This window comes from Myxine glutinosa, chromosome 11, assembly GCF_964187855.1.
Source record: "Myxine glutinosa chromosome 11, kmMyxGlut1.1, whole genome shotgun sequence".
Lineage (NCBI taxonomy): Eukaryota > Metazoa > Chordata > Myxini > Myxiniformes > Myxinidae > Myxine > Myxine glutinosa.
The window spans coordinates 116613942-116758120 of record NC_136271.1 but is presented as its reverse complement, the minus strand read 5'-3'; the positions used below and the strand labels follow the sequence as shown (position 1 = coordinate 116758120).

Genomic DNA, 144179 nt, shown 5'->3' with positions numbered 1-144179 from the left:
GTTTGGCGGATACCAGGAGAACGCTACCTGCCCGAATGAATCATGCCAACTGTAAAGTTTGATTTAGGAGGAATAATCATCTGGGGCTGCTTTTCATGGTTTGGGCTAGGCCCCTTAGTTCCTGTGAAGGGAAATCTTAATGCTACAGCATACAATGATATTCTAGACGATTGTGTGCTTCCAACTTTGTGGCAACAGTTTGGGGAAGGCCCTTTTCTGTTTCAGCATGACAATGCCCCCATGCATAAAGTGAGGCCATACAGAAATGGTTTGTCGAGATCGGTGTGGAAGAACCTGACTGTCCTGCACAGAGCCCAGACCTCAACCCCATCGAACATCTTTGGGATGAATTGGAACGCCGACTGCGAGACAGGCCTATTCACTCTTTGTGTCCTGACCAATCACTGCTCTTCTGGGACATTGCCTCCTGGACCTGCCTGCTTGTGTTGCAATGTGATGTGATTGCTGCGGCACCAGCGGTAGTTGAATGTCTTGGTTCCGGTCGCTTTTATTTCATGCTATAAATGCGTGATTGCCTGGCTTGGTGTGTGTGCTGCTGTTGTCATAAGGAACAGAGGAAAAAATACCAGAGACCATTACATACAGGGGATTAATTACCCACAATCTCTAACTAATTAACATAACCCCACCCCTCGTGATGGGAATGAAGATACGCGCTTACACGACATCCGGTCTAATCTAATTTCCGACTTATGATACATGGGGTTTATTCTTCTCCACGACAGTCGGAGCACACTACTTATGCAATTCTACTTGGACTAAGGTAATCATTGCCTACCCCCTACAAACGTAACAATATAGTATAACACAAAATAAGGTTGCCCCCCACCCCCTTTTTCCTCACCCACCCCACTAGCCACTCCCATGGGGAGCAGGTGTTTCTGCTATATTCCATCCTTTTCCTTCACCTTAACTTCAATATGTGACTTTCGAAACGACGACGTATGAATGCACAATGAGGCTTTGCGCATGTTATGTGTGTGTGTTTACACTGACTCAGTTCAGCTGGACAGGCACTTTTAACCTGCCGTTGCTAGTACAAAATCCGGAATTCAAATCATCTTTTAAACATAATTTTCAGCATTTAGATGAAAGAGTGGCAATTCAAGAGTGGTTAACCATAATTGTTGCATTCCTGAATGCAAATCGGACTTCTGGAAATCTAGGAATACGAGAAATATCGGTGGATGAAATGAGTCGGGTTCGTGGATCTGTGAGCGATGAATGATGTCAAGTCTGCCCAAATTTACTACAATCCTTCGGGTTTCTGTGCATGAGCACCGAGCAATCTGTGGCGGATTACTTCATTTTGAAAGTCCTTATTGACCTTTTGATGTTTGGCTCTTCTACATAACCACATTAACGTTCTCTCCTTCCAAAAGTGTAATACTGTCTTTCTCATGTTACATTTTCCTCTTTTGACGTAGCATGTCGGGGGCTTAGTACCTTTGAGTACTTTGTGCAGAGTCAGAGGGTTCAACGACCCCCATTACTCAGCAACGATCAAACCACTCTCACTTTGAAATTTCTGCAGGTAATGCGCATCCTCACTCAAACTGCATCACTCACCTTTCATTCACTGTGGAGACATAATAGCTCTACATCTTTGGAAGCAAATATCACTGAGATGTTAGAGGTTTTGCTCACTTCCTGTCATACTGTTCAGTTGAGCATATTTTGTGTTCACATCTTCTTCACAAAGGCAGTCAGTAAACTAGAACAGCGCTCGGTAGAGAGCATACCTCCGCCAGGCTGAACAGTTTACGTTTTTCATACCACTGATAGGTCGGATCTGCATCCAGACGTTAACCAAAACCTCATCAGCTTGTTTCAGTCAACTAACCTGAGTCCTTTCTTTGATTTGACAGTATGCAGGTTCTGAAAGGTGTCCAAGGGAAAGTATCTTGTTCACAGAAGGCAACTCAGAAAACGGCCAAGGTGAAGTTACAATTGTTGAGTTTCTTTTTTGGCTGTCAGCATTCATACTGTAGATCTGAAGTTAATAACGCAGTACCTTTTGGTAATTTAAGTTAACGACCTAGTCCTTTGCTTACCATCCCCACAGAAACAAATGGAGAATCCACCAGTAAAGCTGCTGCGCTCCAAGTGTACACCACCAATGAGGTATTACCACAAGAGCATCAGATGTTCCCACCGATGCCAAAAAGCACCAGCCACCAATGTGGCATACAGGTTGCTGAGATGGACAGAGGGACCAATGGAGGATCCCTCCCAAGCAAGAGTCCACCAAAGGAATTATTGGAAATGCAGCAAATGGTTTTTGCCTCCGGACGTTTGAGTGGGCGGTTGTCGACCTGTCTCGGAGCAAGCACCAGCATCCTGGAAAGCACTACAGAGCCTGGTTCATAGACCATGCCTGACATACGCAAGGTTTTCTATGAAACTGAATGACCAACCTTCATGACACCATCGGTTGTGCTGTCTGATGGTGCAAAAAGATGGCCGTGTTAAAGCAATGCCGAGGTTTAAAGCATATGAGGTACGAGAATATCCATATATTTATCATATATTATACAAAGTGTTTTTTTGTCAGTGTCCATGCTGTCTTTTAGAGTTCTTTAAAGTCAGGATTGAAGATTTCAAAAAATACTTGGATAAAATCGACAGGATGGTGATGGATCTGCTTGGGAAGCTTAACTCCTGAAATGTCACCTTCTGCTTGCCTCCCATGGCAGTTGGTATACCTCAATCAACGTACTGTTGATTTCATCCAATGTTCTACCTGTCCACCAACGCAGATCAACACTCACCTTCACCAGCAAGACTTGTTCTCAATTCGTCAATAAATACTGTTTGAATAATAACTTTATTTCACTACCTTTGGTTACTTGCAATTTTCATATAATAAACGAGTGGCCTAGCTCGCCTAGTGATGCTTGGTGTCTTCCTTGGTAACATGTATATTGTGCCATAATACGTTTTCATGTAATATGGGAATAAGTTCCTCAGTGAACCTCAGTAAATGTATTAGAAAAAAAATGTTTCCATGATGAAAAATAGAGACAAAAACATCTGAAAACTCGAAGGGCACTCGGTAGAGAGCATACCTCCGCCAGGCTGAACAGCTACCTCCTCAGATGGGCACCGTCTATCATCAAGGTTTTCACCCTTTTAGCCCGGAACCTCTCTAATCGTTATGGTTACAGCCACAGTTTCATATGGATTCACAGTTCATAAATGTATTATTCATGTGTGTGAAATCTTTGGCTATTGAGGAAAGAATCCCAATAAGGAAATTGGGCATATAATAGGTCTTGGCATAATTATTGTTGCCTGGATTCGGCAATCCTGGGATTTCACGTACAAATGTTGTCTCCCACAGAATCTGAATACAGGTCTGCATGCAACCCATATTGATATCCTCTATTAATTGGCCACCAGTGTGGTCCAAGTATTTTTGGAATGGTTAGACATAATTTCATACCAAGTGAGTTGGCTCATGGTGTGTGGAGGAAAAGGGAAGTGGGTGACCCAAACTGTCATTGCTTCCCAGTGATCGCAATGTTCATCGCAGTGTCATTTGTAGGGCACTGACAATTGGTACCATTAGATGGGATGGTTCACTGACAGACTTCATTCATGTCACCCAAGGGTTACAAGCCGTCATGAGGATTCTTATTGTTGTGGAATCAAATTCAGATCTCTCGCAAGAAATGAGGCTTTATTGAACTATTTCTCTACCCATTCCTACAACACAAGAATGCAGATTATTAGTTCCATAAAGAAGGCAATCAAAGCATACATCTCTTTCTGGTTTCTTGCAGCAAGCAATTACGCACCTGTTAAAATCAGCAGTCTACAGCGCTGGGGATACAGTATGCCACACGATCATGCACCGAATGGACACAGTTTATATAAGATCCCTCAAGGTCGTCCCTTCACGCGGATTGTCTCTTCACTCAGCTCAAGACATTACAACATATTTCACCACACTTATCTTGTCATCCTTGTGAAAAGGCACTTCTTTTCAGCAGCACATTCTCTCCAGAACAACCTGCACAGAGTAATCAAGCATCAAATTTCGATGCAGACAGTTTGGAACGGGCTTCATGCTTCATCATTGCTCAGTAGACATCTAACGCAGCATCGTCGACACCAATTTGATGACAAAAGCTCAAATGGAAAAAAAATGTTATGGCCTGGACAGACAGACAAACGCGTGCACGCAATTGCAAAACTTCATCTCCGACTGTGCGGATGGCATCATCGGTTCATAATCATAATGCCTTCTGAAAATGTAAATAAACAACATCCACTATAGTTCCCTCATTCACCAAATTAGAAACTGCTGCAACAAATTTATTGAAGTTCTCTGCTTCATAGCACTCCAATAAATTTGTTGAAGGTGACCAAAAAAATTAGTGAGGTTCCACCGAGATTTGCGGATCACTGGATTCAGAGTCGAGAGCGCTAACCATTACACCATGGAACCACAAACATCTCATCGTTCCTCATGCACATTCTTCCTTCAAGCGTCTCTCTGTTCGGTCCCTTGATCTGTGTTCTCTCTCTTTCCCGAGCCTCGACTTAACAGTTTATAGGTTAGGCCATTTTAATGTAAAAAGTCAACAGTTGCAACATAAAACTATTGTTTACGCTCTACTGGGATGCTCCGACGCAGACGCTCTTGCTGCCAAATCAATCAACCTTGAAGATCTCAGCAGTACCTTTCCCCTCGACTAAAAGGTAATGAAGCAATACTGTACTTCATCTATTGGCGCCTCCTCCCAAACCCAACCTGGACTACAGTTACCGCTTTCCATCTCAGCAACCGACTGGTGAACAGCAAACTCCAGGTTTCCTTTTGTGGCAAACCAGTCAAGAACACACCGTTCCCCAAGTACCTTGGAGTCGCCCTTAATCGCAGCCTCACGTTCTGCAAACACCTAAAATGTGTCACAGAAAAGATCAAGACCGGGGTAAACATCATCCAGAAACTAGCGGGCACCAGATAGGGACCAAGTGCATGCACTCTACGCCCTGCTGGGCTTGTCTTGTGTATTCTGCAAGAGGAATACTGTTCTCCTGGTTGGGCAGAGAGCAGCCACACAAAACACTTGGGCACTATCCTGAAAACACTCATGTGGATATTCAGTGGTAAACTGAAATCAACACCCATGCATTGGCTCCCAGTCTTGTCTAACTTCCGACCCATTGATGTGCACCAGAAGACAAGAACCCTGAGAGAGTTTGACTGCATCAAAGCCAACCCTGAGCTTCCAATCCGTGACGATCTGCAGAATATACCAAATATGCGACTCAAGTCATGCAAACCTTTCTGAGTATCTGTAAATGTTTTCAGTGATGCGGAGTTTAACTCAAATGGCAAGTGACGCAACCTGTGGACAGACAACAACATTTCTAACAATGAACTGGTCAGTGATCCGATAGAAGAGCATCCAAGTTTTGAACTCCCTCGAAAACAGTGGTCTGTGCTCAACAGGATCCACACTCTCTCTGCAAGGAGAAGTGAGGAATTTGCATTGGTAGAAATCCGAGTCGAAATATTCACAGATTGACTCAGGCCCATAGATTCACAGAAGTCTTTTGCTGCAGTGACATGGCTGGTCAGAAAGGTACCAACACCCACTCAACTGGCATGGCGACAGTTGAAATCACCACATCGAGGAAGAAAGATTTGGGATAGGTGGTTAAGACTTGTTTCATGGTGGGATGGGGTAAGAGAGAATCTGGGAGGGGGTATGGTGATGTGGAAATTGGGAAAAGGTGGAGCTGGGGGGAGGCAGGGTGAGGGGGAATATGGGAGGGGTAGGGCGAGTGGTGGGGTGAAGCAGAAAGTGGGGGACATGAGGTGGATGGATGCTGAAGAGGGGGACACAGAGAAGGGAATGTGCTGGGAAGTCATGGGCATGAAGTAGATGACATGGGGAAGGGTACTGTCATGTTGAGGTTTGACACCATAAATTAATGTGATGGGAAGTTGATGGTCATGTGCAGGCAACCTCTGAAAATTGGACTTCTCATGATCACCAATTTAGATATACAGAGACAGATACCTTAAGGGGGATGAAATGATGGGTTATTGAAGGCACGGAGGAAAGTGGTGCTGTAGGTATGGGGGGATGGGCAATGGACCGAGCGTTTGGGAATTAGACAGGTTTGGGAGGGAAATCATGTGAAGAAGGTGATGAAGGAGAAAACGTAGGGTGTTCCTGATGGAGAACTTAGACAAATGAAGCATTTTAAAGTGTGATTTTAAGCTTTGAAAGTAAGAATCAAATTGATTCATTTTGGAGGAATGTTAGTTCAATTGTGGGATATTGAGAAAGAAAGAGATAAAGAATGGACCTAGGATAGAATGCCCACTAGTTTAGGTCTGGTGAGTCTGCCAACTCTCACAGGACAGAAATTCGATAATACACCACAACAAGGTATGGTTAAACATGGAAAATTGGAGAAAACAATGATCCAAACATATGGTGAACTCGAGCAATGTAACTGCATCGCCAATATGGCTCCACGTAGTCCCTGCACGTAAATGGTAGATACCCTCGTTGAATGTCCTAAAATAAACAAGTTCGATTTATATCCCTTTAGCTATTCTCAAGTATCACATTTTTACCAGACATGACAGGTTTCACATCGATCGGTGAGGCGGTTTCAGAGAGCGGTTTTTTAAATATCGACTTTCAAGTTCATATGGCTGCCAAACCACGTGACGCATTACATCAAAATGTACACTCTGCATGTATATGGGTAGGGGATCACGTTTGTGAAGTTTCGTGTTGATCGGATAACGTTTGTTTTTCTATCCAAGATGGCTGCCAAACCACATGACTGGCTGCCAAAACATCATCATTTTCAAACTATATACAGCAATGGTGTTGGATGACATTTGTAAAGTTTCGCATCAATAGGGGAAGCAGTTTCTGAGATATAATTATTTAATATTTTCCATCAATCCAATATGGCTGCCACACTATGTGACCAATGACGTTTTCATAATCAACTTTTAATCGCCATGTCTCGTTGATGACACGTAAAGTTTTGAGTCGATCGCTTTGTTGGTTTGGGAGATGTTTTTTAAGGTTTTACGTTAAATCCAATATGGCTGCCAAGCCATGTGGCCAATGATGTCATAAATTTAACATTTTAATACCAATGGGTCATAGATCATGTGCATGCAATTTCAGATTTTTAGGATAAGGCATTCGATTAAATAATTTATGGCTGGTATACCACTTCACCAATGATGTCATCATTATCATGTTTTTGTTCCCTATTGGGAGTACTTGACAATGTGCCAAGTTTCACATTTTTCATTCAGCGGTTTCTGAGAAATATATTTTTAATTATTTGCATTTAATCCAAGATGGCTGCCATATCACATGACCTATGACGTCACATTTATCATAACATTCTACATTGGTGTCGCTTCTACGCTGAACGTTTCGTCCCAATCGGAACTGTTGCTGAGGAAAATGAGGCTTAGCCCTTGCGGACAGATGGACAACCTGAAAACATGGCCACCATTGGGGGCGGAGGCATAAAAACATGACATGGGGTTTTCCCGTAATATAGGATACTAGTGGGGGCACCCGTGGGAATCCCACGGGCATGGACGTGTGTGACATTTGGACATCTTCATTTCGATGCTGCACATTCAGTTTTGCAAAGTGGTTACTAGAAATTTATCAGATCCACAAATGATGTGAACAATCACACACACACACGCATCGACACAATTTCTGTTTCTGATAACGTCTGATAACCGGTGCCATCTCCAGGCGCTGCAGAAATTACTTCTGATAAGTGATAACATATGAATGCATGTGCGTGCACATGGGAAATACAGTTTGAAATGTGTTATTAGTCCCCTACCGGTGTACACCGGAGGGGATTATAGGTTTGCACACCGTCCCTCCATCTGTCAGTCTGTCAGTCCGTCAGTCTGTCAGTCTGTCAGTCCGTCACACAAAGAACAGCTTTCTAGACATTTTTCTATACTCTTAATGCTAATGATCTCAAACTTGGTACATGGTTTCCTCATGATATGTTACAGATCAAGTTCGAACTTCACGACGTTTCGATCATTTTTGACAAAGTTGTCGCACTTTGAACTTTGGTAATTTCCCCAACAGTTTTCCGGACTATAATTTGGAGTGCTGTAAGTCAAAGCTGTTAATATTCCTTGTTTTAACTCCAATTTACATTCTGTTTCCACTTTTCGTGAGAAGTAGGGGTCTATGCAACCATTTATAAACTTTATTTGATGCAAATTGGATAATTTTTAGCCGAGTTACCTCAGACCGTGAGTTGGTAATTATATAATTCACACAGTGCAATACATGCAGGCTGCTCCACGGAGCAACCTTGCGGGCTTATTTTAACTCCGATTTACATTCTTTTTCCCCTTTTAGTGAGAAGTAGGGGTCTGTGCAACCATTCATGAACTTTATTTGGTGCAAATCAGATAATTTTTAGCCGAGTTACCTCAGACCATGAGTTGGTAATTATATAATTCACACAGTGCAATACGTGTAATTTCCCCAACAGTTTTCCGGACGACAGACTGCCGGTAGGGGACATGTGTTGCAGCGCAATACTCAGAATGCTTGTTACATCTCATGTAAAATGTGACTTCAAGAGCTCAAATCCTCTCCCTCCCTGCTCCCATCCCTCCCACATCATGCACACTGCACCAGGGTGTGGGTCACACACAAACGGGGGAGTGGGTCCCACACACACATGGGGGAGTGGATCACACACACGGGGGAGTGGGTCACACACACATGGGGGAGTGGGTCACACACACATGGGGGGTGGGAGTGGGTCACACACACATGGGGGGTGGGAGTGGGTCACACACACATGGGGGGTGGGAGTGGGTCACACACACACACACACACACACACACATACACACATGGGAATGGGTCACACACACACCACACACACACACACCAGGGGAAGGGGGAATGGGTCAGTGGGGAGGAGTGGGTCACACACACACATGGGGGGGGGGGGGGGTCACGCACACATGCACACACACGGAAGTGGGGGGGGGTAGTGGGTCACACACTCACACGGGGGGTGGGGGGGAGGAGTGGGTCACACACACACACACAAGTGGGACACACACACACAAGTGGGACACTCACACACACACACACACACACACATGGAAACTCGTGCGAAAAAAAACAAAAAAACAGGCATTACCTGGTTTCCTTTGCTTGAGTTGTAATCAAAATGTACCTTTGTTTCTTCAAAAAGTAATTTATGATCGAAGACGTGTTGATTCAGTCTTAAAATCCACATCAGAGGCCTATGGAGCCAATGACTCTTCTTCATTTTAAAACTTGAATGTATCGAGAACTTTTCGCTTTACAAAGCAAAAATTGATTAAAACCAAACGTTATTAATAAATATTGTTTTTCATAGTTAGTTTACATTATTATGTACATTTTTGAAGGACTGTATTGTTTAATTCCATGGTTGGAAAAGAGTCGACTCGCTTAAAACAAACTCTGTAAATACACCCCCAGGGATATGGAAAAATATAATTAGACTTTGGTTCGATCCCGAACTTCTGTATTCAGTTGCTCTATTTTTACTAAGTAATAATATAAATAACGAAGTCCTGGGAACGTTCTCTCCTCTCCCCTTCCCCTCTCTTCTTTCCTTCTCTCATTCCCCTCTCTCTCATTCTCCTCTCTCATTCTGCCCTCTCCTTCCCCATGCCCACATAATTGTTTGGTGTGTTACATTAAACGAAAACGAAACGATATTCACCTTCACCTTCAGACTGGTCAACAGATTCAAAACGGCTGTTGGAATACATGTCGCCGATTTTCTCAACTATTGCTGAAACTGATAATTGAACCAACCTAGCGACTGTGATGGTGAATTCGAGTCGAGATAAAGCGTGAGGGAGACTCAATGAATGACCTTTATGTTACAGGCCTTTGAAAATGCATTTTGTTCTATAAACGGTAACTTTCATCGAATTTTATTCCCGTTTTTTTTCAACCGAGTCTAAAACCATGTTAGCGACTGTGAAAAATCAAATGAGATATCGAATTAGAGTTGAAATAAAACTGAGAGAGAGCAAGACACCGCTGGCCTAACAAAAGAGGCCTCAAAGCTATGCGAGCAAACAAAATGGTGGATATTTGTTTTTGAAGCCCCTCCCAGACCGGGTGTAGCCACTCCCCCGGACAGACAGACAGACAGACAGACAGGGTCACCAATGGAGATTATAATATAGATAGTTATGTGCACAGGAGTTGCCCGGTGATGTATAAGCATGGAAAACACCAATGGGCTTGTGTTGTTAGTTTCACCTCGGAGGGGATGCGCTTTGTGAATACACATGTGAGGCAACATGTCAATCACATAGATCCCTTGCAAGGAATCCCATAAAACTCCCGGTCTACTCCTCATTTTTATGGAAGGAAAAGTTTAGGTTTTCTCCAATGAAGGGCAAATGCTTAGAATGTCAGCTGCACCTCTCTTTTCATGACGGTTGTCATACTATTACTGGCTCTTAGTTGATAAAGTCCATAATTTTAGAAGAAGACCAAACGTTTTTATTTATATTTCGAGAAAGAAGGCCAACCCAGGTCGAAAACTCCAAAGAAAACCATATGGACAAATCCCATAAAATCCCATAGGAAATTGGACTAGTAGGATCTACTGGTTTCAAAAAAGGAAAGTGAAATACTCTCCATTGGTTTCGCTGGGATTTTCGACCTGGTAAGACATTGTGAGAAGGTTGAGAATCTGAAGGTGGAAAACTATAGATACAGGTGAAAATTTCGACCTGAGATTGTAACAGAGTCAGCTGAAGAATATTTAAATAACAGAGACATAAGTAAATCTACACCCCAGATTCCCCTATCCCCCACCCCATAACACAGTGGTTCCCAAACCCATGGAGGGTGTTTCCTCAAAAAAAAGAAATATTACAGTGTTACTTCACTGGCACAATACAACAACAACAACATGCATTTTAAAGGCCATTTTCCCTGCAAGAGCGGGGGTTAGCCTTGCGGTCCCCATGACAATCTTCTCCATTTTACCCTATTTTCTGCATCTCTCCTTGTTAACCCCCTTGCCCGCATTTCTTCTTCCACCATCTTTAGCCAAGTCTTTCTCGGTCTTCCCCGTCCTTTACTTCCTTCTACATTCATTTCCATCACTCTTCTCAACCAGTCACTTTCATCCTTCCTCAACACATGACCAAACCATCTCAACCTGTTCCTCTTCACAGCATCAATCACAGGCTCTATTCCCATCATCTTTCGCAATTCATCATTTGTCTTCCTCTCTCTCAACGATACTCCGCACATCTGTCGAACCATTCGCATTTCCACCCTTTCCAACCTTCGTTGCTGCTCTATGTTCATTACCCATGTCTCGCTCCCATAAATCATAACACTTCTCACACACGCAGCATACACCTTTCCCTTCAGCTTCAACGACACTCCCCTCATCATCAGCACGCCACTCAATTCCCGAAACTTCTTCCATGCACATCTAACTCGAGCAACCATTGCCGAGTCTGATCCACCTTCTCCATTCAGCATGTCTCTGAGGTAGCAAAATGTTTTCACACCTTCCAGCTTCACGCCGTCTCCAAGATCCAACACAACATTTCCTCCATCTGCAGCTCCCTCTGTGCACACCTTACATTTGAATGTAGCTGCCACACTGGTTAATGACCCTCTCAGACCACTACATTTTTGATGAACCCACTCAGCGCACATTGTACACTGAATGGAGTTCACTCCGACACCCTTCCTACACACAGCACAGGGCCACTTCCCAGTTATTTCCACCTCACCACATGCTTTACCACTTGCCATCACCTTCGTCTTTCCGATATTCACCTTCAGACCTTTTGTCTCCATACATTCCTTCCACGTGTTCATCTTTTCCTTCAGTCCATCCATACTTTCCGCAATCAACACCAGATCATCTGCATACAACAACTCCCACGGTAAACCCTCCTTTACGTTCTGAGCCAGCACCTCCATCACAGCTACAAATAGTAGTGGACTTAGTACCGACCCCTGATGCACTCCCACCTTCACCTCAAACTCACCACTGTTCCCGTCCTTCGTCCTTACAGCTGTGCGCGCTCTTTTGTACATTGTCATCACTACTCTGATCAATCATTCCTCCACTCCTAACTTTCTCAATGCCCATGTCACTACTTCACGTGGAACCCTATCGAATGCTTTCTCCAGATCAACAAACCCAAGAAACAACTTCTTCCTCTTCTCCATGTACTTCTCCTGCAACTGCCTCACAATAAAAAGCACGTCTGTCGTTCCTCTTCCTGGCATAAATCCAAACTGCATTTCGTCGATCTTCACTTTCTTCCTTATCTTCCTCTCCAACACCCTTTCCAATACCTTCATTCCATGCTCCAATAACTTTATCGCTCGGTACGAGCCACAGTCTAGAGGGTCACCTTTCCCCTTGTATAGAGGGACGAGGGTACTCAGTTCCCAAGCCACTGGAATGCGGCCTTCTTTCACCACCAGATTACAGATCTCTGTCATTCTCTACACACCCCAACTTCCTGCTGCCTTCAACATATCTCCCACAACTCCCGTCGGCCCTCCCGCTTTTCTACCCTTCATTGCTTTTATCGCTTCCTCAACTTCCTTCTCAGTTATCTTCTCTGCCGGTCCTAAAACTGGGTTACTCGCTATGTTGCCATCCCATTCATTCTCTGTATTCAACAGCATTTCCATATATCTTTTCCATCTTCCTTTAATTCCATCTGGGTCGACAACGATTTGTCCCACTTCATCCTTCAAGCAACTCACCCCCATCACATCACACCTCTCTTTCGCTATCTGCTTTGCAATCCTGAATACTGCTTTCTGACCCTCTTCCGAATCCAAGCGTTCTCCGAACATTTTCCTACATGCCTCCTGCGCCTTTGCTACCTCTTTCTTTGCAGCCTTCCTGGCTGCCTTATAACTTTCATGCTCTGCTGTTTCTGCTCCCGTACCCTTCGCCTTCTGCCACTCCTTGAACTGCTTCCTCTTCTCGTCAATCCTCTTTCCAACTTCATCATCCCACCACCATGTTTCCGAGTGCCTCGGTGGTCCTTTTGTCCATCCACATACCTCACCAACGGCTCCCAACAGACTATCTTTCAATGACATCCAACCACTTTCAAGCTCAACCACATCATCCTCGACCCTACTCAGCTTCTCTTTTTATGCCTCCCTTACTGTCACCTCTTTCAACCTCCATACCTTCATTCTCGGTTGGTACTTCACCCGCCGAGCTCTCCTCGCACCTTTCACCCTTACGTCGCAGACAACCAAGTGGTGCTGTGAAACAGCCTCCTCCCCCGGGATCACCTTTGTGTCCCAGAGGTGCCCCCTATCTCGCCTATGCACCATCAGGTAGTCAACGGTTGTCGTCGACCCACCTGACGTGTATGTAACAAGCTTATTTTCCTCTTTCTGGAACTGAGTATTACAAATCAACAAATCAGCTCCATCAGCAAACTCCAAAATCCTTTCACCTTCTCCATTTCTCACACCATATCCGTAACCCCCATGAACTCCGTCAAAACCATCCATACTCCTTCCCACATGTCCATTTAGGTCTCCTCCTACCACAACAACTTCCTCATCTTTCACGTTTTCCATCAGCTTCTCTATCGCACACCAGAACTTGTCCTTCTCTTCATCGCTTCGACCAACCTGCGGAGCATATCCCGAGATGACGTTCACCAAGAGCTTTCCAATCATCATTTTCACCATCATCAACCTATCACTCACTCTAGTCACACTCACCACACTGTCTACAAACTCCTCAGAAAACAGGACACCAACACCATTCACGCCCTCCGGGCACCCTTGCCACACAAACTTGTATTTCTGTCCCTGCCTACCCTTCACCATTCTTACACCACTTCCCTTCCATCTCGTCTCTTGCACACAACATATGTCCACTCTTCTTCTGACCAATACTTCCACCACTTCTCCTGATCTCCCTGTCATTGTCCCTACATTCCATGTCCCAAACCTCAGAAACCGATCTCCACTTCGGGCTGTACCCTGCCCACATGTAGTTGTAATTGTCATGGTTCTCTTTTTGAGGCAATGTTTTTATGGCCGGATGCCCTTCCTGACGCCAATGCTCTTCACTGGATGCCCTTCACTGGCACAATATGAAGGATTATTGAAATAGTAATTAAAGTAGAATAGTTGTGGATAATATAGCATCTGTTATGATTGGAATTCACATGTAATTTATGTTTGGAATTTACATGTTATCCACATATCTTCTATCTTCTTCTATATATATATTGTTGTGGATATGAGAATGTTTTTTTATTTTATTGTTGTGGTAAAACGTTGTTGTAAAAGGTTGTTGTAAAAGGTTGTTGTAAAAGGTTGTTGTAAAAGGTTGTTGTAAAATATCACCCCTCCTCCCTCCGTTGTGGTTGTATAAAGGTCAAAGGGCGTTCCCGTAGTTAGTCCATAAAACATACATGCAGGACACGATATATCTTTTTTGACAGTTATATCCTTATTATGTGTATTAGCGTAAGGCTGTGTCTTCCATTAAATGAAATACTCCATTGCACCAGTGAAAGAGAATAGAGCCCCTTTCCTTCCCATCCCCAAAAATCTCCATTTCATATTACATCCCCTCTCGTCATTGCCGAGCCTCGATTGCCCATATTACCTCCCCTCCAATAACCGCCATTGACCACGAGGCTCGAGTCAGGGAAGAAAGGCGTGTCTCCACCTCGTCATAGAGGGGAGGAGTGAGCCAGCCCCACTCGACCAACCATGAGCCAGGGGTTCGGCTAGAGAGGGCGGAGGAAGAGCGATCGGGGAGGGTCGCAAAGGTTGAGGGGCGGGGGCCTATATAACCCAAGGCAGGGCGTGTCCAAAAAGAGATGCGTTTTTACAGAGGAGAGCAGAAGACAGAAAGGCCTGGAGTTGGTCACAAGGAGTTGGTCTGAGTTGGTCTGAGTCGGTTGCCTGAGAAGGGTCAGTGGTTGCGTTGGTGAGGAGTCGGTGGTAAAGAGTGAGGGACCAAGAAAGAGAGAGAAAGAGTCCTGAAGCAAGAGAGGAAGTTGTTGGACTGGGTGGGACTAAGGAAGGAGAGAGAACCCGTCACACCAATCCCCCAAGCTCCGCGTTGGCTCCACCAAGCGTTCAGCTCCACCAAGCTCCGCGTTGGCTCCACCAAGCGTTCAGCTCCACCAAGCTCCGCGTTGGCTCCACCAAGCGTTCAGCTCCACCAAGCTCCACGTTGGCTCCACCAAGCGTTCAGCTCCACCAAGCTCCGCGTTGGCTCCACCAAGCGTTCACCTCCAGCCATCCACCTCCTGCCATTCCTGCAATTCCCCGCGTGAGTCAGTGTCTTTTGTTTGTTCTGTCCTGGGAATACATTAAGTCTGTAGGTAAGCTAATCATTTTCACTGTGTCACCTGCGTCTCATGTGCCTGTAAATAAACGTGACTGCTTTCTTTTTGCTTGTGTGTAAATAGTCAATAAATTCAGTAGTATTTCCAAACCTTTCTTTGCCTTCGTTTTCCTCTTTGCATTCGTCGTTTTTGTCTTTTCCCCTCATTGGGCAGCTACGGTGCGATACGGCCAAAGTTCGGGTGGAATCGGGTAAGTTTGTTAGGTCGCGGTCACCAACCGCTCGGTCTATAACATCTGTCCGCGACCTGTAACAATTGGTGTCTGGGAGTGGGATTCGAGGCCCGACCAAATTTAAAAAAAAAAAAACGAATAGAGGAAAAAAAAAAATTTGGTCAAAATTTGGAGCGGCCGAAATTTATTTTGTTTTATAAAGTAAAACCCGAATTTTGAAATCGCGCCATGGCTGTTCAAGGCGACGGGATGCCGGTGGGAGAGATAGAGGGGTTAGAAGTAACCCAGGATCAAATGGAGGGGAGCAATGAGGAGGCGGTTGAGGGAGTATTAGACGCACAGAATGGCGGTCTCGCGCACGTGGTTGAGGGGGCCACGGCCGCGGAACCAATGAGCGCGGCCCAAATGCAAGCCTTCATGACCCAATTCATGGTGGAAATGCAGAAAAAAAACGATAGTGGGAAAATGGAAAGCAGAATGATGGGGGCCATTATGGGGCAAATGGGGGCAATGAGGGACGAATTGAGGGCTGATAGTGAGCGAATGAGGGACGAAGCGAGGGCTCAGAGTGAGCAATTGGGGGTAATGGGAAACCAAATGGGGGTAATGAGGGACGAAGCGAGGGGTACCGGTGAGAAGTTAGACAATAATTTTGAGGGGTTAGACAACGGGATAAAAGAGGTAAAGAATGGGTTAACGGGGGTGGAAAACAGAATGGCTGCCCAGGAAAATCAGTTAGAGGGGGTGAAAAATGGGTTAATGGGGTTAGAAAATAGGATGGAGGACAAATTGCGGGAGATAGGGGAGCAATCCGCCCGAGAAATTAAACAAATGGGAGAGCAGATAGAGGAGGTAAAAATCGGGGTAGAAACCAAACTGGATGCTCAGAGGGATGAATTGGAACAGATGAGGGTGGCATCTACAAAAGAGATGGAGGAAATACGACGAGGGGTAAGTGAGGAGGTTTCGGGGCTGCGCGAGGAGGTAAAGCGAGGTGAAAAGCGTATAGAGAAAGAGGTGAGAAATAATACGGCAAAGTTACAGGGGGGAATAGAAGATCTGACGAAAGGAGTAGAACAGCTGACAGTGGGACAAAAGGAACTAGCGGACCAAGTGGAAAAGAACACTGCAATCATCGGGGGTTTAAAAGCGACACAAAAGGGCATTAAAAATGAATTAATAGCGACACAAAAGGAATGTCAAATGGTACATGAGGGATTGACGAAGAGGTTGGAAGAGGTGACAGAAGTAATGGAGACGAAGGACCGGGAGGTAAGGACGCACATAGAAACGGTTAAAGTAGCGATGGAGGAAGAAATAGAGGGGGCGCACCGGGAGCTGAAGGAGGTAAAGGAAAAATTAGAGGAGGTGGAAGAGGGGGTGAGTGAAATTAAGAAGAGACGGAGGGAAACTAAGAGGGAGATAAAGGAGGAAGTCATGGAATATGTACAAGGTCTGTGTTCAAATCATGATGCGGTGCTCACTAACCAAATAAAAAGTTTGCAGGTGGCAGAGGAGGTGCGGAGACGAGGTACGGAGGTGAGTGGCAATGTACATGATGTGAGGGGAGATTCAGTCGGCTTGGGGGGTGGTGTAGACCCGGGTGTTCGTGAGGGACCAATGGTAAGATGTATGACTGGTCCGGAGTGTATGGACAGAGGAGGTGTGCAAGGAGGGTTGGCTATGGGGAGTGAGGGGGGTGCTGGTGAGCAAGGCTGTGGGGGTATGGCGTGGGTAGCGGGTTGCGGAGGGGCGACCCAGGCATCGACACCAGGAGGGGTAGTGTTTGGAGGGACGAGGGACGGGGGACGCGCGGGAGCCCCCCGGGAATAGCGTACTGTGGGAGCCCGAACGGTTTGGTCCCGCGTTGATCCCGCAAGGAGTGACGCGCGGGGTCCGACCTTCGGGCGCCCACAAGGTCCCACTCGCGCCGTATGACGGCAAGAGTGATTTGAGGGCGTACCTGGCGCAGTTTGAGTACGTGTGTAAAGGCAACGGTTGGAATCCGGACGAAGGTGGAGTACACCTGGTGGGGGCACTGCACGGTGCGGCGGCGGAGGTGCTGACAGCTTTACCACCGGGTGCTCTCACCCTGCCAGCTCTCCGTTCGGCATTAATTAATCGGTTCGGCATTGAACAGCAAAGCGAGCTTGTTAAAGCCCAACTTGCGCAGCGAAAACGCAAGCCCCAGGAGACCATCGGGGAACTTGCTCACGATATTCGCCGCGCGGTCGGGATTGCACACGCGGACATGGCAGCGAGTTCCCAGGAAAGCCTGGCGCTGGATCACTTTATTCAGGCCCTTCCGGATCTGGAGCTGCGGCAACAGCTCGCCATGTGGCGCCCGCAAACCATGAGTCAGGCGGCCGACGCTGCAGCCCGTTGGGAAGCAGCGAGGCCCCTGGCCCGGGGAGGCGAGCGCCATGCAGTGGCGGTGCGTCAGATGGGGCCCGTGATGGGGGGCGGCCCCCCAAGGGGGCCCGCCCCCGACGGGGGCCCTGACCTGGAGAGCATGGTCCGGAGGTTAGTGGATCGGCGCCTGGCGGGACCTGGACCATGGCAGGCGGCCCCAGCGGTGGCACCCGGTAGTCCCCGACAGAGTACCCCAATTCGGACATACAGGGGGGGGAATTTGGAATACCGGAGGCAAGCACCTTACCAGGTGAGGTGCTATAATTGTGCTCGGATGGGTCACCGTGCATGGGAGTGTCGAGCTCCGCGCCGGGACGTTCCCCGCCAGCCGATGCCCTCAACTCCGCCCAGTATCGATCGGCCTAGCCGACCTCAGACACCCCCCCGCCAGGGCCCGGGAAACTAGAACGTGCCGGACATGCAGGGCGGTGTTCGGCAGTAGAGGATGGGGAGAAGCCCTCGTTGACGCGACAGGTCATTCATTGTGGCCGAATTGGGACGGGTAGTTTGACAATTCGGTGCAAAATTGCCGGCGTGGGGGTAGACGCCGTGGTGGACACGGGAGCCAGCGCCACGATCATCAGCCCCGTGGTCCTTAATTCGAGTGCAGACGGCTGGGGTAAAATCCAGCGTCTGGAAAATCATAGTTTGCAGTTGGCTACCGGGGCAACGGCTCCGATCATAGGGCGTGGTTTTGTGACCCTCAAGTTGGGATCGGTGAAGCAAGAGATAGAGGTTTGGGTGGCGGAGGTGTGCGACCCATGCTTAATAGGGTTGGATTTGTTGACTGCCAGCGGTTGTAAAATCGACTTGAGTCGGGGGATCCTGCGATGGGGAGTGGAAGAGCTACCATTGGAGGGGGTGAGCACGGCCGAGAGGGTGGAGCTGGAGGCTCCTGAGGCCGTGACCATCCCTCCGGGGGCCGAGGCCATAGTTCCGGCCCGATGGTCAGCTCGCCCGACATGGCAGGAATCCTGCGGCCTGGTCGAACCGGTGGCAGCGCTATCCATACCTGGTTTAATCGTGGGCCGTACCCTTGTAAAAACGGACGGGCCGGTGGTGGCCGTCCGAGTAATTAATATTAGCACAGAACCACGCACTATAGTGAGGGGCACGAAGGTAGCTGGCTGCACCCCAGTTAGAGAAGTCGCGTCAGTGAGGGGCGAGAACGTCCAGCCGAGCCGGCCCCAGGGGGAGCCTTCAATAAGTAGTAGGAATTGGCCCGATCCCATTTGCGAGATGGTAAATCGTAGTAGCGTAGAGTTGGGAGGTACCCAGAGGGAGGCCTTACACAAACTGGTTGGGTCCCATTTGGACCTCTTCTCCTTGTCCACCGAGGATATTGGACGTACGGGCCTGGTGAAACATCAGATCCACACCGGTGAGGCCCGGCCTATTCGTCAGGCCGCCCGACGGCTCCCTTGGAGCAAGAGGGCGGAAGCTGACGAGCAGGTTGAAAAAAATGCTCGACGCAGGTGTGATCGAGCCCTCGGGAAGTCCTTGGATGTCACCTGTTGTGCTGGTCAAAAAGAAAGATGGGACCACGCGGTTCTGCGTGGACTATCGCCAGCTAAACAACGTGACACTCAAGGACTCATATCCCCTGCCAAGGATTGATGACACCCTCGATGCCGTTGCGGGCTCAAATTGGTTCTCAACTTTGGACCTCAAGAGTGGGTATTGGCAGGTGGAGATGGATAGGGCAGGGAAGGAGAAAACGGCATTTTCCACAGGTAAGGGACTGTATCAGTTTACTGTGATGCCGTTTGGTTTGTGTAACGCCCCCGCCACCTTTGAAAGATTGATGGAGCATGTACTGGGCGGCATGCCATGGCAATCATGCCTGGTGTACCTGGATGACGTCCTGGTACATGCCAAAACGTTCCCCCAGGCAGTAGCTAATTTGGACCAGGTGTTCGGGTGCCTCAGACAGGCAGGGTTGAAGCTGAACCCGAGTAAGTGCACTTTGTTTGCAAGAGAGGTGGCCTATCTAGGTCACGTGATCGGCCGCGAGGGGGTAAAAACGGACCCAGACAAAATTAAAGCGGTAGAGGAGTGGCCCGCACCACGTACCATCAAGGAGGTGCGGGGATTTTTGGGACTCTGCTCCTACTACCGGCGCTTTGTGGCGAAATTTGCGGAGTTGGCCCGTCCCCTCCACCGGCTTACGGAGAAGGGGACGCGATTTAATTGGACACGGGAGTGCCAGGAGGCCTTCCAAAAATTGAAGGGGTGTCTAACATCCGCACCCCTTCTAGCTTACCCCACTAGTGACGGGGCATTTACCCTGGACACGGATGCGAGCCAGGAAGGATTGGGCGCAGTTTTGTCTCAGACACAGGAGGGCGTGGAGAGAGTGATTGGTTACTATAGTCGGGCCTTAAGTAGGCCCGAGCGAAATTATTGCGTCACTCGCAAAGAGTTATTGGCCATGCTGGCTGCCATGAACCATTTCCACCCGTACCTGTACGGGCGGAAATTTTTGGTTAGAACTGACCATTCCTCCTTGCAATGGCTCCTTCGGTTCAAGGAACCGGAGGGCCAAATTGCAAGGTGGTTGGAAAAGTTGCAGCAGTACGATTTTGATGTGGCCCATAGGGCCGGGAAGGCCCATGGTAATGCGGACGCACTCTCTCGGCGTCCTTGTCTGGGGGAAAACTGTAAATTTTGTGCGAGACACGAGGAGAGGGAGCAATTGGGCGATTCCGCCCCGATTCTCGTCGTCCGGGCAACCCGGGTGAGAGGGCCAATTTTGCCACTAACCGCGGACGAGGAATTTGGAGAGTTGGCTTGGAGCACGGCCCAGCAGGAGGATCCTGTTCTGGGGCCGGTGTTCCAATGGGTCAAATTGGGGCAAAGACCAAAGGGGGAAGAGGTCACCCCCCTCGGGGCGCAAACAAAGGCGTATTGGGCTCAGTGGCAGACCCTGGAATTGAAAGGCAACATCTTGTATCGCAAGTGGGTGGAGGTTCCCTCTGATAGAACTTCCTGGCTGGTGATAGTCCCTGACAAATTCAAGAACGTCATATTGCAACAGGTGCATGGTACCCGCTCCGGCGGCCATTTGGGCAGGACAAAGACAATATCTCGGGTCCGTCGGAGGTTCTATTGGGTGAATATGGGGCGCGACATACAGGACTGGTGTCGGAGATGCGACGCCTGTTCTGCCAAAAAGGGACCAGCACGGAGGATGAGGGCCCCCCTTCAATTACATCAGGTGGGGGCCCCCCTTGAGCGGGTGGCTATGGATATTCTAGGACCGCTGCCCCGCACCCGCCAAGGTAATAAGTATATCCTCGTTGTAATGGACTATTTCACCAAGTGGCCGGAGGCCTATGCCCTCCCCAACCAAGAAGCAGGGGTGGTAGCACAGGCCTTCGTGGAAGGATTTGTATGTCGGCACGGGATTCCACAGGAGCTGCACACCGATCAGGGACGAAATTTTGAGAGCCAATTACTAAAAGATGTGTGCAGACTCCTGTCAATTCGGAAAACAAGAACCACGCCCTTGCGGCCACAATCTGACGGGATGGTGGAACGGTTCAACAGAACATTGATACAACAACTGGCATTGTTCACCACCACCCGTCAGGATGACTGGGACGAACATCTCCCGTACCTGTTGATGGCCTACCGAACTAGCCAGCACGGGGCCACCGCATGCAGTCCAGCGTTGCTTATGTATGGGCGGGAGTTACGGGCTCCCGCCGACTTGCTATGCGGTCCCGTGCCAGACACCACGGATACACCGCCGAGGGAGGGTTACGCACGTCACCTGGAGGAAGGCATGGAGCGGGTCCATGCCTTCGCCCGCCGCCAGCTCCATCTGGCGGGGGCCAAGATGAAGCGCAGGTACGACGACCGGAGCCAGGGGAGTCAATACGCTCCGGGGATGAAGATTTGGTTCTTTAATCCCCGGAGGCGGAAGGGAAGGTGCCCAAAACTCACCTCCCCCTGGCAAGGCCCAGGAGTCGTCCTGTCACAAATCTGTGACGTGGTCATTAAGATCAAAATGGGGCCACGGACCCCCCCTCGGATCGTCCATGCCGACCGGATAAGACCTTATGCCGGCGAGCAGGCGCCCTCATGGATCGCCTCGGCTCTAGATGCCGAGGCAGGACCCAGTACCTCTTGCGACGGGGGCTCGTAGCGTCAGAGGACTGGGGGGATGGTAGTGAGAGATGCCCCGATGTGGTGGGATGGCAACTCTGTCATCCCTCACGAGGTGGGGCAAATGCGCTATAGCTTATAGGGTGTATGGCAGTGAAAACTAGCCCGGGTGGGTTAGGTTATATTGTAGGGATCTAGCGAAGATGACATTAGGTGACGTTAAGGTTAGTTAGTGACTGATACCTGTAGGGGGGACGCAGGTAGATTAGTGTGGATGATAATGACGAGGGAGCGCAATAGTTTAAAGGGACGACTGGGAAGCGCAAGTTTCAGAGGGGAGTAGTTAGATGAGATGATGCCGTATGTGTGAGAATTGAACAGGTGTGATTGCACAGGTGTGCAACTGAACAGGTGTGTGGAGCAGTGTATGAGGGAGTAGTGGTGATTGCGTGTTGTGTTGACCAAATGGTCCAGGAAGAGGAGGAGGGTGCAGGTGGCACCAGGTAGGATTGCACAGGTGTGCAACGACAGGTGAATGAAAGACAGGTGTATGGAATAAATGGTCTGGAGGATTGGAATGGATGGTCGTGGAGTGAGAATGGTGGAAATTGTGGAGTGGAGTGGATGGTGCGAAGGTGTGAATGGGGGAAGAGTGGACCCCCATCACGGATACCCGGGGCGGGTAGTGTAAGTGTTAGGTAGAGGGTACAGGTAAATTGTGGTTGGATATTGGCATCTGTGGTGCGGGTGACAGAATGGTATTTGGATGGGTGCATTAGTGTTGTGGAAATGGCTGGGCGTGTAGCCTGTTAGTGTGTGTAGTTGGTTTGGGCACTCCACCACTGTGAGGATGTCGGCCAGGTGAGGCCGCAGGTGGGCTCTGGGAGCCGTTAGTGTCAGTGGGGCCCGAGGATCCGGAGGACGGACCCGGGTAGCCCAGTGCCAGAGAGGGCACCGAGTGGGGAGAGCGCCAGAGGGCCTTCCCCAGGTAGTTAGGTTAGGGCAGGGAGCAGGTAAGCTCGGAGGCAACTGCAGTGGTGGGGGTGTGCAGGTGGGTAGACCCGCTGGGAGAGGTACACGCCACAGCCCAGAAATTGTGCGAGGGCACCGGGAGATGAATCGGGGGAGTGAGACCCCAAATTGAGAAGCACCACAGTTTGGGCAATGGGAATTGGTTATTAGAACCCATAGTGTAAGTTGGCCAATGGATTGGCAGGGAAAGACCCCGGGTAGTGTAAAGTGTGTTAAAGTCATTTAGAAAATAGTTAGGATGAAGGATCTCCTCGCACCATCTGCATCCACTCACCTGAGGTGACAGGTACTCCGCACCATGCCATGTTTTGTTATTTTTACTGTGCAAATGTTTGGATGGTGAGACGCATCATGACGTGGGTGTGACATTGTGCGTAATTCCATCTCTCCCTCCTTATGAGGATTGATGATGAATTGGTGATGGCAAATTTTGAAGTAGAGGGATTGTGGAGACGAATTTGATATAGGGGAAATATGGGGAAGACGTGACGGTAGTGACGAATTTGTAAATGTGTAGATTTTTGTACATATGGGGGAAGGGCAAGGGTAGGGTAGGTGACAGGGGGGGTGACGTACGGTAGGGACGAGCTTTCTCACTTCGCCTTCCGTACGCATTTCGCCTTGCATTGCCTTATTGATGTGTACCCTTGTGACCCTACCCCTCGCTCAATTGTCTTTCCCCCTTTGTCTCCCACATGACCTGTGCGCCATTGGGTGCCGAGGGGAGCGTGCGTGGGTCGGCCATTGTGCGCCCGAAATTCCCAGAACCAGCTGTCTGCATCGATGCACCACATTATGGACCACATGTCTGTGGCCGAGCACCACCTATGGACCCCATGGGTTGGGGCATGGCCCCTCTGCTGGAACCGGCCATGAGGGCCTGAAATCTTGCTGGCGGACCTTGGCCACAGGGCACCGATGCCCCACAGGTGAACCACACATAGTCGGCCCTGTGGGCCATAAATAAAGAAAATAAAAAGGACACATTGGGCACACTTTATTGCAAATAGGCCGCCAGTAAGCAAAGCAAAAGAATGACAACAACTGGAAGAAATAATAATAACCAGCAGAGGGAGCCGAAGAGCAAGAGATCACCTGCAGGGTTAGGGGTTGTTGAATTTATTTTTATTCATTGAACAATGGTGACTGCACCGATTGGTGCTTGGGTGTGTATTGGTGCGTTTTTGGGTGCGTTCATGGTGCGTCGATGCAGAGCAGACTGTCTCCCCCCCAGAAAGAACAATCACAGGTCCTGGGTTAGTTTTGTAAATAAAAATAGCGTCATTGTAAATAATGCTTCCCACCGTCAGTGTATAGTTTGAAGACCATTCCGCAATTCGGTTAACTGTGGGCGTAAGTCTGTTAGGCAGGGTGCAATGGAGCAGCGGGACACATTTATTTATGTTTTAAAACTGTCGCACTCAGGGTCAGGTTAAAAGTAGAGGGAACTACACCTACGTGCCACACTAAGGTAAAAGTTATAGGCCCGGGACGTGCCTAAGGGGAGGAGGGTGCAGTGTTGTGGATATGAGAATGTTTTTTTATTTTATTGTTGTGGTAAAACGTTGTTGTAAAAGGTTGTTGTAAAAGGTTGTTGTAAAAGGTTGTTGTAAAATATCACCCCTCCTCCCTCCGTTGTGGTTGTATAAAGGTAAAAGGGCGTTCCCGTAGTTAGTCCATAAAACATACATGCAGGACACGATATATCTTTTTTGACAGTTATATCCTTATTATGTGTATTAGCATAAGGCTGTGTCTTCCATTAAATGAAATACTCCATTGCACCAGTGAAAGAGAATAGATCCCCTTTCCTTCCCATCCCCAAAAATCTCCATTTCATATTACATCCCCTCTCGTCATTGCCGAGCCTCGATTGCCCATATTACCTCCCCTCCAATAACCGCCATTGACCACGAGGCTCGAGTCAGGGAAGAAAGGCGTGTCTCCACCTCGTCATAGAGGGGAGGAGTGAGCCAGCCCCACTCGACCAACCATGAGCCAGGGGTTCGGCTAGAGAGGGCGGAGGAAGAGCGATCGGGGAGGGTCGCAAAGGTTGAGGGGCGGGGGCCTATATAACCCAAGGCAGGGCGTGTCCAAAAAGAGATGCGTTTTTACAGAGGAGAGCAGAAGACAGAAAGGCCTGGAGTTGGTCACAAGGAGTTGGTCTGAGTCGGTTGCCTGAGAAGGGTCAGTGGTTGCGTTGGTGAGGAGTCGGTGGTAAAGAGTGAGGGACCAAGAAAGAGAGAGAAAGAGTCCTGAAGCAAGAGAGGAAGTTGTTGGACTGGGTGGGACTAAGGAAGGAGAGAGAACCCGTCACACCAATCCCCCAAGCTCCGCGTTGGCTCCACCAAGCGTTCAGCTCCACCAAGCTCCGCGTTGGCTCCACCAAGCGTTCAGCTCCACCAAGCTCCGCGTTGGCTCCACCAAGCGTTCAGCTCCACCAAGCTCCGCGTTGGCTCCACCAAGCGTTCAGCTCCACCAAGCTCCGCCAAGCTCCGCGTTGGCTCCACCAAGCGTTCACCTCCAGCCATCCACCTCCTGCCATTCCTGCAATTCCCCGCGTGAGTCAGTGTCTTTTGTTTGTTCTGTCCTGGGAATACATTAAGTCTGTAGGTAAGCTAATCATTTTCACTGTGTCACCTGCGTCTCATGTGCCTGTAAATAAACGTGACTGCTTTCTTTTTGCTTGTGTGTAAATAGTCAATAAATTCAGTAGTATTTCCAAACCTTTCTTTGCCTTCGTTTTCCTCTTTGCATTCGTCGTTTTTGTCTTTTCCCCTCATTGGGCAGCTACGGTGCGATACGGCCAAAGTTCCGGTGGAATCGGGTAAGTTTGTTAGGTCGCGGTCACCAACCGCTCGGTCTATAACATCTGTCCGCGACCTGTAACAATATATATCTATCTATATATATAAAAGAAAGTTTTTGTTTGTTTGACTGCACGTGCTAATCTCCTGAACGGTGAAAGATAGGAGGAAACCTCTGAAACAAAAAATGTCGGGACGGGTCCCGGGAAGGTTATAGGCTAGGTGGCGAGGCCGGTCGAGGCCGCTTTGGCCAGGTTGGGCCCATTTCGCAATTAAAAGCTGAGCTGAATTATAGTAGTCAATCTTCTACGGCTGCCAGTAAAACTTGAATTATCGTAGTAAATTCATTCAAAAATAACTTAAAATGTCGGGACGGGCTCCGGAAAGGTTATAGGCTAAGTGGTGAGGCCGGTCGAGGCCGCTTTGGCTGGGCTGGGCCCATTTCGCAATTAAAAGCTGAGCTGAATTATAGTAGTCAATCTTCTACGGCTGCAAGTAAAAGCTGAATTATAGTAGTAAATTCATTCAAAAAGAACCCGGGCAACGCCGGGTGCTTTCGGCTAGTAGTTCATATGTATGGGAACTGGAAGTGACGGTTGGTTTTGGAGAGCGGGATGAGCTAAGGAAAGATGGGCTTTTTGAAGGCCTCAGGGCATGCTGTGCTGTGTTGAGATTTCGGATTAAACCATTGATGTTACCATCAAGTACGTTTCGGGTAATTGCTGGATACAACATCATCCATATACGCTTAATATAATAATGTTGGAGTCCATTCACGTCCAATACTCGTGCATCAAGTAGACCAGCGAGGACCCTGTTGTTAAGTAGCACTCTTATCTGAATGAGATATTATAGATGGTGCTGTAATTTTTGTGTTTTGAGCTTAATTATTGAATGCACTGTTTTTATTCGTTAAATGTTTTAATTTAAATTTAAAATGTTTCATTTTTATACATTCATAACTGTTCCAGATGAGTTTTATCATTGGAGTTTATTTTATTATATTCTGTTGCCAATTTTTTTTTTTTTATCGTTCAAGAATGGACTAGAAAACCTATTTTTCCCATATAAGAAATTTGATTTTCGCAATATAGTGTTGGCTTAGCGGTTAGGGTGCCAGCTTGGGATCTTAGGATCCTGGGTTCGAATCCCAGTCGATTGATCGCTGAATTAACGCCAGGGGGGTTGACTCGGCCTGTCATCCTTCCGAGGTCGGCAAATTGAGTACGAGTTCACTGGTAATTCCCTGTGTGTTGCAAGAGGTGACTAACAGGGTTGGCCGCAGTAAGGGCATCCAGCCGTAAAACATTGCTTCAAAAAGGGGACCACGGTGCCTAAAAAGGCCAACCCCTGCTCTGTGGGGAAAAATGGTCTCTAAAGGCGATTCTATATACCAGCGTAACTCGGCATGCTCCGCGCACCTCACCACACGTTGTTTCAGAGGGGTAGGCATCTTTGACCATTTCAGTGTCTTTTGGGTCTTCATGGTGTTTTGGGTCTTCAGGGCCATTTGGGTCTTCAGGGTCTTTTGGATCCTCTAGGGCCTTTAAGGGTATTTTGGGTATTTGAGGTGTTTTGGGTCTTCAGGGTCTTTTGGGTCTTTGGTGTCTTCAGAGGCTTTTGGGTCTTAAGGGTCTTCGGTGTCTTTTCGGTCTTCAGGGGCTTTTGGGTCTTAATGGTCTTTTGGTTCTTCTTGGTCTTTAAGGGTCTTTGGGACTTTTTAGGTCTTCGGGGTGTTTTGGGTCTTCGGGGCGTTTTGGATCCTCGTGGTGTTTTGGGTCTTCAGGGTGTTTTGGGTCTTCGGGGTGTTTTGGGTCTTCAGGGTGTTTTGGGGTCTTCGGGGTGTTTGGGGTCTTCAGTGTGTTTTGGGTCTTCGGTGTGTTTTGGGTCTTCGGGGTGTTTTGGGTCTTTGTGGTGTTTTGGGTCTTTGGGGTGTTTTGGGTCTTCGGGGTGTTTTGGGTCTTCGGGGCGTTTTGGGTCTTTGCGGCGTTTTGAGACTCAGGGCCTTGAAGGGTATTTTGGGTCTTTGGGGTGTTTATGGGTCTTCAGGGTCTTTGGGGTCTTCAGGCCTTTTTGGGTCTTCAGGAGTCTTGGTGGTCTGAAGGGTCTTGGGGAAATTAAAGGTTCGTCAAAGGTCTGAGGGGTCTCAGCAGTCTTAACGTAAAAAGAGGGTTAATTTAGAGGGTTAATTTTAATTGAAGAAGAAGAAGACGTTTTCGTCGCATATGAACATGGAGACATAACGACATAACAACATAACCATATACGTTTGCTCTATTATAATAAGATGTTGACAGTTCACAATATGACAGTCGTGCTTTCACTTGTTTACTGAAGGCTGAGATCTAGTTACTACAATCAAAGTAAGACAGTATTGCCTGCATCTTACTTGTCTTTATTTACGTACGGTTTTTGATGAATGTTACTGTGTGGAGTCCAATAATATAATCTATATATATAAAACACTGTGTGTGTGTGTGTGTGTGTGTGTGTGTGTGTGTGTGTGTAATGTTACCGGTAGACTCCTAAACGGAGAGGCTCACGTACTTGATATTTGGCACAAACATGGCCATTGAGCCTGGGAAGAACATGGTCGACCTAAAAATGTATTTCATAATATTTTTAAACCATATTTTTACCTCAGCGCATTTCAGCGAGGAATATTATGACCGGAATGGCAGAGCAGCGCGCTGATTCGCTCAGAGCGATCACGTGATGTTCCTTGCCGCCATTAACTCAGTTACGCGTTCGCACGTATTTCAGAGCGAAAAGCGAATCCGTTTTTTCACATTTCAGCGAGGAACATTGCCATTCACACCACATAGGTTTTTTTCCCTTTCATCTTTAGATCCATATTTTTTGCCATAACGTAGCGCATTATGGCTCTCTCGAGCTCGAGTTAGCCAATCACCTGGGAACATGAGGCCACGTTGGCCACGCCCACGACACGACGCGACGCAGTTGCAATCGATCGCTCAGAGCGATCACGTGATGTTCCTTGCTGCGCGATTGCGTTTTTTCACATTTCAGCGAGGAACATTGCTATTCACATCACATAGGTTTTTTTTTCTTTCATCTTTAGATCCATATTTTTTTTCAGCGAGGAATATTATACACGGAATCTGAATCGGTGGCAGAACAGCGCGCTGATTCGACGATTCGCACGCCCTCCCCCTCCCCCTCCCCCTCCCCCTCCCCTCTCTTCTCCCTCACGTTTATACACGGAATGCCGGGTACTTCCCCCCCCCTTTTCTCCCATCCCCCCTCTCCTCCCCTCCCCCCCTCTCCTCCCCTCCCCCCCTTCCCCTGCCCTCCTCTTCCCCGCCTGGCAATGCCGGGTACTTCCCCCCCTCTTCTCCCCTCCCCCCCTCTCCTCCCCTCCCCCACGTTGCCCTCCCCTCCTCTTCCCCCTCCCCCTCCCCCTCCCCCTCCCCCATCACCTTCCCCCTCCCCCTCCCCCCTATCCTCCCCTCCCCCTCCCCCCTCTCCTCCCCTCCCCCCTTCTCCTCCCCTCCCCCTCCCCCTCCCCCTCTTCTCTCCTCCCCCCTCTTCTCCCCTCCCCCCTCTTCTCCCCTCCCCCCTCTTCTCCCCTCCCCCCCTCTTCTCCCCTCACCCCTCCCCCCTCCCCTCCCCTTCCCCCTCCCTCCCTCCCCCTCCCCCCTCCCCTCCCAGTCCCCCATCACCCTCCCCTCCCCCTCTCCTCCCCTCCCCCCTCCCCCCTCTTCTCTCCTCCCCCCCCCTCTTCTCCCCTCCCTCTCTTCTCCCCTCCCCCCTCTTCTCCGCTCCTCCCCCCCTCCTCTCCTCCCCCCCGTTCCCCTCCCCTCCCCTTCCCCCTCCCCTCCCCTCCCCCGCCCGGCAATGCCGGGTACTTCTGCTAGTAAGTAATAATAATTAACTTTACAATTGGTTGTTTTTAGGTTTTTGAACAATTTCCAATGTTTAATAAAAAATGTTATAATTGTACACCGCACCTTTCCTATGCCATCTCCAGGCGCTGCATAACATCATTGCCGGGCACCGAAGGGGGCCCAGAAATGATGCACGCTGAAAGGGAGTAGTTTTCACTCTGGTTGTTTGTTTGCTTGTTTTCTTGTTTGTTTGTTTATTTGTTTGTTTGTCCAGGCAATATCTCAGCCATCATTTGAGATAGGATGCTGAGATTTGGGCACAATAGTAAGCAAGTACTTTGTCAAAAACGGTATTTTATATTTTTTTGATTAATCAATTAATTTATTAGTTACTTAATTATTATCGATTAATTAAGTACTTGAAGGAGTCCGGACTCCAGCAGAATACGGATAAAAGGATGGCAAGGCACAAACTCGTCCGAGAAGATATTTATTCGTAAAACCAACTCGGGAACACTGAAACTCTGAAAAGCCCGTTTATCGGGCTGCATTATAGAGCACAACCCGAAACCGAAACCGAAACCGAAAGCCACGCCTCTCAAGCGAGGCGTGCTTCGGTGGTCATGTGATCAACAGGTGTAGCTGATTATACCCGCACGCGCGGCACGCTTTGGTGGTCACGTAACCAGCCACTCTGGTGCCGTGGATCCCCGCCGGTGACGTCACCGGCTGGAGCAAGGAGATTCTGATGCCAGTCTTGCTTGGGGGACCCATGGGTCGCTACACACACCCCCCCAGAATGGACTTGGTCCAGGGAGGTCAACCTGAGGGGGGTCCGGATGACCCGACCGAAACGACCCCTGGCCAGTCGCGGGGGGGGGGGGGGGGTCCGGTGTGGTGGTGGGTGGTCGGACGGGGGGTGCAGGCAGGGGGGGTCCGGTGTGGTGGCGGATGGTCGGACGGGGGGTGCAGGACGGGGGGCGGCCGAGGGCCCGGGCAAGTCCTCGGGGGAGGCTGCCGAGGTTCCTCGCGGGCCTCCCGAGGTTGCAGTTCGCGGGTGCAGTGCCGAGAAGGCTCGAGCGGTGCACGCGAAAAGCGGGTGAGCCAACCGAGGGGCTGGTCAAGGCCTCGGGGGAGGCTGCCGAGGTCCCTCGCGGGCCTCCCGAGGATGCGGGGCTGGTCAAGGCCTCGGGGGATGCAGTGGACGGGGGGCGGCCGAGGGCCCGGCAAGTCCTCGGGGGAGGCTGCCGAGGTTCCTCGCGGGCCTCCCAAGGATGCAGGGTCGGAGAAGTAGTTGCGGTTGTAGTAGTAGTTGTGCGAGGGTGACGAAGCGGCCGTGCCTTCGGAGGGTCTTGGAGTAGGCTCGCCCCTCTGGTCGTAGAGGAGGAGCCGAGCGCGGTGCGCGAACCTCATAGTCATGGCCGTCGTCGTTTCCGAAACTCCGGCATTTCGAAACCACGTTCGAAACTGCGCCCGAAGCCATGCGGGAGCAGCCGGCGTCACCAGCCTAGGTAGCTTCCCTGGCTAGGGCGTGCTCGCCGTGTCCGTTCGCAGCCCCCGCATCCGTGCGGGAGCAGTCGGGGTTGCGTGTTCAAATTCGGGGTCACCAGTGAAGGAGTCCGGACTCCAGCAGAATACGGATAAAAGGATGGCAAGGCACAAACTCGTCCGAGAAGATATTTATTCGTAAAACCAACTCGGGAACACTAAAACTCTGAAAAGCCCGTTTATCGGGCTGCATTATAAAGCACAGCCCGAAACCGAAACCGAAACCGAAAGCCACGCCTCTCAAGCGAGGCGTGCTTCGGTGGTCACGTGATCAACAGGTGTAGCTGATTATACCCGCACGCGCGGCACGCTTTGGTGGTCACTTGACCAGCCACTCTGGCGCCGTGGATCCCCGCCGGTGACGTCACCGGCTGGAGCAAGGAGATTCTGATGCTGGTCTTGCTTGGGGGACCCATGGGTCGCTACATACTTATACATTTCCTTTCTCTTCTGGGCATTATCTCAGGCACCTTTTGAGTTAGGAAGCTGATATTTGGACATGCCAATGACCAAGAGATTTGGCTGTAAAGGCTATTTTTTATTTACTAGTACACCCACAGACTCCGGGGGGCGGGAAGGGTCATTCCTCTTTGGGGTATATATATTACAGTCGATCTATGGGCGGGTCTCAAGAACATTGGGTGTGTGTTCATTTATCAAGTTTCTTGTGAAGTGATCGCTAAGTGGTTTAAGCATTTGAGCAAGCACTCCATTCAAAACCCTTAAGGAACGGCTGGCTTGGCAGGTGCTAGCTAGCTCCTTGGTGAATGAGCACACCCCGAGCTTCTCCCTTTCAGTTTTGTATCAAACAGCAGGAGCGAGTTTCAAAAGTTCTCTGCGAAAAATGCCACGGCAGCGGCAGAAAGGGCCATGTTATTAACCCAACATTTGTGAGTTATATAGACTACTGTAGATTTTCGCTCAGTTCTGCAAGTAAACCTTACTTCACGGATGTTGGGATTCCTCCAAATTTCTTCATTTAGTGTTATAAAGAGCATGAGCAATTGTTTAAAAAGCAAAGAAGCTTCTTGTGACATTTATTGTACTAGGACGTGCCCGTACGTGGGTGCCCGTTCCTTGCCCAAAAAAAAAAAAAAATGTCTGGGCGTGCCCATGGGCCCATGGGCGTGCCCGTAAGTGCGTGATGTGACCGTACAATGAATGTATCGTCCCGACGCCGCAGCTCGGATGGCGCTGCAGTTAATCGGGCCTGTATCGGCAGAGTTATTATAAACGTGTACTACAATCGATCGTACCTTACAGCGTCTGCTCGCCACGTTCAGCATCAGTACGTCGTGACTATGACTATCCGTAAGTCCGGAAGTGACGTCCTCATTTGACTGTCCGGAAGGTCGCATATCGCAGTTACGATGAATCGCAAATTAGTTTTAATTAGTTTTAAAACATAGTTTAACGCCAACATAGTTTGCCAACGTGAAATAAATGAATACGCTCTCAAATGTGCCGTCCGAGGCAGAGTCTGTTCGGCACGTTCGGCACACGTGATAGCTCGCTGCTCTCTGATTGGTTGAATCGTTTTTTGGACATAGCTCGGTAACTACTTCTCCGATTAATATGAAACCTTGAAAAGGCACATCCTCAGGTCCCCAGCAATATACCTGGCAAGTTTAAAGTATATCGGACCCGTGGTTGTCGAGAAACAGCGGTCACAGACACACAGACATACACACAGACAAACACACACACACACAGAGATTACTGGAATTATAGATAGATGCAGGTATTGCCATTGGGGAGGACTGTCTGCTCTTCTCTTTTACCAAGTCTTACCAGGAACGGTACCTGCTACACCTACCTACTACCAACTACCTACATACCTACTACCAACTACCTACCTACCTACTACCAACTACCTAACCTACTGATGCCATGGTGATGGGTAAAATAGTGGCAAGAGGTTTTGGCTTCGCCGGCTCATTGCAGCTTTGCAGTCGGTACTAGTATTTTTTACTTCCTGTGGAAGCCGTTGCTCCCACAGAAACGCCATTATAACTTTAAGCTATCTCTACACGTTATCACTGCAGGAAAAACGCCTTGCGGAAGTGGGACATTATTAGTATTAATATTGTTTTGTAATAACATTAACAATATGCGATTATCATTAATTTTGTTATTAAAAGCGTCTTTGGAAAAACGCCATGATAAATCTTCTTTGGAAATACGCCACGATAAAGCTAATTTAACATTTATATACACCTCAACGTGCAACCCCATTGACGACAATCGCGGGCAAACTCGCTCGGGGGGAGTAAACTCCATTGGGGTGGAGGGCAAATGAATGCGCTACAACCTTAATTTTGTAACCCTTCGTCATCCTTTCAAGTTTGGTTGAGATTGGATAAGTAAGGACAGAATGTATTGGCATCAAAATTCATCAGACAGACAGACACAAATGGCGTATTTTAGTATGATTGATTAATCGATTAATTATTTAATCATTTGATTAATGACTTAATTAATTAATTATTTTAAAGTTATAGATTCTGATGAAATGGTGGTGGTTTATGTATTCTATTAGCCAATTGATTAATTATTTACTTTTTTATGATTATTATTGATTTATTTTCATTATTAGTCATTTATTTATTTTCTTTCTCATCTGGGCAATATCTCAGGCACCATTTGAGCAAGGAAGCTGATATTTGGACACGACAGTGACCAAGTGTTGTGGCTATAAAGGATATTTTTGATTTATTGATTAATCAATTCATCGATTAATAATTTATTGATTAATCAATTAATTCTTTAATTTTTGGGGATTAACGACTTATTTAATTAATTTTCAAAAAGTTACAGCTTCGGATGAAGCACTAGTAGTGTAGCAGCATAGCAAACCTGTTGTGCATTTTGTGATACAAGCACCAAATTTGGCACAAATGTACATTAATATGTTGCGAACATTTTCAGATATTGGGCCACTTGAAATTCTCTCTTTATGTCCGCCATATTGGATTTCAAAATGGCCGCCACTTGAAATCTACATTTGCTATTATCTCTGGATGTAATGCAGCTATTGACTTGATTCTGGTATCTAAATGTATGTTTTTGGGGGCAAGGAATCCAATGGTACCAATTTCAACTTAATATTATCTATCACAGTCTGTTATATAATTTTATTTGGAAATTATCTAGGCAAATATTGGATTCAACACAATACTTTGAAAAGAATGTCTTAGTTCTGTAAATGTCTTAGGTATAATACTGACATGCTACATGGTCTAGTATTTGAGGCTAGGTGTACTGGTATCTGAGGCTAGGTATATACCGGTACTGAAGATACGTGTACATAAACAGTGTCATGTTAACAAGTTCAGCATTGCCACAAGTACATGTATGTTGTTGACTCATCGTCATGTGCAGTCCCCTTCACACACACAGAGGGCTGTGCACTGAAGGGCAGCCTTTTTGCACTTGCAGCGCCTCACACACCCTTTCTTGCACTTGCAAGAAACCAGCTCAATGCAGCTGTGAGCTGCCTCAGTTAGCCTGGTCCAGTAAGGTGTGTACTGTCCTTCTCCAGTCCTTGACCAACCCCAGTTGGTTGGTGGAGGGAGCTCTGGTGCTGGCAGCAGTATCTGACCCCACACATGTCCACCTTGATACACTGCCCTCTTGACATGTTCCTCCAGAGCTGCCTTCGTTGGAGGGATGAGCTGCACATTGTTCTTCCTTGCGAAGAGTTTCCTCCTGGCCTTGTCAATGTCTGTGCATTTGCTGGTTCGATCATACAACAGGATCACGAACCTCTCGATGATGCGCATTGCATCGTCTGGTATGTCACGAGGTGCAGAGGACAGCAGCAGCAGCGCCTCAGTGAGTTCTGGCAGTACCGTCCAGACTGCCCACGCAGTGTTCTTGCCATGTCTATGAAAACTAGACACAGTGTCGCATCCAGTTAGAGCGTGGAACATTGGCAGTGCACGAGCCTTCTCTCGTCCCAATCCAGCTGCTATTTCGTGTGCTGCTAGGTATCGGAAACTCTGGCCTGTTCCGAATGCCAGCCACAGTTTGTCTTCTGGTTGCAACTCCTGTGCCAGGGACACTGCCAGCACCACAACATCGGTGTCTACAGTCCGGATGAGTATTGCATGGTGTCCATGCTGGACTGCGTGAGATGCATGCAGCAACATCCGACTGTCAGCCTCTTCATGGTTACATGGGGCGAGTGAGGTCAGATCTGGCAGTAGTGGCTTGCTGAGCACTGCCTCTCCATCAGTAATGACGAGTTGCTTGTCCTCCTGGTCAAACCATTCCATGAGAGCTGCTGAGAGGAACCTGAACAGCTCGGTCTTGTTGCTGTCCACTCGTAGGAAGTTCTGCCAGTTTCCTGGTATGGCTGCGGCAGCCACCACACGTCTCCGCACACCTTGTCCCCGCTTTGCATGTGTACTACCTTTCAGTGAATCAGCAAGGTAAGTATCCCAGACCAGATCCAGCGGTACCATGGAAGGAGTCCTTTGATGTTGTTGCACTGGGGTTGTGATCTATGTTGTCTACAGCGGCAGTTGTAAACACTTTGCCACGCATCTTCGGAGGGCAGACCACTCGTTCTCTGTGAAACTGTTGGCAGACACTGTTGCCCATCTGTGCTGAGAGCTGGAGCACTCTATCATAGGAGATGCTCAGGCCAAGGTGTGACAGTCTGTCGACCAATTCCTTCTTGCGTGTATGAGCATGCAGCATCATCCCTATGTATATTGGAAGTGGGGTCTCCTGTGCAACACTGTGCCTGACACTGGTGGATGATGTGGTGCCACGTGTTCGCTTGTGTTTGATGCTGTTGAACTTCAGTATCTGAGCTGTGGCAATTGCTGCAGGGTTAGTGTCTGCCATCTGTTCCTTGATGCTGGGTCCCTCTAGGATCATACTGACTAGGGCAAGCAGCAACGGTGGCACAGATTCTTCTTGACATACTTCAGGGAATCCTGTGAAGGGCTTGGCTTCTCCAAACATGTGACGGCGAACAATCTGTGCAGCATGGGCAAGATGGACTGCATCACTATCACTGTCCAGCTCGCAGGCTTTGGCAAGAGCAGCACCGACATCTTCTTCAAATGCCATCAGGATGTCTCTCCCCTTGGTGTGTGCCCGCATGTCAGGAAACTGAGCCAACAGTCTCTGTTTCAGTCGTGTGGAGTGGACTCTCGTGTCGAGCTGGACTCCTAGCTGTTCCATTCTGGACTGATAGAGCTGGACAAGGTCAGCCAATCTGAATACTGGTGCCGTCTCCTCATCTTGTCTGGTTTCTTCAATGTAGAGGACGAGTTCAGCGAAGACAACTGCCGACATTGCTCGCTCTTGTTTTGTGTCCTGTGATCCTGTTGACTGGGCCTTTCTTGTGCGATTGTAAAGTCCTATCAAGCACCGTGGGTGATACTGGGCGTCCAACGCTATCATGTCCCCACCACTGAGACGGCCCAGCAGTTCTGTATCACCAAGAAGGGTTGCACAGGCACGCACCCGTTTGTCCATTTGGAATGTTGCAGCTTTCCGAAGACTGTCAGCCCCAGCAGGTTGTTCACAGAAGAAACAATTTTCTGGGACCTTCTTCTCTGTACTCGATGAGCGTGAATGTAACCTGGTGCGTTTGCATGCAGCTTGTTCCTCATCGCTCTCACATTCTTTCTTGAGTGCTCTCTTTTGTGCTCTCTGCAGTTTGGTGTTGTTGTACTGGAGCCTGCATGTCTGATGATATTTTGCACCGTGTGCAACCATCGCAGCTTCAATGCCATGACCATCATCGAGTCTTTCCAGGTGAAATGATCCTGGAAGCTCTCCAAGTTCACTGAATTTGACCAAGTTCTCTGCGAGTGAACTGTACCCACTCCCAATGTCTTTTCTCTTTGATTGGTCAGGTTTGGTCAGTGTCTCCGTCTTGTCCTCTTGACATATAAGGCATAACTTCCAGTCAGTTGTGGTGAGGTGCTGTGATGTTGATGGTGAAGTTCGCTCAACATCAGCTAGTCTGAAGCTCTTGGACATGGTGGAACTGTCTTCTGAATCTGCAACGATACAATGATATAATGTTAACATTTTGTTATATATATAATAGAGGGGTTTCCTCCGCCATACTCATGGAGAGGAGGATAATTCCTCTATATCGTAGAGCATTTAGCTTGGCACACTTAGGGAATTAGTTTTGTGAGATTATGCCGGAATTAAATTTTCACCCATACCGGAGGCAAGAAGAGAAATAAAATCACATGAGATTCTTTAGTTAAAAAATATTCCCAAATTTATTGAATATTTACAAAACATTTGAATTCATAAATTCTTACAATATTTACACAGCCAAGATTTAAATATAAATCAGTCTAAACTCTTATTAGGTTGGACAGTACATTTTCCAGACATACCCCGTTCTGTTAATTACAGCCTTCGTGTTAAATTCAGAACATGTCAAAACTGTCAGTGTGGAATACACACTTCACTCAAAATACTACTTTATATAAAACATTTCTAATTTAAAGCCTTATAGTAAGAATTTCAGATAAACCCCAAAAAAGTAAGACCAGGTTGGCTATTAGACAACCTGCCTCTGTCGTGCCCACCAGACAAGTGGTTTTAGCCAGCACACATGTGTATCAGGTAAGCTTGTGCTGAGTACATCATACCTGAACAACTCAGTGAGGCAGAACACAGCAGTGCACACCAGGGTGACCCCTTCAGTGCATAAACCAATTAACCTGTCCACTGCAGGGCATATAGAAATGAAGTTATTTTCTGCATATAATAATAATATAAGTTCAGTTCTATATAACAATTTCTGTTATCACCACTACCACTACAACTACCACTACTACAAGCTTTGTCTGGAATTTTGTGGACTAACAGACAAACAGACATACAGACAAGCTGGGATCAAAACATTACCTCCTTCCACCATTGAGTGTAGAGGTAAACATCATGGAAATTATATCATGCCCTAGATTTAATTCATGCTTACCCGTGTATTTGCTTCACTGGTTCACAAGGTCTTTTGCATACATGTAATTCAGACTCTCGTCTTCATTGCTGACCACACAATGTTGTCTAGCTGAGCCCAGATTGTATGTAATTAACTCATTTATGTGGAGTCACAAGGTGATTTAAACACAGCCACACACAAAGAACACAGTTGATGTGGGTCAACACACATGCAGCCTCTCCACTCTTTTATTTGGGTCAGGGCTGTGATTAAAGACATGTAGTGGAGTCATGTTTGTAAACATTGTTAAAGACATGCTACAGTGCATTGTTAAGGAAACAAGACAGATGGAAGCCTATACAAGAAATTTCTGTACTCTAGAAACACAAAAGATGGCTTAAAGGGTCTAGGAAAAGGGGATTATGCATGTTTGGTATTTATTGACAATATGAATGTAATGTTACATAAAATATGCATATGAAAAACACAAATGAATGGGTCACTTTGTTTCCTAATGGGATATGAATTTATATTTTAGACTGCCAGTATATATGAGCTTGTCTGAGTTGTTACTAGTGATTTAGTATAGTTTTTTTATTTATTTATATTTACAGAACTAAGACATTCTTTTCAAAGTATTGTGTTGAATCCAATATTTGCCTAGATAATTTCCAAATAAAATTATATAACAGACTGTGATAGATAATATTAAGTTGAAATTGGTACCATTGGATTCCTTGCCCCCAAAAACATACATTTAGATACCAGAATCAAGTCAATAGCTGCATTACGTCCAGAGATAATAGCAAATGTAGATTTCAAGTGGCGGCCATTTTGAAATCCAATATGGCGGACATAAAGAGAGAATTTCAAGTGGCCCAATATCTGAAAATGTTCGCGACATATTAATGTACATTTGTGCCAAATTTGGTGCTTGTATCACAAAATGCACAATTCTTTTGAATATTTGGGCTAAGCCGCCCCACTATAGTGTTTTAGGTATGCTATTAGCCAATTGATTAAGAAAATATTTTATGATCATCATTTATTGATTTTAATTATGCAATTAACCAATCAATTATTGTACACCTTTCTCGCCCAATACAGTCTCTATGAGCTGCACGGCGGTATTGCCGGGCACCGAAGGCTTGGTCTTCAACTGGAAAAATGGCCCAACACAAAACACAACTGCTGTATAAGCCTGCGTTTTTGAAATATGGCTTCACCTTGGTTATAGAAAAATCTGGGAATGTCCGACCTCAGTGTGTTCAGTGCCTGCAAGTCCTCGCCAAAGAATCTATGAAGGAAAACAAATTGAAGCGTCATTTGCATTCAGTTCATCCAAACTTTGTCGAAAAGCCACTGAGTTACTGGGAGGACAAAAATGAATGATCGTTTTGAGGCCATTTTTCTAAGAACAGGTAAAACGAAGTCGGATTGATGGACGCTCCCTCAGATTCAGCCTTTTCTCTGGAGAAACCTTCCTTGGCATCCTTTGAAGTGCAACAATAAAAAGAGCAATCAGAGATTGCAAACCATCGCCAAGATGTATTTTCAGTGGTTTTTAAGACTTTTGTGTTAAAACAAATATGGCGGCGGAACCATGTGACCGATGACGTCATCATTATTTTTTTTCTAAACTAATTTATTCCTAGATTATGCTCAAGAAATTTCATCTTGATCGGATGAAGTTTTGTACTTGTCGAATTATGATGTCATAATGGATGCACCTATGACACCATCATTAACATATTTTATTCCCCATGGAGAGTTCTTTACAATGAGCCATGTCTCAATTTTTTCTCTTCAGCACTTTCAGAGATGGAGAAGTGCAAACTTTTTAGGTTTTTCCAAGATGGCGGCCAAACCACGTGACCGATGACGTCATCATTTTTCTTTTCTCCACCAGTTTATGCCGACATGGCACACAAAAAATTTCATCTTGATTGGATGACGTTTTGTACTTGTCGAATTATGACGTCATAACGGAGGCACCTATGACATCATCATTAACATATTTTATTCCCCATGGAGACTTCTTTAAAATGAGCCATGTCTCAATTTTTTATATTCAGCGCTTTTGGAGATATAGAGGTGCAAAGTTTTTCGGTTTTTCCAAAATGGCGGCCAAACCACGTGACCTATGACATCATAATTATCATTAAAAAATTATACATGTTGAGTTGCCCCTATGGTGAAAATTTCCTGTCAATTGGACCAACGGTTGCAGAGAAAATCATATTTATTCTGTGCGGATAAACAGACAAACAAACAGACAAACAGACAAACAGACTAGGAATTGGTCAGAGACCGAGGACTTGCCAGAATTAGAAATATGGCGGCCGAACCACGTGACCGATGACGCCATCATTATTTGTTTTCTAAACGAATTTATTCCTAGATTATGCTCAAGAAATTTCATCTTGATCGGATGACGTTTTGTGCTTGTCGAATTATGACGTCATAATGGAGGCACCTATGACATCATCATTAGCAAATTTTATTCCCCATTTAGAATTCTTTACAATGAGACATGTCGCAATATTTTCTATTCAGCACTTTCGGAGATATAGAGGTGCAAAGTTTTTAGGTTTTTCCAAGATGGCGGCTGAACCACGTGACCGATGACATCATCATTATTATTTTTTCTCCACCAGTTTATGCCGACATGGCGCTCAAGAAATTGCATCTTGATTGGATGAAGTTTTGTACTTGTCGAATTATCGAATTATGACGTTGTAGCGGCTGCCGCTGGGGTTTCACAATCGCCTTGCACCTATCAAGGACGCGGAGCGATCACCATGCCGGGCTCGTCCAGGACGCCCGGGCAGGCCCGCGCTCAACTTGCCAGGCCTCGGTCGGGACGCCCGGGCATGCCCGGGCATGCCCGGGCAGGCTCGCCCTCAACTTGCCAGGCCGCAGCCAGGACGCTGGGCCACGCCCCCTGGCGCCGGGCCTGGGCAAACCCCCTGGGTTAATAGATATATATTGCTGACCGATAAACGGGTTTTCAGAGTGCCTGAGTGTTTGATTTCAATAAAGCAACTCAGATGAATTCCAGCTTTTTGTCGCGTCCATTCTTCTGATCGACGTGGGAGCCCCAGCTCCTTCATTGGTGACCTATCGACATGGACAAGGCAGTCGCCCTTAAACTGCCTACCTTCTGGGAGGCTCACGCTGCGGTTTGGTTCGCACAGGCGGAGTCCCTGTTCGCCCTGCGAGGCATCACGGCCGACGACACCCGCTTCCACCATGTGGTAGCTGCGCTCGAGTCGGCTACCGCAGCCCGCGCCCTGAGCCTCCTCGAAAGCCCGCCAGCCGCTGACAAATACGGCGCGATTAAGCAGCTTCTCCTCGATGCTTTCGCCCTCCCATCGGCGGAACGCGCACGGCGCCTGCTCGAACTGCCTGAGCTCGGCGACACGCGCCCTTCCGAGCGAATGGACTACATGCTTTCACTGCTCGGCGAGCACTCTCCGGCATTCCTGTTCCGGGAGCTGTTCCTCCGTCAGCTGCCTAACCCGGTACGCCTCGCCCTGGCAAGCACGACGATCACAGATCCCCGGGCCCTTGCCAGAGAAGCCGACAAGATCTCCGCTGCAGGACGGCGCATCGCAGCGGCGACATGGGACCCACCGCCGTCCGACGCAACAACCATGGCGCCCGAGCACCCGGCACGGTCGACGGCCGAACTGCCGACGCAATTGGCGGCCGCTCTACCGTGCCGACCACCTCCACCCGACCAAGCGTGGTGTTACTATCATGCCAGGTTCGGACAAAAGGCCCGGACATGCCGACCCCCGTGCACCTTCGGCAGGCCGGGAAACGGCCGGGCCGGCGTTCATTACCAACCATGAGCGCCGGCCATACGGGCAACTTACTGTTCATCACGGATAAAGCGTCCGGACGGCGCTTCCTGTGCGACACCGGCGCCCAACTGAGCGTCATACCCGCCTCTGACCAGGACAGGCAATCCGCGGTTTGCGGCCCCTCCTTAGTTGCGGCCAACGGATCGACTATCCGCACCTTCGGCCCGCGCAACGTCACCCTCTGCTTCGGCGGCCAACGCTTTGCTTGGACGTTTGTAACCGCCAACGTGCCCGTGGCTCTGCTAGGCGCCGACTTCCTCTGCGCACACGGACTGCTGGTGGACGTCCAACGGCGTCGTTTAATCAACGCTGAAACCTTCAGCTCCCTGGTATGCACATTGAGCAGCTCCGCGCCGACCGAGCTGGCATGCACCGTCCCGGCGGCGAACGAGTTTGCTCGCCTGCTCACGGAGTTCCCGGCCCTCACGCGGCCGACGTTTTCGGCCGTCGCAGTACGGCATGGGATCGAGCACCACATACCAACCACGGGCCCGCCGGTCTACGCCAGGGCCCGCCGCCTCGACCCAGCCAAGCTCGCCGTAGCGAAGGCCGAATTCGACGCGTTGGAGCACCTCGGCATCGTGCGGCGCTCCGATAGCGCGTGGGCCTCGCCACTGCACATCGTGCCAAAGCCGGGGGGTGGATGGCGCCCGTGTGGCGACTACCACCGTCTGAATGACGCTACCACCCCCGACAGGTACCCGATCCCGCATATCCAAGACTTCTCCGCCCGTCTGGCGGGACGGGTCATTTTTTCGAAAATTGATCTCATACGGGGATATCACCAGGTACCTGTCAGGGCGGCCGACGTCCCTAAAACGGCAGTCATCACGCCGTTCGGCTTATTCGAATTCTTGCGGATGCCGTTTGGTCTCAAGAACGCGGCTCAGGCGTTCCAGCGCTTGATGGACGGCGTGCTGCGTGACCTGCCGTTCCTTTTCGTTTACCTGGACGACATCCTCGTCGCCAGCACGTCCCGGGCCGAGCACCTCCTCCACCTCCGAACACTGTTCGAGCGCCTCAGCGAGCACGGCCTCATCGTCAACCCGGCCAAATGCCACTTCGGCACGACGGCCGTTGATTTTTTGGGCCACCACATCACCAAGAACGGGGCCGTGCCGCTGCCAATCAAGGTCGAGGCCATCACCACGTTCCCGCGTCCCCGCACCATAAAGGCCCTGCAGGAATTCCTGGGAATGGTGAATTTTTATCACCGCTTCGTGCCCCGCGCTGCTCACCTCATGCGGCCCCTCTACGAAGCCCTCCGGGGCAAGCCGGCCAAGCACGACATCGTCTGGTCCGCAGCAATGGATGCGGCCTTCCAAAGCTCAAAGCGGGCCCTCGCCGATGCAACACTGCTCGCTCACCCGGTGCTCAACGCTCCCATCGCCCTCACCACGGATGCCTCCGACTACGCGGTGGGCGCCGTCCATGAGCAATGGGTGAACGGGGTTTGGCAGCCACTCGCTTTTTTCAGCCGGCAGCTCCGGCCGAACGAGCTCAAATACAGCACGTTTGACCGGGAGCTCCTCGGTCTACACCTGGCCGTCCGCCATTTCCGCCACCTCCTGGAGGGCCGACCTTTCACGGCGTTCGTCGACCACAAGCCGTTGATTTACGCCATGGCCAAGGTCACGGAGCCATGGTCGGCCCGCCAACAGCGCCACCTCTCCGCCGTGTCAGAGTTTACCACGGACATCCGGCACGTCGCCGGCAAAAACAACGCCGTGGCCGACTGTCTTTCCCGGGCCAGCGCGAACGCGGTCCACCTGGGCGTGGATTTTGCGCTTATGGCGGCGGACCAAACCACCGACACCACGGTGCAAGCCCTCCGGGCGGCGGACACGGGCCTCCGCCTGGCCGACATCCCCTTCGCGGACACTGTCCTGCTCTGCGACGTCTCCCAAGGCCAGCCTCGCCCCATCGTGCCCGTCACCTGGCAACGCCGCATCTTCGCCTCCCTCCACGGCCTTTCCCACCCGGGCCGGAAAGCTTCCCAGAAGCTGGTGTCGGCGTGTTTTGTCTGGCACGGCCTTCGTCGGGACGTCCGCGATTGGACCAGCGCCTGCACGGCCTGCCAACGGGCCAAGGTCCACCGACACACCCAGGCCCCGCTGGCACCTTTCACCGTGCCCGAACGACGTTTCGACCACGTCATCGTGGATCTGGTGGGCCCCCTCCCCCCGTCACGGGGGTTCACACACCTGCTCACCATGGTGGACAGGACCACCAGGTGGCCGGAGGCCGTTCCCCTCGTCTCCACCACCACCGCCGACGTGGCGCAGGCTTTCATCGCCACCTGGGTCGCCCGCTTCGGCGCACCGGCGGACATCTCGTCAGACCGCGGACCACAGTTCACCTCCGAGCTGTGGGGCGCGGTCGCCCGCAACCTGGGGGTCAAGCTCCACCGTACTACGGCCTACCACCCCCAAGCAAACGGGTTGTGCGAGCGATTCCACCGCTCCATGAAGGCCGCGCTCATGGCCGGCCTTCAAGACGGCGGTTGGGCCGACCGGCTGCCGTGGGTCCTTTTGGGCCTTCGCACGGCCCCCAAGGAGGACCTCCAGGCATCCACCGCCGAGCTGGTCTATGGCCAGGTGCTACGCGTCCCGGGCGAATTCGTGCCCGACGCTACCAGTCCCTGGTCCGCAGCTCACCAGCGCTCGGACCTCCAGGAGGCCGCCCGACGGTTTGCCCCCGTGCCGACATCCCACCACGGTGACCCCCGGTCCTACGTCCCCCCAGCACTCCGCACAGCGGAGTATGTTTTTGTGCGTCACGACGCACATCGGTGGCCACTCCAGCCGCCGTACGACGGGCCCTTCCGGGTGCTGCGACGGGACGACAAGTCGTTCGTCATCGACATCGGCGGCAGGTCGGACCGGATTGCAGTGGACCGCCTCAAGCCGGCGCACGTGGACGTCGACCACCCACCACGGGTGGCCCTTCCGCCGCGGCGAGGCCGCCCCCCGTCCACGGGGCCCCCCACTCGACCGCCCACCACCTCACCGGACCCCCTCCCACGACCCGCCAGGGGTCGCTTCGGCCGGGTCATCAGGACCCCCCTCAAGTTGACCCTGCCGGTGCAAGTCGATTCTGGGGGGACGTGTGTAGCGGCTGCCGCTGGGGTTTCACAATCGCCTTGCACCTATCAAGGACGCGGAGCGATCACCATGCCGGGCTCGTCCAGGACGCCCGGGCAGGCCCGCGCTCAACTTGCCAGGCCTCGGTCGGGACGCCCGGGCATGCCCGGGCATGCCCGGGCAGGCTCGCCCTCAACTTGCCAGGCCGCAGCCAGGACGCTGGGCCACGCCCCCTGGCGCCGGGCCTGGGCAAACCCCCTGGGTTAATAGATATATATTGCTGACCGATAAACGGGTTTTCAGAGTGCCTGAGTGTTTGATTTCAATAAAGCAACTCAGATGAATTCCAGCTTTTTGTCGCGTCCATTCTTCTGATCGACGTGGGAGCCCCAGCTCCTTCAACGTCATAATGGAGGCCTTGGACCTAAAGAGTTATAAATTGGGCACAGCCTATTCCAGGGCAAGACACATAAAGTATGGCGATTCTATGTGCAACGATGTAGACGTCGTACTGCACACAAAGACAGACAGACAGACAAACAGACAAACAGACAGACAAACCAACCAACCAACATACTTGCCGGAAACTTTTCCGGCAAGTAACAAACAAACGGACCCAAATGCAATACCCTCTCCTTTGGCGGGGGTAAAAAGCCCCATAACATTGGAGAGGAGCTGGTGAAAACTGTTTGCGGAGCAGATGTTGCCAAGAAGATTGAATCGGTACCACTTTCTGACAAAAGCATCAAACATCAAATTGATCTCATTTCAGATGATATTTGGCTCAACTGATTGTGGCGCTGAAAAAAGCAGGAAAATTGTCGTTGCAGACGGATTAATCAGTAGACATTGCAGGTGACGCTCAACTTATGGTTTTTGTAAGGTACAGAGGAGAAGACGACATTCTGGAAGTACTTCTTTCTGCAATGCCCTGTCAAGTACCACCACTGGAGAAGTCATCTTTAATATGATTAACAATTTTTCAAGAAACTATGTTGTTTGATTAAAAATTGTTTGGCTGTGTGCACTGACGGAGCTCCATCTATGATGGGAAGTCGTTTGGGTTTTGTTACTCGTGTTAAAGCAGAAAAGCCTGATATCATAATAATTCTTACATCGGGAAAACCTTGCCACTCAACGTTTGCAACCGCACCTCCACGTAGTTCTCAATAATGCTATCCAAATTGTGAATTTTGTCAAGGCCAGGGCTTTAAGCTCACGCATTTTCCATAAAATGTGTGAAGAGATGGGATCACATCACCAGATCTTGCTGTTCCACTCTGATGTTCATTGGCTCTCTCTATCTCGATGGAAGATTATCGGAAGGGTTATTGAACTAAAAACTGAAATTGATTTATTTTTTTACGTGAGCAGAGACATGCACTGGCAGACTGCTTTAAAGATGCTGCTTGGCTGGCAAAGCTTTCCTATTTGGGTGACATCTTCATGCACCTGAATGAACTGAATTCAGACATGCAGGGCCGTAATCATACCAGGGTGGAAATAGGTCAAAAAATTGTCTTGTTCAAGAAACGCTTGCTCTTTGGAGAGAAAAACTGGTTAAAGGAAAAATGGCTGCCTTTCCAGAACTGAGATGCTTTGGAAATATCCCTTGTTGACATCAAAAGTATTTTCGAAGATCATCTGAAGAACCTTGAGGAAGAAATGGACAGGTATTTTGCAGAAAACGTCGACCTCAAGAAGCATAGTTGGATCAGAAATGTGTTCAATGTGGACGTCAGTGAAGTCGGAGAAGATATTCCGGGATTTCAAGAAGAACTTATAGAACTCCAGGAAAAATCTAGTGCAGAAGTTTACATTGCTTTGAAAAGCTCGAACCGTATTCGAAATTTTGGACCCAACTTAAGGATAAGCCCATTCAGAGTCGGGAGACTGAAAAAGCTCTTCTCCCTTTTCCAAAAATATATCTCTGTGAACAAGGATTTTCAGGTCTTGTTGCAATCAAGACTAAAGCAAGGAACCGCGTGGATCCTCAGCATGACTTGCGTTGTGCTCTGTCCATCAACATAAAAGCAAACTTAGAGTAGCTTACCCACAAAATGAAGCAGTATCACAGTAGCCACTGAGAAAATCTTCGTGTAATAAAGTCTCATTTTCATGTAAAATTTTTTTCATTTTGTCCAATTAAAAACTTTTTGAAAATCATTATGTGTTGGTAATTAATTCAATAAAACTATATGAATAATCACAATGTATCAAAATGATCGGTCATTTAACATGTACAGCGTTTAGGGTCTCCAGGCCAGGACACGATTGTATTCAGGGTCGCCACCAAAAAAGTTTGGGAACCACTGCCATAACATCACCAACATGGGTAATACTGCTGAAGTGTATAACTATCGCCATTACCAGCACCTGCAAAGCCATTTGCTTGTCAAACACACTATATTTTATCAAAAGAAGGTTCTGCTGGCCGAGCTAAACTCCGTCGCTGCTTCCATCATGCTGGCATGACACCTCCAGCTGTTGCTGTTCATCACCAATCGTGCCACTAAAGGGAGAATGTGCAGAGGGGAGGGCAGTAGGGAGAAAATAGGGACAGAAAGGCAGGCGGTGTATCAGAGCGTGTGGAGAGAGAGAGAGAGAGAGAGAGAGAGAGAGAGAGAGAGAGAGAGAGAGAGAGAGAGAGAGAGAGAGAGAGAGAGAGAGAGAGAGAGAGAGAGAGAAAGAGAAGACAACAGAGGGAAAAGATGAGGATTAGGATTAGAGCAGAAATGGGTGCTGGGTTACATCTCTCATTTGGATGTCCTCAATGTTACTCTATTGTGGTGTTTGGGCTGTGAGGTCGACGGTGCCAGAACATCATCGACGGAGAGGGTCACTGGGTCACCGCAATATCATGACGTCACTGTTCCGAGTTCTGCTCACCTGCACCTGTTTTATCCTGCAGGTATGTTGGCTTGGGGTTCTTGCATGTTCAGCTTGAAGAATTATCATCGTGCTTCTCCAGCATATTGGAATCGCTTGATGGGCATCAATATTGATAATTTGGACAAGTAACCTTAACTCAGGTATCGGTGTAAAAATGTTGGCTCACTTTGTGTTGTCCTTTGGCATGATTAATGAGACTTGCCAGATTGTACCTGTGGATCAGGCCAGGTTGTTCAATGGAAGACAATTTTGCTGAAAATTCCATGCGGGGCCTTCATTTTGTTAATCTGCAGGGGTTAAAGCCATTTTACTCCCTTCCTGTTTGCATCCCCTCACTTCAGCAGCTTTGAGTCAATGGGGGGGGGGGGGGGGGTGAAATGTGGGGGTGAGAAGTGGGAGTTGTGGGTCAAAAATTGGAAAGGGGGAAAAAGGTTGACTTTGCGATGTAGAGAATGACTGATCCCATCAGGTCAGGCATCTGAAGACCTTCTGGGATGTTTGATTTTTTTCCATGGGATATTTATACGATAACGAAGCATGAGCTGCAGCTATGAGAGGAGCTTTGTGAGTTGACATTCCAGGGTTTGAATCCCTTCCAATAACGAATCACTTCTTTCTCACATTGGCTTCCTTTCACAGAAAAGATGCTCATTGGGGGTCAAACAAATATTAGACAATTATCAGATGAAAATGTGTGCTAGGGCTTGAGAATGGTAGTGCGTGTGGCAGCCAATGCCGGGATGCCAGCCTGCTGCCCCCCACTCCCCCAAACCCCCTGGGGAGTGAGATATCGTTAGCTCAGTGGTGCGGATCGGCCGCTGATGAGACGAGATGTTAGAAGTTAAATCTTACCGCAGGCTCAAAGCCAGTGCAGGAGGAGGACTTGGGGTGTGGGGGTGTGCGACGAGGCTGAGACAAGTGTATTTCATTCATTCAAACGCTTACGAGCAAAATTGCACACCTTTATGGGTTGTATATACCTCTATAAAAACATGTAAACCGTTAATATCGGCCCAATGTAAATGTGACTGTTTGATGGCAAATCAATTATACCTGCAGTTTTGATCATGTAAAGCTCTGGATTTTCAGTCTCCAGGTATCCCATCACCATGAAAAATCTATCTTCACAAAACTGCATTGCAAAAGCATATGTAATATACCTTTATGGAAATGCGTTAAGCTGAAAATGTTGTGAAAAAATTTGCAATATTTTTGAAAAACTTGATGCAGGATTCTCAACTTGAAATCCCAAATCCTGTTGATTTGTCCATCTGTTAAAGTCCATGTAATTTTTGTAAAATATACATTGATGTCACCTGATGTCCTTGTCATGCATGTGAGATATGTACAACTAGAAGGGCACTCAGTAGAGAGCATACCTCTGCCTGGTTGGCCATATCACTCAATGGTGAAAAATCACTTTAAAAAATTATACTATCTGGATCCGGATCCGGATCTTCACCAAAATTGAATCGATTCTTCCTTGTTACACGCACAACCTGTCCAACAAGTTTCGTCCAAATCCATCCATAACTTTTTGAGATATCCTGCTATGTGTTTTTTTTGTCCCGATGTCATAATGGTGAAGAATCACTTAAAACATTAAATAATTCTCATATCCGAATCCATATTCAGATCTTCACCAATATCGAATCGAATTGTCCTTGTCAGACACCGAACCGGTCCACCAAGTTTCGTCCAAATCCGTCCATAACTTTTTGAGATATCCTGCTATATATGAGATATGAGATATCCTGTCATGTATGCAGTGCAAATGTTCACCGTTGTATCCCTACACCGGGACCGGGTTGTATCCCTACGCCAGAGCTCGATGGCGCTGCTGTGAATCGGGCCTTGAACGGCAGAGTGAATAAACGCGTACGACAATTGATCGTAGTTTGTCGAGATACTTTACATGGCGACGAGGATAAACATCTAGACCATGATATCTTCCGGCCATATCGATGAATTCGACCCTCATGAGGGGGATTTTGACACGTATTCTGAGCGGTTGTCTTTCTACTTCGAGGCGAACGGCATCGCGACCGAAGGCCGAATGAAGGCCGTCTTCCTGTCCGTTTGCGGAGGTGAGACGTTCACACTCGTTAAAAGCCTGATTCGGCCTCGGACAATCCAGGAGCTCACGTATGCAGAGCTCAAGGCCGCTTTGAAGGAACATTGCAACCCATCTCCTTCAGTCATCCTGTGTCGGTTTAATTTTTACATGTGCAGACAGCAGCAAGGTCAGTCGATTGCAGACTTCATTGCACACCTCAAAAAACTGTCACATCTGTGTGAGTTTGGGGACACGATCGATGACATGCTTCGTGATTTGCTGGTGGTTGGCATGTCCGATGACCGCACTCGTAGACGCCTGCTTGCTGAGAGAAGACTGACGTTCCAAAATGCCAGAGACACCGCCATTTCCATGGAAAGTGCTGAACGCAACGCTACAAGCATCGGTGCCACTCGCTCGTCTGGTACCAGCCCTGCTGTGAATCGGTTGGATCATGTTCAGCCAAAACTTGGAACAAGGCTCCTCGTCAGAAGCCAGTGCAGTCTCAAACCCACAACAACTGTTTTCGGTGCAACGGAAAGCACCCTCCGGAGACGTGTCGGTTCAAAGATGCCACCTGCCATTTCTGTTCGAAAACTGGCCATATTGCTCCAGCTTGCATCACTCGCAAATCGGGAAAAGGAAAAGCTGCTGACAAGATTCATCAGTTTATCGGTTCAGAGGAACCCGAGCTTGACCAGGTGAGCTCTGTTTCCGACAACTCAGAATCGTATGACCTGCTTCATATTGATTCTCACCATAAGCGGGACCCTCTTCTTGCCAATGTTGTCGTCAACAATCGACCATTGCAAATGGAGGTCGACACTGGTGCGGCCGTCTCGCTCATCAGCCATGCTGTTTTCACAAACCTGTGGAGTGATGCTGACCGACCCCATCTGAAACCTACTACCTATGGACTCTCCACCTATACAGGTGAGAAGATTGTTCCCTGCGGTACATGTGACGTCACGGTGGGCTACGATAACCGTGAGTTTCACCTACCCCTGATCGTCATTCCTGGAAAGGGCCCTTCCTTACTCGGCAGGAACTGGTTGAGCATAATTCGACTGAAGTGGGAAAGCATTCATCAACTCCGGGCAGCCAACGTTTCTCCTACCGCAGCATACACACTCAAAAATGTGCTGGATACGTACCCGGATGTCTTCAAGGATGAGCTTGGAACCTTGAAAGGACATACGGCTAAACTCAGGGTTGACCGGGATGCCAATCCTATATTTTTCAGGGCTCGCCCAGTCCCTTTCGCCCTGCGTGAGCGGATTGACAAGGAACTGGATCATCTTGAAAATCTGGGGATCATCGAGCAAATCCAGTATGCCGAATGGGCGGCGCCCATCGTTCCGGTCATAAAATCGGACCAGTCCATCCGCATATGTGGAGATTATAAAATGACCGTGAACAGGTGTTCTTCATTGGATAAATATCCAATCCCGAGGATCGAAGACCTCTATGCTCGTCTCACGGGAGGCAAGACTTTTACGAAACTCGATCTCAAATCCGCCGATCTACAGCTCTGCTTGGACGAGAATTCGAAACAGTATCTTACCATCAACACGCATCGTGGGTTGTACAGGTACCACCGACTTAGTTTTGGAGTGAAATCTGCACCTGGAATTTATCAGCGTGTCATGGACAGTTTGTTTGCCGCCGAACGCAACGTCGTTTGTTACCAGGATGATATTCTGGTTACTGGTCGTACGGACGCGGAACATCTACAGAACCTGGAGAGAGTTCTGAAGAAGATTTCGGACTCTGGCCTACGTTTGCGTCGAGACAAGTGCAAGTTTATGGTGCCATCAGTCACGTACCTGGGTCATACGATTGATGCCGAGGGTCTACACCCGACAGATGAGAAAGTCCGAGCTATCAAGGATGCTCCTTCTCCACGAGATGTGACCGAATTGAAGTCATACCTCGGTTTGCTTCAGTTCTATGGTCGTTACATCCCGAATGTGACCGACGTTTTGGGCCCCCTTTAACGGCTTTTGAGGAAAGGAGTCTCCTGGAGCTGGGGGTTTACTGAACAATCAGCATTCCAGACCTCTAAGAATCTGCTCAAATCGTCCAATGTTCTCGTTCATTTTGATCCAGAGAAGGATCTTGTGCTGACATGCGATGCCTGTCGGTATGGAGTGGGGAGTGTATTATCACACGTGATGCTTGATGGTACGGAAAGACCGGTTGCATTTGCATCCAGAACGTTGTCCCCGGCAGAGAAAAACGATTCCCAACTTGACAAGGAAGGATTGGGAATCGTTTTCGGCGTCGGCAAATTTCGCCAGTACCTTCTTGGACATCATTTCACGATTCGCACTGATCACAAGCCGCTGATCAGTCTGTTTGGTCCAACTAAGGCGACATCTGACACACTACCGCCCAGGATCATCCGCTGGTCCCTGTTTCTCGCTGCTTATGACTACACCATATGTTATAAGCCCGGTTCGTCTATCACAAATGCAGATGCCATGAGTCGGTTACCCCTTCCAGAATCCGTTGATGATTCGCCTACACCAGGATCCATTATCGCACTGATGGATCATCTGGAAGATTGTGCTGTCGATTCCGGCCAGATCCGCACTCATACTCGACGAGACCCCGTTCTGTCCAGAACTGTCCAGGCTGTACAGCTTGGATGGCATTTGCTACCTGAGGATGACCCAGATTTTGCGGCTTTTAAAGCACGTAAAAACGAACTCAGCGTGGAAAATGGTTGCCTACTCTGGGGATGTCGTGTCGTGATCCCGAAAAATCTGCGTTCCAGGGTCATGGATGAAATCCATGACTGTCACCCCGGGATTGTGAAGATGAAGTCACTCACCAGAAACTATGTGTGGTGGCCGAATCTTGATGCTGATATCGAACATCATGTTCGACATTGTTACCCCTGCCAGAGCACCCGGAATACACCTGCGAAAGCGCCACTGCATCCCTGGGAATGGCCCAGCGAACCGTGGCATCGCCTACATCTCGATTATGCCGGGCCTATTAACGGCAGCATGATTCTAATAATTACGGACGCGCACACAAAATGGATTGATGCCTATGTGACGCGTGGTACTACGTCAGCCATTGTCATCGAAAGACTCAGACGCTGTTTCGCCACTCATGGTCTGCCCAGGATGATCGTGAGTGATAACGGTTCGTGTTTTTCCAGTACCGAGTTTGCCAAGTTCACACGTCGGCGGCATCAAACATAAGTTTGTCAGCCCACATCACCAGGCTTCAAATGGCTTGGCCGAACGATCCGTGGGAATCATCAAATCCGGATTGCAGAAACTTCAGGAGGGAACCCTGGAAACAAAGCTGTCTCGTCTCCTGTTCAAATACCGCATCACGCCACAATCAACAACCGGTGCAGCTCCGTCTGAGTTATTGATGAAACGACACTTGAGATCGACACTTGACAATCTCAAACCAGACATATCATCAAATGTTTATCAGAGCCAGCTTAATCAAAAGTTGGTGCACGATAAGACGTCCAACAGTCGATGTATCAACATTGGAGATCCAGTGTTTGCCCGAAATTTTGGTGCAGGTGCGACGTGGCTACCGGGGGACATCATCGAGAAGCCAGGTCCACTGTCCAGTGTGATTCGCCTGCAGGACGGCCGCGAAATTCGTCGACATCAGGACCACATAACCTACCGTCACTGTGAGTCGATGGAGCCTGTAGCATCGTCACAGTCAGGACAACAGTTCGACCCGCCACTGCTGGAGATCGTCGTGGCCGCTCCAGCCGGCTCGGATGCCCCGAAAACCTCTGCAAACGCTACACCCTTCGTGGAGACCAAAGGAATCACCTCGGACTCTGTATCCACTGGTACACCGCGACCCAAAGGAATCACCTCAGACTCTGTATCCACTGGTACACCGCGACGCTCAATGCGTGAGAGAAAAGCACCCGACCGGTTGAATCTTTGAAGATGTTTTTTTTTTCACGTTGACACATGTTCTATTTTCACGTATTTTCATTATTCTCATAACCGTTTGCACACATATTTTCACATGTTTTGGAAATGTTGCTTTTGAAATGTCAATTCTGGAAATCTAGCACGTATTGCTCTTGGTAATTTTGGACTTAAAGGGGAGGATGTCATGTATGCAGTGCAAATGTTCACCGTTGTATCCCTACACTGGGACCGGGTTGTATCCCTACGCCAGAGCTCGGATGGTGCTGCTGTGAATCGGGCCTTGAACGGCAGAGTGAATAAACGCGTACGACAATTGATCGTAGTTTGTCGAGATACTTTACAGTATCGTTTTTGGCCCAATCTCCCAATAGTGAAGAATCACTATAAAAATTCTACTAGCCGGATCCGAATCCGGATCTTCACCAAAATCTAATCATTTCTTCCTTGTCACATACTCTACATGTCTGCCAAATTTCCTCTGAATCCGTCCACAACTTTTTGAGATATTTTGTTCACAAACGGACAGACAGACAGGGGTGAAAACATAACCTCCATCCACCTTTTGTGGCGGAGGTAATCATAATAAAATACGCCATTTGTGTCTGTCCGTCTGTCTGATGAATTTTTGACGCCAATACATTTCACCCTTACTTATCCAATCTCAACCAAACTTGACAGAATGACCAAGGGTTACATATTGAAGGTTGTAGCACATTCCTTTGCCCCCATCCCCAAGGGGTTTTTCTCCCCCGAGCGGGTTTCCCCTCCATTGCCGTCAATGGGGTTAAGTGTTGAGGTGTATATCAATGTTAAATTAGCTTTATCGTGGCGTTTTTCCAAATAAGATTTATCGTGCCGTTTTTCCAAGGACGCTTTTAATAACAAAATTAATGATAATCGCATATTATTAATGTTATGACAAAACAATATTAATACTAATAATGTCCAACTTCCACAAGGCGTTTTTCCTGCAGTGATAATGTGTATAAATAGTTTAAAGTTATAATGGCGTTTCCGTGGGAACAACGGCTTCCACAGGAAGTAATATTATAAACCACAAACACGTATGATTTGCTTTTTAAACAGTCGCTAATGCTCTTTATAACACTAAAATCTAAATGAAGAAACTTGGAGGAACCTCGACATCCATGAAGTAAAGTTTACTTGCAGAACTGAGCGAAGATCTATGGTGTAAGGTTCTGATGTAGAATAGATCACGAGGCGATGTCAAAGAGAACAATCATTTATTGCAGCACCCGGAATCAGGTTCATGTCGACGACCCCATACACACACACCGCCTGCCCTCTGGCCGGAGCTCCCCTTCATACTCCAAAATGCGAGCAAGCACTTCCGGTTCCACACAACATATGTAATACCATTACATATGGTACTCTATATACCACAAAAATATTGAGTTAATAACATGGCCCTTTCTGCCGCTACCGTGGCATTTTTCGTAGCGAACTTTTGAAACTCGCTCCTGCTGTTTGATACAAAACTGAAAGGGAGAAGCTCAGGCTGCGCTCCTTTACCAAGCAGCTAGCTCGTGTTTGTCAAGCCATTCGTTCCTTAACGGTTTTGAATGGAGTGCTTGCTCGAATGCTTAAACCACTTGGCGATCTCTCCATAAGAAACTTGGTAAATGAACACACACCCCATGTTCTTGAGATCTGACCATAGATCGACTGTAATCTATATACCCCAAAGAGGAATAACACCTTTTTTCCACTCCCGTAATGAGCGGGTGTACTCGTTAAATAAATAAAAGTTTTGTGAAAGTTTTTTGAAATTTTCGAAAAACTTGATGCATGAATTCCAACTTCAACACCCAAGTCCTGTTAATTTGTCCATTAGTCAAAGTCCTTGCCATTTTTGTAACAAAAAAAAATGCATTGATGTCACCTGATGTCCTTGTCATGCATGTGAAATATGACAATTAAATAAATTAAAATGTTGTGAAAATGTTTTGAAATATTTGAAAAACTTGATGCAGGGATCCCAACTTGAAATCCCAAATCCTTTTGATTTGTCCATCTGTTAAAGTCCTTGTAATTTTTGTAAAATAAAAAAGCATTGATGTCACCTGATGTCCTTGTCATGCATGTGAGATATGACAATTAAATAAATAATAGCTATACTTGGCTGAAAAATTTGTGAACATTTTTTGAATTTTTTGAAAAACTTGATGCATGTATCCCAACTTGAAGTCCCAAATCCTATTGATTTATCCATCTGATAAAGTCCTTGTAATTTTTGTAAAAAATGTATTGATGTCACCAGATGTCCTTGTCATGCATGTGAAATATGTACAATTAAATAAATAACATGTTATATTGATCAATGCGTAGCGAAAGCCGAGCAACCATGTGACCGCATAGATTGGATTAATAATAATAATAATAATAATAATAATAATAATAAAGGAGTCTTATATAGCCCCATCAAGCAGAGTAAACTACCCTCATGGCGCTTTACATTATCATGCGAACGCACACACACCGCACACACACACACACAAACATACACACACACAGACACACCTTCACTCTTGCCCTATTCCTCTCCCTCCCCATTCAAAACCCACAGATGTGTACTCCCCCTCCTCCTCCCCTCCCTCCCCCGCACATGTACACAGACATACTTTTTGGATTACTCTTGTAAGAGGGAAAATGTTCGAGTAAGTCGTCTTGTAAAACTTGCAGTGAGTGTCAACTTTAAAACAGTAAGTTTGTTGTGTAAAATCTCCTGTTTTATAGCGAGGCCGGGTGAGGACTTGGCCATAAAGGAACAACTGGAAAGTGCATTGCGTTTGGCCAGTGGACAATAGGCCATGGCGGCGAGATCGGCTGTGGAGCCTTGGAGTAAGGCAAAATACTTTTTATTAGGACCATATGGCCCAGAAGATGGCATGCTCACGAAGAGGACTGCAAATGAACCACCCAAAATGGTAGTGCCAAAGTTTATGAGGGCCATAGCAGCACTGCGCAAAGCAGTTCTGGTTTTGGAGTTGGAGTGGTAGTTGTGGAGTTTGAGTTTTGGAAATGTAATTTTGTGTTGGAGTTTTTGAGTTAGAGTTGGATCAGATCTTGGCAGAGGCAGCATACCTCTTCTCATCGCCATTCTCCCACCCTGTGCCACACCAGCCCTGTACTGTACAACACCAGCCAGCACAGAGCCCCAACCAGCTCCGACACACTGGACCCACAACCAGCTCTGACACACTAGACCCACAACCAGCTCCACCACACTGGACCCACAACCAGCTCCTCCACACTGAACCCACAACCAGCTCCGACACACTGGACCCACAACCAGCTCCGCCACACTGGACCCACAACCAGCTCCGAAACACTGGACTCACAACCAGCTGCGACACACTGGACCCACAACCAGCTCCGACACACTGGACCCACAACCAGCTTGTGTCTTGCCTCAGGCCCTCGCTCATTTCCCATTATTGTTCGAGTCCCGGTATTTATTTTTGGTACCATAGTTGGGTTAGCCTTTGGCTATATTTATTTTAATTGTACATAAGCGCATGTGCCTCCCTACTCATTTGTCCTTTGAGCACAATTTGTCTGTCCCGTTTATTTGCTCACCTGGAACGAAGTTCAGGTGAGCTTATGCGATGGCGCATTGTCAGTCCGTCCGTCCGTCCATAAACACTTGCAACTTATTCTCCGAAACCACTGATGGGATTGCGACCAAATTTGGCACAAATGATATTTGTCATGTTGTGACCAAAGTTTGTTCACGGCATTAAAAACATTGGGGTCTAAGGGGGTTTATGGGGGTCAAAGTGGATCTAGGTTTGACTCCCAAAATATGAATTAGCTTTTTCCTCTGAAACTACACACACAATTTTCATGAAACTGACCACAACCTTCATCACCCGTAATGTACCAAAGTTTGTTCACCGCACGAAAAAAAATCAAAGTCTAAAGGGGTCTACGCGGGGTCAAAGTGGGTCCAGGTTTGACCCCCCCGGCCCCCAAAAAATAGGAATTTGCTTTCTTTTCTGAAACTACACACACAATTTTGATGAAACTTGACCACAACCCTCATTACCCATGCTGTACCAAAGTTGATTATGTTAGTATGATTCTACATGCTGCCCTGTCTTCCAGCAACCATTGAAATAGGTTTAAAATACCTTTAGTCAGTGCAGTATACTGTTTATTCTACCAGGTGAGCGCCAGGGGTATTGCCGATGTGTTTTATTATAAGTGTCTCGTCTCTCCCCTCCTATGTACCTTTAATAAACGATTCTAATTGTAAAGGAACGTTTTCCTATTTACCTGTCTTCCCGCACGAACACCGCCATTTTCCGGCTACCTTGGGTGAACCTTGGAGAATCCTAGTAACTTTGAAAGCAGTTTAACCACCGCTTCCGTATCTGTGGGTGGTCTTTAGACGATCTGGCTCGGAGTGGTCTGTGCTAGCGGACCCTCGGATGCGACAATATAATAGTTCTGTACTGTTTGCCATTGCCTTCCCAGCACTAGTTAGGGCAGGAATTTGTCCATGGTGCTGGAGATAGCGCCCCTACTCTATGCAAAGGACACCATGAGGTGTTGAACGTCCACTAACTAATGCCAGCAGACGGGACGCCCAGTTTAACGTCCATCTGAGTGACACCACACACATCGATGCTTCACACTACCTGCAGTGCGAGACACCAGGATGATAGTTTATAGCTGGGCCTAGATTCATACCCAGGCTAGACAGCTTACAGGTGAGTGTGCATACCTCTCGGCCATCCTGCCAGCCCAGATAGGGTTTAGGTGTAGGTGAAAGAAACAGATTGATATAGAACACCGGCTATAATTTGACAGTTAGTTCATGATCTCGTGATAAACAACATTGTGTGTTAAACATTTCCCAATGCCATGTCGAATTCTCCTGTGAAATTCTGACTGTTCCTCAAATTAAAATTTTCTATTTTTTGGTTTCTTTGTTTTATCATTCTATATATAATTTGCATAGTAATTGTTTGTGTGTTTTACAGCGGCACTCCAGGGGGTGCTTCCTCGTCTTCCCATCAGTAAAGACAGGCTTTGTTAAAAATTAAAAAAAACAACAACAATGTTTATCATGTAAAAGTTGTGGTGGCTGAGTGGTTCATGTCGTGGCTCCTTGAATACACGTCAGAAAAAAAACCATAAAAAAAGAAAGAAACAATATGTCGGGGTGGAATTTCAAAAAATAACCAAACAAGGTAAGAAGGAATGACAAGCTAGGAATGATGCCATAATACTAGAAATGACAGGAGTGACACCACGATGAGGTTTGACACAATCCTTTTTCAGATTGCCATCACGACATATTTTGACAGTTTCTGCTTACAGTGTTAGTGTGTGAAACTCCTGAGATTATCCTGAAGATTCAATAGCTCAGTCGACTGTCGCCGCATTCGCGATGAGATCCAATTGGGTTTGAGTCTTAGGTTGAGTCAGGATTTTACCACACTAGCGTACCCTGATTTAGAATAGGTACACTGTATCCCTGCGCATCATAAGATGCAACTAAGGGTTGGCATCAGGAAGTGCATCAGCCCATAAAAACATTGCCTCAAACAGGTAACCATGATTGGCATAGGGCCCGCAAGGCTAACCCCCGCTCTAGCAGGAAAAATGGCCTTAAAACGATCATTCATTCATTCAGAGTGTGGAATATTTATGGAGTTTGATAGGAATGTCTTTTGACACCATAATGGCAGGGACGCATGGAAATTTGAAGTAATGTAAAATGTGACTTCAAGTCCTCACCCCTTTCTTCTTCAAGTCCGCATTCCTCCCCCCTTCCAACTCCAAGTATGTATCCCTCCCCCTCTTCCAAATCCAAGTACATATCTCTGCCCACTCCCAACTTCTAGTCCACATCCCTCCCCCATCTCCCAACTCCAATTCCAAATCTCCCCTTCCTCCCAAATCCAAGTTTGCATAGATCCTCTCCCCCAACTCCAAGTCTCCCAACCTCTAGTCATGGGGGCCCTCTAGGATCCCAAGCCACACCCTAACCGCTAAGCCAACACCAGGCTGTACATTTACATAAATGAAAGTTTAAAAAACAAGAAGTTGAACAAGTCAGGAGACGACGATGGTTCACGAGCGAGCGGTATTCAATGACAAAGGACGGACTATAACCGAAACAGGCCCGGACTGGGGGGTCGGGGGCCCACATGGCAGGTGTCGGCCCCTGACATGCGGTGTACATGCCTATTTACAAAGGGCACCAATGCGCTGCGTGCGCAGGCCTTTAAGAGCCAGCTGTACGTAATTGTGTGTGGTGCTGGCCTTGAAATGTCAAAACGAAGGTTACTGACCTTGAAATGAGATAGAAAATAATGTATAATCAGTTATGAGGTTAGTTAGCTACACAATACCGAAAATTCGGTTCGTTTCCGACAACTTTGAAACATTGAACTTTGTGACCTTCAAAGGTCAAAGGTCGAAGATTCTGAAATTTGTTGGAAAACTTGTATTTCATGATGTATGTGATAATATAAGATCATGTACGACATTTCGCTCTATCAGAAGCAAACAATGTAATAAAACCATCAAAAATCTCTAAATTTCGTGACCTTGTGACCTTGACCTTGGGGCGAAAATGAAAAATCGAGCTCCGTGAGGCTAGACACATGACATTGGCCTAACCAAATACCGAAACTCCTGTCAGATTCCACCAAACCCCTCGGAGAAGATGTAGCTTGTACTCGATTACCCCCGAAAAAGACATCTTTTTCGGGCGTGGCTCCGCCCACAATGGGCGCAATACGCCCACTCTAGGCAGGACACAACTAGATCATGATATCAACCTCCCACCCAAGTTTCATCAAGATCGGATGATATCATCGGGTAGTTATGCTGCGGACAGACAGACAGACAGACACACACCCAAGACGAATATCGTGGTCACTTTGTTTGATAACTCGTGAAACAATATCTACTCCATTCACAACCAACCCGCATGATAGTTTCGTGCAGTTGGGCCATTCTGTTCCACGTTCCCTGACCACTTTTACCCTGGTTTGTAGACCGCAGTCAAAAAAAAACATTGCTTCTGGAGAATGCCATGTTGCTTTTTTGTGACGTCACTTGTAAGCAAAATATGTTTGTTTGTTTTTTTCCAATTAAGGAGAATTGTTTTGTCTTGTATTCTCAAGGATAGAAAATTAGACAACACATGTTTTTTTATGCCAGCTTCTTCAAAAGTATCCCTTGAGATTATGTTTCCAATCCCACCACTTATTTTAATAAGTACACACAGAAATTTTAGAGGAAGCCACTTTTGGAATAAAAAATTTTTTTTTTTCGAGTGACTTTTCTAGTTGCAGAAGTGGGGTCGATAATTCTCATGTTCTAAAGGGTAATTCTAAAGCGTAATTCTCATGTTCTAAAGAGTTCTAAAGGGTAATTCTAAAGGATAATTCTAAAGGATAATTCTAAGGAGTTCTAAAGTGTAATTCTAAAAGGTAATTTTAAATGGTCATTCTAAAGGGGAATTCTAAAGGATAATTCTAAGGAGTTCTAAAGTGTAATTCGAAATGGTAATTCTAAAGGGTAATTCTAAATGGTAATTCTAAAGGATAATTCCTAAGGAGTTCTAAAGTGTAATTCTAAATGATAATTCTGAAGTCTAATTCTAATGGGTAATTCTAAATGGTAATTCCAAAAGGTAATTCTAAACGGTAATTCGAAATGGTAATTCTAAAAGGTAATTCGAAACGGTAATTCGAAACGGTAATTCTAAACGGTAATTTTAAAGGGTAATTCTAAACGGTAATTCTAAAGGGTAATTCTAAAGGGTAATTCTAAGGAGTTCTAAAGTGTAATTCGAAATGGTAATTCTAAAGGGTAATTCTAAATGGTAATTCTAAAGGATAATTCTAAGGAGTTCTAAAGTGTAATTCTAAATGATAATTCTGAAGTCTAATTCTAATGGGTAATTCTAAATGGTAATTCTAAAAGGTAATTCTAATGGGTAATTCTAAATGGTAATTCTAAAAGGTAATTCTAAAGGGTAATTCGAAATGGTAATTCTAAAAGGTAATTCTAAACGGTAATTCGAAACGGTAATTCTAAACGGTAATTTTAAAGGGTAATTCTAAAGGGTAATTCTAAAGTGTAATTCTAAAGGATAATTCTAAGGAGTTCTAAAGTGTAATTCCAAATGGTAATTCTAAAGTCTAATTCTAATGGGTAATTCTAAATGGTAATTCTAAAGTGTAATTCTAAAAGGTAATTCTAATGGGTAATTCTAAATGGTAATTCTAAAGGGTAATTCTAAAAGGTAATTCTAATGGGTAATTCTAAAGGGCTATTCCAAAAGGTAATTCCAAATGGTAATTCTAAAGTCTAATTCTAATGGGTAATTCCAAAAGGTAATTCTAAAGGGTAATTCGAAAGGGTAATTCTAAAGGGTAATTCTAAACGGTAATTCTAAAGGGTAATTCGAAATGGTAATTCTAAAGGGTAATTCTAAATGGTAATTCGAAACGGTAATTCTAAATGGTAATTCTAAATGGTAATTCTAAATGGTAATTGTAACGTGTAATTCTAAAGGGTAATTCTAAACGGTAATTCTAAACGGTAATTCTAAATGGTAATTCTAAAGGGTAATTCTAAAGTGTAATTCTGAAGTGTAATTCATTGTAATCGGAAGTGTAATTCATTCTGAAGTGTAATTTGGCCTCCAAAGCCAGTCGCTGACTGGGCATCCTCCGTCGTGCGAAGTCCTTCCTAGGCTTACCTGAGCTCCTCACCACATACAAGGCTTTCATCCGCAGCTCAATGGAATACTGTTCTCCCATATGGGCCGGGGCTCCTGCCTCACACCTAGCTCGGCTTCACGCTGTTGAAACCAAAGCTTTCAAAATCATTGGAATCTGCTGCGATGAAGCTATCTCTGAGGGCCTTTCACTCACTCACCGCAGGCAGGTAGGTGGTCTTTCTGTCTTCTACCGACTCCTCTCTGGCCTTGCTCCCCCAGCTCTCTCTGTGCTCTGTCCCCCAAATATTCCGACAGGTCGCACAAGATCTGCCAGCAACCCTCTGATGGTTAAACTGCCGAAATCTGGGCTCTCTGCTCACCTTCACTCTTTCATTCCTCTTTTCTCCCGCCTCTGGAACAAACTCCCACACTCACTTCAATCACACTCCTCCCTCCAGGTCTTCAAAACAGCTGTTCACCACCATCTCTTATCTTCCCCCATCCAAAACCTTGATCTTTTCTACCCCCACTAATTCACCCCAGATCCACCTTGTTTGAAATTCCAACTTCTTTCCTGGAAGTCCTGGCAGTGTCCTTATGTTTTATACCTCTCCCACCCCCTCCCCTTCCCATGCCTCTCCCCCCAAAAGCCCTCTCCCTCCCACAGATCTCTCGATGTCTCCATGTCTCTCGGTCCCTGCTCTCAAATGTTGTGTTTGTGTCCTTCCCCCTCTCTCCCCATCTTGTCTACCGCTCCCGATGTTATATGTTTTATGAGTCGGTTTGTCTTTCTGTGTGATTAATGTTCGCTCTTTCACGAGCCTCGATCTTGTATACCAAAAAAAAAAAAAAAAAATTCTAAACGGTAATTCTAAACGGAAATTCTAAACGGTAATTCTAAAAGGTAAGTCAAAAGGGTAAATCTAAATGGTAATTCAAAAGTGTAATTCTAAACGGTAATTCTTAAGGGTAATTCTAAACGGTAATTCCAAAAGGTAATTCTAAAGGGTAATTCTGAAAGGTAATTCCAAATAGTAATTCTAAAGTCTAATTCTAATGGGTAATTCTAAATGGTAATTCTAAAAGGTAATTCCAAATGGTAATTCTAAAGGGTAATTATAAAGGGTAATTCTAAAGTGTAATTCTAAACGGTAATTCTAAAGGGTAATTCTAAATTGTAACTATAATGGGTAATTCTAATGGGTAATTCTAAATGGTAATTCTAAAAGGTAATTCCAAACGGTAATTCTAAAAGGTAATTCTAAACAGTAATTCTAAACGGTAATTCTAAAAGGTAATTCTAAAGGGTAATTCTAAAGGGTAATTCTAAATGGTAATTCTAAACGGTAATTCCAAAAGGTAATTCTAAAGGGTAATTCTAAAGTGTAATTCTAAAAGGTAATTCTAAATGGTAATTCTAAAGTGTAATTCTTAAGTGTAATTCTAAATGGTAATTCTAAAACGTAATTCTAAAGTGTAATTCTAAAGGGCTATTCTAAAAGGTAATTCCAAATGGGTAATTCCAAAAGGTAATTCTAAAGGGTATTTCGAAACGGTAATTCTAAACGGTAATTCTAAAAGGTAATTCTAAAGGGTAATTCTAAACGGTAATTCTAAACGGTAATTCTAAACGGTAATTCTAAACGGTAATTCTAAAAGGTAATTCTAAAGGGTAATTCTAAAGTGTAATTCTAAACGGTAATTCCAAACGGTAATTCTAAAAGGTAGTTCTAAAGGGTAATTCTAAAGTGTAATTCTAAAAGGTCATTCTAATGGGTAATTCTAAATGGTAATTCTAAAGGGTAATTCTAAAAGGTAATTCTAAAGGGTAATTCGAAAAGGTCATTCTAAAGGGTAATTCTAAATGATAATTCTAAAGGGTAATTCTAAAAGGTAATTCTAAGGGGTAATTCTAAAAGGTAATTCTAAAGGGTAATTCTAAAAGGTAATTCGAAAGGGTAATTCAAACGGTAATTCTAAACGGTAATTCTAAAACGTAATTCTAAAGGGTAATTTTAAAGTATGATTCTAAAAGGTAATTCTAATGGGTAGTTCTAAATGGTAATTCTAAAGTGTAATTCTAAAGGGTAATTCTAAAAGGTAATTCTTGAGTGTAATTCTAAAGGGCTATTCTAAAAGGTAATTCTAAAAGGTAATTCCAAATGGTAATTCTAAATTCTAATTCTAATGGGTAATTCCAAAAGGTAATTCTAATCGGTGATTCTAAACGGTAATTCTAAAGGGTAATTCTAAACGGTAATTCTAAAGGGTATTTCTAAATGGTAATTCTAAACCGTAATTCTAAAGGGTAATTCTAAACGGTAATTCTAAAGTGTAATTCTAAAGGGTAATTCTAAATGGTAATTCTAAACCGTAATTCTAAAGGGTAATTCTAAATGGTAATTCTAAATGGTAATTCTAAAGGGTAATTCTAAAGGGTAATTCTAAACGGTAATTCTAAACAGTAATTCTAAAGGGTAATTCTAAATGGTAATTCTAAACGGTAATTCTAAAGGGTAATTCTAAATGGTAATTCTAAATGGTAATTCTAAAGGGTGATTCTAAAGGGTAATTCTGAAGGGTAATTCGAAACGGTAATTCTAAATGGTAATTCTAAATGGTAATTCTAAATGATAATTCTAAAGTGTAATTCTGAAGTGTAATTCTAAACGGTAATTGTAAACGGTAATTCTAAACGGTAATTCTAAACGGTAATTCTAAATGGTAATTCTAAAGGGTAATTCTAAATGGTAATTCTAAAGGGTAATTCTAAATGGTAATTCTAAACGGTAATTCTAAACGGTAATTCTAAATGGTAATTCTAAATGGTAATTCTAAACGGTAATTCTAAACGGTAATTCTAAACTGTTATTCTAAATGGTAATTCTCAAGGGTAATTCTAAATGGTAATTCTAAACGGTAATTCTATACGGTAATTCTAAAGGGAAATTCCAAACGGTAATTCTAAACGGTAATTCTAAACGGTAATTCTAATGGTAATTGTAAAGGGAAATTCCAAACGGTAATTCTAAACGGTAATTCTAAATGGTCATTCTAAAGTGTAATTCTAAAGTGTAATTCTAAATTGTAATTATAATGGGTAATTCTAATGGGTAATTCTAAATGGTAATTCTAAAAGGTAATTCCAAACGGTAATTCTAAAAGGTAATTCTAAAGTGTAATTCTAAACGGCAATTCTAAACGGTAATTCTAAAAGGTAATTCTAAAGGGTAATTCTAAACGGTAATTCTAAACGGTAATTCTAAAAGGTAATTCTAAAGGGTAATTCTAAAGTGTAATTCTAAAAGGTAATTCTAATGGGTAATTCTAAACGGTAATTCTAAAGGGTAATTTTAAAGTATAATTCTGAAAGGTAATTCAAAAAGGTAATTCTAATGGGTAATTCTAAATGGTAATTCTAAAGTGTGATTCTAAAGAGTAATTCTAAAAGGTAATTCTAAAGTGTAATTCTAAAGGGCTATTCTAAAAGGTAATTCCAAATGGTAATTCTAAAGTCTAATTCTAATGGGTAATTCCAAAAGGTAATTCTTATGGGTAATTCTAAACGGTAATTCTAAAGGGTAATTCTGAACGGTAATTCCAAAGGGTAATTCTAAATGGTAATTCTAAAAGGTAATTCTAAAGGGTAATTCTAAACGGTAATTCTAAACGGTAATTCTAAAAGGTAATTCTAAAGGGTAATTCTAAACGGTAATTCTAAACGGTAATTCTAAATGGTAATTCTAAATGGTAATTCTAAAGTGTAATTCTGAAGTGTAATTCTAAAAGGTAATTCTAATGGGTAATTCCAAATGGTAATTCTAAAGTGTGATTCTAAAGAGTAATTCTAAAAGGTAATTCCAAAGTGTAATTCTAAAGGGCTATTCTAAAAGATAATTCCAAATGGTAATTCTAAAGTCTAATTCTAATGGGTAATTCCAAAAGGTAATTCTAAAGGGTAATTCTAAACGGTAATTCCAAGGGGTAATTCTAAATGGTAATTCTAAAAGGTAATTCTAAACGATAATTCTCAACGGTAATTCTAAACGGTAATTCTAAACGGGAATTCTAAATGGTAATTCCAAAGGGTAATTCTAAACGGTAATTCTAAATGGTAATTCTAAATGGTAATTCCATACGGTAATTCTAAATGGTAATTCTAAATGGTAATTCTAAAGGGTAATTCTAAACGGTAATTCTAAACGGTAATTCTAAACGGTAATTCTAAATGGTAATTCTAAAGTGTAATTCTAAAGTGTAATTCTAAATGGTAATTCTAAAGTGTAATTCTAAAAGGCAATTCTAAAGTGCAATTCTAAAGTGTAATTCTAAATGGTAATTCTAAAGTGTAATTCGAAAGGGTAATTTCAAATGGTAATTCTAAATGGTAATTCTAAAGTGTAATTCGAAAGGGTAATTTCAAATGGTAATTCTAAATGGTAATTCTAAAGTGTAATTCTAAATGGTAATTCTTAAGGGTAATTCTAAACGGTAATTCCAAAAGGTAATTCTAAAGGGTAATTCTAAAAGGTAATTCCAAATGGTAATTCTAAAGTCTAATTCTAATGGAGAATTCTAAATGGTAATTCTTAAGGGTAATTCTAAAAGGTAATTCCAATAGGTAATTCTAAAGGGTAATTCTAAAAGGTAATTCCAAATGGTAATTCTAAAGTCTAATTCTAAATGGTAATTCTAAATGGTAATTCCAAAAGGTAATTCTAAATGGTAATTCTAAAGGGTAATTCTGAAGTGTAATTCGAAATGGTAATTCTAAAGGGTGATTCTAAAGTGTAATTCTAATGGGTAATTCTAATGGGTAAATCTAAATGGTAATTATAAAGGGTGATTCTAAAGTGTAATTCTAATGGGTAATTCTAATGGGTAATTCTAAAGGGTAATTCTAAAAGGTAATTCTAATGGGTAATTCGAAATGGTAATTCCAAAAGGTAATTCTAATCGGTAATTCTAAACGGTAATTCTAAACGGTAATTCTAAACGGTAATTCTAAAGGGTAATTCTAAAAGGTAATTCTAAACGGTAATTCTAAAGTGTAATTCTAAACGGTAATTCTAATGGGTAATTCGAAATGGTAATTCCAAAAGGTAATTCTAATCGGTAATTCTAAACGGTAATTCTAAACGGTAATTCTAAACGGTAATTCTAAACGGTAATTCTTAAGGGTAATTCTAAACGGCAATTCCAAAAGGTAATTCTAAAGGGTAATTCTAAACGGTAATTCTAAAGGGTAATTCTAAACGGTAATTCCAAAAGGTATTTCTAAAGGATAATTTTAAACGGTAATTCTAAAGGGTAATTCTAAAGTGTAATTCTAATGGGTAATTCTAAATGGTAATTACAAAGGGTAATTCTAAAGGGCGATTCTAAAGTGTAATTCTAAAGGGCTATTCCAAAGGGTATTTCTAAAGTGTAATTCTGAAGTGTAATTCTAATGGGTAATTCTAAATGGTAATTCTAAAAGGTAATTCTAAATGGTAATTCTGAAGGGTAATTCTCATGTTCGGAAGGGTAATTCTAAAGGGTAATTCTAAAGGTTTCCAAAAGGTAATTCTAAAGGATAATTCTAAATGGTAATTCTAAACGGTAATTCTAAACGGTAATTCTAAACGTTAATTCTAAACGGTAATTCTTAAGGGTAATTCTAAACGATAATTCCAAAATGTAATTCTAAAAGGTAATTCTAAACGGTAATTCTAAAGGGTAATTCTAAACGGTAATTCCAAAAGGTAATTCTAAAGGGTAATTCTAAACGGTAATTCTAAAGTTTAATTTTAAAGGGCGATTCTAAAGTGTAATTCTAAAGGGCTATTCTAAAGGGTAATTCTAAAGTGGAATTCTAAAGTGGAATTCTAATGGGTAATTCCAAATGGTAATTCAAAAGGGTAATTCTCATGTTCTGAAGGGTAATTCTAAAGGGTAATTCTAAAGGTTTCCAAAAGGTAATTCTAAAGTGTAATTCTAAAGTGTAATTCTAATGGGTAATTCTAAAGTGTAATTCCAAAGTGTAATTCTAAAGTGTAAATCTAAAGGGTAATTCTAAAGGGTAATTCTCATGTTCTGAATGGTAATTCTAAAGGGTAATTCTAAAGGATAATTCTCATGCATTTCTATTTTTCAGACGTCAATTAACGGGGTGAGATTGATTAAACTGTTATTTGAAAAGCAAATATCAGAATGTTAGGATTATACCCAGCTGTAGAGATTGAGCAGTCAAAATGGAGGAGACCTTCTGAAGATTCCGTTCAGAATTTCCTGTTGGTTCTACAATAGGTGTGTCATAGAATTTTTGATCTTCATGGAGTCCGAGAAGTTTGCAATGGGGTCATCATCATGCCAGGAAAGGGAAGCAGTAAGATAAGAGTTTGACAGTTGAATGGTGGCAGATGCATCTTGCATTGCTAGTGGCAAAACTCAAACAGTGCAGCTTAATTGTCCGTTGAAGAATCAAGCGTTTGAAGCACCAATTGATGGATAATGCAGATGGCATTGTTGGGAGTTACCTCCTGATGCGCTAAACATACTCTGCCTCTGCACATCTCTCATGCTCAACTTTCACTTTCACACAGATGGAATTCATAAACATCTTGTGATAAACCCATATGGTGAAAGTCTTTCTGCACTGATTTTATGGCGTGAGCCAATGGAGGTGCAGTAAGGGGATGGGAAGGTTTTCATGGCGTCGTCTGCATCGTTCCCTGGAATTCTTTCAGAAGAGCAGGATTACACCCTGTCGGACATCTTTGCACATCTTCGTAGTACAAGGCCAGAATTTGCCATCAAATGGCTCGTAATTATTGTCAGAGCAGGAAATGAAATTTCAGCTTTTTTTTTTGGGCCACACAAATGTTCTAAACTCAGATGATCAATATAGTAAGGGCATTTTATGAGATATTTCACAAATCTGTTAACTAAATTGTTACCAAAAAATTTCTTCACCAATATGTTTGTAAAGGTGTGTAATAACATGTGTTAAAATGTTGAAGTTCAACTCCCGTGGGAAACCCAGAAAAAAAGCTGTTGAATTCGGGTACCGAAAAATTATTTTCGAGAATTTTTATTTTTTTTAATCGGCCCTTAAGTAACTTATGAGGGGTCAAATAAGGGTTTTTCATGATTCTGAGTTGATTGTTAACATTTATATTTTCACTTTTACATTTACACACAAAGTAGCTTTTATTTCACATACATATATAATACTCAAGAGTTATTTCTCATTCACAATGTCAGAAGTTTCAACAGTCATTGTCTATGTCTTCTTCAGACTCAACAACATCATGACTGCAGTTTCTGCATGTAATGCCATTACCGACTCCACAGGCCGAGATGCACGTGACCCCATTCTTCTTGCAGCTGCATCGCCGGTTGCTGCAATCTCCATGACAATTACAGCTCGTGAACTGCAATAGCTCCTCAGGAGCCGTGGGGTCCAGTGTTGGAACTGGCTCATACCCATGCACACCTATTGTCCATCCATAGTCACTGGGGTTCAGAGACATGCTCTGTAGAAGGATCCAGTCCCGGGTCGGTGGTGTGGCTCCATCCAGTCCCGGCTCCATCCATGATGTGGTTGGCTGTCGTACTTCCAGGATATCAACTGGATCACATCTAGTAGTCCAGAATCTTCCATGATGTTACCCATTGATCCAAGATAAGACTTCAGCAGGTGAAAACCACCCAACCTTGGAATGACGGGTAGATTTGCCTGCTTTATTATATTCACAGCCTTCAGCCAAATCGGAAGATCAAAGGTCACTATAGCGACCCCAGCGTGCCGTATGCACTCTTTCAGAGTGGTGAAGATGGTGTTGAGGTCATTAGGGTCTCCTTCAATAACTGGGAGGAACTCGATCTGTGTGCTCTGCTTTGCATCATTAGCATGGATTCTCTTCATCCAGCCATTCCAGTTGGAGTGTGGGAACTCAGGATCGTTGGCTTTGATCACCCACCCCGCTGCCCAGAGTGTGTCACCTGGAGTGAGGAGTGGCTGATCATGAGCCAGGAAGGAGGAAAGCTCAGCGAGGGGGAGAAACATGATCGCGTTCGTTCCTATCTGTTTCCTGTTCGTAAATGGAATAATCTTTACTTCAGTTCCTCTCAGGATCTTAGCTTTGTCGAGTGCCTTCAACTTCACCCGGGGGAAAGCTGCTGTTGTCTGTGGATCTGGCAAAGGTGGTGCCGGAGAGGTGACTTCGATCCAACCCATTGAGTGAAAGGGAGTGTTTCCGTGAAAATTCTGCCCCCAAACGGCAACTCTTTCGTCTGTCTTGACAATCGGTCTCAAGAACATCTGAAGGCTTGCAGGAACAAGTGTCAGCTGACTATCGATGTCAGTCATACTGTGTGTGGTGGGGTATGACTTTGGATCTAAATCAATCAAGGCAATATCATTGGATATGAACTTGAGTGCCGTCTTTATGATCTGAGTCTTCTCATCTCCATGGTCAAGATTAGCATGATGCGCTCGCAGAATATTGTCGGTGCCATCTTTGAGACAGAGTACATCTGCCCTTCTTTCCTGTGTTGTGAAATACAAGGTGTCTTCGTATTTCTCTAGAAGTTTTATCTTTAGCCAATGCTTTGAATAAGAAAGGCTCTTCTCTGGTGACTGATCAAACTCCTGCAGCTTTTCATGGACTTGGTCCATGTTCATTACCCCATGCTCTAATTCTGAGTCTAACCATTCGCAGAATTCAATAAAAACTGCCTCTCGCTCCTCATCAATACTCCTCTGTCCTCTCTTCCTTTTTCCTTCCTCATCAGTCTTGGACAAACTGTCACCTCTCGCAAACATAAGTTTGCATCGCAAATGGTACAGTGTTTCTTCTGCTAACAAGTCGTTGATCCCTTCCAGGCGTCCAGTGACTTCAGTGCCCCAGTCATCCCCGCGACTCTGTGCTGTCTTCAGCAAGCTTGCCTTCAGTGTATCTGCAGTCAAATTATCTGGCACTCTGTATTTCTTTCTAGCTTGTGCTGGATTATTTTTGTAGAGCTGGGCTGGTTGGTTGCAAAGAATGCATACATCCTTATACAGGAGGTCAACTGACTGTGATCTTCTAGAACTGCAGCCAGTTGATGAACTGAACTCACAAGTAGTACGTCTTCTCTTCAACTTTGATGACTCTTTCTCTGCCTTTGATGCTTGAGCTGACTTCTTGGTGGTTGCAACAAAGTTGTTGTACAGATCATTTTTACACTTCTGGTGGTACCTCAGTTTTCCTTCCTTTTGAGCCTCCTTCATACGTTCCACAACAGTAACATTTTCGACAGTTTCTGCTTGTTTCAAAAAAGTTGAGTATCCCTTTGGAGTTGCCTGTATGAGCCTTTCAGCTGGTGTATCCGAGCGTGCACAGATGAAGCAATTGAGCACAGGTGGAGTAACGTCTTCATCCATATTGCTAGACTCCATGTCCTGCAAAGTAGAAAATGAGATATATTTAGAAATTATTTTTCCACAAAGGAGTGTCTGTGGTGAAATATAAATGTTAACAATCAACTCAGAATCATGAAAAACCCTTATTTGACCCCTCATAAGTTACTTAAGGGCCGATTTAAAAAAATAAAAATTCTCGAAAATAATTTTTCGGTACCCGAATTCAACAGCTTTTTTTCTGGGTTTCCCACGGGAGTTGACCTTCAACATTTTAACACATGTTATTACACACCTTTACAAACATATTGGTGAAGAAATTTTTTGGTAACAATTTAGTTAACAGATTTTCATGTTTCCTTTACTAATAACAATATGAAATGAGTTGGTAATTGCATATATTCTACAATGGTATTATCGATTCTGCAAGCATTTCCAATGTCTTCATAGTCCGTGATGGCAAAACATGTGATAATGTGGGTGTTTCTAAAAAAACAATTGCCAATTAGTGTAAATAATTTGGCCCAAAGAAGGAAGTAACTGAATGTTCTTTGAATGATCCAATTATTTCATCTGTATCTTATCTACAGCCCCTCTGCTCAAAATAAAAAAGGATTTCAAATCAAACTGGAAAGCATCTGAAAATGCAATATCCGTACGCGTCCGTTTGTATCCAGACATCTTCTTCCATATATTCAAATAACAAAAACAGTTTAAAAAATACAAAATGAAAATGTATGATTTATGCAGCTTTGACCTTTGAGCTTTAGATCTAAAAAGAATCAGCTTCTAGCTTTTGATTGGTGAACCAATTCTGTGACCAAATATGCAAATTCTTAAAATTCTAGGTCAATTGGATGAAAATTTATGATTTTATGCAACCTTGACCTTTAACCTTTTGATCTAAAAATAAATAATTCAATCGACTCCTACTTTTTGATTAGTAAACCAATTCAGTGACCCGATATGCAAATTCTTTAAATTTCAGGTCAAGCGGGTGAAAATTGATGATTTTACGCAACCTTGACATTTGACCTTTTGATCTAAAAAAACCAATCGATTTCTAGCTTTTGATTGGCGAACCAATTATGTGACCCAATATGCAAATTCTTAAAATTCCAGATCAATTGGGTGAAAATTGATGAGTTTACGCAACCTTGACCTTTGACCTTTTGATCTAAAAAAAATAAATCAATCGACTCTACATTTTGATTAGTAAACCAATTCAGTGACCTGATATGTAAATTCTTTAAATTTCAAGTCAAGTGGGTGAAAATTGATGATCTTACGCAACCTTGACCTTTAGCCTTTTGATCTAAAAAAAACCAATCGATTTCTAGCTTTTCATTGGTGAACCTTTGGTCAACTACACACATAAAAGCACCTTTGGTTCACCTGACCCTTTCAGTGAACCAAATTCAGTGACGCAATATGCAAATACTTAAATTTCAGGTCAATTGGATGAAAATTGATGCTTTTATGTGTCGCTGACCTTTGACCTTTTGATATTTTGACCAAATTATTAATTTACCTTTTCCATATTCTCATAATAAACCTTTGTTGAATATTTGATGACAAAACTCAAATGGTATATTGAAATTTCACATCAATTGGATGAAAATTGATGATTTTAGGTGTTGCTGACCTTTAACCTTTTTACCTTTTGACAAAATTATTAATTTGCCTTCTTCTTATAATCATAATGAAGCTTTGGTGAAGATTTGATGATAATATCTCGAATGGTAAAAAAAAGTCAAGGCCTGGACAGACACACACAGACAGACACACACAGACAGACACACACACACACACACACACACACACACACAGACAGACAGACAGACACACACACACACACACAGACAGACACACACACAGACAGACAGACACACACAGACAGACAGACACACACAGGCAGACACACAGTCACAGACAGACACACACAGACAGGCAGAAGTGATTACAATACCCCATCTCCTGCTGCGCAGGGGACAGGCCAACTGACATAATTATGCTGTTGCATATTTCCAGTTTTATTTAGAAAGCGGATAAAAATTGTCTACTGGTTAGAACTTATTTGTTGCTCTCCAATTCCTCCCAAATACCTGTCAGACTCAAGGAAACCTTCAAGTCATGCACCTTTTGCAGCGACAGTCTCAACGAACACGCCGGGCATGGGTTATTCCACCGATCAGCATTCTCGAAAATGAAAGACGCTTGCCCAAGGCTCTTGTGCAGGTTAGTACCGTATCTCTATAAGGGTCTTTCAAGGTTGGCATAGACCTTTTATTTTAGAAATTCAAAAGGCATGTGCGCAAAAGTTGAAGAAACTTCACACTCAATCAAAATCTTCCTCTACTACACGTTGGCACTTTTCTCATCGGTGTTGTAGCACCTTGATGCCATCTATGTAGAAACCTTTGGGACAGGTACGCAGCCATTTTAGGACATGTGCCTTGGCAGCTTCATCATCCATAAGCCGAACGCTAATTATAATATGTTCTTTGAGTTGGCCGAAGACATGAAAGTCAAGCCTGGACTGTGTGGGCAATTATATAGGACTTCCCAACGCATCTATTTGCTAGAGTAGTTGTGGTTATGAACGCACGCGTCGCGAAAAGTGGGGCGAAGCAATTATTGGTTCACTTTGTCTGTCTGTCCGTCTGTCTGTATGTCTACAAATGTCAGTTTATGATCGAGCAACAACTTGATTTCAATTGAATGTTATATTTTGAATACTGCAGAACACAATTTGGAACATGAATCAGAACACGAACCTGAAGATTTGCATTACTTTGGCTCTGATTCAGGCAAATTGGACGGAATCTGATCCTGATCACGGATGACCAGAAAGAAGTAAGGTATTTGTTTTTAAGTGTTGAAGCCACCTCAATATTTGGCTATGTCCATTAGTCCATCAAAATGAAGAAAAAGAACCTTTCTAACCCATTGTTTTAATTCTAAATGGTTCTAAAGGCATATAACGGATAATTCTAAACGTGATTCTAAAATGTAATTCTAGTGGGTTCTAAAGGGTAATTCTAAAGGACAATTCTAAAGGATAGTTCAAAAGGGCAATTTTAAAGGGTAATTCTAAACGGTAATTCTAAAGGGTTCTAAAGGTAATTCTAAAGGGTAATCCAAAATGGTAATTTTAAAGGGTAATTCTAAAGGGTAATTCTTAAGGTTTTTGGTTGTTTCTCGGCTTGGCCTGTTTCATATTTAAAATGCCAAAATGAACCACTTCCTTCGGACAAAAGTTTTTTTCTGCAGCCTTTCATAATTTTATGTTATCTCAAATGAATTGTACATACTTGAATACTGTAGAACTCAAATCGCCTTTTTGGCACTTTCCAAACCCTTCTGTTTAGCACTACGTAGACAAAATATAATGGCATTTTACGTCACCTTGATCAATTAAAATTTGCCACTCACTCACAGACAAAATGGCGGCTCATAGGAAATGTAGATCATGCTTGGAAATGCAATAATCAAGGGTTTAAAAGACCTTTCATGCCCTTTTTCTCAAAACTTCACAGTGTAAGGTGTTCTATAAATTCTCTAGTAGTCTAGTATTTGTCATGCAAGTGCAAGCATATTGTCATGGGGCAAAGTGATGCCCCAAGATAGGACACTTGGCTATGATCTGTAAATGCTTGTTTGACGTCATTGCATTTAACAAGTCACTCTATGCATTGATACTTTTCCTATCTTCAAGAAATTTCACATGAATGAAAATATTAAGGTCTCAATACTTGCAAATAAAATTTCTGGTTGATATTGATAGACCTTGAATTTTTTGGTTGTAGGGATAAACAATGTCTCCACTGTCTTCCACTCTGCCATGAAATTATCGAACCAGTTCTTATAACATGGCGTAATCTTCTTCAAGATATATAGTCTCTCTGTCTATAGTAGTATTCCAGGTGTTGTGTTGCAATGATCACACGAGTTCACTTTTAATCATAGGTATAAGCTCTTTTGGTACCCATTTTGTACGAACTAACCTTATTGTCCCCCGCTCCGCCGACAAGGTCGGAGACAGGGACATTAAAATGAGGTCCGTCTGACCGACCGACCCGCTGATCATCCGTCCGTGTACTTTTGTGAACGCAATATTTCAAAAAACGTTGAACATTTAGCTTTCATATTGAGGTATTGTATTGGAGGTATTGACTTCTATAGGGTTGGTTTTCTAAGGCTTATATCAAAATATTAACTTATATCAAATAAGTCTTTTAAGGTGAAAGCGCGATGACGTCACCACGTCACGCGGCACGAATGCGCGCCTGTGTCGTTGGAGGTATTGACTTATATAGGGTTGGTTTTCTAAGGCTTATATCAAAATATTAACTTATATCAAATAAGTCTTTTAAGGTGAAAGCGCGATGACGTCACGCGGCCTTGCCTAGATGTAGGCCGCACCTCATTTTGTCGAATAAAGTGGTATTCGGGTGGTTCCGGTATTTGGGACCGCAGGGACGGAAAGTGCAGGTACGGGGTGCTTGGCACTCCCCAGCCGGCCCGCTCTGAAGGTTCGGATCGGGACACCGGGATTCATTCCGGTCGCCCGGTCGGCCCGGAGGTGGTGGTGCGGGGCCTGTCACGGAACGTCAAAACAAACGGCCTGCCGGGGCCGCCCAAAAGTCGGGCGTGAGGGGCACGTCCACTAATGGAACGCCTCTCGCTTCCCAGATCGAGGGCCACGTGGTCAGGAGAACCTCGTCCCTTCTGGTTGCCTTGCCGTCCCACCGTGAGCGCTGGTCAGGGTGTACTTCAAGCTAAGCTTAAGTGTTAAGTGTTAAGTTCCTCCTTGCCCTCGCGTGAAGTAAATGTCATGGGGGGTTCTGGAATGTCAGCTCTTTCACGAGCCTCGATTCAGTATACAACAAAAAAAAGAAGTTATTGAACCTCATGACATTATCTCAACCTGATTAGATCACGGCGCTGATTGGCTGAATGATGTTGCCATGGCAACCATCTGGGTAACTTGGCTTGTGTATGGATATTTAAAAAACGCTTGAATGACAGCAGTTGGATGCATGTGAGCATCGGTCATTTTTGAACTCACTGAACCATTTCAACACACAACTGCACGAAAGACAAGCATCAGCAAATCGTAGAGACAGACAACAGTGAATTCTAACTGGTTTGATGTTCTCCTTCAAAAGGAACTTAGTTATACACCTCTGTTCCACAAGTCATGTGACTGTATTGGCCAATCAATACTGAGGTTATCCACGATGTATTGACCAACATTGACGTCACTTCCTGTATAACTTCCTCAGCATAAACAATATTATTGCACAAAGTTTCAGCATTTCATTTTACTCTTTACATGTTCTACAATTAAAAGTCCATGCAAACTTGAACTGCCCTGATATAAAGTTTCTGACCAAAGTTTGAAGCCAAGAATTGTGCATGATAAGGAGCTGAAGATGACTGAGGAAAGTGGAAGGCCAGAAAATGATAGTGGAAAGAATGGATTCTGGGAGTGAAGCTATTGCTATTAGACATAGTGATTTGGTTCACTTTTTAGCAATCCTACAGGGGCACAATGTATGTCTTGATCTGTACCTGCAAAATCATAAATTGAATGATAAAAAATTGATGATTTGTTCTCGGACCAAGTTTGCTAAGATGCTGAAAAGAATGCTGTTGATACTATTATTTGAGCATTAAATGACACAAAAATCATGGTACAGCTATGGTGGTGTGCTTGCTTGACAATGTTAAATTTTCGAACCCCACAACAGATCCGCTCGGATAAAGGGGGTGACGGAGTCCTCTACAGCATCAAAGGTCCTGGAGTGGACCAGCCTCCGTTGGGAATTTTTAGCATAGACCACACAACAGGGCGTGTTTTTCTACAACGAACCCTGGATCGAGAAGAGCGAGATCGTTATCAGGTGTGCACGGGATGGTTTTAGAAGAGAGGATAAACAGGTGGAGGGTATTTGGAAATTTCATTGTCCCTTAATCCTCATGATGATGGAAATAATAATTCTCAGAAGATCGGGTGCTGGTGGTGAGAGTTGAGATAATAATGTTTTTACCAACTAATCGAGTTATAGCAATTGTTTGTTATTTGCCAATTGTTTCAGAACTGCATTTATAAAATAAAAAAACCATTGCAAGAAAGGCGTCATGCAGAGCACGATACTTGCAAAATCTAATCCACTCCCACCCCCCAAAAAAATGTTGAAATGGATACATCAAATTGTCCATTTCATTATGATAAAAATTAACGATGTTAATCAAAAGTCAAGTCAATCGGACGAAAACTGAATATTTTTCAGATGAAAATTGATTTTAGAAGTTTGACCTTGAGTTGACCTTTGACCGTTTGACCTCAAAGATAGTTGAGTTCCCAATTCAGTGATCCAATATGGAAATTATGTTCAACTTTCAAGTCAATCGAATGAAAATTGACGATTTTTCAGCCGAAAATTGATGACTTTAGAAGTTTGACCTTTTGACCTCAAAAATAGTTTGTTTCCTAATTCAGTGAGGCACTATGCAATTGCTGTTTAACTTTTAAGTCAATCAGATTAAAATTGACAATTTTTCAGATGAAAATTGATTTTAGAAGTTTGACCTTGAATTCACCTTTGACCTTTTGACCTCAAAAATAGTTGAGTTCCAAATTCAGTGATCCAATATGCAAATTCTGTTCAACTTTCAAGTCAATCGGATGAAAATTGATGATTTATCAGACAAAAATTGATGATTTTAGAAGTTTGACCTTTTGACCTCAAAATTGTTGGTTTCCTAATTCATTGAGGCACTATGCAATTGCTGTTTAATTTTCAAGTCAATCAAATGAAAATTGACTTTTTCAGATGAAAATTGATTTTAGAAGTTTTACCTTGAGTTATCCTTTGACCTTTTGACCTCAAAATAGTTGGTTTTCCAATTCAGTGACCGAATGTTCAAATTCTGTTCAACTTTCAAGTCAATCGGATGAAAAATGACGAATTAACAAATTTGACCTCAAGATGACCTTTGGCCTCAAAATCAATAGGCTGCTCAGTTGTGACTACCTCTACAACTTGATAAAGATTCATGACGATTGGTTTAGAATTGTGACCTGCAGGTGAGTGACAAACAGACAGACAGACAGGATAAGTCGACCAACCAATATACAGTACTTGGAAAACTATTCGATTTTGCAAGTAATAAACACAGACAGACAGAATACTAAAGTTGACCGATCGATAGTAATAAATGTTCTCATATCGAGGCTTTAATTGTTTTTTAATAGCTGAAGAAAAGTAAAAATTGAAAGGGGGACCAGGGCAGGATAATTGAGAGCTGCAATTTGAGGGATAAAATCCTCGCACACTGATGTTGCATGCAATGTCAGCTGACATTTGAAACCAACAACATTTGGACATCATTTGCTGATTAACAGTCTGAACCTGTGAGATGTTCGTAATGAACACCACCATTTTTGGCAGCACACACACACACACACACACACACACACACACACACACACACACACACACACACACACAAACATGCCTGTCCCTTTCCTCCTTTACCCTGATCACACTCACATCTTTTCCCCATTTTCTTCACCTCTCCCACTCTAATCCGCTACGCTCTCTTTCCAACCTTATCCTCCCCTTTCCTTTCACTTCCTTTTCTCAAAATTCTTTTTCAATTTACCCTCCTATCTCCCACTTTATATAACTGAAAGGAAAATGTTTGAATGTCATTAAAGTATAATATGTAGTGAAAATATTTATGTTTTCTTCATTTGCATCACTCCTCACTTTCCATAACTAATATTTAGATGTTTTCTTAATGTGAAATCAGAACGAACAACTAATATTTGTCATCAGATAATTTTAAAAATGATTGGAAGTGATAAATAACATTCTAATATTATCAACTATTATCCTTTTCAACAATTCATGAATTTCTGTAATTTTCCCCAAGTAGCACAAAACATGTTGAAGCCTCGTCCCTGCTCATGAAGGGTGACGTGACCAAAGTTGGTGGCACGTCATGTGATCCTGCAAGGGCATGAGTGTTCGCAAGAAGCTTCAATGCAGGTGGAGGCCATTAGGCCTATCAAACCTGTGCAATCATGCCAACATCTTGGTTCTCCACTACCCCCACTACTTCCAGATACCGATCCAATTAAATTTAAACAATCCCTTCACTCTTCTGTCACTATCCCTTCAGGGAGAACATTCCATGCATTCACCTTCCAGCTTTTATGGCGGTATGATTTGAGAAGGGTCTGTGGGTTTACAGACGGTGTACATTGGTAAATGTTATAGTTTGTGGCGGACACAAAAGCCCACTGGCGTGGTGACATCATTCCGCGCACCAAGTGGGCGAGGGCCACGCCCGAGGGGTAGGCGTGGCCTGAGGATATACACGGGGCGCGCAGCCCAGAGCGGGCTAGTGTTACAGTGAGCTCCTGAAATAAAGACGCTTATAAGTTACCGCTTGTCCGCTTCCTCCTTGCTCGCAAGCAGCGCTCGTAACGCCGCGCTTTACTGGTGACCCCCTCGACGTTGGATCTGCCGGAGCGATCCTTCCACACGCGACGCCATTGCCATGGCCAACTTCATCAAACTTCCCGAATTTTGGGAGGCTCAGGCCGAAGTCTGGTTCGTCCAGGCCGAAGCCCAATTTCAGCTTCGGCGCCTCACCGGCGATGACACGCGCTATTGCCACGTCGTCGCCTCCCTCGGGCCCGGCACGGCCGCTCGAGTTGTGTCCATCCTTCGCCACCCACCGGACGGCCACAAGTACGAGGCACTCAAGCGGCTACTCCTAGCCACGTTCGGCCTCACGGACGACGCACGGGCCGACCGCCTCCTGGATCTCCCCGAGCTCGGTGACACGCGCCCGTCGGTCCGAATGGACCATATACTGTCACTGTTGGGCGACGAAGCCCCCGGTTCTCTATTCCGGGCGCTTTTCCGTCGCCAACTTCCAGCGCAGGTTCGCCTCGCGTTGGCCGGGACCGTGCTAACGGAACCCCAAGCATTGGCAGCCGAGGCGGACAAGTACTTCGCCGCTTCGGACACGCGGGCGAGAGTCGGCGTGGCCGTCACGGCCCTCATGGCTGATGCTGCTGATGCTGCTGATGCTGCTGATGCTGCTGATGCTGCTGATCCACAGCATCAGCTTATACAGCATACGCAGCATGCTGATACGCACCTCGTGACCGCCGCCACGCCCCGCCCACCGCCGCGGCGAAAACCGCCACCGCGGGGAAACCCGCCAACTCCACCGGCCTGGCAGAGCCAGCCGCGCTCCTCCAGCTCCACCACCTGGTGCTGGTTCCACGCCAAGTTCGGCCATGAAGCTCGGCAGTGTCATCCGCCATGCTCCTTCAACAGGTCGGGAAACGCCCGGGCCGGCGCTCAATAGTGGCGATGAGCGCCGGCCGTTCGAGCAGCCTGCTGTTCATAACGGACACCTTCTCCGGGCGCCGTTACCTGTGCGACACGGGAGCGCAGGTGAGTGTCGTTCCCGCCGGCACGTCAGACAAGCATGCCGCGGGTGGGGGCCCCGCGCTGCTTGCCACGAACGGGACGCCCGGAAAACGCTGCCTCTCTCTGCGGTTCGGAGGGCAGGTTTTCCGATGGACGTTCGTCACCGCCGACGTGCCCATGGCACTGCTTGGCGCGGACTTCCTGTGCACTAATGGGCTCCTGGTCGACGTCAAGCGCAGACGTCTTGTCCAGGCCGAGACGTTCAGCTCGCTCGCTTGTGCGTTGCCCAGCTCGTCGAGCAGCTCAACGAGCGGCTTGCCAAGCGGCTTGCTGAACGGTTCGGTTCTGGCCACGTTGGTCTGTACGCTTCCAGCAGCGGACGCATTCACCCGCCTCCTCGCCGGCTTCCCGGCCCTCACGCGGCCCACCTTCTCGGCGGGGGCCGTCAAGCACGGGGTGGCCCATCACATCCCCACCGTAGGGCCACCGGTCTACGCCCGGGCACGCCGCCTCGAGCCGACGAAGCTGGCAGTGGCAAAAGCGGCGTTCGCTACCCTGGAGCAACTCGGCATCGTTCGGCGCTCAGAGAGCGCTTGGGCGTCACCGCTGCACATCGTGCCGAAGCCCGGCGGGGGATGGCGACCGTGCGGGGACTATCGCCGTCTCAATGACGCCACGACTCCCGACCGCTACCCCGTCCCCCACATTCAGGACTTTTCCGCCTGTTTGGCGGGCATGTCCTTCTTCTCGAAGGTGGACCTCATACGCGGCTACCATCAGGTCCCCATCAGGCCGGAGGACGTCCCGAAGACGGTGGTCATCACGCCATTCGGACACTTCGAGTTCCTGCGCATGCCCTTCGGTCTGAAGAATGCGGCTCAGGCGTTCCAGCGACTGATGGACAGCGTCCTGCGCGACTTGGATTTTGTCTACGTCTACCTGGACGATATCCTCGTCGCCAGCGCGTCCCGCGAAGGGCACCTACGCCACCTCCGCACGCTCTTCGAACGCCTGGGCCAGCATGGCCTGATTGTGAACCCCGCAAAGTGCCGGTTCGGCGCCGCCATAATCGATTTTCTGGGGCACCGTGTCACCAGGCACGGAGCCGTCCCCCTGCCGGCCAAGGTGGAGGCGGGGAAGGGGTTTCCGCGCCCCCGCACAATCAGAGGGCTGCAGGAGTTCCTGGGCATGGTGAACTTTTACCATCGGTTCCTGCCCCGTATCGCCCAGCTCCTGCGCCCCCTGCACGAAGCTCTCCGAGGTAAGCCGGGCAAAGACGACATTACCTGGACCGAGCAGATGGACACGGCGTTCACGGGCGCGAAGCTCGCCTTGGCTAACGCCACCATGCTCGCGCACCCGGCGCCCGATGCACCGATCGCCCTCACCACCGATGCCTCGGACTACGCGGTGGGCGCGGTGCACGAGCAATGGGTGCGTGGAGCTTGGCAACCGCTGGCGTTCTTTAGCCGGCAGCTTCGCCCGCCCGAACGCCGTTACAGTACCTTCGACCGCGAGTTGCTCAGGCTTCACTTGGCGGTCAGGCACTTCCGCCATCTGGTCGAGGGCCGTGCGTTCACGGCCTTCGTCGACCACAAGCCGCTGATCTTCGCGATGGGCAAGGTCACCGAGCCGTGGTCGGCCCGGCAGCAGCGTCACCTCTCGGCCGTGTCCGAGTACACGACGGACATCCAGCACGTCGCGGGGAAGGACAACCCGGTGGCGGATTGCCTTTCCCGGGCCGTCGCCCACGCAGTCCACCTCGGCATCGACTATGCCCGGATGGCAGCGGACCAGGCCGCTGACCCCGACGTCCAGGCCTTGCGGACCGGCGTCACGGGCCTCCGCGTCACCGAGGTGCCGTTCGATGGCGCGGGCGCGGCCCTCTTGTGCGACGTCTCCCTCGGGCGTCCTCGCCCCATCGTGCCCGCGGGCTGGCAGCGCCAGGTGTTTGACGCCATCCACGGCCTGTCCCACCCGGGCGCGAGGGCCTCCCTAAGGCTGATCGCCGACAAGTTCGTCTGGCATGGCCTCCGGAAGGCCGTCCGCGGCTGGGCCAGGACGTGCCTCGCGTGCCAGCGCGCCAAGGTGCACCGGCACACCCAGGCCCCGTTGGCCCCGTTCACGGTGCCGGAATGCCGGTTTGACCACGTCCACGTGGACCTGGTGGGACCTCTGCCCCCCTCGCGGGGTTTCACCCACGTCCTCACCATGGTGGACCGCACCACCCGGTGGCCGGAGGCCGTGCCCTTGGCGTCGACAACGGCGGCCGATGTCGCGCAGGCTATCATCGCCACCTGGGTCGCCCGGGTCGGCGCCTCCTCAGACATCTCGTCCGACCGCGGCCCCCAGTTCAGCTCGGAGCTCTGGGGGGCGGTCGCGCAGGGGCTCGGGGTCCGGCTGCACCGAACCACGGCCTACCACCCCCAGGCTAACGGCCTGTGTGAGCGATTTCACCGCTCATTGAAGGCCGCGCTCCGGGCCACCCTCCGCGACGGTGGCTGGGTCGACAGGCTCCCCTGGGTCCTGCTGGGCCTACGGACGGCACCCAAGGAGGACCTGCGCGCATCCGCGGCGGAGTTGGTCTTCGGGCAACCGCTGCGGGTGCCGGGCAAGTTCCTCCCCGACTCCACGGCACCATGGTCCACGGCACAGCAGCGCTCCGCTCTGCAAGAGACCGCCCAGAGGTTCGCCCCGGTGCCAACGGCATGCCACGGGCACCCACCGACGCACGTCGCCCCGGAGCTTCGCACGGCGGAGTACGTCTTCGTCCGCCACGATGCCCACCGGACACCACTGCGGCCCCCGTACGACGGGCCTTCCCGCGTGCTGGAGACCGGGTCGAAGCACTTCACCCTGGACATCGGCGGTACTCCCGACCGCGTTTCGGTAGACCGCCTCAAGCCGGCCCACCTCGACGTGGACCATCCACCGCCAGTGGCCCGACCCCCACGTCAGGGCCGCCACCCTGCGGGCGGACCCCCGGCACCGCCAAGCCCCGCCGCCACGCCGCCCCCGGGCCTGCACCCATCCCAGGGGCAGCCAGGGGCATCCCACCTGGCATCCCTGCACCCCGGACGCCGCCGATCGCCAGGGGGCGCTTCGGCCGGGTCATTCGTCTGCCCCGCAAACTGGCCCTCCAGGTGCGCGGGAATTCTGGGGGGGGGGCGCGTGTGGCGGACACAAAAGCCCACTGGCGTGGTGACATCATTCCGCGCACCAAGTGGGCGAGGGCCACGCCCGAGGGGTAGGCGTGGCCTGAGGATATACACGGGGCGCGCAGCCCAGAGCGGGCTAGTGTTACAGTGAGCTCCTGAAATAAAGACGCTTATAAGTTACCGCTTGTCCGCTTCCTCCTTGCTCGCAAGCAGCGCGCGTAACGCCGTGCTTTCAGTTCATGTTTTAAGTATTGCCTCTGTATCCGGTACCTTGGTTATAGCAAACATTCAGAACATGTTTTTGTCAATGCATTTTTTTTCTGCATTCACAATCCACATTGATGGAAAAGCCAAATAAAAAGTGATCACTTTCTCCCGACAGGTTGAACGTAATCACATGGCCTACGTTAGAAAATTGTCCAAATAGAGATGAGTTGAGATTGCCAAAAACATTATCAACTAGAACGGCACTCTTCGATGTCACGACATCAACACTGAGTGTTTTCCTTCCCCGCCTTCCCATGCCTACTCCCCCCAAGCCCTCTCCCTCCCACAGATCTTCCGATGTCCCTGTTCTCTACTGTTGTACTTGTGTGCTTCCCTCTCTCTCCCCATCTTGTCTTCCGCTCCCTTTATTGTATGTTTTGTGTGTCCGTTTTTATTGTTTTGTGATTGATGTTAGCTCTTATACGAGCCTCGATCTTGTATACAAAAAAAACAAAAACAAAAAAACAGATACGCCTCCGCCCACATTATTACATAGTTATACATACTTGTGCCATGTTTGATTTAAATCCCTTCAGTTGTTCTCAAGAATCAAATTTTTACCTGACATGACGTTTGACCTTTGATGCCAAAATCTACACAGTTCATTGTTTCATCATAATATATACTTACACCAAGTTCGGTCAAAATCCCATCACTGGTTCACAACTTACTCTAGCTCAGTAACATAATTTTTACTGAACTGGACCTCTGTCCTTTGACCTCTTGACCCCAAAATAACGGACGTACAGATGGACGGACAGCCGGACTATAATAATCCGTTTATCTTTACATCATCATACATACTTGTAACAAGTTTGACTTTGTTGCCTTCAGCTGTTCTTAACTTATCGCAGTAACGAAAACCTATTACAGACTCTGACCTTTGACCTCTTGATGCCAAAATCTAATAAGTTCATCTTTGCATCATAATATATACTTATACCAAGTTTGGTCAAAATCCCATTTCACAAGTTAGCTCGGTAACAGAATTTCTTCCTAACGGGACCTCTGACCTTTGACCTCTTGATGCCAAAATCTAATAAGTTCATATTTGCATCATGCTATATACTTATACCAAGTTTGGTCAAAATCCCATTGCACAAGTTAGCTCGGCAACAGAATTTCTTCCTAACGGGACCTCTGACCTTTGACCTCTTGATGCCAAAATCTAATAAGTTCATATTTGCATCATGCTATATACTTATACCAAGTTTGGTCAAAATCCCATTTCACAAGTTAGCTCGGCAACAGAATTTCTTCCTAACGGGACCTCTGACCTTTGACCTCTTGATGCCAAAATCTAATAAGTTCATATTTGCATCATGCTATATACTTATACCAAGTTTGGTCAAAATCCCATTTCACAAGTTAGCTCGGTAACAGAATTTCTTCCTAACGGGACCTCTGACCTTTGACCTCTTGATGCCAAAATCGAATAAGTTCATATTTGCATCATGCTATATACTTATACCAAGTTTGGTCAAAATCCCATTTCACAAGTTAGCTCGGTAACAGAATTTCTTCCTAACGGGACCTCTGACCTTTGACCTCTTGATGCCAAAATCGAATAAGTTCATATTTGCATCATGCTATATACTTATACCAAGTTTGGTCAAAATACCATTTCACAAGTTAGCTCGGTAACAGAATTTCTTCCTAATGGGACCTCTGACCTTTGACCTCTTGACCCCAAAATCACGGACGGACAGCTGGACGAAAAACCTGAAAACATAATGCTTCTGGCGACTTAGTCAACAGATGCAAAAAAAACATAAAAAAGACAATCATTTTATTATTCCTTGTGTTTTTACATCGCCCTGGTGGCGAAATACACCACCCAAGGATGCCACCGATGAAGGCCGGAGACACTCAGCTGGGAGAGGCATGCTTGGACCCATCCCCTAGCAACAGCTAGGGGAAGGTGCTGAGAGAACACAAAATGGAATTTAATTTCTGAAATGGAATTTAAGTTTTTGGAAATGAGAAAGCACTCATTTTACAATCAAAAAAATTAAGATGCTAAGTTAACATGATAACTCGAATTCGCCCTGCTGTTATTGACATGTGACATGGGAACAGCTACAAGAATATGACAATTGCTGTTTGTTTTGACTTCAGTTAATAAGCTCCAAATAAGTTATATATCAGTTGGAAACAAAACCTAAACTGTTCAGACTGGCGGAGGTATTTGCTCGACCGCATGCTGTTCAAAGTTTTATTTTTTTCTATTGTTTCAAGAAGTATTACTATATATAATTTTGTGTGCTCCTTCCGTGTCCATCACACTTCATTCAAAAGGATTCCTGTTGTCGTACCTTTGGAAATGCTACATTAATCTCTAAATTCCACCTCTTCCTCTTTCCTCCTGGAAAGACTGGCTTTTAAAACAGGTATCCTCGTGATTAAACGGATACAAGTTTTTGTTCCAAGTAAATCCCTTTAGAATAAAGCATGATGGACACATGGATGGGCAATTCTTATTTTAGTAATAGCTGAAATACATGCACTGATCCAAAGTTCAAATATTTCATGTAACTTTATTTTGAAGAACAAACCTCTTCATCATAATGTCATTGGAAACAGATTATAGAGCAATAAAGTACAAGTTGTTTGTATCTGGAGATTACAATTTGACATAACTTTTAAAGTTGCTTGGTTAATTGACATAGTGTTTATTTGTATTGTAAACATTCATGTGGTTTATTCAACAGATCACTGCTTATGCACTGGACCACTCGGGCACCACATTGGAGACACCGGTGGAACTGGACATAGTTGTGCTTGATCAAAATGACAACCGGCCAGTCTTTAATGGAACGCATTTCTTTGGATCTGTTCCTGAGAACTCTGAGCCAGGTGGATTTTATGTAATTGAACTTTAAATAACTGCGTTAATTACGTTAGAAACCCATGGGATGTGAGGTTGAAGAGTTCTCGGCTTGAGATGGTCTTATGCGTGTGTGTATGTGTGTGTCATTGGTTGTTACCTCCAAATGTGGGTTTCAGAAGGTGGAATGAAGTCCTCCCAGGTCTCGAAGTATGCACCTCTGTTTCAGTAAGGGATCATGATTCATGGACCAGTTTGTGAAGTTGTCTTAGTCTCAAGATATTGTTCCGAGGGCTCTTTTGAAGATCGTCACTGAGCCTCAGACAGCTTCCAATTGCAGTTTGTTTGTTGTAGTATTCCCAGGGATGTTTTTAAAATAAATCTCTTTAAGGTTCTTCTTCATCATTCCCGGTGCCCAAATGATCGCTGGTACAATTTTTGCGCTCTTCAGCTTCCTGGATCTTTTCACTTCATTCTTGAGGTCTTGGTATTTGGTCGTTTTCGTGATTTCTGCATTATTTTGGCCAAAATCGCTGGGTACTGATATCTCAATCAGCAATGCTGTCTTTTCCTTTTTTCTTCCTGAGTACTATATCTGGTCGCAATGCTTTGTTTTCCATGTTCACACAGGATGGGATCATCAGGTTATATCATACGTGAGCATTATGTCCTTGTTTTCAATGATTGCTTTTCGTACATATTTCCATGAGTTTTGTGGAACTGGGATATTGAAATTTCTGTTGATGTGCCAGTGGATTACTCTACATACTTTGTTGTGCGTTTGGGTATACAGCTGCTCTGACCTGAGTGTTTTTCAATCCTGATAGGTGGTGGCTCGTACTTTCTGTTTCTACCTTGCAGAACGTACACTTGTATGATCAACTCACTCCTGCCATTGTGTGTGTGTGTGTGTGTGTGTGTGTGTGTGTGTGTGTGTGTGTGTGTGTGTGTGTGTGTGTGTGTGTGTCGGACAAAGACATTAGGAAACATCACCACTATTGTTCACATGAATTACAAGGACATAATTGTTGGACGAGGGACACATCAACACAGGATACAGACCTTGAATGCAGCTCAGCTCCATGGGCTACAAAAGTGTTCAGATGGAAAGGCCAAACCTAAACACACACACACACACACACACACACACACACACACACACACCTATTTTCCAGGTAGACAAGGCAAAAAAAAAATTCTCGAGGGACTTGCCTTTTCTGAAGCCAAATCCCATTTCTTCCTTTCCAGGGACCTTTGTGATGCGATTGACCGCAAGTGACGCTGATGATCCTAACACCTTCAATGGTGCTTTGCGGTACCGCTTAATTGACCAGACACCAGGCTGGACACAGACGGACATGTTCACCATTGATGAGCAGACAGGAGATATTCGCACCCTTGCAGCAGGGCTAGACAGAGAGGTAAGGCTACGATTTTACACCTTGTTTCCTAGTTAATGGTCAAGAACATACTTAGTTATGTAACCTATAGACAGTCGGAAGATTGCCGAGTCACTAAACCAAATATAAGGATAATCAAACTGAATGTTGTGTAACTGATTACATTACATCAACAGACTTATAAAGTCGTATGTTTTCTTGAAGTTTCATTTTTTTTCTCCTCCAAGTTCAGGAATTGGAGAAGGTAACGTAAGGCACCAAAAGACTCAAGATGGAGTAGCTACAACTAATTTTGTCCTTGCGGTCATGCCCTCAGCACATCCCCAGTTACAACCTAACGGTGCAAGTGTCAGACATGGCTGATTGGACAGTCGGACTCACCAACACAGCCACGGCATTCATCGTGGTGTCTGACACAAACGACAACTTGCCCAGCTTCACGACTGATGTGGTACAGGTTTCGCAGGCATCCAACCCTACCACCCTCACCAACACCTTCTCATTCCCACCCATATGAATTAGTATTTGCTTTTTCATGTACATTACTGTGTCCCTCCATACTGTTCTTTGAATGCGTATACTTGTCCCATTGGACTTACCCATAACCAGCATTGGACATCATTATTAATACAGGCAAACCTGGTTTGAATGACCATCAAAGGGAACCCCAAGACAGGTAGTCTCTTTGCCCTAGGTATATCTACTCTGTATCCCTAGGTATATCTACTCTGTATGGATGGGTATACCCAGGGGTACACCAATCTAGGGTTAATGCAGCCAAGTCAAAAAGGAACTCTTATTCCGAGCAAGCTGAGACTTGTCTGCCGTGGCAAGCAAAAAGCAAAGGGGCCCAAGCCATTGTTGTCATTGACATCGCCCTCTCTTGACACACCTTTTCCCGAAACCTATGTTGCATCTCCCTAAAAACGACTCGAGCCATTCATTCAATGCCTTCAATATTGTGAAGTCTAATTCAATGGCAAACTGTGAGGCCTTACCCTTCAGCAGTGGTCCAGTAGCGTTTAATTGCATGGCCTCTGTTTCTTGAATCGACATCTTTGTTCTCGTCTGTCAGTTCCGGTCACCAGAGATATTGTTTGAGACGTCGCTCAAAAGTTCTGCTTTTCTCATTAGAATGCTCTGAATTTAGGCTTTGCTGACCCTGAGATCCTCTGCTATTTTGTGAGCACTACTTTATGATGCTCTAACACTTCAATAACTTCCAGTTGCTTAGTTGTTAAGTTTAAAGGTGGAAGATGTAATCTTGGTTGTCAGAAAGCAGAATTCATTCATCTGTCGATTTTTAAAATCATATTGTGAAAAATTCGAGTGGAAAATGAATAACCAGAGCCAAAGCTTTTTTTTTCACTTCCATCTTTTGCACAGGTGTGTTCAATATTACCGAAAGGTACCAAAAAGGGACAAGTTTAATGTAGCGCAGTTCCTTTGCAGCATTTAATAAATCACCATAATGTGAAAAACGTTTTTTTCCCCCATTTCTGATTAAACACCAAGCTAAACAAGAGGGAGAATTGCTTTGCAATACCAAGCCGGCCTTACCACGTTTCAGTTCAATATCAGCAAACGCATCCCTTTATTTGGGCGGTGTATAATTCCGTGTTCATTGCTGAAAATAATGAAATAATAACCCCATGTACATAGATGAAGAAAAAACATGTGATGGCCTATGCGCATATATAATACATCATGGTTGTATATCTGGGATCATTCCAATTGCACCGGGCCATGGATTAAGGCCAAAGGTTTGCCGATCTGTACTGCTTCATTGGGGTGGAGTCAGGCCACCTGTCCAGCCAATGGGGGTAAAGCATTGGGGTGGAGCTAGAGCGGCTGAAAACCGAGCCATGTATATGTATATATGTATATATGCGAGCCATGTATATATGCGATACTGTGGCGGACACAAAAGCCCACTGGCGTGGTGACATCATTCCACGCACCAAGTGGGCAGTGGCCACGCCCGAGGGGTAGGCGTGGCCTCATGATATACACCGGGCGCGCAGCCCGGAGCGCACCAGTGTTACAGTGAGCTCATGAAATAAAGACGCTGAAAAGTTACCGCTTGTCCGCTTCCTCCTTGCTCGCAAGCAGCGCGCGTAACGCCGCGCTTTACTGGTGACCCCCTCGACGTTGGATCGCCGGAGCGATCCTTCCACACGCGACGCCATTGCCATGGCCAACTTCATCAAACTTCCCGAATTTTGGGAGGCTCAGGCCGAAGTCTGGTTCGTCCAGGCCGAAGCCCAATTTCAGCTTCGGCGCCTCACCGGCGATGACACGCGCTATTGCCACGTCGTCGCCTCCCTCGGGCCCGGCACGGCCGCTCGAGTTGTGTCCGTCCTTCGCCACCCACTGGACGGCCACAAGTACGAGGCACTCAAGCGGCTACTCCTAGCCACGTTCGGCCTCACGGACGACGCACGGGCCGACCGCCTCCTGGATCTCCCCGAGCTCGGTGACACACGCCCGTCGGTCCGAATGGACCATATGCTGTCACTGTTGGGTGACGAAGCCCCCGGTTCTCTATTCCGGGCACTTTTCCGTCGCCAACTTCCAGCGCAGGTTCGCCTCGCGTTGGCCGGGACCGGGCTAACGGAACCCCGAGCATTGGCAGCCGAGGCGGACAAGTACTTCGCCGCTTCGGACACGCGGGCGAGAGTCGGCGTGGCCATCACGGCCCTCGTGGCTGATGCTGCTGATGCTGCTGATCCACAGCATCAGCTTATACAGCATACGCAGCATGCTGATACGCACCTCGTGACCGTCGCCACGCCCCGCCCACCGCCGCAGCGAAAACCGCCACCGCGGGGAAACCCGCCAACTCCACCAGCCTGGCGGAGCCAGCCGCGCTCCTCCTGCTCCACCACCTGGTGCTGGTTGCACGCCAAGTTCGGCCACGAAGCTCGGCAGTGTCATGCTCCCTCAACAGGTTGGGAAACGCCCGGGCCGGCGCTCAATAGTGGCGATGAGCACCGGCCGTTCGAGCAGCCTGCTGTTCATAACGGACACCTTCTCCGGGCGCCGTTACCTGTGCGACACGGGAGCGCAGGTGAGTGTCGTTCCCGCCGGCACGTCAGACAAGCACGCCGCGGGTGGGGGCCCCGCGCTGCTTGCCGCGAACGGGACGCCCATCCGTACGTACGGAAAACGCTGCCTCTCTCTGCGGTTCGGAGGGCAGGTTTTCCGATGGACGTTCGTCACCGCCGACGTGCCCATGGCACTGCTTGGCGCGGACTTCCTGTGCGCTAATGGGCTCCTGGTCGACGTCAAGCGCAGACGTCTTGTCCAGGCCGAGACGTTCAGCTCGCTCGCTTGTGCGTTGCCCAGCTCAACGAGCGGTTTGCCAAGCGGCTTGCCGAACGGTTCGGTTCCGGCCACGTTGGTCTGTACGCTTCCGGCAGCGGACGCATTCACCCGCCTCCTCGCCGGCTTCCCGGCCCTCACGCGGCCCACCTTCTCGGCGGGGGCCATCGAGCACGGGGTGGCCCATCACATCCCCACCGTCGGGCCACCGGTCTACGCCCGGGCACGCCGCCTCGAGCCGACGAAGCTGGCGGTGGCAAAAGCGGCGTTCGCTACCCTGGAGCGACTCGGCATCGTTCGGTGCTCAGAGAGTGCTTGGGCGTCGCCGCTGCACATCGTGCCGAAGCCCGGCGGGGGATGGCGACCGTGCGGGGACTATCGCCATCTCAATGACGCCACGACTCCTGACAGCTACCCCGTCCCCCACATTCAGGACTTTTCCGCCCGTTTGGCGGGCATGTCCTTCTTCTCGAAGGTGGACCTCATACGCGGCTACCATCAGGTCCCCGTCAGGCCGGAGGACGTCCCGAAGACGGCGGTCATCACGCCATTCGGACTCTTCGAGTTCCTGCGCATGCCCTTCGGTCTGAAGAATGCGGCTCAGGCGTTCCAGCGACTGATGGACAGCGTCCTGCGTGACTTGGATTTTGTCTACGTCTACCTGGACGATATCCTCGTCGCCAGCGCGTCCCGCGAAGAGCACCTACGCCACCTCCGCACGCTCTTCGAACGCCTGGGCCAGCATGGCCTGATTGTGAACCCCGCAAAGTGCCGGTTCGGCGCCACCATAATCGATTTTCTGGGGCACCGTGTCACCAGGCACGGAGCCGTCCCCCTGCCGGCCAAGGTGGAGGCGGTGAAGGGGTTTCCGTGCCCCCGCACGATCAGAGGGCTGCAGGAGTTCCTGGGCATGGTGAACTTTTACCATCGGTTCCTGCCCCGTATCGCCCAGCTCCTGCGCCCCCTGCACGAAGCTCTCCGAGGTAAGCTGGGCAAAGGCGACGTTACCTGGACCGAGCAGATGGACACGGCGTTCACGGGCGCGAAGCTCGCCTTGGCTAACGCCACCATGCTCGCGCACCCGGCGCCCGATGCACCGATCGCCCTCACCACCGATGCCTCGGACTACGCGGTGGGCGCGGTGCACGAGCAATGGGTGCGTGGAGCTTGGCAACCGCTGGCGTTCTTTAGCCGGCAGCTTCGCCCGCCCGAACGCCGTTACAGTACCTTCGACCGCGAGTTGCTCGGGCTTCACTTGGCGGTCAGGCACTTCCGCCATCTGCTCGAGGGCCGTGCGTTCACTGCCTTCGTCGACCACAAGCCGCTGATCTTCGCGATGGGCAAGGTCACCGAGCCGTGGTCGGCCCGGCAGCAGCGTCACCTCTCGGCCGTGTCCGAGTACACGACGGACATCCAGCACGTCGCGGGGAAGGACAACCCGGTGGCGGATTGCCTTTCCCGGGCCGTCGCCCACGCAGTCCACCTCGGCATCGACTATGCCCGGATGGCAGCAGACCAGGCCGCTGACCCCGACGTCCAGGCCTTGCGGACCGCCGTCACGGGCCTCCGCGTCACCGAGGTGGCGTTCGACGGCGCGGGCGCGGCCCTCTTGTGCGACGTCTCCCTCGGGCGTCCTCGCCCCATCGTGCCCGCGGGCTGGCAGCGCCAGGTGTTTGACGCCATCCACGGCCTGTCCCACCCGGGCGCGAGGGCCTCCCAAAGGCTGATCGCCGACAAGTTCGTCTGGCATGGCCTCCGGAAGGCCGTCCGCGGCTGGGCCAGGAAGTGCCTCGCGTGCCAGCGCGCCAAGGTGCACCGGCACACCCAGGCCCCGTTGGCCCCGTTCACGGTGCCGGAACGCCGGTTTGACCACGTCCACGTGGACCTGGTGGGACCTCTGCCCCCCTCGCGGGGTTTCACCTACGTCCTCACCATGGTGGACCGCACCACCCGGTGGCCGGAGGCCGTGCCCTTGGCGTCGACAACGGCGGCCGATGTCGCGCAGGCTTTCATCGCCACCTGGGTCGCCCGGTTCGGCGCCCCCTCAGACATCTCGTCCGACCGCGGCCCCCAGTTCACCTCGGAGCTCTGGGGTGCGGTCGCGCAGGGGCTCGGGGTCCGGCTGCACCGAACCACGGCCTACCACCCCCAGGCTAACGGCCTGTGTGAGCGATTTCACCGCTCATTGAAGGCCGCGCTCCGGGCCACCCTCCGCGACGGCGGCTGGGTCGACAGGCTCCCCTGGGTCCTGCTGGGCCTCCGGACGGCGCCCAAGGAGGACCTGCGCACATCCGCGGCGGAGTTGGTCTTCGGGCAACCGCTGCGGGTGCCGGGCGAGTTCCTCCCCGACTCCACGGCACCATGGTCCGTGGCACAGCAGCGCTCCGCTCTGCAAGAGACCGCCCAGAGGTTCGCCCCGGTGCCAACGGCATGCCACGGGCACCCACCGACGCACGTCGCGCCGGAGCTTCGCATGGCGGAGTACGTCTTCGTCCGCCACGATGCCCACTGGACACCACTGCGGCCCCCGTACGACGGGCCTTTCCGCGTGCTGGAGACCGGGGCGAAGCACTTCACCCTGGACATCGGCGGTACTCCTGACTGCGTTTCGGTAGACCACCTCAAGCCGGCCCACCTCGACGTGGACCATCCACCGCCAGTGGCCTGACCCCCACGTCGGGGCCGCCCCCCTGCGGGCGGACCCCCGGCACCGCCCAGCCCCGCCGCCACGCCGCCCCCCGGTCCTGCACCCATCCCAGGGGCAGCCAGGGGCATCCCACCTGGCATCCCTGCACCCCGGACGCCGCCGATCGCCAGGGGGCGCTTCGGCCGGGTCATTCGTCTGCCCCGCAAACTGGCCCTCCAGGTGCGCGGGAATTCTGGGGGGGCGCGTGTGGCGGACACAAAAGCTCACTGGCGTGGTGACATCATTCCGCGCACCAAGTGGGCGGTGGCCACGCCCGAGGGGTAGGCGTGGCCTCATGATATACACCGGGCGCGCAGCCCGGAGCGCGCCAGTGTTACAGTGAGCTCCTGAAATAAAGACGCTAATAAGTTACCGCTTGTCCGCTTCCTCTTTGCTCGCAAGCAGCGCGCATAAGTTCAAAAAGGGCATAACTCCGTCAAAAATCGGGGGAACGTCCGGAAAGTCTAACTTGTTCGGCAACTTATTACAGTGTACCAAGTTTCAATTGAATATGTTAAAGGGTAAGGGCTGGGAAGTCTGGAAAACCACAGGCGTGATGGACGGACAGATAGACGGAAAGCAAAAACCTATAGTCCTCTCCGGTGAAACCAGTAGGAGACTAATAAAATGGATTATGGAGGACGCAACTTTCCGTCACTTCCTGTTAGCGACGACCGCCGCCATTACAGCTAGCAATGTCATTTACCTCTTTGCTAAAGTGTTGATTTCACCGTACTAATGCCCACCCACCCCCTCCCCCCCCCTGCCCCTCATAAGGAGGTTACAAGTTAAAATACAGAACTATATAAGAGTTTTGACTGATCATGTGACCGTTTTACAAATTCCTGAAATAATCAGGAAGATGTTTGAGTAGTTTTGTCTGATCGAATGAAGACAACTACACACCTCTACTGCAGGGTAACAAATCGTTAACAAATATAAACTGATAGAGAAAATGGTTTCGCTGAATTTCAGTGACGGACAGAACTATGCTCGGTAGATGGATCACACACACCGCGGATCACTGCAAAGGAACTGGGAAACATTGAACTACTGGTCACCTCAAGCAGATGGTCCTTTAATGAAGGATCATTCACTGAGATGTTCTTTTTTGGGTGGACCTTAGAATGGTCGTTGAAGGCAGGTGGTCCTTGAAACAAGATGGCCTCAAGAGCAAGTTTGACTGTAGCTTTATTGGACCTTATCTTTCATACAGATGTCCTTGACAACCAATCTTCTGTAAATTCCATCAGACTTCATCTTTTACAATGACCAGAAATTAAATAATTAGTCGCTGTCCCACCCTGTTGTTAACTCAGTTGCCACCATCTTGGTTTTCAGCACATCCATTAAAGCAGGAAACATTTGTTTATGTCCAACTCATTCCCTCTCTACCCCAGCGAATCATCACCTGTGCTTTACAACTACCATATTATTGATACATTTGTGGGTTAAAGATATGGACTCACGAAAAAACAACAAGTAGGTCATTGCCTTTTTGCATACGTAATATGTGGATTAATAAAAATACATATCGGTATCAAACATAATTTTCATCCACATTGTCAAAAATTGGTAGCCGGAATAATTTATCAAAGGCTATTTGACATTTATTTGGGAAAGTTCAAGGTTCATGGACAATTGGGAGATTGAATACCGATATGGAGTCATCTATATATTATGTATGTAAGTTAGCCTGGTGTTGGCTTCGCGGTTAGGGTGCCGTGCTTGGGATCTTGGATCCTGGGTTCGAATCCCGGTCGATCGCTGAATCAACGCCAGGGGGGTTGACTCAGCCTGAACCATCCTTCCGAGGTCGGCAAATTGAGTACCAGTATCAATGATCACATGATCACAGTGTGCACCCCGATTTAGAATAGGTACACTATATCCCTGCACATCGTAAGAGCGTGACCAAGGGTTGGCATCAGAAAGGGCATCCGGCCATCAAAACATTGCCTCAAACAGGGAACCATGATTGTCATGGGGCCTGCAAGGCCAACCCCCGCTCTAGCGGGGAAAATGGCCTTAAAACGATCATTTATTCATTCATTTATATATTATTATGTATGCAAGAGGTAGGCCCTTTAAACCACCACTAAACATCTGTTCCCATAAAAAGGTTCCACTATGGTTTCTGCAATGCGCTTCCTGCCCATGTGCATCCTATTTTTAATACGTCTTTCCACACCATCAAGATATTCTTCAACAGCCAATAGAAAAATACCTCCGAAAAATCTCCAAATGGAAAATTGACTCCTCAACTTTCATTGTCCTGATTAATGAACCTTTTTGGAAATAATTGAAAACAAATCCTGTTTTAGCTGCTTCTTGCTGCAGTCAAATATGTAAGTTAGCTTGCTGCATTCGTTATGAATTTACTGGTAAAAAGTCCATCAAAATGATGGGTTGGAACAGTTTATTCGACGGTGCAGCCTCGTGAGCGTGCCAAAGTCTGAAGCCTTGGCCTTGTGTCAGGTGTGCGTATATCTTCTTCATTTATTAGACATCTTACAGACGTAAATGAACAATCGCCCTATTCAGGCGTGTTGCACATCATGTGCAGTGAATTTCATGTCCCTGCGCCATGTATTCATTGTTTTTTGTTTTTTTTAACGTTTCTGTACACCGCCCTTGAGGCTCGGTTTGCAAGCCACCGTCTACAATTCCAATATAAGAGACATAATTACTCTTTTATGGAAAATGTTTTTCGAGTTTGTTTTATCCTCAAAAATAGACCGTAGTGAACACACATTCGTGTTAAAAGATTGGCCTTTAAAACCTACAAAAAATGAAGGGGACAGATATCTGTACAAACACACAAACTGTGACATTGTGTTTCATATGGTAGATCATTGATGTCAATCATACCTCTTTCCTGCCAAGGCTGCAGATTCCTATTTCATCTATCTTTTCAGCACGCACATCACCTGTACCTGCCTGCTCCTTCCCTTTTTGATCACAACCAGAGCACACAGTTTGAGTTCAATTCCTTGTCGACCCAGAAACACTGAAACCTGTCAAATAATATGATACTGTACTTGTATGTGAGGCAGTTTGATATGGTGGTTGAAGAAGGAGCTGCCGGACCATTGGGCCGTGTGAGCGTGTGGGACGCGGATGATCCAGGCACACCGGCCTGGTCGGTAATCTACGATGTGCAAGAGGGAGATCCTGAGGGTGCCTTCTCTATTGGAACAGAGGCAGCGACGAATGATGGTTTGGTGTTTCTTCTGAAGGTGAGAGAAATGCTTCAATCATTCTTTTTCTCTCTCTCTGTATTAGCCTTCAGTTAAGCTATTGAAACAGTACAATCTTTCCTTGTTCTTCCATATGCAGGACCATGGTTGTGAGGAGCATCATTGGTTGAGTTGTTAGGGTTGTGCCACTGATGCAACACCTTCTGTAGGTTAGGGCAGGAAATTTGGAATTTGTTCTGGGTGCCACGATAGCTCACATACTCTTCGCCAAAAACACTGTGGGAACTTAAACGTCCACCAACGAAGGCCAGCATCTTGGATTTTTTTTTGTTTGTTTGTTTGTTTTGTTTTGTATACAAGATCGAGGCTCGTGAAAGAGCGAACATTAATCACACAGAAAGACAAACAGACACACAAAACAAATAACATCGGGAGCGGTAGACAAGATGGGGAAAGAGGGGGAAGGACACAAACACAACATTTGAGAGCAGGGACCGAGAGACATGGAGACATCGAGAGAACTGTGGGAGGGAGAGGGCTTTGGGGGGAAGGCATGGGAAGGGGGGGGGGGGTGGCAGAGGTATAAAACGTATGGACACTGCCAAGACTTCCAGGAAAGAAGTTGGAATTTCAAACAAGGTGGATCTGGGGTGAATTAGTGGGGGTAGAAAAGATCAAGGTTTTGGATGGGGGAAGATAAGAGATGGTGGTGAACAGCTGTTTTGAAGACCTGGAGGGAGGAGTGTGATTGAAGTGAGTATGGGAGTTTGTTCCAGAGGCAGGAGAAAAGAGGGATGAAAGAGTGAAGGTGAGTAGAGAGCCGAGATTTCGGCAGTTTAACCATCAGAGGGTGGCTGGCAGATCTTGTGCGACCTGTAGGAATATTTGGGGGACAGAGCACAGAGAGAGCTGGGGGAGCAAGGCCGGAGAGGAGTCGGTAGAAGACAGAAAGACCACCTACCTGCCTGCGGTGAGTGAGTGAAAGGCCCTCAGAGATAGCTTCATCGCGGGAGATTCCAATGATTCTGAAAGCTTTGGATTCAACAGCGTGAAGCCGAGCCAGGTGTGAGGCAGGAGCACCAGCCCATAGGGGAGAACAGTATTCCATTGAGCTGCGGATGAAAGCCTTGTATGTGGTGAGGAGCTCAGGTGTGCCTAGGAAGGACTTCGCACGACGGAGGATGCCCAGTCGGCGACTGGCTTTGGAGGCCAGCTTGGAAATGTGGTTTTCCCAAGAAAGATCATGGCAGATGGTGAGACCCAAAAGCTTGAGCGACAGAACTTCTTGGAGAGGATTGTTGAGAAAGTAGATGGGAGGGTTGTCCAGTCGATCTTTTCGGAGAGACATAGTAAGAGTGTGAGATTTGTCAGGATTGAAAGACATGTTCCACATGTTTGACCAGTCTGTGATTTTGTCCAGGTCTTCAGAGAGTGAGGAGGCTGCAGACTGCCGATCTGAGGGAAGAGGAATGGAGCGGCAGAGAGTGGAGTCATCAGCAAAAAGATACAGAGGATTTTCCAGAGAGTCGGAGAGATCATTGATAAAGACCAGAAAAAGCACAGGGCCCAGCACACTGCCTTGGGGAACTCCAGCCTGAACGGGAAAGGGAGATGAGAGAAATCCATTCAGGGCCACACGTTGACTACGACCAGAGAGGAAGTCCGCAAGCCATGCATGGAGATTTCCATGGATACCATAGGAGGAGAGTTTGGTGAGCAGAGCTGGGTGCCAGACCGTATCGAAGGCACGTGATATGTCAAGGGAGACAGCTCTGATTTCCTGTTTGGCATTGAGGACCTCCATCCATTGTTGAGACAGCAGAAGCAGCATGTCCAGAGTAGAGTGACCTGGTCTGAAACCAAATTGATGATCAGAGATCAAGCCATTGGAGAAGAGGAAAGATTTCATATCCGAAGCAATGATGGATTCCATGACTTTGCTGATAATTGGGAGCAGGCTGATTGGTCTGTAGTTGCAAGGATCTGTTTTTGCACCTTTTTTGTGTAAAGCGGTAATGTTTGCTGATTTCCAGGATGCTGGCAGATGACCTTGAGCAAAAGATAGGGTGAAAAGAACAGAGAGAGGGTGGGATAGAGCGGCAGAGCAGGATTTTAGGACCCGTGGGCTGATGCCATCTGGTCCAGTTGCAGAATCAGAGTCGAGGTTTGACAAAAACTCCTCCACCTTGTCAGGAGAGAAGGTCACAGAGTCCAGGAGCAGTTTGGTTCGACTGGGAAAGGTGGGAACAGAGAGAGATGGGTTTGGGACTAAGGATTTTGAGGCAAACACAGAGTTGAGGCATTCGGCTTTGTCACGTGCGATGTCAACTGTGTGGCCATTTGAGGTAAGGGAGGGGATGGAGGGGGAACAAACACCAGAAACGGATTTGACCAGACGCCACCAGGATTTGGAGGAAGGAGACAGGTTTGAGAGTTCATTCTTGAGTGAGGAGAGATAGTGCTTCCTGGCACTCCTGAGGGTAGACACACACTTGTTCCGAGCTTGGTGGAAGGAACTGAGATTTCCTTCAGTTGGATTAGCCTTCCAAGAGGCAAAGGCAAGTTGTTTCAGGGCAACTGCCTCACCACAAGATTCAGTGTACCATGGACGGGAGGAAGGGTAAGACAACTGAAGGCGAGATGGGATAAATCTATGCATGAGAGAGATCAGTTTGCTTTGGAAGAATTCCCAGGAAGAATTGATGTCAGAGGCAGTGGAGATGGGAGACCAATCCAGACGATTGATGGCTGCTTGAAGACCGTCCCAGTCGGCCTGAGTGAAATGCCAGACTCGTCGATGCTGAGGAGGCTCTCTGAGAATGGCCAGAGAGATGTCCACTTTGACAAGCACATGATCAGAAGAACCGATTGGAGCAGAAGAAGAGCAGCAGACATTAGCAGGGAAGTTAGTCATAACCAAGTCTAGAAGAGAAGATACTCCATTGGCTGAGATCCGGGTCGGGAAATTGACAGATTGTGTCAATCCCAGTGAGTCACAGAAGTCCTTTGCTGAGGTGCCATGACTGGTGAGAGAGGAACCCACACCCAACCAGGTGGCATGATGACAATTGAAGTCACCACATATGAGGAAGAGAGAGTTGGGATGAGTGGATAGAAGTTGGTCCATGTTGTCAGACAGTGAAATGTAGATGGAGTCATCACTGTTTGGGGGACGGTACAGAACACATATGAACAAAAGGTGGGAGCGGAGAGGAAGCCGTAGCCAGAGGTACTCCTGGGGGTGAGGAGGAGAGAGGGCAGTGCAAGGAGAGTGAGGAAGAGAGTTTTTGATAAAGATAGCCACCCCACCACCAGGCCGAGGCTCAGGTCTATCATACCGGAGGAGGGAGTAACCAGGAAGAGATATTAAGGAATCAGAGACATCTTGAAGGAGGAAAGTCTCTGTTAAGCAGATCAAGTCTGGGTTGTCAGAAGCAACCTGTATGGAGAGATCAGTCAGGTTTGAGCGAAGGCCCCGGATGTTTGAGGTCCATACCGTTAATGAAGAGAGAGGGGGAGCATCGGGTACAGGACAGGGGAGGGGAGGAGTAGGGTAAGATGAAGGATGAGAGGGGGAGGTAGGGAGAGCAGTTGTTAGTGTGTCAGCGATTGCAGAAGAGTTCCAAGAAAGGGAAGGATGAGGAGGATGAAAGGTTTGAAGGTGAAGGGATAAGGCACAGTGAGGGGTTGTTTGAGGGGGGGCAGAGGAAAGAAGAAGGTTGGGGGGAGTGGAGGTATGAGATAGAAGGGAGACGAAGTGGGGAGGAGGCAGCTTTGAGGAGGAGGGGAGAGGAGGGAGAATTGGAGAGGAATGGTATGGGGGGAGATTTGAATGGGAGGGGTTGGGGGGGAGTTTTGAAGGGGAGGAGTGAGGGGGGAGTTTAGGAGGGGAAGGGCAAGGGGGGAGTTCAGGAGTGGAAGGGCAAGGGGGGAGTTCAGGAGTGTAGGGGTAGGGGGGGAGTTTAAGAGTGGCGGGGCAAGGGGGGAGTTTAGGAGTGTAGGTGCAAGGGGAGGGATTTGGATGGGAGGGGCAAGAGGGGAGTTTAGAAAGTGGATGATTAATGAAAGACGAACATTGAAAACAAATTGGGTTTGTTGTGATTTTCAAGTTAGCAATCCGGTTCAGAATGATGGAGGAGGGATGGAATGAATGTGAATTTAGACCATGTAGTGAGGGAGACGTATAAGATATTGAATTTCTTTTTTTTGAGGTGGAATGAGTTGGAGAGGAAATTGAGAAAAGCCTTTTAAATAGGAAGAAAAACAGCGTGTTGTAAAATACCACTGAGTAAAACACTGAAGGGGAAAGGTTATACATATTTAAATAATATTTAAACAGAACCGTGAACAATCTTATGTGCACAAAAATACCAACGGGGGGAGAGCCAAGGGACACCACACACATCGATGCCTCACACTACATGCAGTGCGAGACACCAGGATGACAGTTTGTAGCTGCTCCGAGATTCAAATCCAGGCAAGACAGCAAAAAGTTAAGTGTGCATACCTCTAGGTGTAGGCCATCCAGCCAGCCCAAGTACAAACTTGGAACCAGAAGGGCACTCGGTAGAGAGCATACCTCCACCTGGCTGAACAGTTTATGTTTTGAATCCTCCTGATGGGCAGGATCTGGATCCGGATCTTCACCGAAATTGAATCAATTATTCCTTGTCACACACCCAATCTGTCCACCAAGTTTTGTCCGAAACTTTTTGAGATATTTTGCTCACAGATAGACAGACATACAAACAGAGAGACAACGGTGAAAACATAACTTTGGCGGCGGAGTGAATAATGCCTCATTAGAATGACCAAATTGTCTCTTTATGCCTCCGCCCCCGAAGGTGGCAGGAGTCATTATGTTTTCGGGTTGTCCCTCCGTCCGTCCGTAGGGATTAAACCTCGTTTTTCTCAGCAACCACATGTCTGATTGAGACAAAACTTTCAGGGTAGGAGCGACACCCATGCAGAATGTGTTTGTGAAAATTGTGATGTCATAAGTCACGTGGTATGGCAGCCATCTTGGATTAAATGCAAATAATTCAAATATATATCTCGGAAACCGTTGAATGGAAAAAATTGAAACTTGGCACATTGTAAAGTATTCCCAATGGGGAACAAAAGCATGATAATGATGACATCATCAGTGAAGTGGTATACCAGCCATGAATGTTTTAATCGAATGCCTTATCCTAAAAATCTGAAATTGCATGCACATGATCTATGACCCATTTGTATTGAAATATTAAATTTATGACATCATAGGTCACATGGTTTGGCAGCCATATTTGACTTAACCTAAAACCTTTAAAAAAACATCTCCTCCCAAACCACCAAACCACCAAATTGACTGACTCGAAACTTTACGTGTGTCATTGACTAAGCATGGGAATTAAAAGTTGATCACGAAAACGTCATTGGTCACGTGGTGTAGCAGCCATATTGGATTGAGGGAAAATATTAAATAATTACCTCCACCACCACAGGTGGATGGAGTTTATGTTTTCACCCCTGTCTGTCTGTCCGTTTTTTGTTTGTTTGTCTGTCTGTGAACAAGATATCTTAAAAAGTTGTGGACGGATTCGGCCGAAATTTGGCAGAAAGGTAGTATATGTGACAAGGACGAAATGGTTATATCTTGGTGAAGATTGGCCAATAATATTGTCCGGGCAAATTTAGGATTTCTGTTTGGAATAATCTAAGATTTAGTAATTTTTTCAGCTTTTTTTGTTTTGTTCCACTGCAAACCAAAGAAATACATGTGTGGATACCAAAAGATTTTTTAATTTCAACAATTTTCTGGAAGAAATGGTGCATTATTTGAAAAAGGTGCAAGGGTGCCAATATTTTTGGCCACAACTGTATATCGGTTTGTCATGTGCGTTATTCTGTCTGTCTATCTGTTTTTTTGTATGTCAATCGCCTGCAGGTCACAATTTTATTCCAATATTTACGAAACTTCACGAAATGGTAGAGTTAGTCATAAGCAAGAAGCCTATTTAATTTTATGTCAAAAGTTCAACATAGGCCAAAGGTCAACAACTTTGTCAAATTTTTGAAATCATCAATTTTCATCCGATTGACTTGAAATTTGAAGAGGATTTGCAAATTTGGTCATTTAATTAAACCAATAATTATTTGTGAGGTCAACATAGGCTAAAAGGTCAACATAGGCAAAAGGTCAACTACTTAGGTGAATTTTCTAAAATCCTCGAGGACTTGAAATTTGAAGAGGATTTGCATATCACACTACACTGAATTCAACCACTGATTATTTTGGAGGTCTAAAGATCAACAAAGGCCCAATTTCTAAAATCGTCAATTTTCATCCGAGTGACTTGAATTTGAAGAGGATTTGCATAGTTGGTCATTGAATTCAACCACTGATTATTTTAAGGTCAAATTTGTTTAATGTATTTCGCAAGTTATCGTGTTCTTCACAACATCTTTCTTGTTTGTTTGTCTGTCTGTTTGCTTGCACATCATTTGTCAACGTAGACTCCAATTTTTACACTTTACCTTTTTTCAACCGAGTACCTCTATAAAGTATTTACAATTAGGATGCAAGTATGTCTATAAAGTATGTACGATACAATTAGAATGCAAGTATGTCTATAAAGTATGTACGATACAATTTGAATGTGAGTATGTCTATAAAGTATGTATGATACAATTAGAATGTGAGTATGTCTATAAAGTATGTATGATACAATTAGAATGTGAGCGTGTCTAGAAAGTATGTACGATACAATTAGAATGTGAGTATGTCTCTAAAGTATGTATGATACAATTAGAATGTGAGCATGTCTATAAAGTATGTACAATACAATTAGAATGTGCGTATATCTATAAAGTATGTATGATACAATTAGAATGTGAGCATGTCTATAAAGTATGTATGATACAATTAGAATGTGAGTATGTCTATAAAGTATGTACGATACAATTAGGATGCAAGTATGTCTATAAAGTATGTATGATACAATTAGAATGAGAGCATGTCTATAAAGTATGTACGATACAATTAGAATGTGCGTATGTCTATAAAGTATGTATGATACAATTAGAATGTGAGCATGTCTATAAAGTATGTATGATACAATTAGAATGTGAGTATGTCTATAAAGTATGTACGATACAATTAGAATGTGAGTATGTCTATAAAATACGTATTATAAAACCACACACAACATGTCCGAGCAAGGGTATGCAATCTTTGAAATGCTCGTTCTAGTTTTAGTGGGATTTGACAGGTTAGCTCAGAGGGAGCATACTTACCTTTGAGCTGTCAAGTCTGGGTCCAATTCCCACCCAAATCGATCTCAACTGTCATCCTGAAGTTTTGCCAGTGGAGTGCTGCATCAATGAAGATGACGTCGTTTGGATGGGGAGAGTTAGGTCAGCTGTCCAATCAGCTAGTATTAAGTTGTGCAAATAAAAGATTCCATGTTATAATTTTTGGAAAAGAGAAGGATATTTTGTGCTGGTGCACTCGAAATTCTTGCTTTTAGTGGAAATTCTTGCTCCTTTGACAGCATCTTTTGGTGGAGTAACCTGTTCAGCAGTCATACCTCTACTGTGGAAATGTTCTCCTCCAGTCGTGGGTAACTTGATGCTCCCCCAGAGGGGTGTGGGGATAACAACTATCAGTATTCCAAGAAAAAAGTGCCTTTTTGTTTGTTACAGCATTGTGGGATTACCTGGCACAAATTTTATTTATTGTTGTTATAAAATCAAAACTGAACTTTAATCCTTGTATGAATTTCTCCCTGATCCCAAATAACAGCCTCTAGACTTTGAAGCCAAGCCAACTCATGTACTTCGGATCTCTGCTCGAAATGACGATGGAGAACAGGCGAGTATGACTGTTGCAAGGCTAGTTGTGCGGGTTCTCGACCGTAACGAGGCCCCGGTGTTCACAAAGGACCATCTGCGGGTAGGAGTGAGTGAGCATGCACGACAGAGGGATCTTCTGGTCACACTGTCCGCAACTGACCCTGACCACCTGGCAGCACAGATCATCACGTGAGAATGACATGCAAATTGTATTGTACTACATTGCATTTGTTGTTTGTGTTTCTACATCTTGTAGCACTTTTTTTTTCTTTCTTTTTTACAAGATCGAGGCTCGTGTAAGAGCTAACATCAATCACAAGAAACAACAACGAACGGACACACAAAACATACAAAAAAGGGAGCGGGAGATAAGATGGGGAGAGAGAGGGAAGCACACAAGTACAACAGCAGAGAACAGGGACATCGGGAGATCTGTGGGAGGGAGAGGGCTTGGGGGGAGGAGGCATGGGAAGGCGAGGGGGGAGGGGTGGGAAAGTATAAAACACATGGACACTGCTGGAACTTCCAGGAAATAAAAAAAGTCTGTATTTCAAAAAAAAAGTGGATTTGGGGTGAATTAACGGGGGTAGAACAGATCAAGGTTTTGTATGGGGGAAGATAAGAGATGGTGGTGCATTTTGATTGGATGATTTGTTGGTGATTTGTTGCTATAGTGGAGTTGAAAGAATTGTGCGGGCCATTTGGGGATGCAACTGGGGAGTGGGGATTTAACTATGTATACTTGGGTGACCCAACTTGCCACATCATATAACAGACGCATCTGATCTGAATGGCATCATTAGTCACATCTCATCCTACCAGGTACTCATTGCACTGTATACCTCGCCTCATGATCATGTAGTGATGAAACTATCCTGGTATTGGCAGATATGAATTGGCCGACGACCCATCGGGCTCACTGGATGTGGACAGGGAGAGTGGGGATGTAACTATGAAGCATGACATGGACAAGAATTTGGAACCCTTGGCTGGCGACATGACATACCGTGCACTTGTTGTGGCTGTTGATTCTGGTAAGAGTTGTCAATCGTTCAGGCGATTGTATCTTGTTGTTGTTGTTGTTGTTGATGTATATCCCCAGACAATTCTCTCCAACAAGCCTGCGATCACCACTGATTGGGAAAATTTACCAAGATCTTTGAAAATTGAGACCCATTTATCAAGACAGCAAATATTTCTGGATAACTTGATTCAAATTATTGAGTTAAGAAGGGATGTGTAATGATCTCTATCAGCTTGGAAATCTTGGAAGTTTTCAGGTGCTTATCTTGAAACTTGTTTTTAGAGTGGCAACTTTGTTTTCTTGCTTGGCTGTGTTGTGTAAAAGTTATTTGTGTGAAAATTGAGGCTTCAACCCCACAGGATCTCCACCAACCACAGGGACCACAACACTGGACTTGTATCTTCGAGAAGAGAATGATTTTGCACCTGAGTTGACTCCCACGAGTGCCCGGATATGCCACATGCGAGATCTCTCCTCCGGTTTATTACTCACTGCTGTCGATGGAGATGCACAGCCGCAGGCTGACCCCTTCCATTTCTACCTGAAACAGGAGCAAAACCAGAGCAGAAATTGGACTCTCACAGCCATCAATGGTACAAGCAATGAACACAGCTTGGCATGCCACAAATTGGCAAACTAATTATTCCTATAACTATTATACTATTCTTTAATCACTGCACCTGTTGTTATACTTATCCGAGGTATCTCACAGATACGTATTGGATTTTAAACCCCAAAAAGTTTCATTTTTTATTATTATTAATTTTTTTTAATTAAAATTTTTTTTATTTAAATTTTAAAAAAATTAAATTAATAATTTTTTTTTCTTTTTTATTAAACGCAGAAATAATTATCAATACACTTAATTACCATATGTGGGAAAATTACAGTGCTCTGGTGTGGTTCACCAGAGGACCTGGGTTCGATTCCTGGTCTGGGCATGTAATTTTCCCACATATGTTAATGAATTATTTATAATCCTGTTCATCTTACCATAATTCACCAAATGTCTGTCCGTCTGTCTGTCTGTCTGTTCGAAGGTACCGTAAAAACTGCTGAACCGATCGCAAAGATATTTTGGGTGGATAATCCTGGGATCTCCAGGAGTAAAATAGGCTATTTAGTTTTCCCAATTTCAGCTTTAGTCTCCAGCATTCTCAGGTTTGGACTCCCGCATAACATTCGTGTTCGCATAACATTCATTGTGACGATGTTTTCATTGTGACAATGTTGTTTTCCTGGGTGCCGCACAAACGGCTGCACCGATCGCTGCACGGCTGCACCGATCGAACTCGGTGACCTCAGACAAAGACCTTTTATAAGGACACGGGTTGAATCCCTGCTTGAGAGAATTGCAAAACCCTCCCCGCCATCACGGCCGTCTCTCCAACTCACAATCCCACGAGATATGCGGAAAGGACGACCCAAAACCAATATAAACATCATTAAACATCATTCGTATATAAACATCATTAAAAGTAAATAATGACCTATTGACCTCGGCCAAAGTTCAAACGACATTTAATCTCTACATGAGAGAATTCCACATAACGATTTGGGCGGTGAATGCCCTAACAGATCGCTGTCTCCATCGATATTGCCAAGGCCGTAACAGCTATCAGCTCAAAATCCTTTTTACTGTTGATTTGGTAGTTTTTACAATGAAGGAAACATTAACAATGTTGTTAAAAGTTTATTTTGTGATTAATTGGAGTTATGTTGTTTGGAATTAAAATAGAGATATCGAGTTCAAGTGAATGACGACATGCCGTGATGGTTTCTACTTTCTGAACATGAACTTCACGGATCGTCATATGCAGATTCGCCACGGTCCCACGATCGATGTTTCTATACGTGAACGTACCCGTTTGTTTGCAAACGGGTACGTTTTTCATGGAAGTCCTTCACGAACCTGCTGTCCATGTTTGATGTGCGACTGAAGGTGCTACAGTAATGTGGAATTTATTGGTTTCATGCTTTAGCATTCACCGTATCTGCATTGCCTCTTTGCTTCTGGCCTCCCACCCGTGCATAGCACGGGTATCTCCCTAGTTTATATAATTGAATTAGCAATACATTATATCAGCACAATATTCACAGATACAGAAATAATTGCAGTAGTTGGGACAAAAGCCGGGGCTCACAATCCCATTGTGCCTGCTCCATTGTGCCAAGCATACATCTCTTGTCGTGAATACAGTCAAGTTGCATCAGGATTCATTGACGAATTCGGTAAATCGGGATGAGGATTCATCAGACGCAAAGGTAAATCTGCTTGGTGTTGAACAAAATGGTGACCATGTTCCAAATTCCTACTTCAATCTCATGCTCTAACAGTATCACATTTGCACTTCCAGCAATGATGCAAACCATTAATTAATTAATTAATTAATTAATACAATCAAATGATACCTCCTCATCAATCTAGCCAATCATGCAGCAATGACTACTCTTAATCCATCTAGCCAATCATACATGAATGATACCTATTTATCCATCCTGCCAATCATACAGTAATGTCAATTCATCCAATCACCCATTTATATAATGATGAATCATTCATCCATGTAGTCAATCATACAATAATGTTTGCTCTTCATTGGTTCAATTAATCATACAGAAATGATACCTCTTCATCCATCCAGGCCATAACTTTTTTCCATCCAGGCCATAACCATTTGGGCTTTTGTCATCAAATTTTCAATAAGCCTTTATGAAGAGAATATGGTGAATTTTTTTTTTTAAGTTGGGTCAAAATGTGAAAGGGCAACGTTTTAATAATTGTAAATCTATAATAGCCCTTATTAGTCCCAAAGCGTATCAAGCGCAAGACGCCACGTTTTCTAAAAATGGCTTCCATGTTTATTTATTTATTTACCATTGAGCTTCGGTGTGTCTGTCCAGGCCATAACATTTTTTCCAATTGAGCTTTTGTCATAAAATCTTCAAACAAACCTTTATTATGAGAATATGGAAAACACAAATCATAATAAAATACAGTACACAATTTTGTATCTGTCTGTCTGTCTTTTTGGTTGTTTTTGATACATTCGGTCGTTACTTATCCAATCTCAACCAAACTTGACAGGAGCACTAAGGGTCACATGATGGAGGTTGTAACGACTTAATTTGTCCCATTCCCTAAGGGGATTGTCCGCCTTGAGCGAAATCTGTTTTGAGGCGGATATCCATGTTAAGATAGCTCATTGTGGCGTTTTCCCAAGGCCATTTCTAATAACAAAAGCAATAACAACACTATTTATAATAGCATAATATTAACGTTATTACAAAACAATTTTAATACTGAAACCTTCAGAAGAAAGCATCTGAAAAAGCAAAGCCTGTCTGTGGTCGCTTTGTATTCAGACTTCATCTTCTTCTTCTGTATGCTAAACATGACAAACACAGCCAAAAAAAAAAAGTTTGACGATTTTAGGCGACCTTGACCTATTGACCTCAAAGGCTTCAGTGACACATTTGGTGTGTGTAATTATTCACTCAGTCCCTGCTCAAATTTCAAGTCAATCTAATGAAAATTTATGATTTTGTGACCTTGACCTTTGACCTTTTTGCGAGAACAGCAGTTGCACTCGATGAATTGGGTCATATTAAGTCACTGACATATTGATATGACTGGCATTGATATTTTATGCAATCTTGACCTTTGACCTTTCGATCTACAGAAAAACAATCAGCTTCTAGCTTTGGTTTGGTGAACCAATTCAGTGACCCAATATGCAAATTGTTAAAATTTCAGGTCAATTAGATGAAAATTGATGATTTTATGTGACGTGACATTTTGACCAAATTATTAATTTGTCTTCACCACATTCTCATAATAAAGCTTTGTTGAAAGTTTGATGACAAAAGCTCAAATGTAGTATCTCCCCACCCCCAAGGGGGGTTTCCTCCTTGGACAAGTGTTGTGTTAGCATGTATAAATAGCTTATCATGGCGCTTCATGGAGCACCCCTCCCAGAAGTAAAAAATATTGTAAATCACAAACATGTATGATTACCTTTTTAAACTGTCACTACTGCTGTTTAACACCAAACTGAAAGGGAGGAATCCAGACGTTCTTGAGGCATTATATGCTTATTGCGTACCCCACAGGCTAACGGGCCCGAGCCTAGATCTACTGTAATCTATATACCCCAGAGAGGATAATAACATGACCTTTCCTGCCACTCCCTTAGGGAGTGGGTGTACTAAAATTAAAATGTACAATTTTTTTAACCGTCATATTTGCTAAGTTTAGTTTTGAGTACAAATTAGCGGATGCGGACAGGCTTCGCATTTTCAGATGCTTTCTAGTTTTGTTCTGTTAGGTCGTGATCCGTTACATCATCTAGCTCCTCTACGAGCCTCGACTTTGTATACAAAAAGAACCTCAAAGGAATGTTAAAGTCACGGTTTTATTAGTCATTCTCATCCTCAAATTGGTTAAAAAAAAATACCAAGCTTGATGATCATGATCATGATGATGATGATGAGCAATACTCTTTAAAGAGCGTTTTGCTGACAAAGCAGTTTCCTTAGGATAACTGTATGTGCCATACTCTTTACTTTAGGGTAGGGAATTATACTATTCTACATGATCTGGTCCATTTGGGTTTTGGTTTTCACATCATATGGTTGATGCTAAGATATGGTAAAATTGATGTATCCTTCAAGTCTGTTGTCCCAGTTTGGGTGAAGAGATTGCAAACATATTGTAAATATATAAGCAGACTCTAGAGGCTAATTGGACTTGCGTCCCAGCCTATGACATTTTCCTGACCCTCACTGCTACCTTACTGCTACCTTACTGCTACCTGCTACCATGACCCTGACCCTTACCTGCCCTTAAGATACCCATGCTCTGTTGGGCCTGCAAGTCGAGGAAATGCCAATCGGCTCGTACTTGCTGCCATTCCTCGTCTCTGACTCTGGAACTCCACCTCTCACTGCCCGACGATCACTCAACCTGTCACTATGCGAATGCGACCCCAATGGACATTGCGAGAGATTGGCAGTGGCGTTGGCGGGCCCAGCTTTCAGCCTTAGTTTTGGAGCCATTCTGGCCATTGTCGTTTCCATTGTTTCATTATTAGGTGAGACATTTGCATTGCAGTGCCAAAAGCCACACTTACATTTTGGACTACGCTATAGGCTTTCCCAAATCGAAGCAAAGCCGCAAATCATTTCAAACAACTACAGCAATATATGGGTTTGGGCCATGACCATTGGGATTTATGCTGTTTGTTATGTGACTTGAGGTTGTAGATTCACTCAGTTCATATAGCATGGTTGCCTGAGAGATGTCTTGTCTGGATTTGATTTCTGACTTGTTCTGACCTGAGTAAACACTCCAGTTCCGATTCAGTTCTAGCAGAAGTGCCGCTTCTAAGAAATACGCCACCCTTTGGATGGGGCGTACATTCAGCTGTCCCATCTGTACTTAGGTTGCGGTTGTGGATGTTAAGACTCCACGGTATCTTTCAAAAAGAGAAGGCCAATGTGTCCCAGTATTCTACCAAATTTATCTTCTTGTGCTTACTTGTATAATTAACATCACCTGGAGTAGGTGGGAGCACTGTGTTATTGATTGGTATGGCATAAGGATGATGATTCACCCACCTGTGTCTCTGTTTCCTTATAGTTATGTGGCCGCTGAACCATCTATCCTAAGTTTGAATGTCACCTGAGCTATCAACTGTCATCCTGTTTCGCATCCATGCGAGGCATCACTGTGTGCGCAGTCCATCGGTTATGCGTTAAGTCGGAGGATCCATCTGCCAATGGCCAACATTGGTTGTTAGTGGACATTAAAGATCGCACAACTGGAGTAGTGAGTTATCACTGACACTCTGAACAAATTCCATATTACTGCCCTGACTGATTCCTGCGAAAGCAATGGCAAACCACCATAAGCATAATGCTTGCCCAGGAATTGCTCAGGTCGCATCGATGCTTTGTGAAGAGTAATATGCATCTGATTGATTGAAATGTTTCATTAATCTTGTCTTGTGCTGTTGCAGTTTTGTGTCTTCTGGTGCTGGCATGCCTGATGTGCTTTCAAGATTTCAGGCCCACGACTTTGGCGAAGACTGTGCTATCCCGCGGCTCCGATAGTGATGTGAGAGATAACATCCTGCACTATGATGATCAGGGTGGAGGAGAGCAGGATCAGGTAAGATAGCAGATTGGAAGATGAAGTTGGTGAGGCAGCTGGACTGGATGAGCTGTAAGATGAGAATGAAAGTTGTTTAACACGAAACTGAAGGGGAGGAAACCTGACGTTCTTGAGGCCTTGTATGCTTATCGCATGCCCCACAGAGTAACGGACACAAGCCTAGATCTACTGTAATCTATATACCCAAGAGAGGATAATAACATGATGTTTTCCTGCTGCTCCCTTAGGGAGGGGTGTACTCATCTTACTATAATTCACCAAATGTCCGTCCATCTGTCTGTCTGTCTGTCCGTTCGAAGGTACCGTAAAAACTGCTGAACCGATCGCAACGATATTTTGGGTGGGTAATCCTGGGATCTCCAGGAGTAAAATAGGCTATTTAGTTTTCCCAATTTCAGCTTTAGTCTCCAGCATTCTCAGGTTTGGACTCCCGCATAACATTCGTGTTCACATAACATTCATTGTGACGATGTTTTCATTGTGACAATGTTGTTTTCCTGGGTGCCGCACAAACGGCTGCACCGATCGCTGCACGGCTGCACCGATCGAACTCGGTGACCTCGGACAAAGACCTTTTATAAGGACACTGGTTGAATCCCTGCTTGAGAGAATTCCAACCCCCTCGCTCCCCGCCATCACGGCCGTCTCTCCAACTCACAATCCCACGAGATATGCAGTAAGGACGACCCAAAACCAATATAAACATCATTAAACATCATTCGTATATAAACATCATTAAAAGTAGATAATGACCTCAGCCAAAGTTCAAACGACATATAATCTCTACATGAGAGAATTCCACATAGCTATTTGGGCGGTGTATACGCTAACAGATCGCTGTCTCCATCGATCTTGCCAAAGCCGTAACAGCTATCTAAAATCCTTTTAACTGTTGTTTTGGTACAGTTACATGTATCGGGAATTTGGTACACGTATCGGGAGTACATACGACATAGCGATTGTGAATGTGACAGCGCTGAGGCGTCTTTCGCTTGGCATCGCAGTGACGGTGAGCACCAATATGGCGGCTGTACCATTAAAACCTGGCTTCAAACCCCCTCACAGCCCAAAGCCTTCAACCAGACATATTAAAACGCTCCTCCCCCTTCATTCCCGTTCTTCAAAGCAAAGCGGTAAAAATTGTTGTATCGCTATTAAATATGACGAGCAACGGGTTTATTTTCAAAATAAAAAAAGCCTTCAATTTCTGACATTTTGCCTTTTCATTTGGGCCTCCCAATTGAAGCCCCGCCCATAGAGCGGGTACCATTGCTAGTAAAAATAAATTTCCAAATTGAGGCACTCCGTTTTTAGAGGAATTGTCGGTGTAAGGAAGCTTATAGCTACTTGAGGCGGTACCACAACCTGTTGCTTAGGAGCTTCACATGGAATATTAGTGCCGTTGCAAGATCTTGGGGCAGGATACTGGATTTGGAGCAGGGGGAAGTTGTGGGTTTTTGGGGGTTATTTCTGTCTTTAAGGTTGCATTTCTGGTTCTGCAGTGCCTGATATAGGATACCGTTGGAGTCACTATTCCCACAGGCTTGCCACCAGAAAGTTAGAGGCCCTAACCCGGATGTAACACCATGGGAGGCTGCCACATCACCTGGTGCATAATATCTGGCCTGCTTCTTTGCCATTTCCTGACTGGACCTGAACATGGGATTCTGGGAGGCCCTTTCGAGGCAACGGGTTTGCACTGTCGGTGCCATCTGGAACGCCCCTCGTTTGTCTGCAAAATTCCCTCAAGCCCATCACCCCCCTCTTTACTTTACTGTGGGCCAATAATTTGCCGCTCCCCCATTCTGATTGGATTTCCCCATTTTCTTACTTTGCCTTTCCACCCAGTGGGGAGTGGGGGTGAGTGGGAATGGGGCTCTTGGTTTTTTCGCTCAACCCATCTTTCGGGTTGATCGGAAACCCTGTCGTGTTAATTAAAAAATGAAAATTAATCCACTTCAGTGCTTAACTCTATGTTAAATTCTGAATCTTGGCTGTAATAATTACAAGGACACTCAGCAACAGAACCATCGCTAAATAATGATGGATGGAATTTTTATTTGAATCCTGGTGAAATATGCATTCACTAGAGAGATAGATATTCTATATTCCTTATATGATGATTTCAATTCAACTCGTGAGATACCCATGCTACGCATGGGTGTGAGGCCAGAAGCAAACAGGCAATGCAGATACGGCGAATGCTAAAGCCTGAAACCAATAAATTCCACATTCCTGTAGCACGTTCAGTCGCACATCAGACATGGACAGCAAGTTCGTGAAGGACTTCCATGAAAAACGTACCCGTTCGCAAACAAACGGGTACGTTCACGTATAGAAACATCGATCGTGGGTCCGTGGTGAATCTGCATATGGCGATCCGCGAAGTTCACGTTTAGAAAGTAGAAACCATCACGGCATGTCGTTATTCACTTGAAGTCGATGTCTCTTTTTCATTCCGAACAACATATCTCCAATCACAAATTAATCACACAATAAACTTTTAACAACATTGTTAATGTTTCCTTCATTGTAAAAACCACCAAGTCAACAATTGAAAGGATTTTGAGCCGATAGGTGTTGCGGCCTTGGCAAGATCGATGGGGACAGCGATCTGTTAGCTTATACACCGCCCAAATAGCTATGTGGAATTCCCTCATGTAGAGATTAAACTCACGTCGTTTGAACTTTGGCCGAGGTCATTATTTACTTTTAATGATGTTTATATACGAATCAAAAAGAAGATAATTGGTTTTGGGTAGCCCTTTCTGCATATCTCGTGGGATTGTGAGTTGGAGAGACGGCCGTGATGGTGGGGAGGGGGTTGCCATTCTCTCGAGCAGGGATTCAACCCATGTCCTTATAAAAGGTCTTTGTCCGAGGTCACCGAGTCCAATTAGTGCAGCTGTGCAGCGATTGGTGCAGCCGTTTGTGCGGCACCTGGGAAAATAACGTTATGCGGGAGTCCAAACCTGAAAATGCTGGAGGCCAAAGCTGAAATTGGAAAAACAATATAGCCTATTTTACTCCAGGAGATCCCAGGATTACCCACCTAAAATATCGTTGCGATTGGTTCAGCCGTTTTTGCGGTACCTTCGAACGGACGGACAGACGGACGGACAGACAGACGGACGGACATTTGGTGAATTATAGTAAAGATGATTTAAGCCATAGCAGTGTTGCCACTCTCTCTCATCATATTCCCTTTCAAGGACTTTTCTTATCATTCCTGTCTTTCAATTAACACATCTGTCTGCTCTTAATTAGCCTGTCTCCCGCTGTGTTTTGCAATCACTATGTGTCTCGGCCATAACTTTTTTTAACCATTTTAGCTTTTGTCATCAAATTTTCAGCAATGTTTTATTATGAGAATATGGAGAAGACAAGTTAATATATTTTATCAAAAGGTCAAAGGTCAGCATCACAAAAAATCCTAAATTTCCATCTAATTGACTTCAAAATTCAATTTAGGCATTTGAGCTTTGTCATCAAATTTTCATCTCAGCTTTGTTATGAGAATATGGAGGAGACAAATTAATAATTTGATCAAAAGGTAAAAGGTCAACGTCACATAAAATCATCAAATTTCATTCAATTGAGCTGAAATTTTAAGAATTTGCATATTGGGTAACTGAATTGGTTCACCAATCAAAAGCTAGAAGCTGAATTTTTTTTTTTAGATCTCAAGGTCAAAGGTCAAGGTTGCATAAAATCGCCAATTTTCATTTTGTATTTTTTTTTAGCTGTTTTCGTCATGTTTAGCATAGGAAGAAGTCAACCTCTGAATACAAAGCGGGCGTGAATGGTCTTTGCATTTTCAGATGCTTCCTAGTTAAGTATGTCTTTGCTAAATCATAGTGATAGGAAAATGTGACACTGACTTCATCTTCTTTCACAGGGCTCTAGACTATTTATTTCTCGTTAGTGCTGGTGACCCAAACTTTATACATACACTAGCAGAAGTACCCGGCGTTGCCGGGCAGGGGAGTGGGGGGGAAAGGGAGGTGAGGGGGGGGAAGTGCAGGGGTAGAAGGGGGAGAGGTAGTGGGGAGGAGGGGAGAAAGGGGGGAAGTGGAGGGAAGGGGGGAGGCAGGAGAGGAAGGGGGTTCATATATATGCTGGTGGGTGAATGTAGCGTTCATCACGTTTCTGAGTTAAGTGTGATGCCGATCAGGAAGAAGAAGAAGCCGTACTACAAACTTCGTACACTTCCGGAATTTTTGATTTATTTTTATTCAAATGTCTGGTGATTGTTTAGTATTTATTTATGTGAATGTGTACTTGTATATAACTGTCATTAATTTTAAAAGGCTTAGGCACTATCGAGCGATTTTTTTTTTTTCTCCAAAGAAACGATCTTTTTTTTCATAATTTTTTTCTCCTAAAACACTCCCAGGCACTCACTGATGAACCTCTGAAAGTTTGACGAAGATCCGTTCAGCCATCTCTGAGAAAAATGGCGACACACAGACAGACAGACACACACACACACACACACAGAGACAGACATCTCTCTTATATAGTAAATAACCACCAATGCGCGTGCATATTGTTGGTGGTGTTGTCGTATTATCTCTCCTTTTAACACCATTGCCCTATGAGGAAATATAGTGTGTTGTGTCCAAGCAGAAAGAATACCGCGTTCCTCGAGGCCGTGGGCTCAAATCTGGTTGAAATATTGAATTATCTGTTTTTCAATACTGAGCGAGTCTCAGCAGAATTATCATAACTACCAGGTTTTCAGTTAAAATCCAATAGCTGGCCGAATGAAATGCAATTCTAATGATTATATTATCCTATCTCCTGAGACCTGGTGTGTATATCCCTAGTGATGCATCACATTTCACCTCAATCTGCATATTCATTAATCTTTGTTTTGTTTAACTCCTGCTCTTTGTTTAACTCCTGCTCCTCATTTTTCTCTCCATCACAACACCCATTCCTTCCCTGTGGGCTTCTCACTTGCTCAGGATGCTTATGACCTCGAGAAGCTGAGGGCAGCCAGTCTGCCCAGCACTACCACCTGGTTGGCTGAACCAGATAATTGGCCAGAAAACATAGACAATGTCATACTAGAGCGCCCAGTCTCTGACATTAAGAATACCGATGACATGGAGGAGTTCATCAAGCAGGTATAATCTTTTTTTTAAAATGTCTGTAATTGGCTTTATGTTGCTAAATTGTTGCGTCAAGTTTAAATATGTCTTCATATTTTAATTACATATAAAATATTAAGTGATGAAAATCTTGATTGTGAATTACAATGTTTTGAGTGCACAAAACCTGCTGCGTTACTAAGTAATAAAATTTCTAGTACTTCCAAATCTGGGCTTTAGGTAACTCATGCAAGTCCTAATTTAGGAGTTAACTTTCAGTACCCCCAAGGAATGGTCCAACATGCCATTCAGTGGGATTAAAGTTATATTAGGGTGACCAAAAAGGGGCCCTCGGGACGCACCCCCTGCTCCCCCATTATAACACTACATCGATGGGAATATCTCGTCTGCTTAACTTCGTTTTGCTTAACGTCGCACTTTCTAGGAACGCATCCACAATACTTTCTAGGAACAAAAATGTGGCCTACCAGTGGGATACAAAATGTAAACGAATAAGCCTGGCGGAGGAATGTGCTCTACTTCGTGCCCTTATTGTGGTTTTTTTTTTTGAAATTATTTCATCAAAATTCCTTTCAAAAGCAATTTGTTTATTTGCGAATCTACATTATTCACTTTCAAATTCTAAGCAGGGATTTTCCATCATTGTGGTCTTGTAATCCATGCAAACTCAAAACTTTAGGCTCCTCTGAACCTCAAGGAAGAATGCTGAAATAAGTGGATGAAATATATATTTTGGTAACGAGACTAGCCCATATTTTGTCAGATTTCTTTGCCTACCCCAACATACATTTCTCTCCAATAATTCTTTAAATTCTCCTATATTCTTCCTTTCACAAGATTATTCCCTCCAGACTTACCTATTATTTCCCACCCAAACTCAGTTTTCCCTTATAGTACAATTGTGACAAATCTCTTTTAATATGTTGTTCTCTGTAGAGCATTGACAGTGCCGACAAAGACCCTTCCGCTCCACCGTACGACTCCTTCTTGCTCTACGACTATGAAGGGATTGGTTCTCTTCCTGGATCCCTCAGCTCTCTCTGCTCACAACTCAACAATGAAGATCACGACTACAACTACCTTAGCGACTGGGGGCCTCGCTTTCACCGGCTGGCCGATATGTATGGAGCAGATGGATTCTAGTTGCTGAACGTCACTTCCGGTGGACATTGATGTTGAGGTGTTTGCCAGGTACCAAACACAAATCCGGAAGATCAGTACTTGGCGCCAGGTCCTGGTAGAAACCCATCCCAGGGTCATGCAAATGGATTCTGAGTGCTGGTGATGGCGTTCAAATGTAATGCTTCATCGAGTTGGTGTATTTATTTTGTGTTGCTACCTGTCCGCCGACTGGATTGAGGCAAGTGCATCATGTTTCCTGATATTCCGAGATATTCAGAACCGTGCCTCTGGATAGATGTGTACCTTTTATATCTATAACTCTACGCAAAGAAATTACTTGAGATAGAAACGCATCTCCACCCTTTCATATAACACAGATGAAGCTCGACAAAAAGCCTGCAGGTAAGGGAAGTTCAAACAGGTATATACAGATCCATCTCATCCAGCAGCAAGCACAATGGACATTAGAGAGATGAGGATGCCAGGAGGAAGTATAGCATGAAAGAATAAGTAGATAATAACTTTATTTTTGTTGGTAAAAACAAGTAGGTGGATTGATGTGAGAGTAATGTATTCTAAGTGAAAGGCACTAAACACTACAAAGTGCACTTCTACCAAATGTAACATTCACTTTTAATTTCCTGCAGGTAACATTTGAGTGCAAACTCGTTTTTTTTTAACGTCTCCAATGTTTCTTCCATCATTACTCTTTTTGGCAGATCATTCCACGTATGAAAGATTTTCAGTGACATACTCATTTCTGCCTCATTTATACTCTTAGTATTTTCTTTTTATCATCCAAATATGAGACTTTTGAAATGACGGATGAATGCTAAACAAAGCGTATTGTGCATGTCGTGTGTGTGTTTCCATCGACTCGGTTCTGTGCATCAGGCACTTTTAACCTGCCGTTGCTAGCACAAAGTCTGCAATTCAAATCGGCGCTTAAACATAATTTTCAGCATTCGCATGAAACAGTGGCAATTTCAAAAGGTTAACCATAATTGTTCTGCTCCTCAGTGCAAATCGGACTCACATAAATATCTATAATGATAAATGTCAATGTGTATGTGTCTCCTCCATAACGCTAAAACCATGAAACCTAGCGGTCCGAAACTTTGCATTCATACTAAAAGAACTCATTGACAGTGCGTGAATGAAAACTGGGTATTTGGGTAAATCTGAACACCCATTTTGAAGACAACTTATGAGGTGTTTATCTTGGAAAAAAAAAACTTACCAAGAAGGTGTTGTGCAATCTTTATCAGCCCACTTTCACCTAATAGAAGCTGCCATTTTGTTTTAGCCTGCTCAAATATGCCTCGACTTGGAACAGGCCACACAGGCCTCTGGTGTACATTTCTAGACTGAACAATGCGTCTTCTATCATTCAATCAACGTGCTTCACATGAAACTTCCTTAAAAAAACTAAAACAACGCATTGAAAACTGGACAAGGTATGTTTTTATTACAAGGAAAATGGTCATGATTAATAGTTAAAGTCTTTGATTTTAAAAATGGTCCTTTTGTTGGCGTTTCGCAAAAATGATGTTGGCAAAATTAATTTGTTGGCAAAACGTATATTGTATTCTGTCAAGATGTCCAGAGGTGTGTTCAGTTACCAATCAGCTAGCTATAGCGCTTGCCAAGCCGGGCCGTTCCTTATCAACTGTTTCAAATGGAGTGCTTGCTTGAGTGCTGAATTCACTTGGTGAGCGCACTACAATAAACTTGGTAACTGAACACACACCACAGACTAATTACATGGCAACAAGGATAACCATCCATACCATGACTTATTTCTGCCATATCGATGAATTTGTCCCTCAAGGGGCAGATTTCAACAGACATGTGTCAAGTTAGAGGCGATAAAATGCGGGTTGGTAGGAATTGAAAGCAGGTTTTATTTTAATTATTTATTTTTCCCAAATGTGGTTAAAAACTCTTTATTCACTGCCATTGACACAAAATACACCAGACTACTGAGATAGTCGTTTATCGATGAGTTATGATAAGGACAAGTCATACAACTTCAAACTCGGTGATTGTGGTGACATGATATTAAATATGTAATGATCCCTGTAAGAATGCTTTTCCGCTTTTATTTCGGGAGGACAGAGAGTTGGGGGTCAGAGGAAGTCTTGGCACCACATGGAAAAACATGCAATATTGTCTATTCTGAAGCTCTACAAGGATTTAAAAAATGTCAAACACTGTGATAAAAGGTGCTGTGAAATCCTCAGTGCTGAAGAAGAAGAGACAGCGCTGAGAAAGAAGGCAGAAAGAGGACCAACAAGCAAGACGAGAAGCAAATACAGCAGCAATGGATTGCATTTTGCCATCCCGTGCCTGTCATCTCCCAGTCATTGTGTTGTACTTCAGTCGGTTGTCCGGTTGTCCGTACAATCTGGTTCAGGGGGACACAGTTCAAGCCTATGAAACCTTTCTTGATCCTGTGTGAGTGGGACCATTGCTGTAAAAATACAAAACACACAGAAAATGGTGCTCTGTGTTGAAACACGGAGGTGATGGTCATGTTTAACCCTCGACCAGTCAAAGATCCCTGTGGGGTTAAATATCACGGCAAGGTCAGCTTTGGTCTTATTTGCTCTTACCTTATCAAAGCGACAGGTCTTATTTCCTCTCTCTCTTTCCTCCCCTCCCCAATCCTTCCTCCCATTCACCACTCCTTCCCTCCTTCTTTATTTATTTCCCTCTCCCTCTCCCACCCCTCTCTCGGTATTCCCATCAGTGAAGCGACGAGTGGTATTTGCTAGTAGGTAATAATAAGAAACACCCGTGGATGAGAGGTGTTGCAAGCGAGCAGAGCGAGCGAGTATAAGCGAGCAGAAGCAGTGTTTAGAAAACAAATATAAACAAAACACACACATGGACACACACATGCACGCACGCACGCATGCATGCAGGCACAACGCACACACAGACATGCTTCTCCTTTTACCAATAGATGCAAAAATTTAGTATAACTAGTCTTGCCCCGAAAGGTTTGCAAGACTAATGCAACACCCCTGTCTGTCTGCGTGATATCCACCTCTATATATTTTCGCTTAAATTTTTTTTCTCTGCAGCCACTTGTCCAATCGATACGAAATCTTAAACATAGAAGAGACTCCCCATTGAGAATATATTCTTGATAACTCTGACATCATAGGTCACATGGTATGGCAGCCATATATATAAAATAATAACCACCTTTAGAGGCCATTTTTCCCCGCAAAGCGGGGGTTGGCCTTTTTCGGGCACCATGGTTGCTTGTTGTTTTTTCGGTCCCCTTTTTGCAGCAATGTTTTACGGCCGGATGCCCTTCCTGACGCCAACCCTTTTTTGCCACCTTCAACGACAAACAGGGAATTACCAGTGAACTGGTACTCAATTAGCTGACCTCGGAAGGATGACAGGCTGAGTCAACCCCCCTGGCGTTCATTCAGCAATCGACCGGGATTCGAACCCAGGATCCTAGGATCCTAAGCCGGCACCCTAGCCGCATATTGGTATGGTATGGCAGCCATATTGGAGTAAATAAAAAATTGGACATCTCCAAAACCGTTCAATGAAAAAAATAGAAACTTGGTATGTCATCAACTTCCCATGGGGGGTAAATAGGGTGATAACAATGATGTCATCGGTGAAGTGGTATTCCAGCCATAATTGGTTGGTTCAAAATCCCTATATGAAAAATCTGAAACTTCATTTTTCTGATATATAACCCCATGTGAGTGGATAATTAAATTTATGATGTCATCAGTCACGTGGTCTGGTGGGCATATTGGATTGAAAAGAAAACCATTTAAAACAACCTGAAAACATAATGCTTCCGGCGACTTCGTCGGTGGAGGCATAAAAATCTTCTCCAGAACTGCTTAACAGATCGATGCGAAACTTCATATGATCGACTAGTCATGGGGAATATCGTTTTACTTTTTTTCATATTCATCTTCATTGATGCAATTTAGCATTAATGTGCACAAAAGTGGTTGTTAAATATCCGAATAATCAATAAAGCTATGGATAATGGCAATGCATGTGACATAATAGGGTGCATGGATGATATGGGCATATGGGCCACAATAGTAGCGTGTTCTGTTCAGAATAAACACGCGAAGCGGGACTATGAGCTCTACCGGGAGCCTTTCTAGTTTCTGTTGTGGCACCGGAACAAAACGAACAATATTTTTCTCACAGCTCACAGCTCCTGTAGCTCCCCCGTCACTGACAACATTATTGATAGTAAAGATCATAACTTTGAACTTACCATGTACACTAAACAAGCCCTAGTTATCTGCCCTACTTTGACAAAAGGAAGCAACTGCCTGAAAGGAGTTTTCTTGTAAATGAGGAAAATGTGTTTTTCTTTCTGCTCTCTTTGGCAGAAATGCCAAATATCAGAAATGATATCTCAGAAATTGAGGGTCGTGTTACTTTATTTTGTGTACGAACGTGTAGAGCATACCTCAAAATACCTCAAATACCCTAGAACAAGTGATAACTCAATTTCGACAAAAATGACAGTTGCTTCCTTTTGTCAAAGTAGGGCAGTTATATCCTTCACATCAATGTTCAGAAGCACTTTATCCAGATACACAGTCCATTCACGGGTAGCGATCCGCCAGGGGTTTGTGCAGCACATACCCGTTCACTCATGCCTTGTACCGGCCCACATGGTCGGAAGTTTTCAGCACAAGCAGCTGCCCGTTCGGTGAGCTGAGAATGTTATCCAAGTCTTTTGCCAAGGAACAAATCTTTCTCACCAGTACTTTTCCAAGTATTTTCAGCTTATTTTCAAAGCTTAGTGAGCCATTTTATATTTCAATCCTTATCTTCCACATCCAATATATGTTCGGCTGCCCTGATGACCCCAGTTTCCTGGGGTTTCTATGCATATGCACCGAGCATTCTGGAGCGGATTACGTCATTTCAAAAGTCACGTATTGTGCTGCCATTTATTATCACTGTTTATCAAAAACTTACGCTACCATGTCAATCACCTTTTCTGAGTAATTCCTTGGACAAAAAATCACAACAACCTGAAAAAAGGGAGTGCTTGGGAATAGGGTCATCTGGGGTAGAAGAGATGCTGAGAAAGATGACTTGAGGTACCGTAGTGTCCATAAAGTTTTCTAGCTAGCTATTGGACATGAAATTAACAATCTTTTGTGATCACATGCCTATCATCTCCCAATAGTAGATTAATAAATAAATTAACTCGCTGAGCCTGCCAGTATGAGAACATGGAAACGGGGAAAGATTCTCCTTCTTGCTCTGTGGTTATGGATTTTCTTGGATTTTCAATATCCCTGCTTATATCGACCCAACAAGTCATGTGTTGCCAAAAAATGTTTGAGTGATTCGTGAGTGCCTCCAAGTCCTCCTCCTGACAACAATGTTCCAATGGATCTCTCCCATTAAAAAAAATAATCCTTCCTACTGTTACAACTATATGTGTCAAAAGTTGCTTTGCCAGACGTTTCTCCAAATATCATGTGTACAAACTTTTGTTTATCTGCTCCTTCATCTGTGTATTTGTTAATTGGGGCATCCATGCAGAATTCCACTGGATACATTTTCGTTTGTCTTTCACCTAGTTTTTCTCAATGTAATGGATACCTTATTGCTCTTTCAGGCCTTTGCTACTTCTTGTTGGTGTTGTGATTACTAGGTAGATAGATGAATCAAGATATGAGAACGAAATAATAGCCTGTGATCAGATTTAAGCAATCGCTGTTATTTCAAGACCCATGGACTTGTATGAAATGAATGGTTTATAAAAAGGAGCAGATCCTGAATGCCAAATGCAAGTGCAAAAATTGTCTGTTCTTATATTTTGTGCATGACGTCACTAGTCCCATTGTTCATAACACTTTTAATAAGGAATCGTGATTGAGAAAACCAACCAGATTTGCTGATGTTGGTGATGTAAGTACAGTAACAAGTTATACGCAAGTGTTTTATGGTTAAGGTTTCACGGTCTGTCTGTTGCACTTTTCATGTAAACAAATCAACCCATTGATTGCATCAGCTTTTACATTATCTTCTTCTTTCATATGCAGCACAAGGCTGCGTGGTAGCATCATTGGCTGAAGGCGTGGCTGTGCCGCTGATGCAATGTTTCTGTCGGTTTGGGCAAGAATTTTAAATTTGTTTTCCTGTGAAACATCGGAATGACCGTTTATAGCTGGACCAGTATTCAAACTGTCTTTCTGTCTTCTACCGACTCGTCTCCGGCCTAGCTCCCCCAGCTCTGTCTGTGCTCTGTCCCCCAAATATTCCTACAGGTCGCACATGCAACCTGGTTGCCTGCAACCCTCTTGTGGTTAAACTGCCAAAATCAAGACTCTCTGCTCACCTTCACTCCTTCATTCCTCTTTTCTCCCGCCTCTGGAACAAACTCCCTCACTCTCTTCAATCCCACTCCACCCTCCAGGTCTTTAAAACAGCTGTTCACCACCATCTCTTGTCTTGCCCCATCCAAAACCTTGATCTTTTCTACCCCGTTAATTCACCCCAGATACACTTTTTTGAAATGCCGACTTCTTTCCTGGAAGTCCTAGCAATGTCCCGTGCATCCTCCCCCCAAGCTATCTCCCTCCCACAGATCGCCCGATGTCCCTGTTCTCTGCTGTTGTACTTGTGTGCTTCCTTCTCTATCCATCTTGTCTCCCGCTCCCTTTATCTTATGTTTTATGTGTCAGTTTGTCTTTTTGTGATTAATGTTAGCTCTTACACGAGCCTCGATCTTGTATCCAAAAAACAAAAACAAAAACCCAGGCTAGACATCTTAGAGATGAGTTTGCATACTTTTAGGGCGTAGGTCATTCTGCGAGCCCCTTCTACATTATTTAACTTGATTTCCCAATGCATTAATTTGAAGTGATTCCCCATATTGCTCAGCCGCTAGTGAACCCATCAGTGATTGAATCCATTACTGTGCAGGTCAAGTTTGGAATTACAGAATTTTATGGAGGATGTCAAAGACTTCCTCTAGAAGCCATAGGATACAGATGTACACTGGCCAGATTGTGCTGCATAATCCTTACATCATTGCTCGAGACCAACATTTTTCTGATGTTACGCTGCAGGGCAACAATTTCTCAATTTTGGTTGCCCGAAGTCAAATTTTGGTTGCCCGGAAAAAAGAATCCCTGTTTTTTTGATTAACGTTCACTACAACAAATGGATAATTATACATGCCAATAGCTGTAAACTGGGAGTGAGCTCGCAGTGTTCGTAGAATCAGATGCACGTGACGGACGAACATGAGAATCTCCTTCAGCATCCTGTCTAATGGCAGGAATGTTCTGCTCTCAATGTTCCACTTCAACACCTTGTCTTTCAGCAGGTGAAAAACCCAGATTGAAACAGCTTTTCTGACTCATCATTACTTCGGATGTTGAGAATGATCTCTTGAGATGAAATGAAATTTCGCTTGGCACAGGTATAATCTCATTAAGTATTCACCCCTACAAGAGGTCATCAATCCAAAATGCAAAAGAGCAAGTTCAGATTAAAAGTAAGGAACAAATCTTTCAGCCAGCGTGTAGTCAATAACTGGAATAAACACCCCCAATATGTAGTTGAGGCTGTAAGCATCACTGTATTAAAAAAGAAAGAAAAAAAGCTGGATAATGGCTGGTCTCGATTTAGATTTCAGACCGCTAGTCCTTGGCGCATGCGCAGTTAAAAGATAACACAGAAGTACAGACCAGAATATTACAGGATACCATCTACTTTCCCATATAAACTGATATGATAAATACGAGTCTTTTCAATGAAAACATTAAGTGGGTCATACATACTCTGAGGGACGTCGGCTCGGATAACTCCGTGAGGTCAACGCGTCTATAAAAGCACCACAGACGCTGTCCGCAACATTCACCTCCGGCAGGATCCTTGCACCCAGTGTCGGTTTACCGTACCTGTGAGGTGACTGCAGCAGATGGGAACCGGCTGAGTAACGGATGTCAATTGGCTGAGCGAACCAACATAACACACTCCATACACTATCGTCTAGCATATACATCTAGCATATACCAATCAATCGATTTGGCTAATTACCCTCAGGAGAGCTATATTGTGACCAAAACCCAAGCAGGACAAGTTGAAACACAGTTTGATTCTCTATACGTCATGGGTTTACAGTGGCCTGCAAAAGTATAACACCCCCCCCCCCTCCCCCCACCTCCCCTCTTCCAAAGTTTTCACATTTTGATTCCACCTGAGCTTATTTCCTGATGCTTTCAAATCAAACTTAACATATCGAGTCTTCACAAACTTCTCCAAAGTGATAAAGATAAATAATGCAGATAAAATGTGAATAAGCACTTGGGCTAATTAACAGAGATTAACAAAGAAAATCAAATGATTCTCAGTTGCATAAATATTCAAACCCTTTGCCTAATTAACCCTAAATCATTTCAGGAGGACATTATTTATTTGCAAAGTTACAAAATAAGTGTAAGAGGTTTCACCTGCATGTAATTTGTGGTTTAACTTGGAAATTAAGCTCCCCCATGTATCTAAGGAGTTTAAAGGTGCAACTCACTTAGTCAACCAACAAGGCAAGCATGAAGACCAATGAACTTTCCAAATAAGTCAGATAAAAGTGGTGAAGAAGCACCGTTCAGGAGAGGGTTATAAGCAGATTTCAAAGCCACTCATTGTCCCGTTGAGTACGGTGAAATCCATCAAATGGAAGATGTATCATACTACCTGGACTCTACCCAGATCAGGTTGCCCATCCAAACTCAGCAGCCGGGCAAGCAGGAAACTGATTCGGGATGTCACTGCAAATCCAACAATGACTTTGAAAGATCTGCAAGGCTTTATGTCCGAGATGGGGTCAGTGTTCATCAATCAACAATATCCCATTTCCTTCTCAAAGCTGACCTCTATGGACAGGTGCCAAGAAAGAAGCCATTATTGAAAAAGACGCATCTAAAAGCTCGTATAAAGTTTGCAAAAAAGCATCTTAATGATAAATGCAGGCACGTGGAGAAAAGTTTTGTGGTTAGGAGAGGCAAGAATTGAACTTTTTGGTCGAAATTAAAAACGTTGCATTTGGTGACACCAAATTTTTGCAGTGTTTCAGCAGAAATTTATTAATTTTTATAAAAATATCCCTGTAGTTAGTTATAACAACAAAAACATTTTCTGTAAGCCCTGCTTACATGTATCAATATACCTACAAGGCTAAAACTCTATGCTAATTTACTTTTTGAACCTTCTAATGCGCTCCGGGCAGAACGGTCATTATTACCCAATTGCAATGACGCTTCGAATCACGTGGTTTCGTCTGCACGCGCTACAAGCACGCGCTGTTTTCGTTGCCGCTGGTGTTTTTATAGTCGCTGCTTTTGTCAAATTTTCTGGTGTTTTAGCTACAATATTGTGGTAATTAGTATTTGCGAACCTATATCAATAACCTTTTTGAGAATGAAGTAGTAATTATAGGAAAAGCTTAACTTGTGCGGTCAGCACTCTTTTGCTGAAGATGCATCGTGTGTGACATTTTTTGGAACTCTTGAGACAATGTTTTCTTTCTTTGCTGCTTCCACCAATCGATGGAATGTGTTAATTGACCATACTGGAGTGTCATTGAAAAGGCGATCAACAACACGCTGGAGTGCTCATCATGATGCAGTTAACCCAGTTAAAGAAAAGTTTGATAAGTTTGTGGCTGCGATTGAAGCTCTTTGTGATCCACATGAAAATTTGGACACAAGAGGAGCAGCACAAGGTCTTTTGCCTGCTGTCTGTGATTTCACTTTTCTGTGCTACCGGTACTTCTGGTGTGATGTACTTCAGGAAGTTAATCTTACACAGCAGTACCTGCAGACTAAGGGCTTAACTCTCGACAAGGTGGTGACAAAGCTAAGGTGCTAAGACTTTTTCTGCACGAGGAGCGTAGTTACCTAGTGGAGCATGCAATTGAACAGGCGCTTTTAAAATCAAACGAATATGGAATTGCAGTAGAGAGAAGAGCCAGGTTCAAGAGGAGGATGGCAGGGGAGCAGGCAAGCGATGCTGGACGCACTCTGCAAGAAGAAAATAAGAGGGCGATGCTCGAGTGCATTATTTTATTTATTTATTTTTGTATACAAGGTCGAGGCTCGTGAAAGAGCTAACATTAATCACACAGAAAGTCAAACCGACACATAAAACACAAAATAAGGGGAGCAGTAGACAAGATGGGGAGAGAAGGGGAAGGACACAAACACAACATTTGAGAGCAGGGACATCGTGAGAACTGTGGGAGGGAGAGGGCTTGGGGGGAGGTGGGAGAGGTATAAAACATATGGACACCGCAAGGACTTCCAGGAAAGAAGTTGGAATTTCAAAAAAAGTGTATCTGGGGTGAATTAGCGGGGGTAGAAAAGATCAAGGTTTTGGATGGGGGAAGATAAGAGATGGTGGTGAACAGCTGTTTTAAAGACCTGGAGGGAGGAGTGGGATTGAAGGGACTGGTGGAGTTTGTTCCAGAGGCGGGAGAAAAGAGGAATGAAAGAATGAAGGTGAGCAGAGAGCCGAGATTTTGGCAGTTTAACCATAAGAGGGTTGCTGGCAGATCTTGTGCGACCTGTAGGTATATTTGGGGGACAGAGCGCAGAGAGAGCTGGGGGAGCAAGGCCGGAGAGGAGTTGGTAGAAGAGAGAAAGACCACCAACCTGCCTGCGATGAGTGAGTGAAAGGCCCTCGGAGTTAGCTTCATCGCAGGAGATTCCAATGATTCTGAAAGCTTTGGTTTCAACAGCATGAAGCCGAGCTAGGTGTGAGGCAGGAGCACCGGCCCAGAGGGGGGAACAGTATTCCATTGAGCTGCGGATGAAAGCCTTGTATGTGGTGAGGAGCTCAGGTGTGCCAAGGAAGGACTTCGCACGACGGAGGATGCCCAGTCGGCGACTGGCTTTGGATGCCAGCTTGGAAATGTGGTTTTCCCAAGAAAGATCATGGCAGATAGCGAGACACAAAAGCTTGAGCGACAGAACATCTTGGAGAGGATTGTTGAGAAAGTAGATGGGAGGGTTTTCCAGTCGGTCTTTTCGGAGAGACATAGTAAGAGTGCGAGATTTGTCAGGATTGAAAGACATGTTTCACTTGTTTGACCAGTCTGTGATTTTGTCCAGGTCTGCAGAGAGTGAGGAGGCTGCAGACTGCCGATCTGAGGGATGAGGACTGGAGCGGCAGAGAGTGGAGTCATCAGCAAAGATATAGAGAGGATTTTCCAGAGAGTTGGAGAGATCATTGATGAAGACCAGAAAAAGCACAGGGCCCAGAACACTATCTTGGGGAACTCCAGCCAGAACAGGCAGGGGAGATGAGAGAAATCCATTCAAGGCCACACGTTGACTATGACCAGAGAGGAAGTCCGCAAGCCATGCGTGGAGATTTCCATGGATACCATAGGAGGAGAGTTTGGTGAGCAGAGCTGGGTGCCAGACCGTATCGAAGGCACGTGATATGTCAAGGGAGACAGCTCTGATTTCCTGTTTGGCATTGAGGACCTCCATCCATTGTTGAGACAGCAGAAGCAACATGTCCAGAGTAGAATGACATGGTCTGAATCCAAATTGATGATCAGAGATCAAGCCATTGGAGAAGAGGAAGGATTTGATATTTGAAGCAATGATGGTTTCCATGACTTTGCTGATAATTGGGAGCAGGCTGATTGGTCTGTCGTTGCAAGGATCTGTTTTTGCAACTTTTTTGTGTAAAGCGGTAATGTTTGCTGATTTCCAAGATGCTGACAGATGACCTTGAATAAAAGAGAGGGTGAAAAGAACAGAGAGAGGGTGAGATAGAGCGGCAGAGCAGGATTTTAGGACCCGTGTGCTGATGCCTTCTGGTCCAGTTGCAGAATCAGAGTCGAGGTTTGACAAAAACTTCTCCACCTTCTCAGGAGAAAAGGACACAGAGTCCAGGAGCAGTTGGGTTCGAATGGGTAAGGTGGGAACAGAGAGGGATGGGTTTGGGACACAAGATTTTGAGGCAAACACAGAGTTGAGGCATTCGGCTTTGTCACGTGTGGTGTCAACTGTGTAGCCATTTTAGGTAAGGGAGGGGATGGAGTACAAACACCAGAAACGGATTTGACCAGATGCCACCAGGATTTGGAGGAAGGAGATTTCATTCTTCAGTGTGGAGAGATGGTGCTTCCTGGCACTCCTGAGGGTAGACACACACTTGTTCCGAGCTTGGTGGAAGGAACTGAGATTGCCTTCAGTTGGATTTGTCTTCCAAGAGGCAAAGGCAAGTTGTTTCAGGGCAAATGCCTCACCACAAGATTCAGTGTACCATGGACGGGAGGAAGGGTAAGACAACTGAAGACGAGATGGGATAAATCTGTGCATGAGAGAGAGCAGTTTGCTTTGGAAGAATTCCCAGGAAGAATTGATGTCAGAAGCATTAGAGATGGGAGACCAGTCCAGATGATTGATGGCTGCTTGAAGACCGTGCCAGTCGGCCTGAGTGAAATGACAGACTCGTCGACGCTGAGGAGGCTCTCTGAGAATGGCCAGAGAGATGTCCACTTTAACAAGGACATGGTCAGAAGAACCGATTGGAGCAGAAGAAGAGCAGCAGACATTTGCCGGGAAGTTTGTCATAACCAAGTCTAGAAGAGAAGATACTCCATTGACTGAGATCCGGGTCGGGAAATTGACAGATTGTGTCAGTCCCAATGAGTCACAGACGTCCTTTGCTGAGGTGCCATGGCTGGTGAGAGAGGAACCCACAACCAGCCAGCTGGCATGATGACAGTTGAAGTCGCCACATATGAGGAAGAGAGAGTTTGGATGAGTTGATAGAAGTTGGTTCATGTTGTCAGACAGCGAAATGTAAATGGAGTCATCACTGTTTGGAGAACGGTACAGAACACATATCAACAAAAGGTGGGAGCGGAGAGGAAGCCGTAGCCAGAGGTACTCCTGGGGGTGAGGGCAGTGCAGGGAGAGTGAGGAAGAGAGTTTTTGATAAAGATAGCAACCCCACCACCAGGACGAGGCTCAGGTCTATCATAGCATAGGAGGGAGTAACCAGGACGATATATTAAGGAATCAGAGACATCTTGAAGGAGGAACGTTTCTGTTAAGCAGATCAAGTCTGGATTGTCAGAATCAACCTGAATGGAGAGATCAATCAGGTTTGAGCGAAAGCATTGATCGCTTTCATTCTGAACTCCAGATCAGATCAAGAGCCATCAAGGAAGTTGCAGCCATGTTTGATGCTGTTCAAGTGAAGAGTCTCATATCTGCCACTGAAGAAGAGTTAAAGGTGTCCATTCCAAAATTGACCACTTTCTATGATGAGGTATCCGAGAGTGAGCTGTTAATAGAAATACCAAGGCTGAAAAGGCACCTGAAAGCAGCAGAGATTGATCTGGAAGAAGCCAAAGATTGGGCAACATTAGACGTTTTGACATTCATAGCTGAATGGGACTTCCTAGAATCTCTCCCAACCCTTTCACGAAGCCTAAAATCATTTCTGACGATCTGTGTGTCTGTGGCTTCATGTGAGAGGAGCTTTTCAAAGCTGAAACTTATAAAGAACTATTTGCGATTTACCACGGGACAGTCGAGGCTTTCCGATCTTGCGATATTATCAATTGAAAGTGAGTTGGCGAAAGGTATCGATTTCGATGAAGTGATTCACAAGTTCGCAGCTTTGAAGACCAGGAAAGGAAAGTTCTGAATTAGTCGAGATGTTCACCAAGTGCTGAAATGCTTGTGTATTTGTTCCTGTTTATTTTTATGGTATTATTTCATTCATGAGTATATTTACATATGCATTTGTCTACAAGTTCTACATTATTTGGGCCGTTATTGATTATGCAAACCGAATCCATTAATGTATCTCATGTAACAATAAAGTTTAACGTTAAAATCAACATAATTTTGATGGAGTTCTTAAACGTTTTTACTTCGAATTCTATTGTTTTCTTACCGAATTTTCACTTTAACCACATTAAACTATGTAAATGTAAATACATTTAGGCTGTGCGTATGATATTGTAATTTACAGGTGTAATTTTAATTTTGCTAGTTGTTTATGTCACTACTATTGCCATTACATTCAGTGATATACGGGAATTACGATTTACAAGTAACATTAGTACAAAAAAACATTACTGAGGATTCTGTATGGTCTGGTACGGGAGGAGGTCCATGGGGGGTGGGGGGGGGGGGGGGGGTGACACCATGAGTTCCCGCACTGGGTGACACCAACCCTAGTGACGCCACTGAGCCGAGCTGAGCCGAGCTGCAAGAGCTTCTTTTTTATTTTTTTTATTTTTTTATTTTATACAACATCGAGGCTCGTGAAATAGCTAACATCAATCACAAAAACAAAAACAAATGGACACATAAAACATATAATAAGGGGAGTGGTAGACAAGATGGAGAGAGAGGGGAAGCACACAAACACAACATTTGAGAGCAGGGACATCGGGAGATCTGTGGGAGGGAGAGGGCTTGGTGGGAGGAGGCGTGGGAAGGGGGGGGGGGGGAGAGGTAAAAAAAAAAACACATGGACACTGCAAGGACTTCCAGGAAAGAAGTTGGTATTTCAAAAAAGTGGATCTGGGGTGAAATTAGCAGGGGTAGAAAACATCAAGGTTTTGGATGCGGGAAGATAAGAGATGGTGATGAACAGCTGTTTTAAAGAGCTGGAGGGAGGAGTGGGATTGAAGAGAGTTAGGGAGTTTGTTCCAGGGGTGGGAGAAAAGAGGAATGAAAGAGAAAGTGAGCAGAGAGTCTTGATTTTGGCAGTTTAACCATAAGAGGGTTGCTGGCAGCTTGGTCCATGTTATGAGCTGTAAGATCTTGGTCCATATTTATGTCATGAGCCAGCTGGCCAAGATCTCTGTAGGCCTCAAAAGCATGCAGGTCAGCTAAGTGGGCCAAGCAGGGAAGTCCTGAGGGCATTCGAGGCCGGAAATTGACATCGTGGTATACTCTTTGCTTCCTATCACTAACCAGGTTTTTTTCAATCCAGTTACCGGTAGCTACCTGACCAGCCACTTCACAGACCCTCACGTTGGCTAACAGCCGCCTATGTAGTACCTTATCAAATACCTTCTCAAAGTCTAGTTGCACTACATCCTCTGGGCTTCCCTCATCCACCCAATCAGAAACTACTTCAGAGAACTGTAATAAATGTGTTAAACTTAACAGAGTCCTTGCACACACTATGTTATGGTTATTTGTCCCGAAATGGTTTCCTTCGTCCACCTCCTCCACCATATTGGGATCGTTACTTAAAAGGAGGTCTAACACTGCACTCCCTCTGGTGGACCTATCGGCAAACTGGGTTAAAAAGCAATCCTGGGCCTCATCTGCTCTGCCCTTTCCCTGTTGCTGGACCCAATCTATCCCTGGCACTAGTTTTGGCCGCTAATGTGAGCTTTGAACATTGAGGAGGACGATGTTATGAGTTGTTGTTGTCGTTGTCGCTGTCGTTATTGTTGTTACCCTCGTCAGAGGAGAGGGCATTGCATTTGGGTTCGTTTGTCTATCTGTCTGTCGGTTTGTATGCACAGAATAAGTATGCTTTTCTCTGCAACCGTTTGTCCTATTCGCAGGAAATTTTCAACATAGGTGTGCCTCCCCTGTAGAATGTTTTAATGATAATTATGACGTCATAGGTCACGTGGTACGGGCGCCACCTTGGAAAAACCAAAACAAATTTGCACTAATATATCTCCGAAAGCACTGTGTAGAAAAAATTGAGACATGGCTCATTGTAAAGAACTCTCCATGGGGAATAACATATGTTAACAAGAAAGAACAATCAGAGATTGCATGGAGATCCTCACCAGGACATGTTTTCGTGGGTTTTTTAAAAGGCTTTGTGTTAAAAGAAATATGGTGGCCGAACCACGTGACCGATGACGTCATCATTTAAAAAAAATTTTCTCCACCAATCTCTAGATGATGCTCAAGAAATTTCATCTTGATCGATGAAGTTTTGCACTTGTCGAATTATGATGTCATAATGGAGGCACCTATGACATCATCATTAACATATGTTATTCCCAATTAACATTTGTTATTCCCACCCACCCTATATATATAGGGTGGGTGGGAAGTCGCTCCCTATTTTAGATTGGAAAAAAAAGTCGAAGATTATCAATTTATTTGAAAAGAAGTAATTTGAAAAGGTAGGCACAAAGGTTAAGTTTTCTCTAGAATTCAATGTGGGCTCCAACTCTTGCCACCAGCTTCTGGAGCCGCCCAGGAATGGCGTCCACTGACTTCAGTAGGAACTCCGGCGGGATGGAAGACATGACTTCCCGAATACGGTCCTCCAGTTCTTCCAATGTCCTCGGTTTGGTGCGGTACACTTCTTCCTTTGCCCACCCCCAAAGAAAGAAGTCGCACGGTGTCAAGTCGGGGCTCCTGGCTGGCCATTCATTTGGACCACGACGACCCATCCAACGCCCTGGGAAGTTGACATCCAGCCAGTCACGAACGACATGAGCAAAATGCGGAGGGGTGCCATCTTGCATAAATATCAGATCGTCGATATTCTCCCATGTGCTGACAACCGGCCAGACCTCGTCTCGCAACATAGCCAGGTACCGCTCAGCATTCATGGTGTTGCGCAGAAGGAACGGGCCCACAACCTTATCCGAGGTCATACCACACCACACCGTTACCTTTGGCCGATTCTGCATTTTTTTCAGCGCAAACCACAGGATCCTCTCCTGCCCAGTAGTGGCAGTTGTGACGGTTGACAAAGCCTCCGACGTGGAACACCGCCTCGTCGCTCCAGAGGATGTTGCGGAAGAGAGGGGGCCAGTCTTCATGCCAAGCCAGCATGATTTCCCCGAACTCCATGCGAATGTCGCAGTCTTCGTCCGAGAGAGATTGGCAGTAGTGCGGCTTCTACGCACGCCATTTCAGCTCCTTCTTCAGCACAGTTCGCACTGTCTCCGGGGCCGTGGAGGTCGATGGGCGACCACTCCTTCGAGCATCTGCCACAGACCCCGTGGTCATGAGCTTCGAGTGACAATTCTTGATTGTTTTCGGGTCCACTTGGGCACGTGGTCCGCGAATGGCCCGCCACCATCTTTGAACTTGAACCACAGATTGCCAAACTTCGTACCGTGCCGCCAACTGAGCACGCTCCTGCACTGTTAAACGCTGAGCCATGTGAGGGTTTAATCTGAAATGGGAAAAAGAGTAGCGTTAAAATTGTACAACGTTACAGAACACAGCACAATAATATATAGTAATACACTCGCATTTTATACATAATTTATAAGTACTTTAAAATAGGGAGCGACTTTCCACCCACCCTGTATATATATATATATTTAAATTACAATACCGGTACTGAATTCAGTTTTATAAAGAGTACGTAATGTGTCACGTGCCTGATGAAAGTGGGGTTGTACAAAATAATGAAAGAATGTAAAAAAGCACAACAATATACACGTCACAAACACGTCCTGGTGAGGGTCTGCAATCTCTCATTACTCTTTCTTGTTGTAGTTGTGTTGTTGGTGCTGTTGTTGTTGGTGGTGCTCTTGTTATTGTTGGTGCTTTTGTTGTTGGTGCTATTGTTGTTGGTGCTGTTGTTGTTGGTGCTGTTGTTGGTGGTGGCGCTGTTGTTGTTGGTGCTGTTGTTGTTGGTGCTCTTGTTGTTGGTGCCCTTGTTGTTGTTGTTGGTGGTGATGTTGTTGTTGCTGTTGTTGGTGGTTCTCCTGTTGTTGTCGGTGCTCTTGTTGGTGCTCTTGTTGTTGGTGCTCTTGTTGTTGGTGGCACTGTTGTTGGTGGTGCTGTTGTTGGTGGTGCTCTTGTGGGTGGTGCTCTTGTTGTTGTTGGTGCTCTGGTTGTTGTTGGTGCTCTTGGTGTTGTTTGATATGACGATCGCCGGGTGGATGCGGAAATAAATCAGTTGATCGTGAACCTTCGTCTGGCTCATTACCATCCCCAAAAACAATATTATTGAGGATTAATTTATTAAAGTGTAAATGACCCGATCTTCATGGGGTGACTCAACAATTGTGAGGATAAATATGGTCGAGTAAATATATTTTGCCTTTGTGGCGGACACGAAAGCTCACTGGCGCGAGGGCATCATTCCGCGCACCAAGTGGGCGGCGGCCACGCCCGAGGGGTAGGCGTGGCCGCGGGATATACACCGGCGCGCAGCCCGGAACGCTCCAGTGTTACAGTGGAGCTCTTGAATAAAGACTCTTACAACTTACCGCGTTGTCCGCTTCCTCCTTGCTTACAAGCAGCGCGCGTAACACCGCACTTTATTGGTGACCTCCGACGTTCTGGTCAGCCGACACTGACCACCCGAACCCACCACAGCCATGGCAACCAACGCGGTAGCAATAAAGCTCCCCGAGTTCTGGGAAGCTCAGGCGGAGATCTGGTTCCTGCAGGCCAAAGCCCAGTTCAGGCTTCGACGCATCACGGCGGACGAGACACGCTACTGCCACGTGGTCGCCTCCCTCGGGGCCGGCGCGGCCGCCCGCGTCGTGTCGGTCCTGAGGAACCCACCGGCCGACGACAGGTACGAGGCGATCAAGCGTCTCCTCCTCGCCACGTTCGGCCTCACGGTGGACGCACGGGCCGATCGCCTCTTGGACCTCCCCAAGCTCGGAGACACGCGGCCGTCGGTCCAAATGGACCATATGCTGTCGCTCATGGGCGACGAAACCCCGAACGCTCTATTCCGGGCGTTATTTCGACGCCAGCTGCCGGCACGAGTACGCATCGCGTTGGCTGGTTCCGCGACAATGGAACCCTGCGCGCTTGCGGCCGAGGCCAACAAGTTCTACGCGGCTTTGGACACGCAGGCGAGTTTCGGTGCGGCCGTAGCGGCTCCCGAGCCCGAAACTGCTGCGGGTGCCCACCCCTACTACGCGACGCACCGCGTAGCCGCTGAACCTCCTGCGGGTGCCCACCCCTGATCCGAGGGGCGCCTCGTGGTGGCTGCCACACCCCACCCACCACCACCGCGGAAACCGCGGCCTCCGGCTTCGCCGCAAACCTGGTGCCATTTCCACGCTAGGTTCGGCCACGAGGCTCGGCAATGTCGGGAAACGCCCGGGCCGGCCCTCGGTAGTGGCACCGAGCGCCGGCCGATTAAACAGCCTCCTGTACATAATGGACACCTTATCCGGGCGCCGTTACCTGTGCAACACGGGAGCGCAGGTGAGTGTCGTTCCCGCCGGTACGTCCGACAAGCAGTCCGCGGGCGGGGGCCCCGCGCTGCTTGCTGCCAACGGTACGCCCATTCGCACGTACGGAAAACGCTGCCTTTCTCTGCGGTTCGGAGGGCAGGTTTTCCGATGGTCGTTCATGACTGCCGACGTGCCTATGGCACTGCTCGGCGCGGACTTCCTCTGTGCCAATGGCCTGTTGGTCGACGTCAAGCACAGGAGGCTTGTCCAGGCTGAGACGTTCAGCTCGCTCGCTTGCGCACTGCCCGCCTCGTTGAGCAGCTCACGGAGCGGCTCATCGAGCGGCTTGCTGAGCGGTTCGGTTCCGGCCAGGTTCATCTGCACGCTTCCGGCAGCGGATGAATTCACCCGCCTCCTCGCCCGTTTCCCGGCCCTCACGAGGCCCACCTTCTCGGCGGGGACCGTCAAGCACGGGGTGGAACATCACATCCCCACCGCCGGGCCACCGGTCTACGCCCAGGCATGCCGCCTCGAGCTGACGAAGCTCGCGGTTGCTAAAGCGGAGTTTGCTACGCTGGAGCGGCTCGGCATCGTGCGGCGCTCCGAGAGCGCTTGGGCGTCGCCGCTCCACATCGTGCCCAAGCCCGGCGGGGGATGGCGACCGTGCGGGGACTACCGCCGTCTCAACGACGCCACCACCCCCGAACGCTACCCCGTCCCCCATATTCAGGACTTTTCCGCCCGCTTGGCGAATATGTCCTTCTTCTCGAAGGTGGACCTCATACGCGGTTACCACCAGGTCCCCGTCAGGCTGGAGGACATCCCGAAGACGGCTGTCATCACGCCGTTCGGTCTTTTCGAATTTCTTTGGATGCCCTTCGGTTTGAAGAATGCGGCTCAGGCGTTCCAGCGCCTCATGGACAGCGTCTTGCACAACTTGGATTTCGTCTACGTCTATCTGGATGACATCCTCGTCGCAAGCGCGTCCCGCGAAGAGCACCTACACCATCTCCGCACGCTCTTCGAACGTCTGGGCCAGCACGGCCTGATCGTGAACCCCGCCAAGTGCCAGTTCGGTGTCGCCGAAATCGACTTTTTGGGGCACCGCGTCACCAGGCACGGGGCCGTCCCCCTACCGGCCAAGGTGGAGGCAGTGAAGGGGTTTCCGTGCCCCCGCACGATCAGGGGGCTCCAGGAGTTCCTGGGCATGGTAAACTTTTACCACCGTATCCTGCCCCACATCGCCCAGCTCCTGCGCCCCCTGCACGAGGCCCTCCGAGGGACGCCGGGCAAAGGTGACGTCACCTCGACCGAGCAGATGGACGCGGCGTTGGTGGGCGCGAAGCTTGCCTTGGCTAACGCCACCATGCTCGCGCACCCGGCGCCCGATGCACCGATCGCCCTCACCACCGACGCCTCGGACTACGCGGTGGGCGCGGTGCACGAGCAATGGGTGCGTGGAGCTTGGCAACCGCTGGCGTTCTTCAGCCGGCAGCTTCGCCCGCCCGAACGCCGGTACAGTACCTTCGACCGCGAGTTGCTCGGGCTCCACCTGGCGGTCAGGCACTTCCACCATCTGCTCGAGGGCCGTGCGTTCACGGCCTTCGTCGACCACAAGCCACTGGTGTTTGCGATGGGCAAGGTCACCGAGCTGTGGTCGGCCCGGCAGCAGCGTCACCTCTCGGCCGTGTCCAAATACACGACGGACATCCGGCACGTATTGCCTTTCCCGGTCCGTTGCCCACACGGTCCACCTCGGCATCGACTATGCCCGGATGGCGGCGGACCAGGCCGCCGACCCCGACGTCCAGGCCTTGCAGACCACCGTTAGGGGCCTCCGCGTCACCGAGGTGCCGTTCAACGGCGTGGGCATGGCCCTCTGGTGCGACGTCTCCCTCGGGTGGCCTCGCCCCATCGTGCCTGCGGGCTGGCAGCGCCGGATTTTCGACTCCATCCACGGCCTGTCCCACCCGGGCACGAGGGCCTCCCAGAGGTTTATCGCCGACAAGTTTGTCTGGCATGACCTCCGGAAGGCCGTCCGCGGCTGGGCCAGGACGTGCCTCGCGTGCCAGCGCGCGAAGGTGCACCAACACACCCAGGCCCCATTGGCCCCGTTTGCGGTGCCGGAATGTCGGTTTGACCACGTTCACGTGGACCTGGTGGGACCTCTGCCCCCCTCCCGGGGTTTCACCAACGTCCTGACCATGATGGACCGCACCACCCGGTGGCCGGATGCCGTGCCTTTGGCATCAACGACGGCGGCGGACGTCGCGCAGGCGTTCATCGCCACCTGGGTCGCCCGGTTCGGCGCCCCCTCGGACATCTCGTCCGACCGCGGCCCCCAGTTCACCTCGGAGCTCTGGGGGGCGGTTGCGCGGGGGCTCAGGGTCCAGCTGCACCACACCACGGCCTACCACCCCCAGGCTAACGGCCTGTGCGAGCGGTTCCACCGCTCATTGAAGGCCGCGCTCCGGGCGACCCTCCGCGACGGCGGCTGGGTCGACAGGCTCCCCTGGGTGCTGCTGGGCCTCCAGACGGCACCCAAGGACGACCTGCGCGCATCCGTCGTGGAGTTGGTCTTCGGGCAACCGCTGCGGGTGCCGGGCGAGTTCCTCCCCGACTCCACGGCACCATGGTCCGCGGCGCAGGAGCGCTCCGCGCTGCAGGAGACCGCCCAGAGGTTCGCCCCGGTGCCCACGGCGCACCACGGGCACCCACCTACGCACGTCGCCCCGGAGCTTCGCACCGCGGAGTACGTCTTCGTCCGGCACGACGCCCACCGGACACCACTGTGGCCCCCGTGTGACGGGCCTTTCCGCGTGCTGGAGACCGGGGTGAAACATTTCACCTTGGACATCGGCGGCACTCCTGACCGGGTCTCCATAGACCGCCTCAAGCCGGCCCACCTCGACGTGGACCACCCACCGCCGGTGGCTCATCCCCCGCGTCGGGGCCGCCCACCGGCGGGAGGACCCCCAGCACCGCCCGGCCCCGCCGGCACGCCGCCCCCCGAGCCTGCACCCATCCCGGGTGCAGCCGGAGGCATCCCAGCTGGCATCCCTGCACCCCGGACGCCGCCAGTCGCCAGAGGGCGCTTCGGCCGGGTCATCCGTTTGCCCCGCAAACTGGCCCTCCAGGTGCGCGGGAATTCTGGGGGGGCGCGTGTGGCGGACACGAAAGCTCACTGGCGTGAGGGCATCATTCCGCGCACCAAGTGGGCGGCGGCCATGCCCGAGGGGTAGGCGTGGCCGCGGGATATACACAGGGCGCGCAGCCCGGAACGCTCCAGTGTTACAGTGGAGCTCTTGAATAAAGACTCTTACAACTTACCGCGTTGTCCGCTTCCTCCTTGCTTACATGCAGCGCGGCGCGTAACACCGCGCTTTACCTTCATGATTTGTTTATATCATTGACAGGATGCTATTACTATTACTACCGGTATTATTCTTTGTGCTGAAGTGTGGTGCTGCGCACACACAACTTGCTTGCCAAAGAGGTAGGCCACAACGCATTTGTTAAAACAAAAGAGTCTTTATTTTGAAAGCTCGAACTGCAGCACTGAGCGGGCTCGAGCTTAGAGCCCGCATATATGTGCCAAGGCCATGCCTAGTCCCAGGGCGTGGCCGATCGGTTGAAGGGCGGGGCATGCGCCATCGGTCCCCACCTGGGCGCTCGCGCCACCCACTGGTGCGCGGATTTATTGCCCCTTGTGCCCGCCACACGCGCCCCCCCCCAGAATTCCCACGCACCTGAAGGGTGAGTTTGCGGGGAAGCCGGATGACCCGGCCGAAACGCCCCCTGGCGATGGGTGCAGGGCTGGGGGGTAGCGGGCCGGCGGGGCTGAGGGGTGCCGGGGGTCCGACTGCCGGGGGGCGGCCTCGAAGCGGAGGCAGAGCTGCTGGCGGGGGTGCCGGTGGTCCGACCGCCGGGGGGCGGCCTCGACGCGGAGGCAGCGCTGCCGGTGGGGGGTGGTCCGGATCGAGGTGGGCCGGCTTGAGGCGGTCCACGGAAATGCGATCCGGGGCACCGCCGATGTCGACTGTGAAAAACTTGTCACCGGTCTCCAGCACGCGGAAGGGCCCGTCGTACGGGAGCCGTAGCGGTGCCCGGTGGGCGTCGTGCCGGATGAACACGTACTTTGCCGTGCGAATCTCCGGGGCGACGTGGGAAGGCGGGCAACCGTGGTGTGCCGTTGGCACCGGGGCGAACCTCCGGGCGGTCTCTTGGGGCGGAGCGCTGTTGCGCCGCGGACTAAGGAGCCATGGATAAATTCACCCGGTACCCGCAGTGGTTGCCTGAAGACCAGCTCCACCGAGGACGCGCGCAGGTCGTCCTTGGGCACCGTCCTGAGGCCCAGCAGGACCCAGGGGAGCCTGTCGACCCAGCCGCCGTCGTGGAGGCTGGCCCGGAGCGCGGCCTTCATGGAGCGATGAAAGCACTCGCACCGGCCATTGGCCTGGGGGTGGTAGGCCGTGGTGTTGTGTAGTTTCACCCCAAGCCCTTGCGCCACCGTGGCCCAGAGCTCCGAGGTGAATTGGGGGCCGCGGTCGGACGAGATGTCCGGGGGGGCACCGAACCGGGCAACCCAAGTGGCGATAAAGGCTTGCGCCACCTCAGCCGCAGACGTCGCCGCCAATGGGACAGCCTCCGGCCACCGCGTGGTGCGGTCGACCATGGTGAGGAGGTGGGTGAACCCTCGCGAGGGGGGCAGAGGTCCCACCAAGTCGACGTGCACGTGGTCGAACCGCCGCTCGGGCACCGTAAACGGGGCCAACGGTGCCTGGGTGTGGCGGTGGACCTTTGCGCGCTGGCACGCGAGGCACGTCCTGGCCCAGTCGCGGACGTCCTTCCTGAGGCCATGCCAGACGAACTTCGCCCCGACGAGTTTCTCGGATGCCTTCGTGCCAGGGTGGGACAGGCCGTGGATGGCGTCGAACACTGGGCACCGCCAGCCAGCGGGCACGATGGGGCGAGGCCGGCCGAGGGAGACGTCGCATAGGAGGGCCGTGCCCGCGGCGTCGAACGGCACCTCGGTGACGCGGAGGCCCATGACGGCAGTCCGCAAGGCCTGGACGCCGGGGTCGGCGGTCTGGGCCTCCGCCATCCGGGCATAGTCGACCCCGAGGTGGACCGCGTGCACGACGGACTGGGAAAGGCAATCC

The 144179-nt window shown here is 46.6% G+C and overlaps 2 protein-coding genes across 2 annotated transcripts in view; both read left to right on the top strand.

Annotated features, from left to right (window-relative positions):
• Positions 1–2909, top strand: part of LOC137436157 (uncharacterized) — a 36777-nt gene extending 33868 nt beyond the window's left edge. The window contains exons 8-10 of the mRNA XM_078786309.1: positions 1449–1555; positions 1890–1959; positions 2087–2909. Coding sequence (XP_078642435.1) covers positions 1449–1555; positions 1890–1959; positions 2087–2391 — 482 coding nt within the window. The 3' untranslated portion in view covers positions 2392–2909. The remainder of the gene's footprint in view (positions 1–1448; positions 1556–1889; positions 1960–2086) is intronic.
• A 44921-nt stretch (positions 2910–47830) lies between these two features.
• Positions 47831–121948, top strand: LOC137436946 (cadherin-15). The gene is made up of 14 exons (XM_068131188.2): positions 47831–48200; positions 74377–74502; positions 78021–78173; positions 87865–88009; positions 89229–89401; positions 89697–89831; positions 98447–98629; positions 106377–106615; positions 107315–107460; positions 107810–108043; positions 112301–112543; positions 113471–113622; positions 118596–118757; positions 119679–121948. Exons 1-14 carry the CDS (start codon positions 48054–48056, stop codon positions 119883–119885), a joined length of 2445 nt encoding a protein of 814 aa, XP_067987289.2. The 5' UTR covers positions 47831–48053; the 3' UTR covers positions 119886–121948.
• Positions 121949–144179: the final 22231 nt, after the last annotated feature.

Excerpts from the sequence above, each read along its gene's own strand:
- LOC137436946 (XM_068131188.2), top strand. The coding sequence starts at position 48,054 with ATGTCCTCAATGTTACTCTATTGTGGTGTTTGGGCTGTGAGGTCGACG. Across the intron at positions 78,174-87,864 it reads AAGAGCGAGATCGTTATCAG|ATCACTGCTTATGCACTGGA; the intron begins GTGTGCACGGGA and ends TTTATTCAACAG. Across the intron at positions 88,010-89,228 it reads TCCTGAGAACTCTGAGCCAG|GGACCTTTGTGATGCGATTG; the intron begins GTGGATTTTATG and ends CTTCCTTTCCAG.